This window comes from Anolis sagrei, chromosome 5, assembly GCF_037176765.1.
Source record: "Anolis sagrei isolate rAnoSag1 chromosome 5, rAnoSag1.mat, whole genome shotgun sequence".
Classification (NCBI taxonomy): domain Eukaryota; kingdom Metazoa; phylum Chordata; class Lepidosauria; order Squamata; family Dactyloidae; genus Anolis; species Anolis sagrei.
The window spans coordinates 105,681,155-105,825,333 of record NC_090025.1 but is presented as its reverse complement, the minus strand read 5'-3'; the positions used below and the strand labels follow the sequence as shown (position 1 = coordinate 105,825,333).

At 41.8% G+C, this 144,179-nt stretch overlaps 3 protein-coding genes across 7 annotated transcripts; 2 read left to right on the top strand and 1 right to left on the bottom strand.

Moving 5' to 3' along the window:
- The first annotated feature begins 12,656 nt into the window (after positions 1-12,656).
- On the top strand, positions 12,657-47,779 carry HTRA3 (HtrA serine peptidase 3). 2 transcript variants are annotated; one of them, XR_010910029.1, is made up of 10 exons: positions 12,657-13,113; positions 25,464-25,563; positions 26,015-26,237; positions 28,463-28,657; positions 30,693-30,725; positions 34,927-35,035; positions 40,837-40,885; positions 43,037-43,132; positions 45,464-47,240; positions 47,311-47,779. XR_010910029.1 is itself a non-coding variant. In XM_060777999.2 (9 exons), the coding sequence occupies exons 1-9, from the start codon at positions 12,708-12,710 to the stop codon at positions 45,627-45,629; spliced, it is 1,377 nt and encodes a 458-aa protein (XP_060633982.2). In that variant the 5' UTR covers positions 12,657-12,707; the 3' UTR covers positions 45,630-47,779. The 2 variants fall into 2 exon arrangements, 1 of the variants encoding a protein (XP_060633982.2); XM_060777999.2 differs by having other exon boundaries at positions 45,464-47,779.
- A 17,135-nt stretch (positions 47,780-64,914) lies between these two features.
- Positions 64,915-100,609, bottom strand: ACOX3 (acyl-CoA oxidase 3, pristanoyl). 2 transcript variants are annotated; one of them, XM_060778000.2, is made up of 18 exons: positions 100,522-100,609; positions 92,974-93,170; positions 91,895-92,128; positions 88,248-88,322; positions 86,720-86,809; positions 85,955-86,098; positions 84,691-84,779; positions 81,628-81,724; positions 81,237-81,419; positions 80,066-80,188; positions 77,945-78,065; positions 77,337-77,459; positions 76,837-76,950; positions 74,459-74,574; positions 71,765-71,939; positions 70,537-70,604; positions 68,177-68,263; positions 64,915-65,849 (listed from the first exon to the last, which is right to left on the bottom strand). In XM_060778000.2, exons 2-18 carry the CDS (start codon positions 93,118-93,120, stop codon positions 65,730-65,732), a joined length of 2,106 nt encoding a protein of 701 aa, XP_060633983.1. In that variant the 5' UTR covers positions 93,121-93,170; positions 100,522-100,609; the 3' UTR covers positions 64,915-65,729. The 2 variants fall into 2 exon arrangements, with proteins under 2 accessions (XP_060633983.1, XP_060633985.1); XM_060778002.2 differs by lacking the exon at positions 100,522-100,609 and adding an exon at positions 95,503-95,636.
- Positions 100,610-100,652: 43 nt separating this feature from the next.
- Positions 100,653-120,247, top strand: TRMT44 (tRNA methyltransferase 44 homolog). Of its 3 annotated transcripts, XM_060778003.2 has the most exons (11): positions 100,653-101,004; positions 105,963-106,080; positions 107,933-108,149; positions 109,397-109,465; positions 109,994-110,101; positions 111,082-111,153; positions 112,077-112,177; positions 112,787-112,970; positions 115,337-115,694; positions 117,930-118,046; positions 119,986-120,247. In XM_060778003.2, the coding sequence occupies exons 1-11, from the start codon at positions 100,665-100,667 to the stop codon at positions 120,225-120,227; spliced, it is 1,926 nt and encodes a 641-aa protein (XP_060633986.2). In that variant the 5' UTR covers positions 100,653-100,664; the 3' UTR covers positions 120,228-120,247. The 3 variants fall into 3 exon arrangements, with proteins under 3 accessions (XP_060633986.2, XP_060633987.2, XP_060633988.2); XM_060778004.2 differs by lacking the exons at positions 117,930-118,046; positions 119,986-120,247 and having other exon boundaries at positions 112,787-112,863; positions 115,337-115,454; XM_060778005.2 differs by lacking the exons at positions 112,787-112,970; positions 117,930-118,046; positions 119,986-120,247 and having other exon boundaries at positions 115,337-115,450.
- Positions 120,248-144,179: the final 23,932 nt, after the last annotated feature.

Sequence of the window (144,179 nt, the reverse complement as noted above, 5' to 3'; positions counted from 1 at the left end):
CTCCTTCAACACCAACACCCCCCCCCCCCCCCGGTAAAATGGACTATCCTTCTCAGTCCGGATAATGGAACAGTATCCACTATTATTCCACTTTAACTGCAGCTATTCTATCCTATGGAATCCTGTGGTTTGCAGTAAGGTGAAGATGAAGCTGTGGATTCTCCCTAAACTGCAAATCCCAAGACATGAGATGTTGCCATGGGAGGTAATACAGAATGCGGCACTGTAATTATGTATTGTAAATGGGCTTCAAGCATCATCACTCGGTAAATAAATATAGCAAGGGATACGTAGACAATCTGGGCATCCCATTGTTACTACATTCCCCCTGCTGGTAATTGAGTGCAATACCATCCAGTTGATAAAAAAATCACCACTGGACTAATGCAATAAGGAATGAGTTCAGATGGGGGGAAATTCAGTCACAAAACCTACCACAGTGCATGCTCCCTCCCACTGCTGAAACAGTGGGGGGTAAATACAGGTAAGGCAGGCACCATGCCTGAACAGTTTGTTGTTGTTGTTATTTTACCAACAAGTGGTTTACAAAAATAAAAATAGAAACAGATTTAAAAAAAATTAAAAATTAAAAATTTCAATTTCAATAATGAAAACCACTCAGAAACAGCAGAACTCCAGACAACAAGCAATCAAGGGCCAGTTAATACCACCCAATCAGAGGATGCCTCCAGGCAAAAAAGACCAGGTTACCTCTATACAAATACCTTCACTGACCGACTTTGCAAATGTCATGGCTACTCAAATGCTAATTCAAGCTTGCTAATTACAACATTCACATTTCCTTAAACAAACAAGAGTTCTTCTCCCACCTTGGATATTTCACATATATACACTCCACTTGCCTCACTGCCAACAGAACCTCTGAAGATGCCAGCCACAGATGCAGGTGAAACATTTGGACATACAGCCTGAAAATTCACAGCAACCCAATGATTCTGGCCATGAAAGCCTTTGACAATACAAAATTTAAAACTTAAAATGAACCATAGAATTACAAGCAGTTAAAAGAAAGACCACTCAAAAGAAAACAACAAATAAAATATATAGTACATTCTGAAAGATACGTTCTACTTTGATCAGTAAGACAAGCCTGCCACAGGAAAAGGGTCTACAAACAGATAACAGGGGAGTAGTATAAGTCTACCCTCTCTAGGAATGTAGTTCCAGAGACTGGGAACAGCCTCCAAGAAGGTCCTCTCCTTCGGTCACATCAGATGTATTTGTGAAGGTGACAAAACAGAAGAAAGATGTCAAAATACAGTCAGATTCATATGAAATAATTTTATCTTTCAGATTATCTGAATCTGCTGGCACTGGAGCTGTTGTAACAAGGGAGTTGGGTGCAACAGCACCACAAAAACAGCTGGATTTTCCCAACACTCTTCAAGACTCGTAGATGTTGTTACAGTAATCCAAACATAATACGGCTAAAGCCAATTTCTCATATCTCTAGGAATAGGTAAAACTGGCACACGAGTCTCATCTGTGCAAATGCACTTTTGGTCAGCACTGAGGCCTGAGCTTCCAGGTTCAGAGTTCTAACTTTCTTTGTCCTGCCACAGTTTAGTGATAATCTCAAATGAACAGTTGGATCTGGACATCAGCAAACCTCAGTGAACTGGTTTTTAAAACTCCACAATTTCCGGTGGTTTTCTAGAGTTCCTCGGTTTGGTTCCAATCACTTTCAGTGGATAGTGTGGCCACCATCCCAGCCTTGAACTGATTCTTGTGATGTCTGTACACAGGCACTGCACAGTAAAACAGAGCTGATCCCAAACTGGATTATAATGTCAGTGTAGACGCTCCCCCTGTCACGTTGCCAGGTCTCTGCCTTATTTAGGTAGAGATGAACCAAACTCCCAGTTTTATCAAACAGTTTAATTAAAATAGCACTTACTTGCTGGCTGCTTTAATAGACAAAAATATAAAACATAAAGATAGCACTCAGCCACAGAATAAACAAAAACTGATAGCAAATGTTTCACCATAGTCAAAGGGTCCAGTCCAGTGGTCAAACGCTGAGAGTTCAAAAAACAAAGTCCAGGGATCAAGAGTCTATACCGTAGTCAAAAGCCAGTCCAAAGGTTCAAGGTTCCAAGATTACAGAAGACAGGTCAGGATACCGAAAATCCAACAGACCTGGGGGGAAAACCAGCAGCATCCACCACCAAAATATGACAACAAATACTTTTCTCCCCAAAGATCAGTCTCAATGTTAGCTCCTTAAATCCATTAACACCCAGCTGCAACCCATCTCCTGCACACCTCCACCCCTAATTGCTTTCACCCATGAACTCCCACTTACAGATTACCAAACCCTCTAGAACTAAAACTCACATTAATTCTTCCATCACCAAATACCATCAACTGCAGAACATATGACACCCCCCCCCCACACACACACACACCACATGCACACCTAACAGGCATTATAACCTGTTGATCTTCACCAAACATGATCTTTACAGTTCAGTTGACATCTAAAACATTTTGTTTGAGTTACCAGTAAATACAAATCAGCAAGCTTCATCTTTTTTTGAGGGGGTAGTGGGTATCTGTTTTCATCCCCTTTTGCATAGAACTAGGTGTGAGACAAATTTTAAGATTTAGAGGTACTTCCAACTCAACTTATACTTCATTTAATCTTAGATAAACATCATCCCGGAAAAGGATGGGTGCATTTCTTTATATTGTATAAAAGAATGTGTGAAAATATAGACAGAAACCTGACCGATCTTCCAAAATTCAGATTCCATTGCTCATCTTGCACTCAAGGTATTTGCCGATCCCCATCTCCATGGGCTGATGGTACACTTATTGGAACACAGACAATATGATTCATTTATCACAAGACAAGACACAGTAAGTTTGAGACTTAATTGGTTTTTGCCTGCTGAGGCTTTCTTAGTCATTGATTTTGAATAGATTCTGGGGGGGGGGGGGGGGGGGGGGGGACGACTTAAAAATGGGCAGGAATTATCTCTAGAACTTCTCCTGACCTTACTGACTGGATATGAGCTCTGATTCCTCTTTGCTTCCAACAAAGAAAACAACCCAACCCACTTTCTTTTTGCAGTAGGCCTGCTGGGGTTTGATATCAGGACAAAATCTGTGTGTGCTCAAGTCTTATTACATACTATGGTGTAGTAAAATGGCATACCTTATATAAAAAAACAAAATCCAAGTTTCCTTTTTGACAATATTTTCAAACCATGGTTGGTTGGATATGGGGGTTTAGAATCTGTGGATAGGGAGGTCTGACTGTACTTTAAAAGCTTCTTTGAGTCACCTAGGGCAGAGCTTTCCAAACTGTATGTCACAACACATTAGTGAACATCCTGTGGTTCCTCCATGACGATATGGTGGCAACAGTCCGGGCCAGCAATGGGTTCCAAAGTGACCCATTTAAGGTGGAATCAGGCATCAAACATGGATGTACTATTGCCCCAACCTTATTTTCCATCTTCATTGCTAAGATACTACATCTTGTTGATGGTAGGCTTCCCATCGGAGTGGAAATCATCTATCAAACCGATGGCAAGCTATTTAATCTCAGCGGACTGAAAGCTAAAACCAGGGTCACAGCAAAATCTATTATAGAACTTCAGTATGCTCATGATAACATAGTCTGTGCACATTCAGAAGAAGACCTACAAGCCACTCTAAACATCTTCGCAGAAGCATACGTGAAGCTCAGCCTCTCATTGAACATCGAGAATACCAAAGTGCTCTTCCAGCATTCACCAGCCAATCTCTCTGCAATGTCAGAAATACAGCTTAATGGTGCAACATTAGAAAATGTTGACAATTTCCACTACATTGGCAGCCACCTCTCTACAAAAGTCAACATTGATACTGAAATACAACACTGCCTGAGCTCTGCAAGTGCAGCATTTTTCTGAATGAAGCAGCGAGTGTTTGAGGATCGGGACATTGGTAGGGATACCAAGGTGCTTGTTTATAAAGCTATTGTCCGCCCAACCCTGTTATACGCCTGCAAAACATGGACTATCTACATACATCACACTCAATTCCTAGAATGATTCCATCAGCGTTTCGTCCCAAAAATCCTGCAAATCCCTTGGGAAGACAGGCAGACAAATGTCAGCATGCTGGAAGAAGCAAAGACCATCAGCACTGAAGCAATGATCCTCCACCATCAACTCTGCTGGACTAGCCACATTGCCCAAAGCAGTTACTATATTCCCAAATCAAGAATGGAAAACATAATGTTGGTGGATAGGAAAAGAGATTTAAAGATGGGCTTAAAACCAACCTTAAAAACTGTGGCATAGAAACCGAGAACTGGGAAGCCCTAGCCCTTGAGCAGTCTAAGTGGAGGTCAGCTGTGACTAGCAGTGCTGCAGAATTTGAAGAGGCATGAATGGAAGGTGAAAGGGAGAAACATGCCTAGAGGAAGGTGCATCAAGCCAACCCTGACTTGAACTGCCTTCTACCTAGAAACTGATGTCCTCACTGAGGGAGAACATGCAGATCAAGAATAGGGCTCCACAGTCACCTATTTCTTCCACTGCCAAGACACTACACTTGGAGAGCCGTTATCCTCGGACTACGAGGGATCGCCTAAGTAAGGAAGTAAATAAGTGTATCAAGCTGCAGTGCGTAAGTGTGTCACATGAAAATAACAAGAAAACTCTGAGTCAATATGAAATATGAATACACACACACAAATATATGAATGTCTTTCATGAGATATGTGGTGTCTCCATACATTTCATTTTTACAATCTATGTATGTGATTGTATCTCTTATACAGGGCTGATGTAATCTCTTAGCAGAGGCGGCCCTAGGTAATTTTCAATGGTAAGCAAACGGTATTTTGGCGCCCCCCCCCCCCAACCAATCATTGCTATATATTTTCTGTTTGTTGTTGGAGTTCTGTGTGCCATATTTGGTTCAATTCCTTCATTGGTGGAGTTCAGAATGCTCTTTGATTGTAGGTGAACTATACATCCCAGTAACTACACTTGCCACACTTGCTCCCTTGCCTGGCCCTTGCTTTGGGTCCGGAGGCATGCCTGAAGACCCCGGCGTGTGCACCAAAAGTCACCTCTAATCCTGACTTTCTCCTCAGCCATTGGGACCAAGAGAGAGAGAGAGAGACAGAGGTGGAGATGCCCACCTTTTCTGAAGGTAGGCGCAAAAACAAAGGAGGGAGCGGAGGTGGGAGATACCTCCAGCCGGACGGGCGCGCTCTCTCTCTCTCTCTCTCAGTCCCAATGGCTGAAGCGAAAGTCAGGAGAAGAGGCGACTTTTGGTGCGCACGCTGAGGTCTTCAGACATGCCTCCGGACCCGAAGCGGGCCAGGTGCGGCGACTCCGACCCTTGGCCCACCCGCGGATTGGGGAGAGGAGAGGAGGCGGTTGGAGCACCGGGGGATCGGGAAAGGGTGCTGGTCATGGGGAAGGGATCAAACGCGGAGAACGATTGAGCACCGGATCTGCTCGCGCATCCGGTAGCCAGGTGAAGCAGGAACGAGAGGGGCTAGGCGAGGCTCAAGGGCCCGGCCCCTTTGGGAAGAGGATCGCCCGGCAGCGAGGCAAGAAAGCCGAGGCTCCGCCCAGATTGCTAGGGCTGTTGTGAGCTGAGGGGGCGCTCCTCAAGTGGCAGTCGAGGGGCATTTACAGAGGCGCCTCTGCACCCCTGGCAAAAAAAAGTGTTCTGCGACCGCTTACTTCGCATAATGGACGAGCCGCCCCTGTCTCTTAGACTAATAAAACAGAATTGCTGTGTTGCAAAATGATGCATGTCTTAAAAGTGTATCACTAATATTAAATGTTTGGAAAACTCTGCTCCAGTGGGAAAATTGAGTGATTTTTCCTATTTTAGACCCAGAGAGTAGCTTTCCTTTTTGGAAAACTGGAGATGACTGTAGGACCTTTCATAGTATGTAATAATTATAGTACTATGACTCTACTTTAATAGCCAAAGCCTACATAGGATTTGGAGAGTCATTAGAGTTTTCTGAGAGTTTTAAAAGCTTCTTCCCAAACTTCAAATTCAAGGATTCCACAAGATTGAACTTTTGTAAAGTGGAATGACAGTGCCATAACTATGTGTTTGAAAACTTCCAGTTTTCCAAAAAGCCCCTCTGTCTGTGGGTCTAGAATAGCTATGCTCCATGCTCCCCCATGATGGCATAAGAGGTCTTTGGGAGCAGAACCCAATATATTTTTTTAATAAAACAAAAACAAAATTTGGGTTGAATGTTAGAAGGAATGAAGGGGCAGGTGGGACTCACCCTACTGCAGCTCATCTCTTTGCCTCCCTTTCTCCAAAGCCTTTCTCATCTGGTTAACAAATAAGTAATTCACACAAAGCAGGAAGGAGTTTGCTTTCTCTCCTTTTGGTGGTCTTAGCAAAGACAATTAGAAGCTGAGAAATGAGACCTTTCAACTGAATAATACAAAATAGAAGTAGGGGTCTGGCAGCTGCTTCTTCTCTCACTGATGGCTCCAAACAGTTGTCAAGAGTAGTAGGATAGTGCTTCACTTCTAAACAGAGAGGTGTTCGAGCTCAGGCCTGTATGTCTGGGAGTCCAGCCAACATCTAAACATTGGATCTTGTTCCCACTGTCATCTGCATCACACCAGTGTCTTCCCCCTTTCCCCAGTGTTTTGACTGTTCTTTGGGAAGCTTTCATTTAATGACTGCCAGTTGCTTGTGATGTGTTTTCGAACAGTATAGAGAAATATGATTTTGAAATTGTGGCACATTGTAAATAAATAGATGTATAACTCATGTTTTGTGAGACCTTCCTGATGGTCTGTGCAGGCTGAATTCTACAAAGGCACCAGCCTCTATGTGAAATTGAGCAATTTAAAGGGGTCGTGGATAGTGAGATCCAAACCACAATAGCAAATCCCAATGCATGGATATCGAGACCTGTTAAGTGGATAACGGGTACCGGGAGTGGGTCGACTGTGAATCTGTGCAAGGTGAGACTTGGAGCTAAACTCAATGTTCCCCAATCAAAGAAAATCTCACCAGTTGAAGAAGAAGCCACCAATGAATTTATTCAAACTGGCCGGGAGGGATGTCAGCAGTGGTATGCTGCTCAAAGAAGCTGACATGTCTGATACAAGTAAAACATACATTTTTATACTGTACACTCTTTTGCTTTTCCTGCTCATGCCCAGCTGGGGCTGGCTTTGCGCTGATTGGCAAAGCCTGTCAGCTTCGCAGGATTCCCTCTGTGAGGCGGGACTGCAGCACTCGCCAGCCAATCAGGGAGCGTTCCCCGCTTCCGATGCAGATGTCTGCTCTCCAATGACTGATTGGGGGGGGGGGGGGGGGCGCGGGCAGGATGACCAGAGAGAGAAAAGAACACATAGTTTTCTGGATGGACAACTGTGTCTCAATCACGAAATGAAGAAAAAGGACAATTTCGGTCATTTGAGTGTTGTTGTCTCGATCATTGTCTTTATGAGTCCCCAGTCATGCAGGTCTAGTGACTCTGCACTAGTGTCCATTGTTTTTCATAGCAACATATTGTCTGAGATGATGGGATTTGATTATCCATCTATGGGAAACGGGAGATGGCATTGCGGAAAAACAGGGCAAGACCTCCTGGTGTACTGGAAGAGTGCCAGGGGTTTAATGTTCTTTTTGTGTCCATGTGGCTGCACAAAGGGTGGGCGGCCCTGCGTAAGGATCCTGTTGTCCTGTACAATTTATCCAGGACACTGGTAGCTGCTGCTGGGTTCCTGTGATCATTCGTATGGTCAATAAGCCGGACTCTGGGCTTTCCGTGGGTCTCTTCACCATGGTTTCAACTTTATATTTTTATTAATTTGACCGAAGGCAAGGGGGGGGGGGACTCAATCTCATATGTGATATTGAAAGCTTATTTATTTATTTGTGACATGGTGGTTGTGAGAGTGGTCCAGCACTTCTGTGTTCTCAAATAAAATGCTGTGTCCAGGTTGGTTCAGCAGGTGCTCTGCTATGGCTGATTTCTCTGGTTGGAGTAGTTTGCAGTGCCTTTCATGTTCCTGGATGCGTGTCTGGGCACGTGTCTGGGCACAGAAGTGCTGGACCACTCTCACAACCACCATGTCAGACTACACAGAGAAGCCATTGAAATCCACAAGCATGTGGACAATTTCAACAGAAAGGAAGAAACCATGAAAATGAACAAAATCTGGCTACCAGTATTAAAAAACTCAAAAATTACAACAGCAAAACAATAGAGGGGAAACAAACAGGCACATAAAATCACTCTCAACAAAAGATTCCCCCCAGGCCTTTCCAAGCCATTGAATGCTAATCAAGGTGATCAGCTGAAACATTCACAGCTAGCCTCAGCAGACAAAAGTCCTTTGTCTCACCCTGGTCATTCCACAGATATATAAACCCATTTTTCCTACTTCCAACAGACCTCACTACTAGGGCTGGGCGGTTTCGTTCGTTAATTTCGTAATTCGTTAATAATTCGTTATTTTTCTTGATAACGAAGCGATAACAAACCATCCAGGAGCAACTAAAAAACGAAACGAATTTTTAAAGCTATTTTGTAATTGTTTTGTAATTGTTTCGTTATTATTTCAGCTCCCGGGCTGCAAAGGCCCAAGCAGGGGCAAGGAGAAGGGAAGGCAGGCGAGAGAGAGAGACTGAGCAAGCAAGCTCCCTTCCCGGCCTGGCTTCCTCCCCTCGCTCCCCTGGCTCCCCCCGCCCCCTTCTTCCCCCTTTTCCCAGCTCACCTGGGCATGCACACCCCACACATGCCCGGCCCGGTGCAGGGGTGGTCCGGCGTGCCCACTCGGCGGGGCCCTGGCATCCGCCGCCCTGGGAAAGACCCCCGCCCAGCAGCAGCGGCAAGGCCGACGACGCTGCGGTTGCTGACTCCCCCGATCGCCTCCCCCGCCGGGAAAAGGAAACGCAGGAGGAGGCGCAGCAACAGCAGCGGAGCAACCCGATTCTTCTCTCTCCCTCTCTCTAAAGTGTGTGTATGTGTGCCTCTATCTCTGGCTGTGCGCACGCTGCGTGCGCGAGACGGAGGCGACCGCGCGGGTGGGAGGGAGGGAGAGGGAGGGAGGGATAGAGAGGGGGCGAACTAAAACTATTATTAAAAACTATTATTATTAAAAGTATTATTTAAAACTAATATTTTCATGTTGCGCAACCGCGTCCGCCATTTTAACGAATTGATTCGTTAATAATAACGAAATTTCGTAAATACAGAACTTTTAAAAAGGAAAATTTTGTAATTATTTTAAATATCGAAACGCAAAAACCCCCAAAAAAACGAATCGATTTTAGAAACAAATTTTTGCGTTGTTACCCAGGCCTACTCACTACCTCTGAGGATGCTTGCCATAGATGCAGGCGAAACGTCAGGAGAAAAATTGCCTCCAGAACATGGCCATATAGCCCGGAAAAACCTACAACAACCCAGTGATTCCGGCCATGAAAGCCTTCGACAACACTTATTTATTTCTATCATAAATAAGCTTTCAAGATCACATATGAGGTTGAGCCCCCCCCCCCCCCCGCCTCCGGTCAAATTAATAAATAAATAAGCTGGGAGACCACCAACAAATATTAGATACTATTGCATTTTTGAGGAAGGAATTAGCAAATCCACTTTATGTAAGAAAACCTTGTGAAATTCATGGGGCAATCATAAGGTGATAGTTGTCTTGTAAGCACGTGCATACCCACAACTGGCTAAACACCCCAAAGGCACCAGATCCTGTCTGATCTCAAGCTAAGCAAGGTTAACTCTGGTTAGCACTTTGATAGGAGACTGCCAATGAATACCAGGTGCTGTAGGAAGAAGGAACTACAAACCACCCCAGTCCCCTGAGTATTCCTTGCCTAAGAAAATCCTTATAGTTATGGGTGGGCCCCTTTGTCTCCTGGCAACCAATATTTTTAGACTTAGTCCAGATGCTCTTCAGATGTGGAGGGTATGGAAAGGGATGCTGCTCCTTTTTCCAAACGGAGGGTGGGATATTGCAATTGCAATGTGGTGAAGGAAAGTGCTACTCCAAGCTATTTTTCATATGGCATAACCATCACTACATATTTCTTGGAGGGGAAAGCCATGGCTAAAAATGGGGATGGGTGTGGTTAAATGGGAAATCTGAAGGCAAGGGCAATATCTTCCCAGTGTCTCCTTGCATCAGCACCTGAGGCTGAATTGTGCTCAGAAGGATCATAATTTTAAAAATCAGGGTATGGTTTCAAAGGCTGTCTCTGTGCTATTGAATTCTATCAGTTTGACACCACATTAACTGCCTTGACTTGATGCTATGGAATTTGGAGACTCGTAGCTTGGTGAGATAGGCCCCACCTATACTACCATATACAGGCAGTCCCCAAGCTAGGAACAAGACGAGTTCTGTGGGGTTTTTCTCAAGTAGAATTTGTATGTAAGTTTGAGCAGGCACATTTTAAAAGTGTAATTCAAGCCAAATACATTTATATATCAACTTTGGATAGTATTGGGATAAATTGATACCCTCGTGACCCTATTCAGAAGGTTTCACCTGGCTTTCCATCTCTGTGATAATTGGATTTGGAAAAAATGGCTTGTAGTGGAAACCAGGATTGGCGATAAAGCTTCAGTTGAGGCCCCCTTTTCTGCATGATAGCTCTTAGATATACAGATGACACCACTTTGATGGCCGAAAGTGAGGAGGAGCTGAGGAGTCTTCTAATCAAGGTGAAAGAAGAAAGTGTAAAAGCTGGGTTGCAGTTAAACATAAAAAAACCAAGATTATGGCAACAAGAATGATTGACAACTGGGAAACAGAGGGAGAAAATGTGGAGGCAGTGACAGACTTTGTGTTTCTAGGTGCAAAGATTACTGCAGACGCAGACTGCAGCCAGGAAATCAGGAGACGCTTACTTCTTGGGAGGAGAACAATGACCAACCTTGATAAAACAGTGAAGAGTAGAGACATCACACTGGCAACCAGGGCCGTAGCCAGAAAAAAATTTCAGGGAGGGTTGAAAATTTCGGGAAGGGTTGAAAATTGAAAATACAGCTCCATTTTGGCAGGAAGCCTTAGCATTGAATGGTTGTGTTCTTAAAGTGCGAAGAATAGAACCCTGCCCTGATGGTCAGTCAGTACGACTTAAGCAATGTGCAGGCATTGAATTCTTGACAGCAGGTGTCACCTAAACATCTTTAAACTTACCCACCCAACTACGCACAGTACTCACATCAACACAAGCACCATAAACAGCTTGCATGTTGCTTAAGTTGCATTGACTGACCGTCCGTGTTGGGTTCCATACTTCGCACTTTAACAACACAACCATTCAATGCTAAGGCTTTCCACCAAAATGGAACTGTAGAGGAGAGTCTACTGAACAAGCCAGTATCTGTTGAGGAGTTACGAAGGAGTGTCAGAGGAGTCATTAAGACCATCAGAAAACACAGTATTTTCTGTCGGTCATTGGGGTTCTATGTGGGAAGTTTGGCCCAATTTTGTCATTTGTGAGATTCAGAATGCTCTTTGCTTGTAGGTGAACTATAAATCCCAGCAACCACAACTCCCAAAATATCAAGGTCTATTTTCCCCAAACTCCACCAGTGTTCACATTTGGGCATATTGAGTATTTGTGCCAAGTTTGGTCCATATCCATCATTGTTTGAGTCCACAGTGCTGTCTCTGGATGTAGGCGAACTACAACTCCAAAACTCAAGGTCAATGCCCACCAAACCCTTCCAGTCAGGCCTGTAGCCAGGATTTCGATTCGGGGGCTGAGTTTGTTTCGGGGGTGGGGGGGCTGAGTCCGAGTGAAAGAGGGTCTACTCTAGCAAATCTTTTGTATCGTTACCCCAATACCCCCATGCATATTGGATATATTGAGTAGGGTGATCAGATCATGATATGAATAAACATAACAGTTTAAATAATGCACCAGTAAGGCCTTTTCGCGAACCACCATGAGAATTGCGGGGGGGGGGGGGGGGGGGGGAAGCTTGCCTGCTTCCAGTATTTCCTGTTGGTCGTGGGAGTTCTGTCTGCCAAGTTTGGTTCAAATCCATCATTGGTGGAGTTCAGGATGCTCTTTGATTGCAGGTGAACTATAAATCCCAGCAACTACAGTTCCCAAATGACAAAATCAACTCCCCCCAACCCCACTAGTATTCAAATTCGGGTGTATAAGGGTATTTGTGGCCCAATTTGGTCCAGTGAATGAAAATACATCCTGCATATCAGATATTTACATTACGATGGATAGCAGTAGCAAAATGCCAGTTATGAAGTAGGAAGGAAAATAATTTTATTGTTGGGGGTCACCACAACATGAGGAACTGTATTAAGGGGTCTACTGAACAAGCCAGTATCTGCCGCATACCAGTACTGCCATCTGTTGAGGAGTTCCAGGCAGCATGAGGAAGGTTGAGAAGAGAGCGTTGCCCTGGCTGCTTCTTCCACGTCGCCGCCGGGCCCTGCCCTCTCCTCTTCCTCCTCCTCCTCCTCCTCCGGCCCCAATCCGCCTCCTCCTGCCTCCTTGTTGTGTTGCCTCTGCGCGGGTTACTGTGGCTACTGAGTGTGAGACCTTCTCTCCCTCCCTCCGGCGGGACCAGCGCGGATTGGTGGCCGCTGCCCAACGCTGATTGGCCATCGCTGCCCCCCTGCCCCGCCCCTTCGGCCAGCCTGGCGTCCCGTCGGAGCCGGAGCCGGCGGTGCGTTGCGGGCGCGATGCGGGCGACGCTGCTGCTGCTGCTGGCGCTGCTGGCACTGGCGTCGGGCTCTCGGCCCGGGGGCGACCGCTGCCCGGCGCGCTGCGACGTCTCCCGCTGCCCGAGCCCCATCTGCCCCAGCGGCTACGTGCCCGACGGCTGCAACTGCTGCCTGGTGTGCGCGGCGGGCGAGGGCGAGGCGTGCGGGCGGGCGGATGACCCTCCTTGCGGAGAGGGGCTCCAGTGCCGCTCCTTCGAGCCCGAGCACGGCCGGGGCGCCTGCCAGTGCAAGCAGGGCGCCGCCGTCTGCGGCTCCGACGGCAGGACCTACGCCAACGCCTGCCGCCTCCAGTCCGCCGCCCGGCAAGCCCTGCAGCAGGGGAGGCCGCCCGTGCGCCACGTCCAGAAGGGCGCCTGCAGAGCCGGTAAGAGCGCCCTCCCTCCTTCCACGGGCAGCACCCCAGCCCCTCGCTCCTCACCTCCAAGGAAGCCCCGCTGGCGCAGTGGGTTACACCCTTGGGAAGACCGGACAGGTCAAAGTTTCACTGCGGATGAGCTCCCTCTGTCAGCTCCAGCTCTCCATGCTGGGACATGAGAGGAGCCTCCCACAAGGGTGGTAAAACATCAAAATATCCGAGCATCCCCTAGGCAACGTCCTTGCAGACGGCCAATTCTCTCACACCAGAAGCGACTTGCAGTTTCTTAAGTTGCTCCTGACACTACCAAAAAAAAAATCCTCTAAGCAGGCAGGATTGCTTTGATGGAGCTTAGCTCCACTGGAAATGCCTCCTGTAAAGCAAGCATGGGCAAACTTCAGCCCTCCAGGTGTTTTGGACTTCAACTCCCACAATTCCTATTTAAATAATTTCAATTGTGTCCTTTATATACAACTAGCTTGGAGACCTGGCGGTGCCCGGGTTATTTGAAAAAGGCATTGTGTGCCAAGGTTGATCTTTATTAGTTATTTATGTGGCTCGCAGTGCTCTCAGGAACTGTGAGTCCCATCATCCATGGCTCACCCTCCTCCAAAGAGCATCAGGATGTAGAGTGGGTCATGAGGGCTCTGTGTGCCAAGTTTGGTCTTGATCAGTCATTGGATGAAGGTTGCAGCGGTCTCGGGAAGTGAGTGAAGGTACTTCAAGTCCCATCATCTGTGGTCTGCCCTCCTCTAAACTGCAGTAGGATGTAGAGTAGGTCATGGGGGCTCTGTGTGCCAAGTTTGGTCTTGATCAGTCATTGGATGAGGGTTGCAGCGGTCTCGGGAAGTGAGTGAAGATACTGCAAGTCCCACCATCCATGGTCCATCCTCCTCCAAACAGCATCAGGATGTAGAGTGGGTCATAAGGGCTCTGTGTGCCAAGTTTGGTCTTGATCAGTCATTGGATGAGGGTTGCAGCGGTCTCAGGAAGTGAGTGAAGGTACTTCAAGTCCCATCATCTGTGGTCCGCCCTCCTCTAAACTGCAGTAGGATGTAGAGTGGGTCATGGGGGCTCTGTGTGCCAAGTTTGGTCTTGATCAGTCATTGCATGAGGGTCGCAGCGGTCTTGGGAAGTGAGTGGAGGTACTTCAAGTCCCATTACCCATGGTCCACCTCCAAACTGCAGTAGAATGTAGAGTGGGTCATAGGGGCTCTGTGTGCCAAGTTTGGCCTTTATCAGTCTTTGTTGTGTAGTGAGACACCTCTGAGGATGCCTGCCATAGATTCAGGCGAAATGTCAGGAGAGAATGCTTCTAGAACATGGCCATACAGCCCGAAAAACCTACAACAACCCAGTGATTCCAACCATGAAAGCCTTCGACAATTTTGAGGCAGTTTATTTCCCTTAAATAACACAGAAAGGAGAGTAGTATAATGGAGATGCCAACAGGCTTAGTAACTATTTGCCTCCTTGACCATGGTCTGCATTTATGAAGTTGAGCTGGAATCTCACCGCAAGGTTTTTGCTAAGGAACAAATCTGGAGGGCTTTAAACTCAGTTATGTGGATGTGAGAGAGATGGCGTTTTTGAGGGCAGGAGTTCGCAAGGTGCACGAGATTATAGCCCAACTGTGATAGAGATGTCTCCCCACTAAAACAAAGAGCATATGAAATAAACAGGATTGATTTCAGTTCTTAATATAGCAAACCAAATAAGCATCACTGAAACCTGGTGGCATAACTCTATTAATTGGCGCAGCGGGTTAAACTGCTGAGCTGCTGAATTTGCTGACTGAAAGGTTGCAGGTTCAAATCTGGGGAGCGGCGCAAGCTTCCGCTGTTAGCCCCAGCTTCTGCCAACCTAGCAGTTTAAAAACATGCAAATATGAGTAGATCAATAGGTACCGCTTTGGCGGGAAGGTAATGGCACTCCATGCAGTCATGCTGGCCACATGACCTTGGAGGCATTTATGGACAACGCCGGCTCTTCAGCTTAGAAATGGAGATGAGTACCAACCCCAGAGTCAGACACAACTCGACTTAATGTCAAGGGGAAACTTTTACCCTAACATATTTTTGAGAAATAGACCAAACAGGAAAGAAGGAGTAGTAGTATTATAAGTCAAGGATGTTTACACCTGTTAAGAAGTCCATGACTTCAATCTTGGAAGCTAATTTGAAAATATCCTAGTTTTAAAAAATACAGGGAAAAGAAAACACAGAGATACAGTTGGGGGGGGGGGGGTCTACTACAGTCTTCATATAATACTAAATACTTGGATGATGCCTTCCTAAAATAGAATATCATACATTCAGAAAGGGGAGATGTAGTAATATAGGGAGATTTCAGTTATCCTGATATTGTTGGAGGTCTAACGGCCCTTCCACACAGCCATATAATCCAGAACATCAAGGCAGCTATCCACAGGTTTTGCTTTGAACTGGTTTATCTGAGTTCACACTATCAATGTGGATTTAAACTGTGTGGACGGGTCAAATTCCTCCAAAAATATAGTTCCAATGAATTCCTCACTTACCTTGCAGACAGTTACATTGTACTAAAGATGGAAGTGGCAGGATCCTTAGGTGGGAGTGAGCATGTTCTCCTGGAATTTATTATACAGTAGAAAAGGGAAGCCAGTTATAGCCAGGCATGCCTTCTAGACTTTAAGAAAGTTAATTTCAATAAACTTAGAAGAATACTTGGTGTGATTCCATGGCCAGGAATACACAAAGAAAAGAAGGTTCATAATATTTTGGAAGTTCTTAAAGTGAGATATTGTTGGCACAAATTCATTAGTTCCATTAGAAGAAAAACTGGGTGGTGTCTAAAGAAACCAGGATAGATGTCTAAATAACTTTAAATTCAGTTGTGGTTTAAAAGACATGTACAAATAATGGAAAAACGGGGAAATCATCAAAGAGGAATTCAAATTAAAAGCAGCAGCATGTGTAGAGAGAATGTCAGAAAAATCTAAGAAATCAAGTAAGTACAGACTTGCTGGGTAGGTTAAAAACAATAAAAAGAACCTTTTTGGTTATACAGGGTGAGGCAGCATAAATTCCTTTTTTAAAATGCGCGCCATTCAGTCGGTTGAAGACATAGCGGAGCGCTAGTGGTCTCGTTCGAGAGGCAGGAGTACAAGGTTTTGTCCTGACACAGTTCAGTCGCCATCATGCGTTGGAACAGTGAGGAGTGTGCTTTTGCCGTTGAGGCCTACTTTTCGAGCGGATTTGGAGTGGCCAGCCCGCTCTTCAGATTTGGATCCTTGTGATTTATTTCTATGGGTTTTTTTGAAATCCCCTGTTTATGTGAACCGTCCAAGGACCCTACAAGATTGGAAGACCAACATCCAGGAAGAAATTGCCAACATAACGCCTGCTATGCTGGCAAGAGTCATGACAAACGCCAGAAATCGGTTTACTCAGTGTATGGAGAATGGGGGACGTCACCTACCTAATTTGTTCTTCAAAACTACATAAAACAAAACTTTAGGTATGCGCCTACATTATTAAAAAAATCTGATTCATACAATGGGTTTTATTAAGTTTTGAAAAAAGGAAGTTATGCTGCCTCACTCTGTATCTTTAGCTAAAGAAAGAACAAGGAAAAGGTAGAGCTGTTTCATGGAGAAGATGGAAAAATGTCTACTCCCAAAAGGAGACCAGTGGTCAGTCTGGGAAAAGTGGAGTAGGTGATGCAATATAGATAAGGTAAAGAAGTAGCTCAGGAATACCTGGCTACTTTAAACTGATTCTCCAGGGTCAAATGAATTGCATTGATGGGAATTTTAATAATAATAATAATCATCATCATCATCTTTATTTGTACCCCGCCACGATCTCCCCAAAGAGGACTCGGGGTGGCTAACGTGAGGCCAAGACCAAAATTACAGTACAGCAAAATAAAGTACAAAGAAGCAAAAATAACATTAAAAGAAATTCCTGAAATAACAAAATAAAATAAACAGTTACTAAATAACATGATAGAGAAATAGGACACAATGGACAGGCCAAAAAACTAAGAAATCAAATAAGTACAGACTGACAGATGTAACCTCAGAACCAGTGGCAATCATTGTTGAAAATTCCTGGAGAACAAGATATCCTAGCAGACTGAATGAAGTCAAGTGTAAAAAAAGTCAATCTGACATCAGTATAAAAGATTCTGCATCATATCATTAAACGGATAGCCTGTAATCATTTAAAAATGAATGTCGTGATCACTAAAAGGCAGCATGAGTTTCTCAAAAACATCTTATATCTGTGCTGATGGAGCTACAAGCTTAGTATCAGGCAGGAATGTTGTGAATGTAGCATATCTTAATTTAAGTAAGGCCTCTAACAAGGTGCTCTATGATAGTCTTGCAATGAAGCTCATAAAATGTGTGCTAACCAATGGTAGAGTTAGGTAGATGGCTGAACCCAAAGAGTGCTTGCTAATGGCTCCTCCTCATCCTGGAGGTCACCAATGGGGTCCCACAGGGTTCTGTGCTGGGCCTGATCCTATACAACACCTTATCAGTGAGTTGGATGATGGAATAGAAGACAAGCATATGATACTTGAGGATTGGTAATATTATTGCAGCAAGTGTGGTAACTGTGGGCTAGAGAGTGCTACAGCTTAGCTGGATTTGGATGACAGAGCAAATCCAGAGAATGATCAAGAATGGTTGGTCTTTGTCCTGGAGGGGAGTGACTACTGGGACACTGCAGAATTCTGTCCTGGGCCCAGTGTTGCTGAACATCTTTATAAATGACTTAGACAATGGAATAGAACGGGTTCCCAAACTGCGTTCTGTGGAATTATGTGGTTCTACAAAAACATCAGAGGGGTTCCATGAAAATTCTCAAAAACCAAATTTAAACTGGATTTTAAAATAAAACTAGAAGAGGCCAGCTATTTGTTTAGGACAGGATAATGTTGTTCATACTTTTTTCCAATTATAATTTTTTGGAAACTTCGCATCACTAGCTAGAAATATTGAAATTTGTCTCGCACCGAGCTAAAAATATTTTCTTTGGTGTCTGCCTGTAAGAGTAATATTGTTTGTGACGTTTACACACAAAAAAGACAATTTCACAGCTTGCCACAGAACTAATTCATGAAATTTTTATGTGAAAAATGGGCCGTAATTCTTTTTAAACTTCTAGTTTTTGAAATAATAAATTAAGTAACTTAATACAGTCTTAATAATAATACACTTTATTTGTATTCTGCTTTATCTCCTTGGTAAGACTCAGAGCGGATTGCAGTACACATATAAGGCAAACATTCAATGCTTTTTTACTTGACGAACAATGACCTACATTACACAGATAACGTAAAGGCCTTCCCCTTTTCATTTCCGATATCTGGAGGCGCTGCTCAACTTCCGGCCATGGGGTGGTGCTCTTGTTCCATTTCTAAGCCAAGGAGCCTCCTGCGCATAGACATCTTTTTGCCAAGATGTCTGCATGGGGCACCCTTTTACCTTCCTGCCGAGGCAATACCTATTGATCTACTTGAATTTCATGCTTTTGAACTGCTAGGTAGGCAGAAGCTAGGACTGACAGTTGAGAGCGTGCCCTAACTTGCAACTTTTCCTGCAGGAAGTGGCCTTAACCGCTGTGCTGTCATGGTCCCTACAAGCCTTGGTCATTCTGTGTCAAAATTTCTGATATAATATTAGAAAACTGGTGAGAAAACCTGTATTTTAGGGTGTATGTACACTGTAGAACTAATGCAATTTCACACCTTTAACTGCCAAGGCTCTGTGAAATGGAATCATTTGTGTTGTAGTTCTACACTACCTGTAGCCTTCTCTGCCAAATTAGAAAAACTATAATTCCCAAGATTCCACAGCATTGAGCCTTGCCAGTTAAATGGTGCCGAGCTACATTAATTCTATAGTGTCGATGCGCATTGAGAATTGAAGTGGTTAGGAATGTAGAGATTGAATGAGTGGATTTTACAGCGTTTTAAATTGCAAGAATAGCAATGAATAAAAAGGTGGCAGTGGAATTAAATGGACATCAGAAAATGATAGTGTAATTTAAAGGCAATGTTAAAATCTGTAGTGTCATTCTCTTAGAATGGTTGAGAGTACCTGTTATTTACTCTGTCATATTTTCCTCATATGTAGTAATACACAGTAGTTTCTCAGCTTTCAGTTTAATACAGGATCACTGACTTATGCTGAAACAATTAAAAATCCTCACCATCATCTTGAACAGAAGCCATAAACTATTTGAAGGCTGTTGCATGAGGTCATATTTTGAACGAAGAAAGGATTGAAAGAGGCAACACTGGCCCATGCAAACCTGAAGCCCCTGTAACAAATGATCCTTTGCTTTTCACAAATTGCTATAGCAGGCCTATGATCTGGATCGAAACTCTGGCAGGAGGAGAGGAGAGCAAGAGCCAAAGAAGGGGTGTTAACCCTTTGTACCCAGGATCATTCTATTCCAGTTTTCCCTCCCGTGTTTGCAGTTTGCATTACTTTATCTGGTTTAAGCAATGACAATGTGTAGCAGGTTGATGAGGAAACTGCTGCAGAATTAAAATTTATGTGCAATTCCACCCCGAAAAATGAAGTGAGGGGCCCTTCAACCATCTTTCTTTTCCTGCAGGGTGAACAAGAATGCTCTCTTATGAAATCTAAACATTAGAACTGGGGTGCAAAACGACTGGAATTTTCTCAGATGAATGATCTGTTTGTTCCAAAGCCACTTGATGGAATACCTGCAAAGCATAGTAGCATGTACAACCAGCAATACGCAAGGGAATGTGAGGCCCTGGAATTAGATGATGAACTTGAAGTTACCCTTGAGTGAGCCTATTCAGTGGGCCTATTATGCACGCTTTCACAAACTCTAACCCATTTCTAGTTTTAACAAAATATTTTTAGCTTCTGCTGATTTTGTCCTTAATTGTGGCAGACTGTTTAAATGGGGAAGTGGTGGGATAAGCGTTTGGTTGACAGACACAAGAAGATCAGAGTTTGCAGTTGTATCCCTTTTGTCATAAATGGCCATGAAAAAGAGCAAGCAGATTAGCAGCATGGGTTTAGTAACCTTCCTTTTGGGGACAAATAGATCCAATGGTGGGGAAACTTTTCTGGAAAACCCTCTGGTATGTGCCTAAGGCTGGATCTACACTGCCCTATATCCCAGGATCTGATCCCAGATTATCTGATTTGAACTGGATTATATGAATCTACACTTCCAGATAATCTGAGATGCAGAAATATAATCATAGAATCATAGAGTTGGAAGAGATCTCATGGCCATCCAGTCCAATCCCCTGCCAAGAAGCAAGAAAATTGTATTCAAAGCACTCCTGACAGATGGCCATCCAGTCTCTGTTTAAAAGCTTCCAAAGAAGGAGCCTCCACCACACTCCGGGGCAGAGAGTTCCACTGTTGAACGACTCTTACAGTCAGGAAGTTCCGCATCCTAGTCTCCATGACAGCAGAAAACAAGCTTGCTCTCTCCTTCCTATGACTTCCTCTCACGTATTTATACATGGCTATCATGTCTCCTCTCAGCCTTCTCTTCTTCAGGCTGAACATGTCCAGCTCTTTCAGCCGTTCCTCACAGGGCATGTTCTCCAGACCCTTGATCATTTTAGCCGCCCTCCTCTGGACACATTCCAGCTTGTCAATATCTCTCTTCAGTTGTTAATATCTCTCTTCAAATAAGCTGTGATCAGATCCTGAGATATAGAGAAGTGCAGATCCAGCCCTAATGGACTATATGTTTCTTCCCTTTTGAAGTATTTATCACCCTCTTTATTTGCAGCACTAACGCACTGTAAAGTAGAAATGATATTTTTAGAAAACAATATGTCTTCTTGGGACGTGAGAGCTTAAAGTGTTCTGAAAAAATTCCATTTCTAGTTCAGAATAGTGATGTCTTCTTGGGCCAGAGAGCAGATGGGCTTTTCCAGTCAAGCAAAACAAACACGTAATGTCTTTAGAAAAAGAAAAACATTTTCCTGCCTCTTCTGGGAACCTTGTATGGTGTTAATTATGCTTTTTACTCCTTTTTGAGCAAACAGGAGCACCTAGAATAAGCATTATGCCAGAAAAACAAAAACATCCTGGCACTTAAAAATAATTTGTAACTTTAAAAAAGTAAGTAGTCCAATTGAAAAAAGTGATCCAACTAAACTTCTTAAGAAATTGCTTGAGCTGTTTCTGAGAGCTTTTTTGCCCCTCTGAGTCATCCACACCTGGACAGATAGTTCATGGCCCAAAATCAGTTTCATGGTTATTTCACTTCAGTTTTTTTGCAGACCGGTGTGCAAAAGCATAACTAGGCACCATCCCTTACCAGCCTCTCCTGATACTCCCTCGCTCTTTGGTATCCCAAGTTTTGGAATTATTTTGCCTTTTTATTGCACCTTCCCTTGCCACCATTACTTGAGAATAGCATTCTTGCTTTTTGACTGGAGATTTTTTTTGTTTTCTGTAAAACTTATGGCAACATCCTGTACAACCCTTAATTGAAACTCTACTGGTAGCTCCTTATCAGGCATGTAGCCGGGGGGTGGGGGGGCTTGAGGGACTTCAGCCCCTGAAATTCTCAGGGTGGTCCACAAGAAGGCCTTACTGGTACATTATTTAAACTGTTATGTTTATTCATATCATGATCTAATCACCATACTCAATATATCCCATATATGCATGTGGGTATTGGGGTAACGATACAAAAGGTTTGCTAGGGTAGACCCTCTTTCATTCAGACTCAGCCCCTCCGAATCAAACTCACCCCCCCCCCCCCCCCGGAATCAAAATCCTGGCTACGGGTCTCCTCCTTATTGAGACTAACTGGAAAACAAAAGGTGACTGTCAACTTGGATAGCCTAGTTTGAGTATACCCATGGTTCCCTTTTGCTACGCACTTCTGGTTCAACATATTTATGGTTGTGCTGTCTGCTTCATAGTAGTTTTCTGAGGAAATGTATGAAAAAAAATGGGACCAAGTAAGCTTGAAAAGACATTTCAAGACTTATTTTTCCTTCTTGGGAGAAGGAAAGAAAATTCAACTTCACTCTCTGATTTCTAACACCAAGTCAATGGACAAAGCAGTTGTGCAAAGCGCATGCCTGAAATAGAAAGAAATATTAGTTTTTTATTCAATACTCTGCACTGATTCATTGGTTTTCCTGCGTGTCTTCAAGTTGTTTCTGACCCAAAACAAACCTATCACAATAATTGCTTGGGAAGATAATTTTAGAAGCATTGCCATTGCATGTAGCCGGGGGGGGGGGGGCCTTGAGGGGCTTGAGGGGCTTAACACCCCCCCCCCCCCGAAATTCTCATGGTGGTTCGCGAAAAGGCCTTACTGGTGCATTATTTAAACTGTTATGTTTATTCATATCATGATCTGATCACCATAATCAATATATCCCATATGCATGGGAGTATTGGGGTAATGATACAGAAGGTTTGCTAGGCTAGACCCTCTTTCACTCAGACTCAGCCCCCCCCCCAAAACTCAGCCCCCCCACCCCCCCCCCAACCCCCCCCCCCCAAACGAAATCCTGGCTACGGGCCTCTTGCAGTGGATAAAGTGTGACTTGCGCAAGGTGGGTTTCATGGCTAAGCCAAGATTCAAACTCTGATCTCTAGAGTCATAATCTAATCTAATGTTCAAACCACAACACCGTACTGGCTCTTCTGTACTTAAAATGCTATATTTAGTCACATATAAGTTAGAAATTTGAGTGGACCCCCCCCCCCCCCCAAAAAAAAAACACATAGGTTTTCAATGTGAGTATTGTACCTAGACTCATATAAAAAAGGAACCATCAATTTCCCTGAGTAAAATGGCAGAAGGCCCTTTCAACTATTAGCTAGGAAACTGATGGGAACAGTGCCCAGGATCAGGTGGGGAAGCTTGCCAGCTTTTTCCTCTCCATAGAATGAAACCCAGCATATCTGTGGGTCATATTAAAATCTTTCATTTTGCCCAAAAACTTGCCCTCAATTACATGACGTCAACACATACACAGGTATACACGTTATTTAATACTTGTCTCTCTTCTCTTCCTCTCACTTTTAATGACCAATCTGGTTCATGATCAAAATATGGAGAGGATAGAATTATCAGGCCATCAAATACACTTTTCATGTGAAGTTGGGGGAGGAAAGTAACCTGTTTTGTCATCTGAGGTCATGTTACCAGTACCAGTGATAACAGAACATCACTGTTGCATGGTGAAGCCACTATTGCTGGCTCACTGCAATTATTTTTTTAAAAAACCCAAATACTAGAATACCTAAACAGAAATAGAGAAAGGACCACACACACTTGCAAATGTATCATGTGGTTTGCTAGGATCTCAGATGTTGTAGTCAAAAGCCCTTCTTTCCTAAAGCTATGTTTTACACTTGGTGATTCACTGCAAAGTTGTGTTTTGAAGTACTGTGCAGGATATAAACATTCTGCACAGTACTTTTAGACATATGTAGACACATGACCTTGGGTCAATCGGTTTGTCTAACCAAACCACCTTCGTATAACTTCTGTGAAGATCAGATGACGTGGGGTAGGGAATCGTATGCTGCTCATGGAAAGAAAGATGGGACACACATATATAATCTTCAAATAATAACTTATAGGAAAGTGATATTCACTCTAAGTATAACAGAAGTCTGCATTTTTCATGGAGGTGTCTGTGTAAGATTCCTCTTCAAAAACAGCTAAGGATTGTGTGTCTCCTCTGAATGAATGGCTGCAGGAACTGGATGGAGAAAAACAAATTTAAACTAAATCCATATAAGACAGAGGTGCATACAGAAGTGAACATATTACACCTATACTAAAAGTACTCTACTGATTGTCAATTTCTGGACAAGGTACAAAGTGTTGGTTTTGACCTTTAAATTTATTTATTTATTTTTATTTACAGTATTTATGTAAATTCCGCCCTTCTCATCTTGAAGGGGACTCAGGGCGAATCACAGAACACATATACGGCAAACATTCAATATCGATTATACAATGACAAGGCAGATAACAGATAGAGTTATTACATAGGCTTTCCCCCATTTTTCAGCATCTTTGGAGGATGTGCTCAGTTCTGGCCACAGGGGGGTGATGTCGCGCCATTTCCTTGCCAAAGAGATTTCTTTGTTCATAAACTTTCCTTCTTTTGCTTAAATGCCATATCTAAAATACCTCCCCGCTTAATGCAGTTCCTATTGATCTACTCACATTGTGTTTTTGATCCGCTAGATGGGCGAAGAGCTGGGCTGAAGGTCAGGAGCTCACCCTGACCCGGCTTCAAACTGTCATTCCTTTTGGTTGGCAAGATTTACTGTAGCTGCAGCTGATGATTAATCTGCTGTGCTAAAGCCCTACATGTTTTGGATCCAGGTTACCTATAGGATTCCTTTCTCCTGTACAATCCGCCCTGTGAACCTAGATCCTCTGGGGGACATTTACCTTAACCATCCAGAAGCCAACTGGCAAGTGTCATTCAGAGGATCTTTTTACTGCCACACCCCAGACAGTAGAATGACCTACCAAAAGAGATTTGACAGCTAAACAAGCTCTCAGAATGTAAAACACATTAAAGACCTTATGGCAGGTCAAATCAATCAATTTTAATCTATGAATTTTAAATTTACATTTTTTTAGTATTGATTTTTTTCCCATGTCAGGAGCGACTTGAGAAACTGCAAGTCGCTTCTGGTGTGAGCGACATTGCCCAGGGGACAAGGACATTGCCCAGGGGATGCCCAGATGTTTTATCATCCTGTGGGAGGCTTCTCTTATGTCTTTGCATGGAGAGCTAGAGCTGATGGATGGACCTCATCCATATTCTCCCTGGATTCGAACCTCTTACCTATCGGTCTTTAGTCCTGCCGGCACAAGGGTTTAACACATTACGCCATTGGGAGCTCCATTAGTGGTGTAATGGGTTAAACCCTTGTGACGGATGAACTGATGACTGAAAGGTCGGCAGTTCAAATCTGGGGAGCAAGGTGAGTTTCCATCTGTCAGCTCCAGCTTTCCATGCGGGGACATGAGAGAAGCCTCCCACAGGGTGGTAAAGCATCCGGACATCCCCATGGCAACATCCTTGCAAATGGCTAATTCTCTCACACTAGAAGCAACTTGCAGTATCTCAAGTCACTCATGACATGAAGAAAAAGGTGTTTTGATCTTTGTTCTATTTTTTTAATATATGTATTTAATGGTCCTTTGTTTTATCAATGTATTTTAACAGTATACCTGCCTCAATCCATGAGGAGAGATGGGTAACAAATATAATCTGTTATTATTGGCGTTAGGATTATTTTTCTACATATGATAAAATGTGCTAATTTCTTAAGAGATGTCCACTTCTCTTTGCTAGTACAGGTCACCAGCAGCTGAACAGCCCACGGTTTAGGTTTAACTTCATTGCAGATGTGGTGGAGAAGATAGCACCAGCAGTTGTCCATATTGAACTTTTCCTGCGGTGAGTTAGTTGCATTTTAGGAGTAAAAATTGTAGTAGTTTTGTCCAAATTGTATTTTTGTTTATTTTTACTAGCATCCCCTGCATGATAACAGTGTCTCTGGGTTGTGTCACTTAGGTTTTCCAAAATTCTTTCACGGTATTCATTGAAAGTAAATGAAAGTTCTATCCAGGAAGATAGTTGCTTCGTGCAAAATATTTCATGTTTCAGATTTTTATGGTTCTGTTATCTCTTCAATATCTTAAACCAGAAGGTTGCTTTTAATTTACATGTATCGTGGATTTCTTCATCTCTTAGGGCATCTTAACAACTCCACAGTTTCAGCAATATTTATAGATAAACGACAGTTTTCTTTGGATACTTCTGGGAAAATAATGCAGATGATTGCATTACTTCAGTTTTTCTGGAAACTGCTTTAACTTTATGGCTTCTTTTTCTTCATTTTTAACAGGCACCCTCTGTTTGGTCACAATGTTCCTCTTTCCAGTGGATCTGGGTTTATTATGTCAGATACAGGTTTAATTGTGACCAATGCCCATGTTGTGTCTAGCAGTAGTACGGTGACTGGGCGGCAACAGTTAAAAGTGCAATTACAAGATGGAGATACTTACGAAGCAAAAATCAAAGACATTGATAAGAAGTCTGACATAGCAACAATAAAGATCAATCCACGGGTAAGTAGAGAAACGGTATCTACAATGTACCACAGGGTTCAGTCGGTTCAGATTTAGGTTGACCGTGAACGAGGGCCGGGTAAATGACCTTGGAGGGCCGTATCCGGCCTACGGGCCATAGTTTGAGGACCTCAAACTGTTTAAACAGAGGGCCAAGTCACAGTACCTCAAACTGTTGGAGGGCCGGATTATAATTTGAAAAAACATATGAATGAATTCCTATGCACACTGTACATATCTTATTTGTAGTTGAAAAACACTGAAAAACAATACAATAATTAAAATGAAGAACAAATTTAACAAATATAAACTTATTAGTATTTCAGTGGGAAGTGTGAGTCTGCTTTTGGCTGATGAGATATAATTGTTGTTGTTGTTGTGTGCTTTCAAGTCGGTTCAGACTTAGGTTGACCCTGAACGAGGGCCGGGTAAATGACCTTGGAGGGCCGTATCTGGCCCACAGGCCATAGTTTGAGGACCTCTGATGTACCGTATGTGCAGTTTCTCGGAAACCAGGAGTGTAGTTTGGTAGGAGGACATATGTAACCAAATGCCACTACTCATTTTTCCCCATCCTTCTTCACACCGTATTTATCATTTTCCTAGAGAATGAGGAAAACAAAAGCAGGAGGAGGAGCAGCTCTGGCTGGATCTACACTGCCCTATATACCAGTATCTGATCCCAGATTATCTTCTTATCCCAGATTATCTGGCAGTGTAGACTAATATAATCCAGTTCAGAGCAGATAATCTGGGATCTGATCCTGGGATATAGGGCAGTGCAAATCCAGCCTAAGTTTATTGTTCACCTATTATTTTTTTCTTTAATAGTCATGGTTAAGAAAAGAAACCTATTCAGCTTGATAATGTCTTGCTGCCATAAGAAGTAACTGAACAAATGTGCTCATGTTCCTTTCTCTGTTTACTCATCCAAATTTTCCTTTCCCTTGAATAGTTTTTATAACTTGAGAATGGCGTTTTCTTGATTTATATGTTGTTCATGGGTATTTGGGAATTCGGGAACAGCATCCAACATTAATTGTGGATTAGAGTAAGAGAATTGGAACAGATCCTGAACAAACCCAATGATAAGAGCAGGATATTAGTAGTTTGCTTAGGATCTGTTCCAAACTCTTACTTACATTTCGAGACCATCGTAATGCTTTTTTTCCCTCCCAACCTTTCTGCAACATTGGATAAATTAAGTCTCTGTGGCCAGACAGATTGAGACCCAAATTATCAGTTTGATTGGGCCAAAGGGACAGAGGATCAAGTTTGGAAAGTGGCATCCAGCAAACCAGATAATGGTAACATGGACTCAAATTTTAGACTGTTTAATGTGTAGCATGCAGCTTTATATCTCGTTTTCACTTAGGCCTCTTCCACATAGCTGAATAGTAAAAGGTAAAGGATGTCCCCTGACATTGTCCTGTCATGTCTGACTCTGGGGTGTGGTGCTCATCTCCATTTCTAAGCCAAAGAGCTGGCGTTGTCCGTAGACACCTCCAAAGTTATGTGACCGGCATGTCTGCATGGAGCGCCATTACCTTCCCGCCGGAGCGGTACCTATTGATCTACTCACATTTGCATGTTTTCGAACTTCTAGGTTGGCAGAAGCTAGGGCTGACAGCGGAAGCTCACACCTCTCCCCAGAATCGAACCTGTGACCTTTCGGTCAACAAGCTCAGCGCTTTAACCCACTGCGTCACCAGGGGCCACACATGGCTGAATAAAATCCCACATTTTCTGATTTGAACTGGGATATTTGGCAGTGTGGACTCGGATATTCCAGTTCAAACCAGATATTGTGGGTTTTTCTGCCTTGATATTCTGGGTTATATGGCTGTTTGGAAGAGGCCTTGACTAATTCTGTAGCCATCATAGATAATGAGGGTGTTTTAAACCTTCCCCTATCTATCGTATTTATTTAAATGATTGCATTCCTTTTAGAATACATGTGGTTAAATTTATTTATTTATTTAAAACTTTTATATCCCAATCTCCTCTACCTCCGTAGAGGGACTACGGAGGTAGAGAAGGACTCAATTGGTGCCTCAATTGGTGCCAATCCATGCCAAAGTTTTGATTTAAATGTTGTCTAGAGTAAGAAATGAGAGATAAATAGCTTTTTGTCATAAGAGCATTATTTGCCGTTTGGCAAAACTTCCTATAGTTCATTATATTCCTTTACGTACGTTAGAATTGTGATCTGTGTTTTCTTCCAGAAAAAGCTGCCTGCCCTGTCAATCGGACAGTCTGGTGATCTGAGGCCTGGGGAATTTGTGGTGGCGATGGGGAGCCCTTTTGCCTTACAAAATACTGTGACAACAGGCATTGTCAGTACAGCTCAACGAGACGGGAAGGAGCTGGGCTTGAAGGATTCAGATATGGATTACATTCAGACAGATGCTATTATCAATGTGAGTAAACACATGTGGCCTTTTAAAAATGTTATACACGTAAGGACCTTCACATTTTTCACTTGCTTTTGTAGAAATGTTGAAAAAGAGCATAGCCCAAGGTCAGGAATTATGTGGCTTTGTAGATGTTGTTGAAGTGAAACTTTTTTAGCCCCAGTCAGCACAGCTAGGGTTGAGAAATGCTGAGGATTGCAGTTTACCAGCTTGTGGAAGGCTTTCCAATCTTTATCATTGCATAAGATCACCACTTTGAAGAATCTGTATATGTACTTTGAGGACAAATTATGATTTTAGCTCCAGTCTCTATTCACTAATTGGCTTAACTTGACTCATTCATGTCCCGCTATTGGCAGCTGTGTTGTTTTCTCAGACTATGCAGCTCTGAGGACTTCTTAGGCCCCTTCTACACTGCCATATAATCCAGATTATCAAAACAGATCATCCACATGAGCTGCTTTGATCTGAATTATATGAGCCTACACTGTCATATAATCCAGATCAAAGCAAATAAGCTAGATTTTGTATTGTCGAAGGTTTTCATGGCCGGAATCACAGGGTTGTTGTAGGAACAGTTCCAACAGACCTTACTACCTCTGAGGATGCTTGCCATAGATGCAGGCGAAACGTCAGGAGAGAATGCCTCTAGAACATGGCCATATATCCCGAAAAAACCTACAACAACTCAGTCTAGATTTTACATGGCAGTATAGAAGGGGCCTCGGTGATAGAGCTGGGAAATGTGAATACTAAAGAGAGCAACTCTACTCACTTTAGCCACTTTCATCATTCTCCAGTGTGACAGTAAATGTAAACTTTTGAGTCGGTGTAGCCATAGAAGGTATTAATATTTGCACTGTTTACAGACTTTTCAAAACAACACGTTTTAATCTGAACTGCACAAAACGGAGGTTTTGAGGTAGCAGGATATATATATATTTATGAGACATAGCTGCTACGGTATATGTTAACGAACAACCATGATAGCCATTTTCATGTACTTTAATCGTTCTCTTAGTGTTTATGTCTTTATTGTTAATTATGTTATTAGTATAATTATGTTTATTTGATTACTCATCTTCTGTTTTTCATTTTGATGTTAATTTCTCTTTTGTTGTAAGTTTACAGTAATTATTTCATTATTTTGCATTATTTTAAGGTGTTTATATTTGCTTATGCGCATTGAATGTTTATTTATTTATTTATTTATTTGACTTGTATATCGCTACTCCCAATTTGGCTCGGAGTGGTTTACAGCAGTAGATTAAAACAATACAATTAACTTTAAAAATACAATAAAAACAAGAACAGACATAGTCCCGAGTTATTCACCCATTGTTTGCCTTTTCTCTGTGTGTAAACTGCCTGGAATCCATGGGATTGTTGTAGGTTTTTTTCAGACTATATGGCCATGTTCTAGAGGCATTTTCTCCTGACATTTTGCTTGCATCTGTGGCAAGCATCTTCAGAGGTAGTGAGGTCTGTTGGAAGTAGGAAAATGAGTTTATATATCTGTGTTACCAGTATTAAAAGACTCAAAAATTACAACAGCAAAACAACAGAGAGTAAACAATCAGGCACATCTAATCACCTCTCAACAAAAGATTACCCCAGGCACTGCCAGGCCATCAAATGCTAATCAAGGTGGTCAGTTGAAACATTCACACCTAGCTCCAACAGACAAGAGTTCTTTGTCCCACCCTGGTCATTCCACAGATATATAAACCCATTTTCCTACTTCCAACAGACCTCACTACCTCTGAGGATGCTTTCTATAGATGCAGGCGAAACGTCAGGAGAAAATGCCTCTAGAACATGGCCATATAGCCTGAAAAAACCTACAACAACCCAGTGATTCCAGCCATGAAAGCCTTCGACAATGCCCTGAATCCCCTTGGGGAGGGAGGGCAGCCCATAAATAAAGTTTTTATTATTTATTATTATAGAAGATGGAAGTGTTTTAGTACAATATTTGTTTCTTAAATTTGATTTTCACTTTCTGAAATGAACATGAACATTTTCTGACATTACTTTGCAGTATGGGAACTCAGGAGGACCTCTGGTGAACTTGGTAAGAAATATTTGTATTGATTATGTCTCTGCAAAATTAAATGAAACGAAGTAGTTGTTTTAAGAGAGACGGGAGTCGGAAATTTGTGATCTTGTTATCTTCACTGTGGTCTAATCAGGAAAAGTTTTACATTCCTCTAATTCATTGTTGGAGATCACATAATCATAACAATCTTTTTCATATGCACTGAAAACAGGAGCATAAAAAAGCTGAATTATAATAGTTATGTATCTCCTCCTAAACCAAGCTAGTTCACATATTTTTATCTTGAGTCCTCATCACAAAGGCTGTGGCTACCAAGGTATGAAGAAGAAAGAATGAGTATGGAACCATATACATGCAAAACATGAACCAAGAATTAAACTCTGATGGATACCATGAGTTTAATTTTGGTCTATCTTAAACCAGTGCAAAGAAGTGAGAGTCCCCCCGTAAAAGAACTCCTTGCATATTACTGGCTGATGTCTCTATTTGTCAACTCTTGATCCTCTGCATCTTGAGGACCACAGCCTCTGCCAACTTGTTATACTTTCCGTGTGAAGGGGAGAATCAAGGAATCTTTATAACATTATAAGCAATTTTGGAATTGTCTTACATTAGCAAAGCACCCCAAAGGCTCCCTGGTTTCCTCATGGCAGAAAGCTACTTCTTTTGAGTATCTCAAGGTTACTTGGTGTGACGATGTGTAAATTTTATTCCTTTGGTTATGTGTAGTTTGGACAGTGGTTTAGGGATGGTAAGTATGGGAGATTATGTTTTGTTGGAGAGAGTGGCTTGATGTTAGCTGAGTTGCCATAGCAACAGGGGCGGAGCCAACCGCCTCTTCATGAGGCAGCTGTGTTTTAAAAAGTCAGTCAGTGGCCGGAGAGCTACTGAGAGGACACTGAATCTTTTGGTGGAGATTCAGGGAATGAGTCAGTGGCCGGAGAGCTACTGAGAGGACACTGAATCTTTTGGTGGAGATTCAGGGAATGAGTCAGTGGCCGGAGAGCTACTGAGAGGACACTGAATCTTTTGGTGGAGATTCAGGGAATGAGTCAGTGGCCGGAGAGCTACTGAGAGGACACTGAATCTTTTGGTGGAGATTCAGGGAATGAGTCAGTGGCCGGAGAGCTACTGGGAGAACACTGAATCTTTTGGTGGAGATTCAGGGAATCAATTGGTGACCAAAGTGGTTGCAGAGAAGGACCCGGTACAGGGGGTTGTTGATTCTGAATTAAGAATCAAGGTTTGGCTGGGTTTAAGCCTGTTGTGCCAGCTGTGAAACCTTTTGAAGTGTTTGTCTGAGTTTACTCATGAAACCTTTCCAATGTATCCATCAAGATTTGTGCCTCTTTTGAAGAAACAGTTAAACTTATTATACTGCTGTTAAAATAAACTTGTTACTGTTCTCCTCAAGTCCTGCCTGATACAGTTTCTTCTAAGTTGAACAGCCTGCAATAATAAAGTCAGCCAGAAACAGTCCCTTTATAAAATAGTTCCTAGGCTGATATTGATCGTTGCCCGGCTTCTCTCATAGATTAGGTGGCAGTGGGTGTTTTACCACTCGCACCTTCACATTTGGTGGCATTCGGTGACATTAAAACGGTCTCCTTTACAATTGGTGGCAGCAGTTTAATGACCTCTTCACATTTGGTTTAAAGCAATTTTACCTGGGCAAAGACAGAGGATACTATGGAGTTTCCAGCAAAATGCAGAATATCCCATTGCTTTGGTGCAGTCTGAACAGTGTTATTGGATCTGATTTGATCTGATCTGCCATGGGAAAGGGGATATATTGTGAGTGTATCATTGCTGCTCCTAGCCAGTAACACAGTGCCATGCTGTAATTACGGCATCAGAATAGGATGCCACATGTCCAGCATGAAGGAGGAGGATGATACCCCACTCCTTGCTGGTCATGCAGGTGTCCCATTATTATTATTATTATTATTATTATTATTATTATTATTATTATTACCATCATCCCATGTTTCTCCCATGGATGGAACTCAAAGCTGCAAACAAAATAGAAAAAACAAAACAAAATTACATAAATACAGATAACCATCATCCCCCCAACCTAACATGTTAAACAATAAATCAACACATTGCATAAAACACAAATTACATAAATATATATAAGCAAAAAAATAACCACATGTGTCATTGTCATTAACCTTAACATTAAAATCCCTATGACTCAGACCACTGAGAATTGTCCTAAAACATTAAACTAAACATCTCAGAGCTCCAAGTCTTTGGCCATATGAGCCTTGTCTGACTAAGATAAGCTGCCATTGTGTGTTGTCAGGGAAGGCCTGCTTCCATGAAAAGGTTTTCACCTGAGAGTGAAAGGCGAAAGCACCTCTTTGGGGAGGGAGTTCCAGAGCCACTGGGCCACCAACGAAAAGGCCCTGTTTCTCATCCCCACTAACCACACTTGTGATGGTGGTGGGATCAAGAAGAGGGCCTCTCGTGATGATTACAGGGCTCATGTGGACCATTCTGACATTGGCACAGGTGCCCATATGACCATTTCCCCTCCTTCGACAGTGCAAACTACAAAGAAAGGGCCTGACCAGAGACAGAACAGGGAGTTCGGAAAGGACTGCGAACAAGGGACCACATCAATTTAGGCCATTTTTCAGCAGCAAAATCAGATGTCTTAATTTTGCACAATGTCCAATTTAGATTTGCATAGCAATGTATTATTCAAGTGGTAATCAAGACACCAGCTAAACCAAAGATAAGGCAGAGAGGAAATGTAAGAATATAGTTTTAAAAAATAGTAAGAACATTTCTGGTCCATAGATAGGTAAAGAGGGAAATTAGATTTAAGGCATCTACCAGATTTCAGTAAGACAATGCATTGCAGGTATATGGTTCCATATTCAATCCCTGTCTACCTTCTCCCATCAAGTAATTTTTCTGGAGCACAATATTTTCTATGAGTGAATTTCTGGGACATGATATGGACTGAATAAGATGGCTTGGCTGCAAATGACTTGAGAATGTAGAGCTGCTGAGCATTTAGCTGGTCTGTACCCTAAGATGTTGGGGTGGGATTCATATCAGGTTGGATCAGATTCTGGTGACATTGGTGACGGTGGTCAATTCTACAATCAATCTCCCTGTTCATTAGCATATGCTGTATGTCTGGGATGGATGGTGAGGGAGATGCTTGCCTTCTTGTGCCATATTGGTGACCTCCCACAGAGCATTTGGCTGGATTAAGTCAGCCTCAGTGGTCTTTGGTGTTCTTATGGCACAAGGGTATCTTTCCCCAATACCAAAGAGCCTTGCATGATATTATACTCTTCAGTCATTTAGAATTCCATTTGCATATGCACCTTCCATGTAATGTAGAGGTGGAATTGTTGGATTTAGACCCCTTTCGCATAGCTGAACAAAATCCCACATTATCTGCTTTGAACTGGAATATATGGCAGTGTGGACTCAGAGATAACCCAGTTCAAAGCAGATATTGTGGCATTTTCGACCTGGATAAGGTAAAGGTAAATGTTTCCTCTCACATGAAGTCTTGTTGAGTCCGACTCTGGGGGGTGGTGCTCATCTCAGTTTCTAAGCTGACGAGCTGGCATTGTCCGTAGACACCTCCAAGGTCATGTGGCCAGCACGACTGCATGGAGCGTCATTACCTTCCCGCAGAAGCGGTACCGATTAATCTACTCATATTTCATGTTTTCAAACTGTTAGGTTGGCAGAAGCTGGGGCTAAAAGCGGGAGCTCACCCCGCTCCCCAGATTCGAACCACCAACCTTTTGGCCAGCAAGTTCAGTTCAGCGGTTTAACCCGCAGTGCCACCAAGGGGGGGGGCTTATATCAGAATATCTGCCTTGATATTCTGGGTTATATGACTGTGTGGAAGGGCCCTAGGATGCTAGAAGACGGTTTGAATCAGCCATGGAAACTTTGTGGTGACCTTAGGCAAGTCATGCTCTCTCTTGTCTCAGAAGAATACAGTAGAAAGCTTCTTCTGAATAAATCATGTCAAAAAAACCTCGTGATAGGTTCATCTTGAAGTTGTTAAAGGAAAAAAAACTTGAAGGCACACAACAACGCCATCAGCAATGTATCATCTAGGAATATCCTATTATAGCTACAACAGAATAAGAGCTGAAATTGTGATGAATGCATTTTAAGATAGAACTTCCTAAAATAATATAGAAACTTGCACCTGTGGTCTATATTTCAACAGGACGGCGAAGTGATTGGCATCAATACTTTAAAAGTTACTGCTGGGATTTCCTTTGCGATTCCTTCTGACCGTATTGCCCAATTCCTCTCGGAGAATTATGACAAAAAAGGTAATAGTAAAATTGATAAATAGTGGCAGGAGACTAGTAAAAGGATACTGTGCTTTAGACAGTGTGCAGCTACAAATGTTCTTAAAGAATGATGCCACAGGTCGCTCTGAAGTCTCCGTGGGAGTAAATTAGAAACAGAAACGTTTCCCCGCCTTTAGCACTGATCTACTCTGCAGCTGGGGATCTCCTTAAAAGAAGCCTTGTATTCTAATCGGAAATATTTCCAAGACTGTGATAAGACAACATTTGTGTGACATTACTATGTATACCCATTGTTTCTGTTTAGCAAGAGAAAAGTTAATATTGAACATGTAATACAAAGGCCAGCATCAGCAACCAGAAATATGGTGACTCCTAACCAAATAATTCCTTTGTATTGGAAACCGTGGGAGCAGAGGAGAGTTTACTGTGCTTTCTCTTGTTCCTGGTCTCCTCTCCGAAAACTTGGACTGGCTCTACACTGCTATATGATTCAGATTATCAAAGCAGATAATCCGGATTCTCTGCTTTGAACTGGATTATATGAGTCTACACTGCCATATAATCCAGTTCAAAGCAGTTTTTTTTGTTGTGTCAGGAGCGACTTGAGAAACTGCAAGTCGCTTCTGGTTTGAGAGAATTGGCCATCTGCAAGGATGTTGCCCAGGGGATGCCCGGATGAATTGATGTTTTTATCATCCTTGTGGGAGGCTTCTCTCATGTCCCCGCATGAGGAGCTGGAGCTGATAAAGGGAGCTTATCCGCAAAACAGACAATCTGGACTTTATATTGCAGTGTAGATGGGGCCTTAGTAGTAGCATTTCTTCCCTTTTTCCTCTACTTCTGCTCCAATCGCATACAGTGTTCCCTCACTTATCGCATGGGTTCCGTTCCAGAACCACCCGCAATAAGTGAAAATCCGCGAAGTAGGGACACCATATTAATTTTAATATTTATACATTATACATTATATATATATATATATATATATATATATATATATATATATATTTTACCCGCGCTTCCTTACCCCCCTCCCGGCCCATCCCAAGAGTCCCTGCCTGCCTCCCTGGCCTCCACAAACCCCAGCAGACAGGCCCGTAGCCGGGGGGGGGGGGGGCTTGAGGGGCTTCAGCCACCCCGAAATTCTCATGGTGGTCCGCGAGAAGGCCTTACTGGTACATTATTTAAACTGTTATGTTTATTCATATCATGATCTGATCACCATATATATATATATCCCATATGCATGGGGGTATTGGGATAACAATACAAAAGGTTTGCTAGGGCAGATCCTGAGCCCCCCCCCCCAAATCAACCTCCGCCCCCCACCCCCAGAACCAAAATCCTGGCTACGGGACTGCCAGCAGAGTCTCAAAGCAATGCAGGCAGCAGCAGGCCAGGGAGGCAGGCCTTCCCCACCGCGCCTCAGGCTGCTGCACTTCCAGGATCCCTGGCCTCCACTGGATGTAAACATTTTATATTTTTTATTAATATTTTAAAAAATCCACGAAACAGAGAGTCCACTAAAAGCAAACCGCAAAGTAGTGAGGGAACACTGTATTTGTGAATTAAATAAAGTTTGTAATGCAACACTTTTACTGGACTGTGAATATTGTCTGTATTGTGTTGTCGAAGGCTTTCATGGCCAGAATCACTGGGTTGTTGTGAGCGTTCTGAGCTATATGGCCATGTTCCAGAAGCATTCTCTCCTGACGTTTTGCCCACATCTATGGCAGGTATCCTCAGGTTGTGAGGTTTGTTGGAAACAAGGCAAGTAGGGTTTATATATCTGTGAAATGTCTAGAGTGGAAGAAAGAGCTCTTGTCTGTTTGAGGCAAGTGTGAATGCTGGTTAGCACTGAATAGCTTTGCAGCTTCAAGGCTTGGCTGCTTTCTGCCTGGTAGAATCCTTTGTTGGGAGATGAAAGAACAACACTCAAAAACAGGGAAAGACAAGAAGCTTTCCGTCCCGCCATTGTCACAGGCACGATTGGTGGGGACGAGGGATAGGGCTTTCTCGGTGATTGATCCCCGGCTATGGAACTCCCTTCCTGGTGAGATCAGGTCAACCCCCTCCCTCCTGTCCTTTTGAAGGATGGTAAAAACTTGGCAGTGGGACCAAGCTTTTGGGACAGGGAAATAAAGCGGCAATGGGAAAGATGACCAGGCCAATGATTTGACGCGGATGACTAGGACGGTTTTAAATTGTGTATTTTAATATTTTGATAAATGTTTTTTAATGTTTATGTATTGTATGTGAATCTGTGCCTCGGCATTGAACGTTTGCCATGTATATGCTGTGCTCTGCCCTGAGTCCCCTTCAGGGTGAGAAGGGTGGGATATAAATGTTTTAAATAAATAAATAAGAAACAATCAAGGCCAGCTAATCACCTCCTAACAAAGGACTCTCCCAGGCAGGAAGCAGCCAAGCCTTGAAGCTGCAAGGCTATTCAATGCTAATTAAGGTGATCAATTGCAGCATACCCACTTGCCGCAAACAGACAAGAGCTCTTTCTCCCACCCTGGACATTCCACAGATACATAAACCCCACTTGCCTTGTTTCCAACAAACCTCATAACCTCTGAGGATGCCTGCCATAGATGTGGGCAAAATGTTAGGAGAGAATGTTTTTTGAATATGGCTGAACAGTCTGGAAAACTCACAGAAACCCATTGTCTGTGTTCGGTCACGCGCTGGGCCTGTAACAGCTGGACTTTTCTATAGGACGTATACTTTAAGCCCAGCGGGAAGCCAGGGGGCCTCAAAGAGAGGTTCTCAGGGATTTTTCTGAAGTGATGGTCTTTAGAGTCTTTAATGATGCAACAAAGTCTTTATTATGGAACAAACAACAAATCTTCAAAGGTTCAAACAACACTTCAAGGCTTTCTTAGTCTAGTCCTCAACGGACTGGTACCTGACTTTAATTAACTGTACTTTCTCTGTAAGAAAAAACCCTTTCTAACCTCTCCTAGGCTGTCTATTATGTATGCCTCATCGGTGTAAGTCCTACTACCGATTCCAAATGCGTCTGGGTATCGAGTAGACCTACCAGCCGAGGCTTGAAGATATTTCAACTGGAGTTCAGTGGATCTGTAATGCTGTCCTCCCTTCCTCTTTGAAACTTCAGGGCTGTTTTCCCTCTGTTGCTGTGAGGCTGAGAGGCTGTGAGCTCTCAGCCAGAGCTTTTGGGACCTTTCTTCTGGAATTTCTGTATCCCCAGACGTTATTGAGAAAGGAAGCTTTTCTATGGGACGAGCTGGTCTACGTCCTATAGCTTAGCTACCTTGTGTGAGACTGCCCAAAAAATGGCTCCTTTCCCTCCCAGAGCCCAGAACAAGGGGCGGAACCAAAGCTTAATTATGATGGACAGGAGGCCTGTCCTATGACTGCAAAACAGATAACAGAAAGAAAATAAAGTTGGAGCTCCTGGTACAGCCGTACCAGCACAGTCTGTATTATAAAATGCCTAGTAGTGCACTGTGGTTGTACACTTGCCTGGCTCTGTGCAAAGGAAAACCTTTATATATCTTATAGTGGTGCATTTTCTCTACTGATCCTGGTGTGGCTTTTTCCCCATGTGTGAAGTCATCTGTTCCAGCTTGTGTATGTATGTGTATACACACACACACACACACACACACAACTTAATACATGGTGAACTACTTGAAGCCCTTTTAAGCCTTTTGTCTTATTTCCCACATTACTCTTCTGCATTTGGCGCGAGCTGCCTCCCTGCTCCCTTTCCTTTCCTCGTGTAATCATTGCCGCAAATGCTCATTCATGCTGTTAGACCAATAGCCCTGGGGAGTGCTTCTCCACATAATAGGCTCAGCCTCACAGGCAGTTACGCCAGCTCCTCCTTTGCTGCTGCTGAACCAAGGTGACTCAGTCCTCACCTTGGAAGCTGTGGGATTCGGAGCAATGAAGTGCTAGAACTGCCTCTCGGAGCCCAATTTTTCTGTTGAGCCAGCCAACAAAGCAGCCGGTCTTCATGGTGCTTGAGGGGATTTTTTTGGTTCATATTTCATTATCTGCCTTGACAGTGGATTGGATGCAAGGTTTGGTAGTAAATACAATTAAAGCATTTTAGAATGCTTAGGTAATTTCTGATATTATTCCAACCAACTCTGGAAAGACTCGAGCACCAGCTGCAGAAAGAATTACTGCTTCCATCTCGGTTACATTTTAATAACACGAAAATATAGCATGCAAATAAATGGTTAGAACCCCAAATTGTAGGGTGATCATTTTGAAAAGAAACACAGGACAAGAAAGATTTAACCCCCCCCCCCTCCAAAAGGATTTTGAAATGTTGCCTCCACTATTGGACTAACAATAATACACACAAATCCTGCTTGCATTTACAGCTTGCAGTCTGACGATAAATGTGAGCATGGCCCTTGTTCTCTCTGCTAAAATCAAGATAGAACTTTCCTTAGGATATTATATGGGCTACCTACCATTCTACCTATTATTATTATTATTATTATTATTATTATTAATAAAATAATAAACCTTTATTTATACCCCGCTAACATCTCCCGAAGGACTCGGTGCGGCTTACAAGAGGCCAAGGCCCAACACATCAATAAAACAACAGCATAACAAATACAACAATAAATAAACTAATAAACTCATAAAACAAAACATTAAAAGACTAGCAGTAAACATTAGACAATAACACCACGACGCATTTAAAAACTAAGGCCGGGCCAAATGTAATGATTACAATTTTTAAAAAAATGCTGGACGTGACAGTTGAAATGGATAGGTTTTTGGAGATAGATATTATTATTTACAGTGTTTATATTCGACCCTTCTCACCCTGCAGGGGACTCAGGGAGGATTACAATGCACATATACGTGGCAAACATTCAATGCCAATTAGACATGCAACATATATAGACGGACAAAGAGGCAATTTAACATTCCAGCTTTTCCGGCTTGATTCTGTCTCGATTCTGGCCACAGGGGGAGCTGCCACTTCACTGTCCATTGTGACACCGAGTCCTTTGATGGAGTACTTCCTCATTCTTCCGCACGCTGCTGGAAGGTTTTATGGCATTGTAAATTAGTTAAATTACCCTCCCCGCATAAAGCGGTACCTAAATCATAATTACTATACTTGATATAGTACAATATAGCAATATTTAAAACTGATATTGTACTATGTTAATAATATATTGTATGTATATATACCTTGTAAACCGCTCTGAGTCCCCTTCAGGGTGAGAAGGGCAGCATATCAATGTCATAAATAAATAAATAAATAAATAAATTTCCTACTTGTGAGATGCAACTGTCTATTGGGCTGCATAGGTCAACAGCTAGCTAGACTAATGGGCAGAAGCTCACGCCAACCTGGGCTGGCCTCAAACTCATGACCTCTCGGGCAGTAGTGATTTAATGCAGCTGGCTCCCCAGCTACCTGTGCCACATAGTCATTCTCCTTTTATAATGATGCCTCTTAATGATGTGTAGAACAACTGGAAATATTATAAATTGCCCACCATATACAATACTGTATAATGGAGGGTCATCAAGTTCTAAAAAGACATCAAATCAGCAAATTGCAAAATATGTCTCCCTCCTTGGTCCTTTGATTATATTACATTTGCCACCCTGCAGTCCTGAAGTTATATGGTTTTATTTATTGTGTCAGAAGTGAATTGAGAATACAGTTATATTGTATAGAAAATCCACAAACAAAGTTAAAAACTTGGCATTATATTAAATATTCTTTGGCCAGAAGTTGGCCACTCTTATGATTCTATGATCTTTAGAAGTGTCTTAACAAGTATTATTGATTTTTATTCCAGATGGGAAGAAAAGATTTATTGGCATAAGGATGCTGACCATCACACCTGTGTAAGTCTTTCTATTATACTCATATACAGAATGTCCTGACTTGTCCTTTATGCCCGTGTTGCCTGTGGTTTAGGCCTCAAATTTATCCGGGGAGCGGGGTGAACTCCCATCTGTCAGCTCCAGCTTTTCATGCAGGGACATGATAGAAGCCTTCCACAGGATGGTAAAAATCCGGGTGTCCCCTAAGCAACGTCTTTGCAGATGGTCAATTCTCTCATACCAGAAGCAACTTGCAGTTTCTCAAGTTGTTCCTGATATGAAAAAAATGATTAACTTTGAAATGAAATTTTTATTAGCTGTTGTTTTTGAATTAGGATATTAAATTAATAGAGTACGAAGGTATACATTTATCCTGGTTTGGAAGAATAGCATTAGTAAAAATGAAAATACTTCCAAAAATAAATTTTATATTTAGAATGTTACCACTTCAAATCACAGAAGAAGAGCTAATTAGATGGCAACAAATGATTAATAAGTACTGCAATGGAAGTAAAAGAAACAGGCTAAACAAACAGTTATGGTATAGATCGCAAAAGGAGGGTGGACTAGCACTACCTAATATAAAAAAATATTATGAAGCAAGTAGATTAAATTTGGTTATAGAAGGAATGGTTAAAAAAGAGGGAATAGATTGGCTTAGTAATGAATCAGGAAAAGTGGAAGATGAAACTTGGAATGTATTTTTTAAACACCTTACTAGAAAAGAACTGAGGGAAATTAGAAACCCAATGCTGAGTAACATACTGAAAGTATGGAATAAATACAAGGGGAGGTTAATAAAGGAAGGATCAATTATAACCCCAATAGTGATGGAAAAGAAATTCCCAAAAAATTTTAAAAAAGCAATGGATAAAAAGGTAAGGGAAATAAATTTAGATAGAATAGGGGATTGGATGAAAGTGGAAATGAAGAGGGAAAGGATGTTGGAAGAGTTTAAAGAAATAAAATTATCATGGTTTCATTGTATACAACTAGAACAATGGTTAATAAACTGGAAAAAAATAGAAATGGAAGCCAACTCAATCAATTCGAACAAATAATACAGAAGGGAAGGGCAGTAGAAGAACATGAAAACTTGAGAGGTATAATTAGCAAAATCTATAAGATACTAATTGAAATGAAGGATGGGAAAATAAAAAAGAGTACCCTTAAGGAGATTTGGGAAGAGGATTTAGGGATAAAAATAAGTGAAATAGAGTGGCAACAGTTATGGGGACAAAGACATTTAAAAAATTTATCGATACGAGTTAAAGAAAATTATTACAAGTTAATATGGAAGTGGTACTTAACACCGGTAAGAATAGCATATATGAATAAAAACAATTCAACAAATTGTTGGAGAGGGTGTAAAGAACCAGGAACATACATACATATGTGGTGGCAATGTAAATATGTAAATAACTTTTGGGAGAAAGTATTTAGAGAAATAGAAAATATAATGAATATGAAAATAGACAAAAGTCCTAGTATAGCCTTATTATCATTATATACCGATAAGCAACTGAAAAAGGAGGATAAAGAAGTGATAACAAACTTACTAACTATAGCAAGACTGCTCATAGCAAGGAATTGGAAAAAAGAAATGAATATACAAATAGAGGAGTGGTATAAGGAAGCATGGAAAATAGCATTAAATGATAAACTGACATGTATATTAAAGGTTAAAAAAGGTATATGGAAACAAAGTGATTTTGATGCTATATGGGGAAAATTTGTGGTAAATGGATTAAAAAATAAGGAAGGAAAATTACCGTCACAAGAAGAAATGAAATTTTGGACAGATGAAATGTAAGAAATGTGGCTTGAGACGGGTGGAGGGGAGCACTGAGGTGAAAAAAAGGGGGGGGGGGAAGGAGAAAAGGGGAGGAAATGTCAAAGCAAAACAACAAAACAACATGTTAAAGAGGTTGATGTATAAAATGCAATAGTATGTAATAATTGTGATAAATCAATAAAAATTTACATAAAAAAAAGGATATTAAATTGGGGTAGAAATTCAATTAAAATGGAGTAGAAATCTTAGGTTTTTCAAAAGCTGCTACTAGAAGAGCAATTATAATAGGGGATATTTGCCCGTGATGGTGAAGACTGAAGGTGGCTGTGGTTATGAAATGATTCACTTATTTTAGTAACAATATGCATGTTTTTTAGGCTAGTGGAAGAACTTAAGGCTAATAATCCAGATTTTCCAGATGTCATTAGTGGAATTTATGTCCATGAAGTTGTTCCAAATTCACCATCACAAAGGTATGTTGGTCCCAAATTAAAAGCCATTTCTCTATTCGAAATATACTAAATCCAACAAAAATGAATGAATGCACACCTGCTTTGAAGAGTCATCAAGTACACTTAACTGGTCTTTCATTTTTTTAGGTGTTGTGCTTTAGTGTCAGCTATTCCCAACCTTAAGCAAATTATGGTGTTTAAAATATTTGTGTTTGAAACAAAAAACTTACCCAGATTTTTTAAAGCCCCATAGTATAGTGACTAGTTTTGAAATTTCTGCAACTCAAACTACTTTTACTATGCTTATGTTTGTATAATAGACTACAGGTAGCAGTTGTAGCTTAACATTTCTATCCCTTCAAGAAAGAGAGATTGTGAGTATAACCTGTTCCGACTTACAAACAAACCCACCTCAAGAAGCTATCTTGTTCATGACTTGGGAACGGTCTGCACTTACATAATGAGATATCTTGGAGATATCAAACACAAAAATTATTTATGTCCCATATACAGTTTACCATATATACTTGAGTATAAGCCGACCCAAATGTAAGCCGAGGCACCTAATTTTACCACAAAAAACTGGGAAAACATATTGACTTGAGTATAAGCTGAGGGTGGGAAATGCAGCAGCTACTGATAAATTTCAAACTAATAATGGATACTAATAAAATTACATTAATCGAGGCATCAGTAGGTTAAATGTTTTTGAATATTTACATAAAACTATAATTTAAGATAAGAATGTCTAACTCTGATTACATCATCATTCTAACCTTCTTCAGTGTAAATGTGCTTACGTATCCTTCCAATAATAATAAAGAGAATAAAATAATAAATGCAACAACAATAATAGAGTAAAATAATAAATGTAATAATAATAACAATAATAGAGTAAAAATAATACATGTAATAATAATACAGTAAAATAATCTATATAAATAAAAATGTAATGTTCGTTTGTGGGATTAACATAACTCAAAAACCACTGGACGAATTGACACCAAATTTGGACACAAGACACCTAACAACCCATTGTATGTCCTTCACTCAAAAACATTTGATTTTGTCATTTGGGAGTTATAGTTGCTGGGATTTATAGTTCACCTACAATCAAAGACCATTCTGAACTCCACCAATTATGGAATTGAACCAAACGTGGCATACAGGACTCCCATGACCAACAGAAAACACTAGAAGGGTTTGGTGGGCATTGACCCTGAGTTTGAGAGTTATAGAGTGCTGTGGACTCAAACAATGATGGATCTGGACCAAACTTGGCACAAATATTCCATATGCCCAAATATGAACACAGATGGAGTTTGGGGGAAATAGACCTTGACATTTGGGATTTGTAGTTACTGGGATTTATAGTTCATCTACAATCAAAGACCATTCTGAAGCACACAAACAACAGAATTGGGGCAAATTTCCCACAAAGAACCCCCATGAGCAACAGAAAATACTTCAGGCCATCCAGTCCAACTCTCTTAACCAGAGCAAGAAAACGTAATCAAAGTCCTCCAGACTGGAGGACGTAATCAAAGTCCTCCAGTCATAAATATAGATAAATATGATTCACACACAGATATAGTATCATAGATTTGAAAGGGACCCCTAAAGAAGGATAATTATATGCTCCATATTCCAGAGTAGGCAAACCAGACAATCTCCACATCAACACTGGCAAAGAAACAACAAGAAATTACATATATTAGAAACCCACAATTTCACATTACTTTATTTTCCAGATCACCAGACTGGGCCACAGCAACGCGTGGCAGGGGACGGCTAGTAAATGTAATAAAATAATAAAAACAAGAAGAATAAATAACTTTTACTCGAATATAAGCCAAGGGGGTCTTTTTCAGCCTCAAAAAAGGGCTGAAAAACTAGGTTTATACTCAGGTATATACGATATATGCATAGTCTGAAGGTACTTCTGTATACAATATTTTAAATATTTTTTTGCATGAAACAAAGTTTAGATACATCGAACCATCAGAAATATCACTACCTCAGCTACCCATGTGGACAGTTTTAGATTTGGGAATATTTTGGAATTCTGGATAAAGGGTGCTTAACCTTGATCAGAACTCTCATCCTTTCCTTTCCTCTGCAAGTTAAGGATATAATGGGACAGCTAGCTGCATCCTGGCAATTTGCTTTATCCATGTTAGAGCCAGGATCTGCTTTCCCCCCAATTTTGCTGGATTCTAACAACACACACTCTGTTTATAGGCAAATCTCTCCAAAATTTGTGTTGAGATTCTACTTTTTAGGCCATTTCCAGAACAGTTGTATATAGAATCAGTGAAGTTCATATTAAAACTACTTCTTTCTTGACCACAGAGGAGGAATTGAACATGGTGATATCATTGTGAAGGTGAATGGACGTCCACTGAAGACTTCTGCTGACCTACAAGATGCAGTGATGAATGAATCACCTCTACTACTTGAAGTTAGAAGAGGAAACGATGATTTATTATTTAACATAGAACCTGAAGTAGTTATGTAAACCAAACTGAGGAATATCATCATGACACAATTCAAACTCATTTTATTCTAGAACTTCAGATACCTCTTTTACAGTGACAGTAATGTCATGACTATGGCAAGTTGAACAAATACAAATGGTTGAGCCAGTGCTTTGCCTATAGTCAACAATGACCAGGCTCCAGTGACGCTACTTCATAACTCAAGTCATTGCAGATTTATGAGATTTTTGCCTATTTTATTTCATATAGTTTTATGACAGTTGTGTATGAAAGAAGCTCAAATTCATCATCATTCTTATGGTTTAAGCAAAATATTTATGCTTAATTAGAGTTAGGCACTTAGCAGCTCAATATGGTTTCTGTCTACAAAATACACTTTTGGATTTAGTCCTTCCACTCTCTTGACTTTTATGGGGTTTACACAGCTAGACTCTTGGCTTTTATATAGTTGGTGAGTTGCAGCATTAATCTGATCTTATCTAAAGCTGAACTCTTGGCAATCTAGTTTAAATGTGAAATAATGCATTTGCTTTGCAAGGGTCTTAAGTTAAATGAACATAAATTGAGAAATTATTATTCTCAAAAGGAAAAATAGTGATTAAATGCAAGGAAAGGAGAATGGTGCTGGCAGCCTTAGCGAGGGAGATAACACGAATAATTAATCCTTTTGCCTGCATTATTTGTATGCTTGGGCCAAGTTTGCATCTCTAGTCATGGGAATGCAAAATACTTTAAGCAAGAGTAGTTTTCTCAAGGAAGAAAACACAACTCAAGCCTCAGGCGCCTTCTACACTGCCATATAAAATCCAGTTTATCTGATTTGAACTGGATTATATGTCAGTGTTGACTCATGTAATCCAGTTCCAAGAAGATAATATGGATTGTCTGCTTTGATAATCTGGATTATATGATAGTGTAGAAGGGGCCTTTGATGTTTACTAGGGAACATGTATTGTGTAAAGGAAATCCTTTTCATATGAACCATTCCATTCTAAAACCAATCTTGCGATGTCCTTTTTCAATCACCTGAATTGGGGAACATATCTCCAACAATTAATGGAAAGCAGCCTGTGCTAGAAAGTCTACACCGAATATTTCAAGCCTTGTGAAGAATAGGGAGTTTCTCTGCTTACAATACAACCCCTGCGAATGACAATCTGGGGGCTGGGCATAATTTACCTGAGTGGGCATCAATGTTGCTGCTTTATACTTTCTTTAGTATTTAGAGTGCAGCTAAGTGTTTAAGTGAAATTCAGGATTTCTTCTTGTGTATATATTTGGTTTTGTGTGCGCACACAATAAAAGCCATGTAGCTGCACACCTCAGTGGAATAAAGTAAGAGAAGTGTGTGAAAATTGACAGTTGTTATGAGTTCCATCATGTCACCCTCCTCTTCTACAACTAAGTTTCTACTTCTAATATGCACTGTTCATGTTCATTTTTCTACCAAAGTCCTTGTTTTGTTTGGTACTTCTCAAAAAATCATTTTTAAACAAAATGAACAAGAACTTAATGTGTGAGAAGACAAGGGGAACATCATGGCTAATATGGATAGATGGTCAAGATGGAGATCAGCTGGAGAGAGTTCAAGACATTGAGGCTAGATCTACACTGCCAGATGATCAAAGCAGGTAATCCACATGATCTGCTTTGAACTGGATTATATCAGTCTACACTGCCATAGAATCCAGCTCAAAGCAGATAATCTGGATTTTATATGGCAGTGTAGAAGGAGCCTGAAACATCAACCCCATCCTTCTCACCGGATGCTATTTGACAGTGACTTCCATATATGAAACCTAAGCATTTCCAAGCTATTCTCTGCAACAGCAAGTGCTACTTATTTTTTAAAAAAAATTACTTCAATGCAAGCTAAGCTATTGCTCTTTTACGCTATATGGTTAATCTGGTTTTGGTCACAGGCGAATTTGTGCCAAGCTTGTGCAGAAGAGGAATGTAGTAAATGATTCTTATAGAATTATTGCCTGATGTAAACTCTAAACAATGTGCAAAGCAAAGCTAAAACTTTGAGAAAGTGCACAATTTTTCAGGGGTTTAAGTTTTATCTTTTCATTGTATTGGAAAGCATCATTATACAAATTGTATACTTATGACAAGTACTGTATGTTTCTACTGTACAAAGATTAAAGTTTACAGAAATAAACTCTTATTTCCTTTGTTTGTTTTCCTTTCTAAACCTTTTATGTACTGAAACATTCCATAAGATAAAATCAAAGTGCTCTAATGCACCAACTGTAACATTTTGTTACAACTTACTCATTTAACTACTGAGATAGATAGCGTGTGTACAACACATAGTAATGGGATGCTTTCATACTGAATTCATTACAAGACGTCTTGATACCATAAGGCTAGAAGGCAAAAGGCAGATGGATTTCTGGATGACTAACAGGAGTTAAAATCGATCAGTCACAGCAAGTTTTGGAAAGGCACAACCTTGTTAGAAATCATAACCTTTTGGAAAAAATGATGCCATAACCTTTTGGGAAATGGAAATCTCCATAACAATTTGTAAAATAACATTCATTACCATTTGGGAAAATCAGGGATCTCCTTGAGAAGAGTTAAAAACTCACTTGAGTCAACCTTCTCCTTAGTGGTAAATCTCCACCAGCATTACTTCAAGGCCATTGGGTTTCTCAGCTGTTAAACTGATATACCTAGACATCTCTTCAAACTGTTAGGGACAAAGATATACCAATGCACAACACACATACACAGCAGTGTTTCAGAAGTGTTATCTTCAGCTGCTCAAAAACTTCTTGGTTTAAATCATGCTCTCAAGAGACCAAAAAAAAGTAGACTTCTTTAAAAGTAACATACTTGGTTTGCTCACAAACTTCATGTATTTAGCATAGTGGTGCATTTCTTATCAATCCAGTTACAAAAAGGATTTGAAGTAGTTTCTCTGTGTAGATAACACAGGGCTTCTTTCTTATAGTCTGAACAGTACATAGTCTCTAAAGCAACTCTTTGGCTTGAAAGTTTAATGGAGTCTCTGTCTAGTAAGAAAGCCCACTGGAGTCTTTGTCTTCCTAAAGCATTCTGTTTCTGCTGACTTTTAAAAGCATACTGCTTCTACTGGCATCTGAAAACATACTGTTTTTAAAATGGAGTCTGAGTCCTGAATAGTTCCAGATCTGGTCACATGGTCTGCAACCCCTTACACAACAAAGAGTTAGGGAAAACTTTATACCAATACACACATATGCAATACAGTTAGCAATCTGAATTATATACAAAGAAACCACTAGTGGAGGCTTGAAGATGGTTGCTTGCTGTTTCCAACAGCACGTGTGACACTCCTGTACCCCAAGGCTCTGGCTGCTACAAAACAACCTACTGTTTGTATTTTTCATAAGCAATTCACAGGGTGGTACCGAATGTTGTTTCTCAAACCCCATTGCTAGAAAAGGCCTTTAGGGAATCCACTATATCAAGCTGTTGTTAATAAAAGAACATTTGAATTGGCAAATGATGTTTGGAATGTATTGTCGAAGGCTTTCATGGTCAAAATCACTGGGTTGTAGGTTTTACGGGCTATATGGCCATGTTCTAGAGGCATTCTCTCCTCTCTCACCTCCTGATGTTTCGCCTGCAGATACAGGCGAAACATCAGGAGAGAATGCCTCTAGAACATGGCCATATAGCCCAAAAAACCCTACAACAACCCGATATTTGGAATCTTTTGCTCTCAGCACCCATCCACGCAGCCCTACATCGCAGAATATCAAGGCAGAAAATCCCAAAATATCTGCTTTGAACTGGGTTATCTGAGTCCACACTCAGGTAATGTGGGATTTTCTGCCACGATATTCTGGAATATAGGGCTGTGTGGGAAAGCCCCTAGTTACAAGATTTGTTCTTCTGAGAACATTCTCTGCCTTAACATTGTCACCCCATTGGTAGGACTTCACGTCAGGACTCTGCAGTCATGGTTTCTCCGGATATTAGACCTATACAGAAATCCTCCCTCTCAAAAATTAATCAGTTGCAAAGCCAATTGTTGGGTTCTTATGATGATGGATAGTTAAGTTTCACATCTGGGCCGGCATCCTCTGTCATCCGTTGCATTGATTGATAATGATGTATGCAGCTCTACAGGGCTAGGGAACTCATTGCAAAGGACTTATCATGAGGAGAAAGCCGTCTCCGCTGAGAAACACAACAAACTCTATGCTGATGTCTTTCGAAATTATACTGAAGGACAGAGTAGTGCAGATAATAATGAACAGTTCCACCACTGTTTTTTCACATCAAGCATGCAGTCCCGCAGTCTCCTTACTCTTGTCATAGAGGTCTTGGATTGGAGTAGTAGCCATCACCCTGCTCTGGTGGCAATCCATCTTCCCAGGGAAGACAATACCCTAGCACAGCAGTTCTCAAACATTTTCAGCTGTGGAGCCTTTTTTGAAACAAATGTGGAGCCACAATAAATCTTTATATATTATATTATATATTATATATACTGTATACACACACACACACCAGTCATGGGCAAACTTTTAGACACAGGGGCCACATTGCATTTCAAAATTTGATGGACAGGCCATGCCGGAGGCAGATGGATGGAGAGTATTTATGTGAACTAATTGGGAAAAAATGAACCAATTCCAAAGCACACTGCACATATCTCATTTGTAGTGCAAAAAGAAAAAAAAAAGAACACTACAATATTTAAAATGAAGAACAATTTTAACCAACATAAACATAAGCAAAGAAGGGTCTCGGCAGCAAGAAAAAGCACTCGGGAAGTGAGGGAGGCCGGGGAGAAAGGGTCTGTGCCCCGGAGGACAATGCTGTTGTTGCTGCTGTTTTGGTAGCTCCAGACTTTAATTTCCCTGAATTTCTCAGGAGGAGGTGGTGGTGGAAAGAGGAGGAGGTGGGAAACAGCATGGTGCTGTAAAATTCCTCACCATCATACCAAGAGCTCCATGATCACAGTTTGCAAACCCCGGCTCTAGTGGATGCATTTCTCTAGCCTTTCCTACAATTACCCTCATAATGAGGGTATTGGCCAAGATTAATCAAGACAGGGCCTTCTCTGTGGTCCCCCCCCCCCCCCAACTCTGGAACTCTCTCCCCAAGGACATCAGACAAGCCCCAACGTTGGCAATCTTTAGGAAGAGCCTGAAGACCTGGCCGTTCCAGTATGCCTTTCCAGATTAGGAAACTCCCGGCATCATGTCCCAAATGCACTTTATTAGAGACTAGGATTGTCCGCACATTGCACCTACCTCCAAAAACCTCTACATACCTCCTGTCAAGATCAGCACTTTTAAATTTTATCCATTACACTTGGCCCGGCGTTTAGGTTTTAAATGTGTCATAGTGTCATTGTTTTTAGAGTTTTATTGTTTTGCTTGATGTTTTATTATTTGCTTATGAGTTTTACTGTTATATTTGTATGTTGTTGCTGTTGGCGGCCTTGGCCATTGTAAGCCGCATCGAGTCCTTCGGGAGATTTTGCGGGGTATAAATAAAGATGATAATAATAATAATAATAATAATAATAATCATAATAATCATAATAATAATAATAATAATTGTGACACCTTGGTGGCAGAGATAGCCTTGGTTTGCCACCCTTCTATTTTTGAAGAATAAGCACTACAAGGTGTGGTCCTGATCCAACTTTCTGATCCTTCACAAAGCATGATTCCCTGAAACAAACATGGAAGCAGACTAAAATTCAAGCCACTACATCACACTGGCCTGCTGCTACAAAAACTCCTTTCTTTCTTTCTTTCTTTCTTTCTTTCTTTCTTTCTTTTACTATTTATCTTCAACCATGCTTTTTATAGTTAAGCACTTGGTTTCCTGCCTAAAACAAGATGTTCGGTTGATTTTTTTTGTAAACACCCAGTTTCTATTATCTCCATCCAAGGCAAAAACGTAGGTTTTAATGTCAAGTTTGAGCTTTGTCTGAAGCAAAATCTCTGGCTGCCTTAATTTGTTTGGGTCAAGTTCAGGTCAAGGGAATGAAAGCATGTGAAATTCATTTTATTCTTTTATTCCCAGAAAGATGCATCATCAACCTGTCACATTACTCAGAATTTCTTCAGAGTCTAATTCCAGTTAATGAGAAAACTAGGGTGAATCTTTTCATGCAATATACTGCAGATAAAGATATTCACAAGATTTTACATAGTTATGGATGATGATAATAACAAAAAATATTATTATTATTATTAAAACCTTCTTATGCCTCTCCTTGAAGCTCAATGCAGGGCACAACAGACTTAAAGACACATAATCATAAAATATTGTGTAAAATATAGGCTGGTATATTAAAACATATTTCTATAAAATGCATATATTAAAATACATAGAATAAGGATTAGAATACAGTAAATGTATTTATTTATTTATTTATTTATTTATTTATTTATTTCGATTACTTCTACCCCGCCCTTCTCACCCCTGAGGGAGGACTCAGGGCGGCTTACAAAGAAGGCACAATTCGATGCCTATGTCAAATATACATACATACAAAACAGCAATTAAACAATTAACAGGTTAAAATCATCAGTACATAACACAATCAGTAAACTAATCTCATGCTCAGTGTTCAGAGTTCCATAAATCCATTCCGTTCAGTCAATTCCTGTCCATCATCAAGGTCCTTCCTCTAGCTGCCAGCATGTCCAAATGCCTGGTTCCACATCCAAGTTTTCAATTTTTTTCTAAATGACAAGAGGGAAGTTGCCGATCTAATCTCCCCGGGGAGTGAATTCCACAGGTGAGGGGCCACCACCGAGAAGGCCCTGCTCCTCGTCCTCGCCAGCCTCACTTGTGATAGAGGCGGGGTCGAGAGCAAGGCCTCCCCGTAGGACATAAGATTAAAGTTCATAGTTATAAATTGACACTAAGCCTGTAGGAAAAGATAGGTATTCTATTATCTCTTAAGTTTTGATCAAATCCATCCTGGATCTGGGATCAATGATTCATTTATTATTTCAAAGCTTGTTTCTTTGTCCCTTTCCCAAAATGACTACCCAATTCAAGAGTGGCAGAATATAGCAAGACCAGATCTTCAGATGTGATGAATGGAAAGAACATGCTTGTAGCATGATTGGCTGTCACTTGAGAACTTGCACAATTCTGAATGGACTTAACAATCACACAGAGTTTAGTGGTGCTTTGTGAAATGTTCATATTCTCAGGAGTTCAGTGGAGATGTAGCTGTGCCCATCAGGAACATTGTGCAGAGCTAGTAGTGTGGTTATTGCGCAACAGAGGAGACCAGAATCAGGTGGTCTCATGCAAGTATTTATAACTATACATTTTAAATGATAGTAAGAGCAAACATGGAGGGTTTAGATTACAAAAATAAATAGAAAGATTTCACATGTGAGAAATCCTTTTCTATCGGAAACCCCTGCTGCTCTAACAGCAAGAGGTAGGGAAGAGGAAACTGGAATTTTCCAAGAATATGTGTAGTGTGTCAGGAAATGGTTGCATATGTTGGACCCTCTGTTGATGGACTGGAGTCTGGGAATATATCCACACTCAACTGTTTCTCTTTTCAATCTCTCTTTTGCTTGCTTGTTTGTTTTTTCTTCTAACCCATGTGTAGATCTTTCGGATAGCAGTGTTTCTCAGGTTTAGAGAGTTCACTTCCACCCACACTTGATATCGCACATGGCACAGGAAGGAGCAACTTCTCATGGCCCTCTTATACTCCCCATCTGTCCTAGTAATGAGTCCAAAGATGACCTCATATAATATCACAAACCATGGTCTCTGGTGATGTCACAAAGGTGATGTCGCAAGCCCAGCTCCTGGCGATTTCACTAAGCATAAGCCATCAAACACAGTTGCACAAAATATGTTATTCAAAAACACCAAGTCTAATAAACGCAGAACACACAGAGAATATCTAAGGACTTTATCACACAGGCAACTGCCCTCCGTGCCATTTGGTTAGCATTGGGCATTCCATCATGTATTAATATGAATATTATTAATAATGTGATTTATATCCTGCTTTCCTCCAAAAACTGGGACTCAAAGCAGCTCATATTTTAAAAGACAAACACAATAAAAACATACAAAAGTTACTGTTAAAATAGAATTAAGATATTTACAGTGTCTGAATAAAAGAATAAGTTGCAATTAAACAAAATTTTAAAAGCTCTTAAAGTACTTTTCCTCCCAAATTTGTCTCTCAAAACCTGAACTTGTCATGCAATTCCTATACCTACAAGTTTTACACTACTATTTGCACTGACACTGGCAAACTCGTGGGAATATATGTCTGTCTATAGCAGAGGTTCCCAACCTGAGGTCTGTGGACCACCAGTGGTCCCCAAGAACTGAAATATGGTCTGTGGCCTCACCGTTACTACACTGTTGCAACGGGAGTGACTGGTCTTGTGAAACCCTCATAGTGCCGAGGCAACGGGGATGTTGGGAGGGAAGAGGCTGACTACCCATGAAAGTTGCAACAAGCCTCCTGACTGCTGCTTCGCCCTCCTCCCCACTCCCCTGATAGGAGCTGTTCCATGTTGTGCCTGGAAGTGGGGGTGCTTTGGCATATTCGTTTTTAGGCCTGTTCCTGGGGTTATTTGGGGTGCTAATTCAGAAAATTGCATTAGATAGACCACATCAGCTCTAGATTATTAAATATGGTTTTCCGTGGGCAAGCAGATAGGAACTACTGGATGGCATATGTTCTGGATTGGAAACTAGAGCTGATGTGGTCTATCCAATGCAGTTGTCTTAATCAGCACCCCAAATAACCAAACTGAATCTAAAGTTGACCAAAAATGATTCATAATCCTTTTGGTACTAATGTTGGAGAGTGGTCCTGGTCAAAGTGGTCCCTGGTCATCACGGTCCCTGGTAAAGTGGTCCCTGGTCAAAAAAGGGTTGGGAATCACTGGTCTATAGGGTTTGGGACCCGCCTACCTTCGTGACCATATCTCGCTCCTTGTACCAACCCAGGCCCTTCGTTCCTCAGGGGAGGTCCTCCTTTCGCCCCTACCAATCTCACAAGCTCGTCTTGTGGGGACAAGGGAAAAGAGCCTTCTCTTTTGTGCCCCCCCCCCCCCAACTTTGGAACTCTTTACCTGGGGAGATCAGGAAAGCCCCTTCACTAGAAACATTTAAAAAGAACCTCAAAACCTGGCTTTTCCGCTGCACCTTTGGTGAGTAAGTGCTCAGCATGATAATTTATACCCCCTCAACGTTTTTGGCTAATGGAGTTCGTGCCCTCCAAATAGGATGTTCTGCCCCACAACTCTGTGTGTTTTATGAGTTCCATTTAAACTTCCTGCTCCTATTTTATCTCATCATAGTCTGTTAATTGTTTTTATTCAAAATATATGGCCTGCCCATTGTCCTCTCTATCGTGATTGTGTCTATTGGAATTCTTGTTTTATTTTATTTTATTATTATTTTATTATTCTTTTAATGTCATTTTGATAATGTTGTTGTTGTCTGATGTATATGCTTTGATTTTATTGCTGTATTTTGTTGTCCGGGCTTGGCCCCATGTAAGCCACTCCGAGTCCCCATCGGGGAGATGGTTGCAGGGTAGAAATAAAGTTTATTTATTTATTTATTTATTTATTTATTTATTTATTTATTATTGGCACTTCACTCCATGCATTTGACACAGCAAGCTCAATTTGCAAAAGCTTATGCTATAAACATCTTTCTCTCAGGGTGCATCTACACCAGGCATGGACTAACTTTGGCCCTTCAGGTGTTTTGAACTTTGACTCCTACAATTCCTAAGAGCAGGTAAGCTGGCTGGGATTTTTGGGAGTTGGAGGGCCAGAGTTTGCCCATGCCTGATCTACACTGTAGATTGAATGCAGTTTGACACCGCTTTAACTGGCATGGGCCAATGCTATGGAATCATGGGGGTCTGCCAACGTACTGGTGCCTCACCAAACTACAGCTCTCATGATTCCATAACATTGAGCCATGGCAGTTAAAGTGTCATTAAATTTCATGAATTTTACAGTGCAGATGCACCATCAGTCTAAAAGGCTCCTCAAGATTGTTTTGTAGCATTATGCTTTAAAATAGGCAATGAAATTTAAATCTGAGGTGCAGACTCACATAACACTGATAGCAGAAGAAACAGGCCAATCCATCTGGTGACAGAACAGCGGATGGGCTCTGCACAAAATCTCCACGTTTAGTTTTTCACAGCTAAATAAGGAGATTTTCACATCTGTATGAGAATTCTTAACTGAAAATGGACATATCCTTCTATTAGTCTATTAGTGACAGCTAGGAAATTGGCAGAGCTTTAGTGCCGGTCCCTTTAACACAGGTCTAGCCCAGATTCTTTGGTATTGTTTTTCAGGACAGAGATTATGAATTCCAGATGTGTCTGATCTTTATCTTGAGTAAAACAAAGATTGTCATAGAGACTGTGTGTGTTATGAAACTGGGTGTTACATGCTGGGATACACTTTAACACAGAACGCTGTTTTACAAAGCATACTTAGTACAGCCCCCCCCCCTTTTTTTTTTTTTTTTTTTGAGGAAAGGCAGCTGTGCAGCATTTCAACCCAGACTGAGACATGCAAAGAGTGAGGTGGGGGTATGGTTTCCACCCTGCTTCATTTTCCCATCACAAGTCTCCCACAAACAGTGATTACCGCCAAGGCATCATTTACCAAAATAAGAGGCAGGGCAGAAAATGGAACACAGGGTACCAAAGGGACTTGAACATTTTAAAAAAGGCATTAACTCTCTCACTATGCTCACTGACTTTGATCTGGAGGACTGACAATCGTTATGGCTAATTGAAAAAAATGCAGTTAATATAATTAACATGAGACCGTAGACATCTAATACTGTTGCACAGAGCTACTCCTTATCATAGAATAATAAAATAATAGAGTTGGAAGAGAGCACATGAGCCATGTGCTCTCTTTCCATGAAGGAAAAGCACAAAGTACCCCTAACAGATCCAGCCTCTGTTTAAAAGGTTCCAAGGAAGGAGCTTCCACCACACTCTGAGGCAGAATTCCACTGCTGAACAGCTCTTACAGTCAAGAAGTTCTTCCTGGTGTTCAGGTGGAATCTCTCTCCTCTCCTGTAATTTGAACTCATTGCTCCAAATCCTAGTTTCCAGGGTAGCAGCAAACAAGCCTGCTCCCTTTTCCTTATGGCATCCTTTCACATATCATGCCCGCCCTCAACCTTCTCTTTTGCAGGCTAAACATACCCAGCTCTTTAAGCTGCTCCTCATAAGGATCCATGGTCTCCAGACCTTTGATTATTTTAGTTGCCCTCCTATGGACACCTTCCAGCTTTCTATATCTCTTTTAAAATGTGGTGCCCAGAATTGGATAGAGTATTCCAGGTGAGGTCTAACCAAAGCAGAATAGAGAGGCACCATTACTTCCCTCAGTCTAGACATTATCTTCTTGGGAGGAGAGCAATGTCCAGTCTCGATAAAATAGTAAAGAGTAGAGACATCAGACTGGCAACAAAGATCCGCCTAGTCAAAGCCATGGTATTCCCTGTAGTCACCTACGGATGTGAGAGCTGGACCTTAGGGAAGGCTGAGCGAAGGAAGATCGATGCTTTTGAGCTGTGGTGTTGGAGGAAAGTTCTGAGAGTGCCTTGGACTGCGAGAAGATCCAACCAGTCCATCCTCCAGGAAATAAAACCCGACTGCTCACTGGAGGGAAGGATACTAGAGACAAAGTTGAAGTACTTTGGCCACATCATGAGGAGACAGGAAAGCCTAGAGAAGACAATCATGCTGGGGAAAGTGGAAGGCAAAAGGAAGAGGGGCCGACCAAGGGCAAGATGGATGGATGGCATCCTTGAAGTGACTGGACTGACCTTGAAGGAGCTGGGGGTGGTGACGGCCGACAGGGAGCTCTGGCGTGGGCTGGTCCATGAGGTCACGAAGAGTCGGAGACGACTGAACGAATGAACAAAAGACATTATACTTCCTTTTGATGCAGCTCAAAATCCCATTGATTTTTTTAGCTGCTACATCACAATATTGGCTCATGTTCAACTTGTTGTCCTCATGACTACAACTGGTTGTAGGAGGAGAGTGGCAAACCATGGCCATCGAGGAGTCACAAGAATACACCTTGCCTTGTCTTATTTTCACCAGGACTCTTGTTATGAGGAGAATGGGAGGAAAGGTGTAAACTTGGGGGTCTGCCCAGCAAAAGAGGAAACATCCCCAACAGTTCTGAACACTGCCTTCTGAGGTCCTGGGACAGAACAGATGACACAGAGTATTAAGTAGGGATGCAAACAGATCCCCAAGGATGGAACAGAAGTCTCAACGAGCCTGGGTGTAGGTGCCACTCCTGGCATGAGTGGGATGCTCGACTAAGGGCATCTGCTAGAGTATTCTCTTCCCTGATGAGCTGAATTGCCACTGGAGAGATGTGATGGTTGATGCATGAATCCCAAATCTCCATGGTGAGGTGAAGGGGGTTGTGGGACCAAGTATCACCTTGCTTGTTGATGTAAAAGAGTGGAGTTGTCTGTTATGATCTGCACCACTTTGCCCCTCAGTACAGTTTTAGATGTATTTCACTGGGACAAATTCTTTCATTAAAAATGTGGATGTATTTCAGATTCTGAACTGTTGAGACAATATTCCAATAACTTTCAATGGATCTCTACCAATTTTAATATATGGTTAACAGATTATCCAATTTCCAGATATGAATTCAAATATATGGTACATAATTGTGCTGGCATTAGCATGATGACATTCTGGATCAGATATTCTAAATCTGGCAGGTTGGTTTTTGATTGAATGAATGGATTCCAATCCAAGAGCAATACACATATGAGCATTTCAAAACTGGCCGGGAAACCTTATATATCTTTTAACAGTGCCTTCTGCATTCATCATTTATTGTATGAAAAACATGTGTGCCCTGAATGTTAGTATTAGGTTAGTGGGAGAATATTTTATCTGTTAACATTATTTGTACATCTTTAACACGTACTTGCTCTATCCCCGTCTAAACAAGTAGTTCCCAAACCTTTTTTTGGCCATGCCCCACCTAAGCATCTCCAGTGACATATAATTCTTATTATTCAAAAAGTGAACTATTCAAGTGGATTTATTTATTTTGTATCAAAAGCATTGCATAAATTAGTATAAAACTGATAAAAATAGAAGGAGCACAAGTGGCTAAATATCTTTTGACCAAAAACAGTCAACAGCAACCACATTATCTGTAGCCTTCCTCTGTATATGAGGCAGGACATTGCAGACACGCATACAAATGCAGGATTGTCTGTTCCACTCCACAGTTGCACAAGGTGGAGAATTCTTTTAGGGATTGCCATTTTGCCAGGTTGTCTTTTCATCTGCCCACTCCACTTTTTCATCTGCCCACTCCACTTCTGAATCTGTTCAGGGACTTCCAAGTTGCCCATTCTTGGTTTGGCCCTGGAGGAAGACCCTCATTGGGGTGGGGGTGGGGGGGGGCATTCACTTGGGATTTTCTGGTTTAGCTGCCCAGAGGGATAGTCTTGCTGTTGCTGGGGGAACATTAAGAGAATTGGTGGTTCTCATGAAGCTTTTCCTTGATTTCAGTCAACTGGGAGGAGGCTGATAGCCATGCAGTGAGTGGCTTTCACAGTGTTGGGGGACACGGAAAGAGCCTTCTCGAAGACGAATAAATACAGTTGGGCGTCCTCTGGACGTTTCTTGTAAACAACTAATCTTTCCAAACCCAAAAGCATTGCTTTAAACATTCAAATGGAGAAAGCCTTTTTTAATTAGCAATTTGATGGTACGTTTGGTATTCCTTTGTCATAAAGAGACACAAGAGAGTGAAGCTAGGTCCAAAACTTCAACTTGTAGGTTTTGTGACATTACAGTCAACATCATTTATTGATGGTTAATGATGTATCAATGCGCGTTCTTTCTATGATAATTATCTATTTGAAAGGTTCTTCTTCCTATTATATAACAAAATATTTTAGGTGGCCAGCAAGATACCAGGAAAAATTGTGGGAATGGGAAATGTGAGATTTCTACACTCAAACCTAATTAATACTTTTTTTTCTAATGAAAACACTTCATGCTTGATAAAGTTAAATAATGAAATTGAACAATATCCTAGTTATACCTTACCTCGTTCATGTCCAGCATTATTTTTTAAATTTTAAATTATTACATTTGGCCCAGCCATAGGTTTTTAAATGCTTGTATGTTATTGTTATTGTTATGGTTTATTTTTGTTTATGAGATTTATTTTACTGTTTTGTATTGATTATATTGTTATTGCCTTCGTTTTATTGATGTACTGCGGGCTTGGCCTCATGTAAGTTGCACCGAGTCCCTTGGGGAGATGGCAGTGGGGTACAAATAAAGTATTATTATTATTATCATATCGACAGCAGTAATATTTGAGGCACAATTGATTTGAGTAATCTGCATCGAAGTCAGGGTAACTTAAGTGTCCAGCTTCACTGGGTGTATTTGGTGAGAATATGCGTGAATATCCTGTCACCCTTAATTTTCCTACAAAAATATTGACTTACCATTGAAAGTAAGACTTGTGTTTTGGATTTTTTCACAGATTTCTGGCTATATTCATATGTAGAACAAAATGACATTTTTATATATTTTGTATAGTTTGTAATGTTAAAAGAACACTGAGAGGAGCAGGGGTGTTTGGAATGAAAGTGGCCTTCCTTTTCTGTGCTCAGGCACTCGCTCCTTCACTCTGTGCTCTCACTACTCCTCTTTATAAGCAGGCTTTCTCTCTCTCCATTGGCACCAACTGACTGCCATGTACATTCTGACTTATATTTTAAAAATGTATGTCACAATATATATTTACATACTTTTATGAGGCTGGGCTTTAGCACAGCAGGTTAATCACCAGCTGAAGCTGCAGTAAATCTAGCCAACCAAAAGGTTGACAGTTTGAAGCCCGGGTCAGGGTGAGCTCCTGACCTTCGGCACAGCTCCCCGCCCACCTAGCGAATCGAAAAGAGCAATGTGAGTAGATAAGTAGGAACTGCATCAAAGCATGGAGGTATTTTAGGCATGGTGTTTCGATCAGAAAAAAGGAGGATGTTTATGAACAAAGAAAAAGCTCTTTGGCAAGGAGATGGAGTGACATCACCCCGTGAGTGGAACCGAGCACAGCCTCTAAAAGATGCCAAAAGATGGGAAAGCCTAAATATATACCTCTATCTGTTGTCTGTCTTGTAATTGTATAATCGGCATTGAATGTTTGCCGCATATGCCGCATTCTCACCCTGAGTCCCCTTCAGGGTGAGAAGGGCGGAATATAAATACTGTAAATAATACTGTAAACGATTGAAGTTGGCAACTTTTTGACTTGGAAAAATAATGTTCAACTAGAGATTTAACCTATAATTTATAAGAAATGAACTCATTCTAGCAATCAGCATTGTGTGAGTGAGTGTGTGCCATCTTCCTTTGATGTATGATTTTACAAAGTGGTTTCAGTTTTAGTCTGGAAAAATATCCAGACACTCAACAGAATGTAAATAAAAACAAACTGACTGGGAACGAATCCTGCTAGTAGGATCCTGGATGGCAGCCAGTGTAAAGATTTCTAAGTACCCCATGATCATTAGATTAAAACCTCTTGTGTTCTTGACATACAACAATCACAATTTTGATTGGACAGCTGGCAGGCAGAGTGCGCATAAGGATAAAAAGAGCCAGATGGAACTAGCAAATTAGGCTGCCACCCGGTATGTCTACACTGTATGTAGAGGAATGTTTGACAAAAGGCTGGGTTGTGCCTGATGAAAGGACAGGCTGGCTCAGGATGTTGTAAAATAAGTTGACGGTTAAATAGATATAAAATAGAGATGTATATCCCATTATGTCTGTAAACGGATGCCTGATAACATGTTTATAGTAACAGATGCTGTTAAGATTTAACAATGTGCAAGGAGATTAACCCTTGAATGCTTGTGTAGTAAGGAACTGTTAGAGATGTATAGTTCCTTAAACAGAGGAGAATGCATACCTGAATGAGCAACTAATTAATTTGTATTTCTAAGATAGTGATGCATAAATCACAAGGGACATAGTTTTGTGCATATTATTATTATTATTATTATTATTATTATTATTATTATGCAAAAATACTGTGCAACTTTCGAATCCAGACTGACAAAGTTTGGGAACACAATACATCAGACATCAAGATGGTATGGCGACATCACGATTGATGTCACCATACCAGGTGACAGCCGCATTGAGGAAAAACAACAGGAAAAACTCAGCTGTTATCAGGACCTCAAAATTGAACTGCAAAGGCTGTGGCATAAACCAGTACAGGTGGTCCCAGTGGTCATTGGCACACTGGGTACCATGCCAAAAGATCTCAGGCGACATTTGGAAACGATAAACATTGACAAATTCATGATCTGTCAACTGCAAAAGGACGCCTTACTTGGATCTGCGCGGCATTTGAAAATACATCACACAGTCCCTGACGCTTGGGAAGTGTTTGACTTGTAATTTTGGGATACAAAATCCAGCATATAGATTTCATTTGCTGTGACATACTGTGTTTTTGTGTCAGTAAAATAATAACTATTTATATCCTGCCCTAACTCCGAGCAGTTTCCAACAAAAAAATGGCAAAGATTCAATTACATAATTAACGAAACAAAAGCAAATAGACAACCTAACCAAAACCCAGAAATAAATCCACATATGGAAATTTCTCTGAAATGTCTGTGTGAAGCCCTAACAGATACTATGGAAATTATGAAATAACATATTGTTAGGAAAAGGTGTTGCTAATCTATTAAATAGTACATAGTTTGTTATGTGGCGAGAGAAGAGACCACAGGCGCTATCTGGTCTAATCCCCTGCTATGCAGGAACACTCAGTTGAAGTCACTATGAAATGTCACAATGAAAGGGTTAACATCTTAAGGGCTGTATAATGTAAGAAACGAAATATAAGATGTCTTGCATGCAATGGAAAACTGCACAACATAATGAAGTTGAGTGACCAGACACTGTCATGTCTGTGCTTCTCCCTTAAGGGCAATCTTATATTTATATATCTACTAACTTGGGTACCCAGTGTTACACGGTTATTTGAAAAAGTCAATTTTTTAAGTGTACAAAATGCATAAGGATGTGGGTGAACTCACATCATGCCAGGTTAACCCTGAGAAACTCAATCAGTACTTCAAGTTTGTTAAGGCAAATTTACTCTAGATGCACCATCAGTGGGGTTCAGTGTGCTCTCTGGCAGTAGGATAAACTACAACTCCCACTATGGTCAGTCCCTTCAAACCACTCCAGTAGGTTAAGTTAGTCATGGGGGTTCTGTGTGCCAAGTTTGGTCCAGGTCTATCATCAGTGGAGGTCACAGTTTCTCTGGTTGTGGGTGAACTACAACTCCCAGAAAGGAAGGTCACTTCCCTCCCAAACCCCTCCAGTAATCAATTTCAGCATATCAGGTATGTGTGCCAAGTTTGGTCCAGATCCATCGGTGTTTGGGTTCACAGTGCTCTCTGGATGTAGGTGAACTATAACTCACCCAAATCAAGGTGAATTTTCCCCAAATACCTCCAGTATGGAGGTTTTGTGTGCCAAGTGTGATCCAATTCCATCTTTGGTGGAGTTCAGAGTTCTCCTTGATTGCAGGTGAACTATAAATCCCAGTACCTACTGTTGGGATCCAACTCTTCACTGCCAGAGTCTGAAGTCCTCAATGAGGAACAGTTTAGTTAGTTTAATATAGGTGAAGGGTTTCCCTTCCTCCATGTTTCCTGAATGACCGTTGGAAATGTGCCTTTTTCTTCTCTCTTCTCTTTCTGCTCTCATTCTGATTGGTTATTTAAAATGGATACTTTTCTACTGTAAGCCTTTTTGAATCCGACTTCTGCCTTCTTACACTTCACTATGGAGAATATGTGCTGTGTGCTTTGGGATTTCTTTCTGCTTGTGTGACAGGGAGATGTAGTGGTTTGTGTTTTTCCCTCTTTTTGAAACTTTAGAATTTTTTTTAAAACTTTAGAGAAGCTCAAACCCAGTTCTTGATTATTTAGAAATGCAGTTATTTCTTATTATTGTAAGTTAATCTTTTGTGATTTTTAAAGATTGGACTCTGCATGTTTGCCTCCTAAGCTCTGAATTCTTTACAGCTACATCACACAGCACTTCATACTTTGCTGGTTGTGAGCTAAATGCTCAATGCTCAACTTTTAGTATCCTGTTTGTTTTTGGATTATCTGCTATATTTTAGGGTAGTACAACTCCAAAATGTCCATGAAAATTCCCCTCAAAACCCACCAGGACCCAAATTTGGGCATATCAGGTATGTATGCCAAGTTTGGTCCAAGTCCATCATTGTTTGGATTCATAGCGTGCTCTGGATGTAGGTGAACTACAACTTCTATAAATCCCTTCAAAGACCTCCAGTATTTTTTGTTGGCCATGGGGGTTCTGTGTGCCAAATTAGTTTCAGGTCCATCGCTGGTGGAGTTCAGAGTGCTCTTAGATTGCAGATGAACTATATATCCCAGTCCCTACAACTTTTATAAATTATTATGAATTCTCTCCAAACTTCTCTAGAATGTTCAGTTGCTGATCAATTCTTCTGTTTGCTCTGTGCCATAGAAAAGAATAGGAAAGGGTTAAGGGAGAGGCAGTGGGCGGAGTCATGCAAATTCCACACCAATGGAAAGAGTAAGAAAACTGGGATGCATGTGCTGGAGGAAACACATAAAATCTAGGATGAAATTGTCCCTATATGAAAGCCTTCATCCGGTGATGGGGCGTGTGGTGTGTGGTGTTTGTGGAGGACATTGGCAGGGCTCTTGTACATGTTCATGGTGCTCACTATAACCTAAAGTGTCACTGCTTTTGGTGTCTCCTGAGGAGTGGGAGCTATAGCTGTCTGTGAAAGCGGGAGTTTGCCTGTGTAAGTAGACACCCCAGCCACACATACATACATATTTTCACTTTTATTATGTGTATAGATGAATATATATATATATATACTGTTCCTCACGCTATTTAACACTGATGTTTTATAGAACAACTCCTGTGTGTACACAGTTGTGGATCATGACACAAATTTTTACTGTTTTTGAATGGAACAGTAAAAAAATATTTTAAAATTCTTGCACAGGTTTTGAGAGGCTACCAAATTTAGGATTCATAGTTTGTAGATCTTCAATGTATGCATTTGACAGGATATTTAGACTGTGACATTGTTTTAATGATTTCTTTTTTTTTCTCATAAAAGAGGGACAACTAGTAAAACCAAAAGTTAAAAAAATCAATTAGTTCCAGATTTACAATTGTATTATAACAAAAAATTTAATTCATAAGTATCATTACTTACTCCATTGTGTTAGCACAAAGCTTTTTTTTCATAACATTACCTAATAGGTAAGAGAGCATAGTCATTCCATATATTACAACATTCACATTTTACAGCTCTGTGGCATTCGAAGAGTACCCACAACTATAGTAAAAAGTTACAATGCAGAATGTTAGAGGCATTTCAAATAAAATAACAATAATTAAAGAGATTGAATATTTGCAGCAGAAATGGGAAAAACTAAATTGTCAGTTAATCAAAATCTGTTCTCATTTGATCGACACTGCACAAATGACAAAATTTCATTAACTGTGTAAGACATATACAGTTTTTTATCATGTTAGAAAGCTCAGCACTTCTTACATGAATCTTCAATGACTTTCAAAATCAACAGAAAATCGAGTTGTCTTTATGTGGCATCATTTTCTTTCAGTCTGTTGTAACAATTTTAACACTTGGAAGTTAATTATGGGGAAATAAAGTAAGTACTATATTTCCACATCAGCTATATTCAACAGAGACAGAAGGAACATACGGCAGAGCCTATTTTGACTAAACTGCATTTCTACAAAGCTCGGCTTAATGACAACAGATGGGAATTATATCCGCAAGGGATTGTAATCACCTTGATTGTGCTAATAGCCCTGAAAATGGGTGGAAATGAGATTTTAAGGACTGTTGTCTCTGAGTATTTCCTTTACAAAATTACTGCCATTTAACATGATCCTTGTAATGTTAGATCAGGGTGAATCATCCAAGTCCTTCTGGGGATGTTCTAAAATATTTGTTTGCTCACATTCTTGACCTCAGCTGGCCTACAACAGGCTTGTTATTGCAAAATTCGAGCCACCAGGATGGCCTCTCCAACACTTTCTTGCCTTGAAGAACACTGCTCCACAGGTTCCTATAAAGCTAGAAGGAGAAAAAGGAAATAACAAGAATCATTGTAGTTTTAACCTGAAGTTGTAATAGCCTAATGCATTTTCAAATGGTATAGCACAGGCATGGGCAAACTTCAGCCCTCTGGGTGTTTTGGACTACAAGTCCCACAATTCCTACCAGCTTAATGGTACAGTGTCTCTGCCTGTCTTTATCTTTCCTATGCCTGGTATAGCGTCTCTGCCTATCTATCTTTCCAGAGTGACCAGATGCATAAAGGAGAAGTACAGTAATTCTCATGAGGAGAGTATCTCTCTTAAAAAATCTATTTTCTATAATGTATAGCAGGCAGGTTTTCTTTTTTATGAAGTACAGCAGAAGCATTTTCTGCAGAATCCACCGATTTTACATTGTTTTTACATTGTTTGATGTGTACATTCTACTTTGTAGCCCCAAATTCCACTTTGTAGCCCCATGTAGCTACAAAGTGGAATCCTCGACATGCGAGTGTGGAGAGGAGCAAACCACTGACCACCTGCTGCAATGCAACCTGAGCCCTGCTACATGCACAATGGAGGACCTTCTTGCGGCAATACCAGAGGCACTCCAAGTAGCCAGATACTGGTCAAAGGACATTTAATCAACTACCAAACTTCCAAATTTTGTGTTTTGTCTATTCGTTTGTTTTGTTCTGTTAGAAATGTAATACAATTGTCTGGTTGCCCCTGACATGATAAATAAATATGTGTACATTTATATTAGTTCTGTATTTTTCTGCTATATTCTTGCTGTATATTGTTTGATTGTACTACTGGGCTTGGCCTCATGTTAGCCACAAGTCCCCTTGGGGAGATGGTGGCGAGGTATAAATAAAGTTTATTATTATTATTATTAACCACTGAATGCTATTACTAACGGATTTGTGTAAATGTCTAGACAGCGTTCACACACTTTTTACTGTTGCCAAATTTCTGTGGCCCCAATACTGAGGTAAGGGGACCCCCTTTGGGGTCAGGGCCCACAACTTTAAGAAGCAGTGCTGCAGAAGAGGGACAACAATGGAACCATTGTCTTCAAATGCTGTACTCTCCTGGGCAATTTTAGGCAAAGGATTTTTTTTTTTTGCAATGGCCTAAATATTCTGTTTGTTTGTTTTAAAAGGGGGACTGTGCTGGGCCTGAGGATGTGAAAAATGGGAAAAACATCACACCGAGAGGGCATTAGGGGACATTTTGGAGCAAAACAGTTTTAGTTTTTATGGAGGGGGGGCACATGGCCACTCCCAGCAATCAATTTCTCTGCCCACCCCATAAAAACTAAAACAAATGCTCTTTTTTATCCAGTCTTCTTGCCCTTTCTGAGTTTCTCGCTCTCAATTCTGTTTCATCTTTAAAAAAAACCTAAGTTAATTTTAAAAAGGGAAGCTCTGTATGTATAACTGCAAATTCAGCCTACAATTGTAACCCACTTGCGGGTTCCAACTCACCAGTGAAAGAGCAGTGGTTTGAGTAAATAAGCAAATATAAATTATATGAAAAGGAAATGACAACAATAAAACTGAACTACAACTTCAGTCTAGAGCTAGGCTTCTTAAATGTTTTACATCTGCCCAAGAAATTGTGTCATGACCCCTTTCATCCTGAGAAAATTTGATGTATATAAAATAGGCATAGAAACCAAACATTTACTGATAATAAATCAGCATTTGCAACACTTGCTAAACAAGCTGATTTTTCTTTTTATGAAGTATAGCTGAAGCATTTTCTACAGAGTCCAGTATAAACACCGAAAGCTGTTGCTAACAGATTCAAGTCAATGTCTATGTGACATTCAGAAAACTTTTACTGTTGCCAATTTTTTCATCACTCCAACACAGTGCTAAGGGGACCCCATTTGGGATTGGGACCCACAAATTAAGAAGTAGAATCAATTCTCAGCTGATAAAAGTCTGATCACCAATTAGGACCCATCTGTATTCTACTAAACACTTGTGAGCATAAGGTATTGTAGCCCCTTGCCAACAAGCAAAGAGATAAATTGATTTATGAGGGACTGATGTATTTTTTGTACTGGCTGAAGCTTGTAAAAATAAAAGGTCTTATAATACTTTGTTACTGTTCCCCCAAACTGAGGTAAATCAGGCTCAAAAATCAGAATCTGGAATGTGCAATTTCAACTTGAGGCCAGTCTTAGAACAATTCCTAGCACCAAGAACAGATATCCATGTCTGAACTGCTTGCTTGGATGCATCCCCCCCCCCCCCCAGTCAATGTTTAGCTGTAACACGCAATGCTTAAAAAATAACGTTCAATAAGACACAGGAAACATGTGTCAGAGCTTTGCAAAAATATTTTTTTTACCTCTCCATCCGCCTTGCCAAGAGGAGAGTTGAGAATGAAGTCAGGAGGAGCAATAACATCTACTAAAGCCACAGCTTCTTGCTTCAACTATGCAGGGGAAGAAAAATGGAAATTACATTGAGGTCTTATGGCTGCCCATAAACTATGGCGCAGTAGCATAATTGTTAGGAAAAACCACTAAGCAATAGCACTCTTTGGTTTCTAATTTAGAAAGTTCAGTGCCCATATCTATTTTTGCTTGCACTTCAAAACAGTTTGTTCCAAATGCTAAATTCATGCTTTTGCAAATGATTCTGTGCTACAGAGCAGAAAGGAAACAGTCACTGGCTTTTGTCATTTGCCAAGTCCCAACTCTTGCTTCCGGTTACATTCTCTTCTATTGCTTCTCTTGTAGCAGGTGAAGGGACATGTGTTAGTTTTTAGGCTAGAGCAATTTTTAAAAGGGGTTTGGCTACACAAAACAGGATTAACACATTGGCCAAAGCCTGAGGTGAGCTTTGATAAATAAGGAGAAAAATTTTGTGCACATGCAAATGAGTAATGACTCAAGAACAGAGGAATAGAAAACAAGGAAATAGGATTAAGGCGAAGTCTTTTTTCATGTCAGGTGCAACTTGAGAAACTGCACGTCTCTTCTGGTGTGAGAGAATTGGCTGTCTGCAAGGACATTGCCCAGGGGATGGATGGGTGTTTTACCATCCTGTGAGAGGCTTTTCTCATGTCCCTGTATGAGAAGCTGGAGCTGACAGATGGGAGCTCACTCCACTCCCTGGATTTGAACCGCCGACCTTTAAGTCAGCAGTCCTGCCAGCACAAAGGTTTAACTTACTGCGCCACCGGGGGCTCCACAAAATTGTGTTCCACATATCTGGATAGGTTTAGGACAAGAATCATATAGTTATAGGAATCAAAGATAATGCACCTACAAAAGGCTTGGCATTGTAGGAGCTGTTCTTTAAGCAGATGCCGGGTGTTAAACTCCAGGAAACAACACTTTCACGCCGAATAATGAAGATCATTTCATCATTACAATTTCAGTTTATCTCTTGTGTTCATCATTAGGAACACTTAGCATAAATATTCAGGCTTTTAGATGTGGTACCAAAATACAACACATCGTAAGAGTTTTTGAGCAATTGTGGATGTAGAATGAGCACTCTGAAAACAATGTCTAGATAAGAGTCATAAGATGGTCTAAAACTGAAACATGTGCCTATTGACCATAAACATAAGCATGCCATATTAAGGCCACAAATCACACTGTCTTGCGCATGAATGGCATTTTCCACAGAAAGCAAATCAGACTGCTGAAACATGGCACTGCAAGTGGGTAACTCTTTATCTCAGAATGAATAAAAGATACACTCTGCATGTCTCCTGTGTTACTATCACTTTCAAGAGAAGAATTTAGTGTAGCCCTTTGCCTGGTAAACCAGTTTTACACTAGACAGAAGGTTGTTTGTAGGACAAGGAAGAGAATTTAAAAAAATACATGCAGTGAGTTTACTTAGATGTCATTGTGTTTTCAAGATCTAAGTGTCACCTCATTAAACATAACATGTAGAATGAGTTATATTAAATATGTGTTTTATAGAAATATGTTTTAATATGTGCATTCTACGGAGTGTTTTTAAATGATTATGCATTTTGATTATGTGTTTTAGCAAAGTTGTAACCCACTTTGAGTCATGGGGAGAGAGAGGTAAGAAATAAAACAATAATAATTATTGTTATAACATGTGCATGTTTCTGAACTGAAAAAGTCATAATTCCCTCTCCTCCACTAGTGACATACACAGCATTGCTCTCACCACAAACAGACTACTTTTTGATATCTTCATTAGAGCAACAGCCTGGTGCTTTATCTTCTTCTGATGAGACTGGCATTGATTCTTTAATTGCTTAGAAGAGATGAATATAATCAACCCGGAAATCCTTTGTGATTTTTTTTTTTGGTCGTGTCAGGAGTGACATGAGAAACTGCAAGTCGCTTCTGGTGTGAGAGAATTGGCCATCTGCAAGGACGTTGCCTAGGGGACGCCTGGATGTTCTGATGTGTTACCATCCTTGTGGGAAGCTTCTCTCATGTCCCCATAGGAGGAGCTGGAGCTGATAAAGGGAGCTCATCCACACTCTCCCCGGATTCAAAACTGGGACCTGTTTGTCTTCAGTCTTGCCGGCACAGAGGTTTAACCCACTGCGCCATTGGGGGCTCCATCGTTTGTGATGAAAAAAAACAGGAACGAGGTTCGGAACCCCGAGAAGTAAGTGGACTGGAAAACTTTATGCAGGACTGATGAAGATGTTAAAACTAAACAATTATTTACTTAGCATTATTATTAACATAATTGAGAACATACCTTTGAACAAAGCTCTAGAATTGCATCTTGTACAAATCTACCAGCATTTTCACCTGAAATGTAGCCCCCTGAAAGACATTTATAATGACAATGAAGCCAAATAATACTTTAGATGTACAAGTGTATCAATTTATAAATGTAATGCTTCTTAAGACCCAAACGGTTTAGGCCTGAAATATTGCAGGGTGCAATCCTATAAAAACAATAGGAATTATGTCCCACTGAATTCAATAGGGCCTATTTATGAAAAGATATGCAACAATGGGAGCATGTCTTTCTAGGGCATACTGTCTGTTCTGGTGAGGACTGTGTGACCTCTCATTCTTGCTGAATCCTTGTGAACAGGCTTGGCCTTCAACGATGGATGAGGAGGGGTCTTGGACTATTTAAATCTAATCTAACGACTTTGCCTCTGAAAAAGCAAGACTCCAAGCTTGCTATGATACTCTGAAGAGCAGGTAAAGTATATATTTATCACTAAAGACTTCAACTGAGGTGTGGATGCTAAGAAGCTGTAATCAGAAAACTATCCAAGGCCTGACACTGATACTAGGACACAAACACCCCTCATTAGCTTCATCTTTGTTAGGTGGTAGTGAAGTGCTTGTTTAGTGGTAGTGAAGAGTCTGTTCAGCCATGATCAATACCGTCATTGATTTTTCTAGCCCAGAATCTTGAAGAGATATGGAAAAAAAATCTGCTGCTCTTTTAATCAGGAAAGCATACAGGAATTTGGTGGGTAACTCCTAACTTCTAGATATTGGCTTTTTCAAGCTTGCCTTCCATTTCTTGAAGCGGTCCTACCCCAATTCAAAATATTATCTTGTGTACAAAAGCAGAAATGCTTTCTTTGGATAAGACAAGAACATAAGAAAGAATTGCTCCTGTTGTGAGAGTATGCAACAGGGCTTGTAGATCAATAAAATAATCTCCTCCTTTGTTTCCTTTTCTTTTTTATTCCATCCTTGACTTTCAACATATCTACTGTAAAGACTGAGATAATGTGAAATAAATGTTTTCACACATCTTAAAGAATCATATCATTGAAATAAAACCACAACGGTCAAATTCTACAGAGAGGAAAAGAAAGGAAACGAAAAAAGGAAAGATTTGATTACGTAAAGGAAATATCTTACAAAAATCAAGAAACTTTAGAGATAGTAAGCTTCCACCTCAAGATAATATATGTCAAAAGCCCTTTATGTTGCAGGCAAAATCTTGATCTTACCTTGGTAAAGAACTGCCATGTGCTTATTCAAAGACCACAGTCCATAGAGTGAACAGATCTGTTTCAATACTGGCTGAAGGCTAGCTGGTGTTTTGGAGCTGTGAACATATTCATAGTATCTTTGCAAAACAACATGTTCAATAAAAGCTATAGCTAAAGAACGACAGTGGAACACCTTTAAAACGAAAGAAAAACAAAATTCAAAGTGAATGTGAATAGTAAATTTACCCCCCCCCCCCCCAAGAGATATATAATTGTATTCTTTTATAACAGTAAGAAGTGTCTGCTGTGGACTCATCTTGTTGTGTTTTAAATAATAATAATACTTTATTTATATTCCTCTCTATCTCCCCGAAGGGACTCAGGGCTGATTCCAAATTGAAGAATATATATATAAAAAGCAGAACAGCAAAATAGAGACATCTAAGTCCAAGAATATTCAATCGTCCATAAAATCCCAGATACAAAAGTTGAATTAAAAAAACAGGAATGCAAAAGAATCAGGATACAACAAGGCAAATCCACAACACAGAACCCAAGAATAATCCTTTAAACTTGAATAACGGAAGACATGAAACTATAACTCCCTTGAAAAACTTGGCTAGAACTCAACCCAAGATGTTAGTTAAAATCCAATGTTGACCAGACGGGGGGTAATCCTTTCTGTGTCTCTAATAAAGCCATGAAATCATTCAATTTACCCTTGCAAACAGATAGTGGCCTTTTCTCTAATAAGCGCAATGACCTTCGAAGAGACTGAGCATCAGCTCAGAGGTCACGAAAGCTGTGCCTCCTATCTTTTGGCTCATTAGGCTCTCTACCTGGCATTTTATCTTCTGAACTTGCTTCCCTAGAGAAAGCTGGACCCCTCCCTGGAATGTGGCCTTCACTAACTACAGGATACACAGAAAGCTCAATTTCAGGACTTAAAATCTCTTGCCTTAGAACAGTGATTCTCAACCTGTGGGTCCCCAGGTGTTTTGGCCTGCAACTCCCAGCAATCCCAGCCAGTTTACTAGCTGTTAGGATTTCTGGGAGTTGAAGGCCAAAACATCTGGGGACCCACAGGTTGAGAACCACTGCCTTAGAACCTCTTGCTGGCTCACAGGCTCAGCTGGCCCAGAAATCCCATCATCCGCTGCCTCATTGGCATTAGGTACAAACACTGGGCGAATTACAACACTGTAGACTTGGGGAGTGTTGGAAAATTCTAACCAACTGATCAATCCAGGACGTGCATGCACTTTGCGCTTCAATTCCAGGCTGCCTACCCTATTACACATGGCCATTGGTTTGGCAGAAGGACAGCATGGTATGAGAGGGCAGATGGAGCTTTTCAACTTTCCCTGTCTGCAGCAGCTGAATGCATTTGGATTTTTCCCTCTCCTGATGCTTGTGGCTTTGTGTAAATCAAGCTGATGGGCCCTGAATCCTCTTCCCCTTCCTTCCTCTCTCCTTGTTCCCCCAATTATCAAATTTCTGACAATGGGGGAACAAGAGCTCCTTGACAAAAACTGTTATTAACTCCCAGTTACCAGGATTCAAAGACACTTCTTGTGTCCATTCATTGCCTTCCTCCTTTGAATCTACCTCTCCACATGCTATCATGATTGCTCTACTCATCTTATATCATCATACTGCTTAGGACATTCACTATTCTATTCTGAAGCTCTCTCTGTCTGGTGGTCATCTTAATTTGCTGGGGTTTTTTCAGTCTTAAAAACTGCAACTTTCTTCTTACACTATTTCTTGCTTATTCTGTAACCGACAGTCTTCTGTTACATTTTTCCAAGAACATTTCTACTTTCCAAATTCAGTCTGTTCCACGGGAACTGTAATTTCCACCTTCACACATTTTCTGCTTGAACTTCTACTTAAGCTGTTTGCCTTCCTGTTCAGTCCAACATTCCCATTCAAAATCTTTCATAGAATCATAGAATCAAAGAGTAGGAAGAGACCTCATGGGCCATCCAGTCCAACCCCCTGCCAAGAAGCAGGAATATTGCATTCAAATCAGCCCTGAGAGATGGCCATCCAGCCTCTGTTTAAGCAGAGAGTTCCACTGCTGAACGGCTCTCACAGTCAGGAAGTTCTTCCTCATGTTCAGATGGAATCTCCTTTCTTGTAGTTTCAAGCCATTGTTCCTTGTCCTAATCCTAATCTCCATGGAAGCAGTAAACAAGCTTGCTCCCTCCTCCTTGTGGCTTCCTCTCACATTTATTCAACCTTTGGTACTACCAAGAGAACAATAGTTCTCAACCTGTGGGTCCTTAGATGTTTTGGCCTTCAACTCCCAGAAATCCTAACAGCCGGTAAACTGGCTGGGATTTCATGGAGTTGTAGGCCCAAACAGCTGGAGACCCACAGGTTGAGAACAACTGCCATTTCTTTGTTAACATTTCTTTGTCATTTATATACCACTTTTCCCAATAACAAATCAACATTAAAATGGAATTAAACTAATGGTAACCCTAAAAACTTTGCCATGCCATGGACCTAAGCCAAAGAGGGCTTTATAGGTCATAACCAGCAGCAACTCCTTAACAATTCTTACTTTATGTTGCTTTGCAAAAATGGAGTCAGCAGCTGCCAGGGAGAACAAATGGAAGTAAGAAGTTGCTGAAAAACACATGCTGGCAATGTGTCTAAAAATAATCAGAATCACAATACCATGGAATTATTAATTTTGTTTACCTGGCTTTGATTCCTTGCTTCAAATTCAGAATAACCAGCTTTTTCCAGATTTCTTAGCTTTTGGACACTCTCTCGGAGCAAGTAACAAACTAGCCACTTAAATGCTCTTAAAGGTACTAGAATAATAATAAAAATCGTAATACATTAGGCAGCAAACAACACCAGTAATCCCTGTATGCATTCTCTCCAGTCTATAGAAACAAGCTTTTAAAATAGCCTGAAATTTAAATAAAATATTTCTTCCACAATTCAGCTGTCCCGAAGATCTGTTATTTAGATAAAGATGATTTGGCAGGAGGAATCTGGCGTCAAGGTTGAGTATTATTTTATGGCTGTAGAGCAGATGTTGTTTAACCTACAATGTGGTTGTGGCTGTCCATTTGGCAAACTAATACATGAAAATCTCAAAACCACATTTGTTCTAGGGGGAATATGGTATTTTTCACCACTATTACCACATCTGGCTCCTTATAGTACGCACAAGTACTTTCTCTCATAAATCTACTTGCTGAGGGAAGGCAAACAACGATTAAAGGATTTTCACAGCCATTTGAGTCCTCAAAGCAGCATGGTCCACGTATTCTTTTTTGTGCTCATGGTGAGCTTTCAGTTCATGTATGATGGCTTTCCCATTTTCACAATATCTGCAGAATCTGCCACATTACCAACATTTATGGAGAGCTGAAAATCTGTACTCAAGTTTCAACTGACAATACTTGATATCAGAATGAATTGATCCCATTCATGCAGAATCAAATATCCTTTCCCAGAATATTATTTTATTATTATTATTATTATTATTATTTGCACTTGTTAACCGCCACTCTCAAGCCCGAAGGCGACTATAGACAATAGAATATAGACAAAGTAGTGTCTACTGAGTAGGGAAATGGGAATACTAATGGAATAAGGCCTAAGAAATCCCATCAGTTTTTGTGCCCTTCTACCAATCTAACCTGGGAATATGATTCCTGTTTCTGGCATATCAAGATGTAGGTAGGAAGAATTCTAGCTCTCAGGTGGACTTTGTGGAAGAATTAATGATTTTCAGAAAGGTCATGTTAGATCTGGTTGAAGGCTACCCCTCTTTGGTAGATGATGCACAACTCCTTTCTGGCAGAGAAGGCTCCCTCCTGAATATCGACTAAATCTTCCAAAGATTAACTGAAGTGGAGAATGTGTAGTGTGTTGGAAATAGTAACCTTCTACAAGCCTCCTATAATAGTTATTTGTTATGCATATAATTGTGATTGCTTACTATATTGTATGTATAGATGGATATACAGTTTTGTTGTTCAAAGTTGTGGGAGGGACTGCAGACCATGTGACCAGATCTGGGACTATTCAGACTGAGACTCCATTTTAGAAGCCAGTTTTACTTCAGAAGCAGTACAGTTTAGAAGTCAGTGAGTGTCAGTGTGCTGCAATGTGTAGTCAGTCTTTATTGAGTTAGTGTTCAGTAATGTAACAGACTGAAGAGAGTGTTAGTCTGTATGCAACAAAGAAGAGACTAAAACAGAATGCTTTAGAGAACTTACTGTAAGAAATGTACCTGTCTGCGGAATACATGAAGTTTGTAAGTAAATCAACTATGTTACTTTTAATGAAGACTACTTATTTTTGGTTTCTTGAGAGCATGATTTAAAAACCAATTTATTTTATGGGAGAGTAGGGTTTTTGGCAACTGAAATAACACTTCTGAAGAACTGCTATATATTTTGTGCATTGGCGTATCTTTGTTCCTAACAGTTCAGAGAAATAACCAGGTATATCAGTCCAACAACTAAGAAACCTAATTTGCCTTGCACGAATACTAGTGGATATTTACCACTAAAAAGAAGATTCACAAATATTTAACTCTTCTTAGGAAGATCATACTTTACAAAAGGTTATGATTATTCCAAATAGTGTGGATGCCAATTAAGCTCCAAAAGGGTCATGCTTCCAAATGGCTATGGGGATTCCTGGTTTCCCAAAAGGTTATGGTCTCTAAAAGGCCATGCCTTTCCAAAAGAGTGAAACTGAAGCATAGTAACAGATCTCAATTCTTTATTCACATCAAGTGAGCAAGAAATGCGACATAACCACAGCACAACTTCTATAGAAGTGACAGCTGCTCATCTCAAATGTACTTGCCCTCAGTCTATTGTATGCAATTAGCACACAGTATCTATAAACTGTGCCAGCTTCTCCAGTGTCATTTAATGATAGAGGTGAATGAACTCAAGAGGAGATGACATTTGATCAGACAACTTCCTTCCAACACAATCTTGCCAAATGCAAGTCTTGAAAACAAAAACAGCAAAAGGATTTGGGGAAAATAAAGCCACATTCAAATCGGCAACATATGACAAGAATTATAATGTGAATATAATTACCTGAGGGATCCATGCAGTCTTGGACACCAGACACTTTGAATTTCTGACAAAGAATATGATCATAGTCTTCCAAAAAATTTACTGATCCAAGCGGTGATGCAATAGGTCCTTTGTCTAAAATGCCAACAACACCAAATCAAAATACAACGTCAAAGTGAATTAAGTACTTTTCCACTAATGGCTTTGAAAATAAGTGAAAAGGAAAAATCTGCTCATCTTTGCATCTAGTGTAGATGATTTTTTTCTAAGCTCCTATTTCCTTTATTTTCCAGCCCCAGCCAATCACTCTTTGGCAAAGAAGGCTAAGGGCCCTATAAAACTACAACTCCCAGGATACCATAGCACTGAGTGATGGTACTTAAAGTGGAGTCCAACTGCATTAATTCAGACTCCAGCCATAGTCAGATCAACAGCTGTGTCCGTTAAAACGTCTCTTTTTAAATCCACTGTTGGGCATTGTCCATTTTCCTTAGTCAGAACATCAAGTTCTACATACTAACCTTGTTGTCTGCCACTCATCCAACCTAGCAAGTAGTTGCTAGTTTGCTGTAAAATAACATTGTTGTCACCTTCATAGGTACAGTTTGGGTCATTGTCGTTCCGGATATCACCAAGACGATTCACTTAAAAAATACACAAAAAATATAAATAGGTTTGTGTCAGAGGACTCTCCCTGAGAGTCAAAGAATTACAAGAGAAATTGTGTGGATTAACCCTTTAGGAAGGTGGAATATGGTAAGGTGGCCAAAGTGTGGCAAATCTAGATGTTACTAGACTGCAACTTCCTTCAGCCAAAAAGTTCTGGATAACCTTTCCTAGTGATAAATGTAATTAAATATTTCACTAGTTGAATCCCTCCGGGGGGAAAGGGAAGTGCCACAACTAAGAAGGCCCTTTCCTGGCCAACACTTTCCTAATTTCTGTTAGTGAGGGGATCCAGCAAAGAACCTCAAATGACTTAGGCTGGTTCTTCAGTTGAAATTGCAAGGAACAAGCTGGCAAAAGACTTCTGTGGCATTTGAAAAAATTGAAAAAAAAAAGCCAATTGTAGCATCAGCAAAACTAGACAGAGTTTGGATATCCACAGATGATGAAGCAATTAACTTACCTGCCAGATAGCCATGTCCCCCGCAAGCTTCTCGACATTCTTGACTTCCTTGTTGTGCAAGCCAAGAAGCCAGGGGCTTGCCTGAAGTTGATAAGGCATGGATCTCCCGTCCAAGTTCAGCCTTGTAGAAAAGGAGGGACCAATAAATAAAGGACACAGCAGCCAACACAAAACACATGTTACAAAACATGAGGCTAAATATTTTATACATGCAAGACAACGATAGTTCCTGTCCCTCCAGTTACACCAAATTTTGAGAAGATGGACTATACCAGGCATGAGCAAACTTTGGCCCTCCAGGTAGTCTGTTAGGAATTATGGGAGCTGTAGTCTAAAACACCTGGAGGGCCAAAGTTTGCCCATACCTGGGTTATACACAGCCTTTAAGGTATGTTCAAACAATTGCAGCTTCTTATCCTTCACAAACAGCTGCATATTCCTATACGGTTCCGGCCCAGTTCACCTGTCCAAACGTATTCTCCCCTATGAACCATCAAGAGTGTTAAGATCATCTGGAGAGGCCCTGCTCTCGGTCCCACCATCTTTGCAGGCACGTCTGCTGGGGACGAGAGACAGGGCCTTTTCTGTGGTGGCCCCTCGGCTATGGAATTCCCTCCCAAATGAAATTAGATCTGTCCCCTCCCTCCTGACCTTTAGGAAGCTAGTGAAAACCTGGCTATGCAACAAAGCTTTTGTGGAATGATGTCTGAGACCGGCAATCGACTAATGGTACTGATCACAATATATGGATTGGACATATGGACTGAGTTGGACACGATTTTATCCTGGCGAACGGCTTTTATGTAATTTTATGTAATGCAATTGGTAATTTAATGTTGTGTATTATGTTTTAGATTTTCAGTGTTAGCATTGAATCTTTGCTGTTAGCTGGTCTGAATCCCTCTGTAGAGGTAGAGAAGATTGGGATATAAAAGTTTTAAATAAATAAATAATAAATAAATGTAGTATATATAGTATCTGCATATATTCAGTCAGTGTTTCACATGTTAGTAAGATCTTGTGAGGACCTGGTAGCAAAATCTTGGCTCCATCCTGGGAGAAAGGTGAGGCATACATTCAGTTTGTCAATCAATACAATTATCAGTAGATTTGTATGTATAATACAATACAAAAATTAAAACATCTATGACAAGGCTATGCTTGAATGATTAGTATACAATTATTTTTTTAAAGAATTGAAGCAAGAAAATATATTAGGAATGTTTTAAAAAGAGAAATAAAAAGGGATGAAGGTATTGGAATAAACTACAGCTGAGGGATTTCAAGTAGCGTATATACTCAAGTATAAGCCGAGTTTTTCAGCCCTTTATTAAGCCTGAAAAAGCCCCGCCCCCTCAGCTTATACTCAAGTCAAAGTCATTTATCATTTTACTCTGTTATTGTTATTATTATTTTATTACATTTATTATTTTACTCAATTTATTATTACATTTACATTATTTTACTCTATTATTATTACATTTATTATTTACTCTATTTATTATTATTATTACATTTATTATTTTAATCAATTATTACTGCTATTATGACATTTTCATTATTTTACTCTATTATTGTTTTTATTACATTTATTATTTTACTCTATTATAATTGGAGTGATACGTAAGCACATTTACATTGAAGAAGGTTCAATAATGGTTTAATCAGAGTTTGACAGTCTTATCTTAAATTACAGTCTCATGTAAATATTCAAAACATTTAACCTACTGATACCTCAATTCATGGAATTTTATTTTTATCTTGAAATTTACCAGTAGCTGCTGCATTTCCCATGCTCAGCTTATACTCAAGTCAAAACATTTTCCCAGTTTTTTAATGGTAAAATTAGGTGCCTCGGCTTATATTTGGGTCAGCTTATACTCTGTACATTTTGTTGTGTTTGTGCAATATTGGCAGCTAGCAGCTGGGAATATAGCCATACTTGGTTCTCATGAAATGAAGAGCAGCTTATTGTGAGGTTACAGGTTCAAAAGGTTTAGGTGAGTACAAGAGGTCAACTGAAGAGTAGATATATCTGTTTTCCTCTGCAGTTCCAAGGAAAAGGTCAACTTATGGTTCAAATAATGAGTTATGACAAGGAATAACTGAGTGTCCTCTCACCTGTTGTGGACTCTTGTCCCCCATGAGAAGGCCTATTGTGAATTCCACGGAGTGAATGAACAATGTTTTGGAGAAATGATCTAAGACATAAGCTGCTGCTAAATAAGGAAGTAAGCGCCATTGCTGGAATACAAATAACATGCATGACAGTTTAAAAAAATTTCTTACCGATTTAAACAGATATATATCTTCCCTAGAAGTCCTGAAAGAGGCAATTGTCTAAACCCTTTTTTCCAATGATAATTCATATTCCATACTGTCCTTTTACTTCTGTCCACATTTCCCCAAAGCAAAGGTATTATTTTACACTCTTATATTTTTCATATGAGATGAGCATTGGTCACAGCAATTGATAACACCACAAAAAGTAAACTCATAAAAAACAATTCATATTTAGTTCATGAATCCCTCAGATTGTAAATAACAAAAACTCTTGAAATAGCTGGACAACTTGTATTTAATATCTATGTATTTTATAAATGGACAGCTTTATTTTAGGTCATTAGACTTGAGTTCCAGGCTATCTGAAAGGTCCTATCTTCCTAGGTTAACCTACTCAAGTTTTGGGTCCTATAGGGTAGAATGGCAATTGATCAAACAAAAACCATTCCTCATTTAAGTATGGAGCTGTTCTGACCTTCTGACTCTAATAATTACTAGCAGCTATTCTCTGTTCTATTACATTCCAGACCGAAAGTTATTCTTGCATACAAAAATACTAATACTTTGCAATATTAAGAAATATCCCTATATCTTCAATTTAACAAAATAGCAATTAACAGATATCATTTTAGCGGCATTTGAAAATGAAGTTCCAATGAAACAGAATATGAAGGACAAAAGTTGACGTAAGCCAATTTTTGTAAATTAGATTCTACGTGCAATTATATTCTTGGGTTGTGGTGACTTTTTGGGGCTGTATGGCCATGTTCCAGAAGCATTCTCTCCTGATGTTTCGCCCACATCTATGGCAGGCAACCTCAGAGGTTGTAAGGATGCCTACCATAGATGTGGGTGAAATGTAAGGAGAGAATGCTTGGAACATGGCCATACAGCCCAGAAAACTCACAGCAACCCAGTGATTCCAACCATGAAATCTTTCGACAACACAATTATATTCTTGAGAGGATAAACTTTACTACCTAGTATTTTAAGAAAATATTATTTTTACCTGCATTTGGTACTCAAGGACTGGAAGTTCTTCATCATCTGTTGGTCCAAACTGGCGTCGGGTAGCTGAGAAGCGTATGGCTATTGACACAGCAAGCTTTAAATTGACCAGTGACATGGATATAATCATGACTCTTCCATTGGACAAAGAACCGAGGGAAGCTCCTAATCGTTGCTTGCGGTCCTGGGGAAATAAGACATGACTTGTAATACATGCCATAACAAGATGTTCCCATGAGTATACCAGTTATTGACAATCGAAGGATACCGTTTAGCTTTCTAACCTTAGAATCTATAATAAAAAATGATGAATGTTTATCCTGAAAGTATGGGAAGAAGAACTGAAAGGATCTGTGAAGAAAAAGAAACCCTAGTCAATAGAGATTAAGTACCTTGAATGTGCTTGTATATGTCCCCGCGGCAGTGATTTCTCCAGTTTTATTCAGTAAATTCTCCTTTGGTATCCTCACATGATGAAACATGGCAAAACTGTCAGTTCAAAAATAAGGGATAATACTCGTTGATCAGAAGTGAATGTCGAGGCACCACCACACAAGCATTACAGTTTCTTAGAGTCCACACTGATGCAATGTTAAATACATGGATGTGTTTCCATATATGCTTGTTCTTACTTTCAGGGCAGTAGCTGTGACGCGTTCCCTTGACCAAATCCATTTAGACCTAATCACTACTTTCCACACCGGAGTCATGACAAGACCATTCTTTAAGCTGCTATCAGCTTCGGAAAGGAGGCTTCCACTGATATCAACAAGAGTTGATGAAGCAGTTTGAGTATTTCTACTACTAATACAGATTATTATTACTATTACTATTATTTTCACTTGTATACCACTTTTCTTACCCTGTGGGAGGGGGAGGGGGGAGCTCAAAGAGGTTTTCAATATATTTCTGATAAAAATTTAATGCCTCACATACATATGAAACCTAACATAAAACAACAATAACAAATAACTATCGATTAAATCACAAAAACGTAACAACATTTGGACATTAAAACATAAGAGTTAAAAACACATTTATTTATTTATTTATTTATTTAAAACATTTGTATTCCACCGTTCTCACCCTGAAGGGGACTCAGGGTGGAGCACAGCATATATACGGCATACATTCAATGCCGGGACACAAATTCTTATATACATACATAAACATTAAAAACATTTACAAAAATATTAAAATACAACATTTAAAACCATCCTAGTCACCCACGTCAAATCTAATTTATTTATTTATTTATTTGCACCATTTGTACCCCGCCCTTCTCACCCCCGAGGGGGGACTCAGGACGGCTAACACAGGCAACAATTCAATGCCAACAGTTTCAATAACACAATATAAAACAACAATATAAAATCCTATTACATAACAATTAAACAGTGATATTAATCTTTCCTATTGCTGCTTTATTGCCCTGTCCCGAAAGCTCGGTCCCACAGCCAAGTTTTTACCATCCTTCTAAAGGACAGGAGGGAGGGGAGCGACCTGATCTCACCAGGAAGGGAGTTCCATAGCTGGGGAGCAATCACCGAGAAGGCCCTGTCTCTCATCCCCACCAATAGTACCCCCGGGATTATAACATGAAGAAATGAATTAAGATTGCAAGAGATTCTACTAAACATTAGACAGAATAGTAACAGCTGGGTTGCTGTGAGTTTTCCAGGCCATGTTCCAGAAGTATTCTCTCCTGATGTTTCACCCCACATCTGTGGTAGGCATCTTCAGAGGTTGTGAGGTCGGTTGGAAACCAGGCAAGTAGGGTTTATATATCTGTGAAATGTCCAGAATGGGAGAAAGAACTCTTGTCTGTTTGAGGCAAGTGTGAATGTTCCAACTGGCCAGCTTGATTAGCACTGAATGGTTTTGCAGTTTCAAAGCCTGGCTGCTTCCTGCCTGGGAGAATCCTTTGTTGAGAAGTGTTAGCTGGCCCTGACTGTTTCCTGTCTGAAATTTTCTGTTTTCTGAGTGTTGTTTTTTATTTACTGACCTGATGTGAGAGTTTTTTAAAATACTGATAGCCAAACGTCAGGAGAGAATGTTTCTGGAACAGGGCCATACAGCCCAGAAAACTCATAGCAACCCAGTGATTCCGACCATGAAAGCCTTTGACAACAAAAAAGAGCTATTTGGCAGTGGAATAGAATGCTTTGGAGGGTGGTAGATTCTTTTTTTTTGGAAGCCTTTAAACTGATATTAAACAGAAGTCTCACAGCTATTTCTCAGGGGTTCTTTAGCTATGTGCTCCTGTATGGCACAGGCTGGACTAAATGGCCGTTATGGTCCCTTCCAATTCTAAAATTATATTATTGTCATAGAAAGAAGCTTGTGCATCATAAAAATTATGTTTGAAAAACGTGGACACTGTTATTTTTATAGAACGATGCTTAGTTAACTGAAATCAGTATTTTATGTTAGGCAGAGCACAACCTGTATACCTACTTCTTGATTATCAACCCTGTGTGACATAGACTTCAACTCTCAATTATTGCTGTTTTGAAAACCTGCCAAACGTAGTCTTAACAGAAGCATCTCTGGCAGGATTGGGGGCAGCTTCAAGACTAGGTTCAGCATGAACAGAAAAGGCTGTCCATGCTCCTGAGCACCATAGCTCAGACCCCAAGAAACTATTTTAGAGTTCCATGAGATATTTCATGGCTCGTGATTCTTTTCATTGCCTGCATTCAGCCATCTTCATACTGCAAAAATAAGGGAGGAACTGCTCTACAATTGATGGCAATGAGAAGGTGCAAGATCAATATAGCTCTGCCACCTGCTGGATAGTTGTTGGCAATGCTGTACTGTATATTTACGAAAATGTCAAAAAGATAGTCATTATTTGAAAAGCATTATTACTTCAATATACTATAGAGCACTACTTCTTACATTGTGGGTCTTGACCCCAAATGGGATTGTCTTAGCTCGATGTTGGGGTTATGAAAAAATTGGCAACAGTAAAAGGTTTCTGAATACCACCCATTTACACAACTCCGTTAGCAACAATGTGCAGTGTTTACAGTGGACTCTGTGGAAAATGCTTCAGTTGTGCTTCATAAAAAGAAAAACCAGCCTGTTTAACAAAACTTTCAGGTGCTGAGTTATTATCAGTATTTTTTTTATTTTTATACCTGCTTTATATATTTATATTTTTTAAAGAATAACTATAAGGAATTCCTGAGATAATTTCCTTTTCTGAGGAAATTTATGTGTATTACAATACTGATGAAAGGGATAATACAGGCGGAGTATTCCTTATCCAAAATGCTTGGTAGTGTTTTGGATTTCTGGATTTTGGATTTCTGATTTTTTAGATTTTGGAATATTTATATTTGCATATATGTACATCATGAGCTATCTTGGAGATAGAACCCAAGCCTAAATGCATAATTTCTAAGCATTATGTTGTGGTTAAATTCAAGTGAAGTTTAGTATACACTTACCCATTATCTAAACCATTCTGCCCCAGTTTCCTCCCTATATCGCCAACCATCACCCCTGGCATAGCAAGAAGTGTTTTTGGATCACGAATCTGTAACAAAAGGTTAAATTACATACCCATCAAACTTTTCAACTCTATGAAACATTAGTTGAAAAGTGTTGAGCCATCAGGTTTTTTTTTCAAATTAAGTACATATTAATTCTGTATGTTTTTATGTATTTATTTTTATATTATAGTACACACAATAGATTGCTAAATCAGATTTATAAAAGCTAGTGTCTGAACATGATTATAACAGTCCAGCACGACCAAGATACAGGGCACATCTACACTGACACTATAATGCAGTTTGGAACCACTTTAGGAGGAACTGGTTTTGCTGTGGGGTTTATTAGATTGACAGCTCTAGAACTGGTTTGAAGTCAATTGGGTGAATACAGAACCTGGCCTGAAACAACTCTGTGAAGCCTTTTCTCCATTTCAGGAAGATATGTGCATCAGTGCTCCTGAGGCCTACGGGTGGAGGAAAAGGGGGAAAGGGATAGGTAGGAACAGAGGTAATCAATTATCCATCTCAGGGAGACAGTTAGGCCCCTGTTGCCCATCCATGCTCTTTTCAACAGCCCCCGTTCTGGAGTCTATAAAGCTCTTCAGAAGGTATGGGTATCTACAATACTCTCTGCATGTGGGGGGGGGGGGGGGGAGTATGTGCAATTTCACCCTGAATCTGGGACACGCTGCAGTGCATTATTTGGCTGAACTCAGATTTTTCTGCAACTTAAAGAGAGAGGTTGGATTTTACCATGGTTCAAATAACAGTATGTCAAATCCTAGCGGAGGTAGTATTGTACTCAAGTGCAAATTATTTTCTGCTTAGGCAATGCAGCAGCATATTTGTTTGGAAGAACTCATAACAGAAGGGCCTATTTTTTTTCAACATGATTGTGCACTTGCCATATACGGCTAACTTTTTCCCAAAAGGGAAAAAACTGGAAAAGCATATTGCCAGTTTTAATTGCTTCTCAGCTGCACACAATCTTGCCACCATAGACATGTAGTCGTATGGTAGAATCAGAGGGAACACAGGCACCCAATTTTCTGTGGCCTGTAGAAGCTATAAATGTTACATTTTTCTCTCTTTATTTCATAAAAAAGTATAGTATTCAAATACGGAACATTTGACTGGCCAATGTCACCAGCAACCCAGGTTAACTAGATTGTTTTCCCCAAATTCTGGAAAGCCAGTGGTATTGGCCCATTCTCACCTGTACAATGAAGGAATGCAGTCCATGGCACTGCCCATCTGGAGTATACAACTGTGCAAAGACAACTGCGTGTGTTGCATTTTTCCCCATGTTGCCAACCCAAAATTTTGCAGCTTCAAAATCAGGTGAATGAATAATGAACTCCTACATAAACAAGAGAAAACATATGTTTTGTGTAAGATATTTTACATTCAGTTTCAAAGTACAAAGATGAAGGAGTCGCCCAATGGTCTAGATCAGGCCTGCCCAGCATACAGTCTGTGGGCCAGAAGCAGTCTGCAAAGGGCTTCCCTGCAGCTTGCGGAAAGGCCTGGGCTTCACCTTTGCTGATTGGCCATTCCCCTATCTGCCTTCCTGGTCAGGCAGGAAAAAAGGAAGAGGAATGGCCTGCAGAAGGTTTTTAAATATGTATTGGTTCTCTTTACAAGAACCAAGTTGTGAGTTAATTGTAGCACTATTTGTTGTCTGTGGAACCAAAAATCAAGGCACATATCTATATACCATAAGTTTGCATTTCTCTTGCCATTTGTTTTCTTGATATATAGTTTATTATTGCTCTATTGTGAAAAATAAATTAACACAAATACATGGAAATTTTAGTTATAACATAGGTACCAGATAATTTATATCAGCTGCACTCCTTAGGTTGGTGCACCTGTATCAGTGATCCAGCGTCACTAATAAGACATCAGTACAAAAATGTTCAGAGTATCTGCAGCTAGAAATGCAAAAAATGAAATAAAGGAATTTCAGTTGATTAGGTACCTGTGTAGATGGGTCATATCTAGCTGTAGTTCGCATATTGTTAGTATTACTGCCATGGCTGAGTTCAGTCAGAGCAAAGCATCCAAAATTCTGTTGGCAAAATACACCAAATTGAATTTAAACAACATCACTCATATATTAGCATTACTGGAACTCTTGAATTTTAAAATCATTTTAAAATTACTAGGATTATCTCATTTAAAAGTGCTTTACTGTGGGTCCAACTTACTTTCTTGGAGCCACTTGTTTGATACTGGCAACCATGCCTACATTCAGCCTAGTAGCTTAATTCTGGCAAATGTACACAGTAGTAAATATTTCTGCACCAGGACTCATGTTTGTTCTGTAGCCAAAATGTCTCTACACGGAGCCCTGCAGCTATCTGGAGAAAAATTTAGTCCCCAGCCCCAAATGACATGCCATTCCTGGGAACTTTAAGAAGAGAAAAAACATAGGGTCTGAACTTTCAAAAACAAGTGCATCTACACTGTAGAATGAATGCAGTTTGATACCACTTTAATTGCTATGTCTCAATGCTATGGCATTCTGAAATCTGTAGTCTGATGAGTCACCAGCACACTTTGGGAGAGAAGGTTAAAGATCTTAAAAATTCCGATTAATTCACAGCATTACCACCCCTATGAATCCACAGCACTGAGTCATGGTAATTAAAGTAGTGTCAAACTGCATGAATTCCACGATGGAGATGCACCTGCAATAAAACTCCCAAAATATTACTTAGAGATCACTTCAATAACAAACTCAGATACTTCTCAAGGTATTAAAGTATACTGTCAGACTTTTTGGGCACTTATTCCTTTGTATGAGCAGTTAATTGATTTATTTTACTGAGTTTTAAAATTTTTGTACAGCTATGAGATTATGAAATAAAGAAATGGTTTTTCTAGCAGGTATAAGAATGTAAGTGAACCAGGATGAGAATCTTTTGGACCAGTAGAGTTCTGTTCAGGTCTGAGAAGACCTATAAAGCATTATTTAAATTATTGCTTTTTATCTGATTATCAGCAACACCGTAATTTCAGAATAAATGAATATGCAAATTGAGTAAAAGGGAAATTTTGTGTGAAAACTCTAAGTGACGATTTTTCAAAGAAACAAAAACAGAACTAGAATCATTGAGTTGGAAGAGATCTCATGGGCCATCCAGTCCAACTCCCTGCCAAGAAGCAGAAAAACTGCATTCAAAGCACCCCCGACAGATGGCCATCCAGCCTTTGTTTAAAAGCCTCCAAAGAAGGAGCCTCCACCACTAAATAAATATTGTTGTTGATAATGATGATGATAATAACAATAATAATTCTCCACACTGGGACTTATGCATGCTAAGCAAAGGCTAAAATGAATATAGCTTAAAATGAACTAACTCCATGTTTCAAGAGAGATTTGTAGATACGGCTTGTCTGAATATGTTATTAACTATTTTTATGCAACAACGTAGATTGAAATTTGGTGCAGAGTAACACATTTTAAAAGCATAATTATTAAAAAGGAGTTTTAAAAGAAGTACCTCCATAGTTCCATTTTGCTGAATAATGTCTGCATGTCTTTCGATGCCACCACTCTCAACTGCACCTTTAAATACCTGCAAATATTAAGACAGTCGGGGGAAATGGGTGGATCATAATGGTATGATCAAGACAATGGCACGCTATACCACCTAATTCAAGTGAAAAGACAAGTGTTCTCTTCCTCTCCCTAGGAAGAAATGTTTTATTTTATCTTAACTTGTGGCACCATTCAAAAAAATATGGCAGGAAAATATTTATCGCATAGATTCCACTAACTTAATTTCAAGTACCCACTGAATTAAAATATGGAGTCAATATATGAAGACTAGCTCCTTGCTCGCTGGAGGGTATGAAGCAGTAGGATACACAGCCCTAGAAATTTTAGAAAGGGCCTTCCAGCTTCCCATGCTTATTCTCTGGACAGTCTCTGAAGGAAGATGGCAACCCACCAGCACTATGAATTGTTCACTAAGAGAGAAAAACCCTCTACTTTATGCTAAGGAATCATTGAAATGCATTCCTCCCGTTTCCCAGAAGAAATAGCTTTGATTTATGAACCTATAGAGAATGAACATAATTTTCAGATAACTCGCTCTTTTCCACAGGTTTCTTTGAAATTATAAAGTCTCCCAAATATAAAACTAGAATTCTGGAGACAGACAAAGAATTCTACCATGGGAAACTTCTGTGCATCCAATATGTCCTACCCTGCCTTCTATCATTCCAGTAGTTGTGCCAACAAGGCACACATATTTAGGGGAGCCATTTCTATCCAGAAGGCCCTAAATATGGTCTTTTAGTTAACAGGACCAAAAATTGTAAATTACAGTATCCTCTTCTTTCTCGTCATCTATTTTGCTAGTTTCACTATCATAACAATACGTCAAAACCTGCTCAAGTTGGAATATGTATAGTTGGATGAGCTTTAATTCCCTATATGTAGTACTTTGCTTAAAGTTGTATGAGCTGATTGTAAAGTGATCACCAGTGGTAATCACTGGTGAAATATCTGCCAAATGAATACTGGGATGGACTGAACTGCTGGAAACCACCCTGAGTCCCCCCAGGAAGATAGGGTGGGTTACAAATAAATTATTATTATTACTATTATTATTATTATTATTATTATTATTAGCTTTGGTAAGGACAGGCAATTCAGGACAAGCATTCAGAAGAGAAGAGATTATTTCTCCTAAATACAGGGGAAATAGAAAAAACAGTAATGTTGTGCTTCCCATCTGGCCAGTACACTACTGCTCTCTAGTGGCACAATATTGATAATACTCATTAAAAACTAGGGATGCTCAACCCTGCACTAATCCTACTCTAGTAGCTTGTGCCCATGGCTATGGCGGGAGGGGGAGAGAGTGGTCAGATTTGGCATCTTTTGTATATACTGTATCACTTTTCCTTGTGGACACAGGTATAATTCACACATAAAAACCAGATTTCTTTGCCTGACCTCAGAATTTGGAATATTCCCCACAACTTTGATTAACACGGGCCATGTGCACTGGACTGCCATGGGGTTGATCTGGCCCTAAGCTGCTGAAGTTGTCAGTTTAGATGTGCCACTAGTAAGCTGGGATAGTCTTCTACACTTCTGCCTGCAGAAACCTGGTGCCCAGTACATAATCACTAAGCTACACACAAAATTCTGTGCTTGTCTTATGCTTTCAGGGAAAACCTTGCCCAGTTTCATGTCCCAGCTTTCTTTCATGTCAAGCAGATTTCTGTGTGTGGAGGGGGCTTCCTGTTTCGTGCTTCCGAAGAAACGAAAGACAGGAATGAAACGGTAGGAATGAATTTCGTGCACATGACTAGTTCTGAGGCTTTCAATTACTCAGGATGGATAGTATATGTGCAATGGTGCAAAATATTTGGGACAAAAATTCAGTACTTAAGGAGGAAAGAGTGGTAGTGTGTTGACTATATTCTGTTCATATGCGACTTCCAATCATTGGATTCTGAAGAGGTGCCATGTCTTGTTCAGTTGTACACAAATAGGCTCCCCACATTTTCCAACCTCAATTGTGTGCTGAGAGAGGGAGGGCATTTCAAGAATTTTAAAAAGGTAAAGATTTCCCCTGACATTAAGTCTAGTTGAGTCCAACTCTGGGGGTTGGTGCTCATCTCCATTTCTAAGCCGAAGAGCCAGTGTTGTCCATAGACACCTCCAAAGTCATGTGGCCAGCATGACTGCGTAGAGTGCTGTTACCTTCCTGCAGAAATGGTACCTATTGATCTACTCACATTTGCATGTTTTTGAACTGCTAGGTTGGCAGAAGCTGGGCCTAACAGCGGGAGCTCACCCCGCTCCCTGGATTCGAACCACCAACCTTGCAGTCAGCAAGTTCATTAGCTCAGTGGTTTAACCCGCTGCACCACCAGAAATTACTTCAAGGGTAACATACATTCTCCTACACGTTTCTTATAGATGTGACTCTCCCTTGGCAATGCACAGCTTTTTTCCTATCATATGACAGAGGGCCAGTAGATCCATCTGACACTGTCCTCTGTTGTGAAGATATGCCTGGAAAAGATTGCTCTTGGGCTGCTGGGTGCCTGTCTTAGTATTGTATGTTACCCACTGTGCTGTCTTGGCTTGAGAATCATTTGCTCTGTCTATGCTTTCTTTCTGTGGTTTGACATCCTGCTTGATATTTTGATACAACCTCAATCAGTGGGTGATATCGAATGAGAGACTCCCCTCTGGACACACAGAAGACTGGACAACTTGGAAGGCGCTGAACGGACTGCGCTCTGCCATCACGAGATGTAGAGCTAACCTTAAGAAATGGGGCTACAAAGTGAAAACCACAACATGCAAGTGTGGAGAAGAGCAAACCACAGAGCACCCATTACAATGCAGTCCGAGTCCTGCCACATGCATAATAGAGGACCTTCTTATAGCAACACCAGAGGTACTCCAGGTGGCCAGCTACTGGTCAAAGAACCTAATATAATGCCAAGTTTTTAAACTGTGTTTTTTTTAATACGACTGTACCCTCGGATCATTTCTGATACGATAAATAATAAATTTTGGTACAAAGAATCAGTTTCTGCTTTTGGGTTATTTTGAGCCTGAGGTAATGTTTCCAGAGTGTCTCTCCATTTGGGAACTAAGATTAAGCCAAAAAACTAAAACTAAGCCAAACCAAGCCTCTTGGTTTTCGTTTATTTGTCTAAGAATCTGGCTGATGTTTGGCCCTTGCTTCTTACGATAATTTAGTCTCAAGTATAGGTGTAGTTAGGCTGAGCGGATGTGTAAGAAACAGTATAGATGATGACAAAAGGCTGCTGCTGGTTACTACTGCTACCAATACTGCACTGTCTCAAGTGACCTTTTGATGGTTCACAGTTTGAGCAGGAGAAGTGACTCACACCATTATTTCTGAGCGCAGCCCCCCCCCCCCCCCAAGTGGGTCATTCCTGCTCTGTCTTCTACCCAAAAAAAAAAAAAAAAACTTCCCTTCTGAAGACATGGTGCCACTTCAGGAAGGGCCCTGTCTGTTATGTTTGCCAACTATGGGCAGATAACAAAGGCTTCAATAGCTATCAAGGATTTTTCTTGAAACCAAAATGAATACACTGTTAATGGGCCCTATAGTATCTATAATAAGGCTTTGATATCTGTTCCACATACCTGAGTATTTAGCAAATACTTAGCCCCAAGGGACCAATCATACATTCCAAGGGAAGTAATCAGTGCCACAAGTTTTAATGGTTTTTCCACAAACTCTTCTAGCCTCAGAAAATCATATTCAAAGAGTCTTCTACAGCGCAGGAATGTTAACTCACGATACTTCTCAAGAGGTAATTCTTCTCCAGCAAGGCGAGCAAAGAGAGGGTCATTTTCAAGTGTAGAGAATATTTTATTCTTTATGGAAGAAAAACATAAGAACAAGGCACACGTGAAGGCTCCACTTGACTGTAATTTATTTACTTTTTTTTTGTACTAACAAATCTTAATTCTTTCTTTATGTCACAAGAATAGTATTAGAGTGAAAGATTTCAAAACCTGTTAAAACTTATGAATAAATATGAATAATGTCACATTAAATATCACTAAAAATTACAAAGATACAGCAATATGGAGTGCATTCAAAATAATCTTCAGTGACCAGAAGATCTATGGCGTTATATATCACCTACTTCAAACCCAGGTAAACAAGACAACAAAAGCCATGGTCACATCCTCAGATGGATGAGAAACATATGGGGGAGGCCTCTTCCCTAAGTAAGAATAGAACAGTTAACACCAGAGAGTAAATACCCAAAAGGAGCACCAGAACCTCAAATTCTGGTGTGTCTGGTTGGTCATGCCTTCAAGTTGCCTGCCAAATTGTGATGAGCCCATGAATTTCTTAGCTTTTTCTTAGGCAAGGAGTACTCAGAGGTGATTTTCTAGTTTCTTCCTCAGCATCTTGTATTCATTGGTGGTCTCCCATCCAAATACTAATCTGGATTAACCCTTCTTAGCTTACAAGATCTAGTTCCATTAGCATAGTGTTGTAAATTTGTTGTTATAAAATCCCAATACATGGAAATCACTTTGTCTCCCTGGAGGTAGCTATTTCTGCCTATGCTGATGTTAAAACAACATTCGCTGTGGAGTTTCCTGGCAGAAGGTTAAGATGTATGTTTTTGAGGTTTTTAAAAACATGTTTTGATGGGCTATTTAAGTAGAATATAGTATTTATTTATTATTATTTGAAACCTTACCTTGAAAGATATGAGATCTTCACCCTCGATGAACAATGCCATCTCTTTCCAATTAAAGGATGCCTTCTTCCGGTAGGCACAGAGTGGTCCCTTGGGTAAGTCTGGTAGTAGTGAGTTCAACTTTTCCAGATTACTGATGGACTTCATCTTGGTGTACAATATTTCTCCAAAACAAACTTTTCCAATATTTAAAAAAACTGGAAAAAAGAGATCACAAACACTTATAATGAGTAGAAGAAAATACTATCCATTATAGTATTTTAATATTTGATAGCCTTTCAGTTCACATTAATAACTATGTATACATTAAGAGGCAACCATATTTTTTAAAGTTATTTTTGGTACAATTACTACTCTTAGCCAACAAAGGCAAGTTTTTTCTTCGTCCAGTCTTTAAACTTAAAGCAGTAGTTCTCAACCTGTGTAAACTCCTTAAACTCCTGCTAGTCCACAAAGTACACCTGAACTGGGACCAGTGTGAAGCTTCTACAGGAATTCTTTAATGGGCCGTTTACTGGAACTATTGCAAGAGAAAATGAGAATTTCCCTTTCTACGTGTAGATTCCTCCCATTTCCTGTTGTATCACCCCCACTCTTATCTATGAGTCATTTGTAAGTCAGATGTTTGTAACTTGGGGACTGTCTATACTTGAATTTTTTAATGGCATAGACTGAATCCGCTCGGTCTGTCTTGACTGAGGCACCAAAATGGATTAACACCTTGTTTGTTATATTTTATTTTCTATCAGAATCACCCACTAAACTGGATGACCTACTTCCAGTCAGAGTATCACTAGACCTGAAAAACTGGTAAAGGACAATTTGCAGTCGATTTCTTATTTCCATGAAGGCTGTTATTCTTATTCTTGATCTCAGTTTTTTTCCTCAGTCTCTCTATATGTTTACTCATCAAGTATTCATAGTTGTGCTTAGTTTCTACCTAAGGAGAAATAATTAAAGCATTTCTGAGATCATTATCCTTAGATAATTATAGTTCTAAATGTAGATGCAGACTGTAAAAATATTTATTAACTTCTTGCCAAGAGATGATAGTCTCTGTTGCCCTTATTATTCGGTCAGGGTTTTGGTAGCTGATCATTTGCTGAGGTCTGTGTTTTATCCCTTTGGTGCTCACTTGTCTTTTATCTGGAATAAATTATACATGATAGTCATGTATAAACATTTCAAAAGATGTCACAAGGAAAAGGGAGCAGTCTTGTTTTCTGCTGTCCTGCAGACTAGGACTTGGAGCAATGGGGTCAAATTACAGGAAATGAGATTCCACTTAAACATTAGGAAGAACGTCCTCACTGTAAGAGCTGTTCAACCATGGCACTCACTGCATGGGGACTGTGGTGGAACTTCCTTCTTTGGAGACTTTTAAACAGAAGCTGTATGGCCATCTGTCTGGGATGCTTTGATTGTGGTTTTCCTGTATGGCAGGGGGTTGGACTAAATGGTCCATGCAGTCTCTTCCAACTCTGATTCTTCATTTCTGCTTTAGTGATTGAACCGTTTTGTCTTTCACTTATATCTTGTATTATTACTAGTATTATTCATTCTAATAGCATTAGAATTTTTTGAGATCCAATAAATAAGAGAAGGGTGTCCTTTTCTATTTAATTATCAGCTCTTTTAAGAAATATCTATGAAAACATGCTGTAGTTTTGTAAGGATCTTATAACCTGGTTCTTCATGAATACACAAAGAAATCTAGACAGGCTGATTATACAGAAGAAGCAGTAACCAGATACCTTTGTTTATTCTTTCCAGATACACTTTCAACTCCCTCCGTAATTTAGATAATGATTATTTATGTCAGGGAGTTCCAAAGTCCAGGTTCACTTACCTCTGACTGAAAGCATTTAAACACCGATTTTTATTTTAAAACAAGCCCAGTAAGTATTTTTGCTAGAGCAGTGGTTCCCAAGTTATGTTCGGCAGAAACCTGGGGTTCCGCAACAGGATAATAGGGATTTTGCAAAAAATATATATCTTAAAAATCAAATTCAAAACAGATTTTAAAATAAAATAAAACCACACAAGGCTATTTGATTTACTGTACCCATAATAGCTATTTTGTATTACTACTACACGAATCCAGGGATTTTTGGTAAACACTGATTATCTAGATCCGGCACAGTCTGGCTTTAGGCCGGGACATGATATCGAAACAGCCTTGGTTGCATGAGTAACTCACAGTGAACAGCTCTCCTCCCTACACGAACAGGGATATCCTGGGAGTAGGGAACAAGTATGTAGGCAGTCCCCGAGTTACAAACATCCAACTTAACAATGATTCACAGTTAAGGACGGGAGTGAGACAACAGGAAGTGCGAAAAATCTGCCCCTTGGAAGGCAAATTCACTTCTGAAAGAGTTATTATCATGGGGAAAAAGTGTCTCCACTGAAGCTTTTTCACCAATCCTTGTTTCCAAAACAAGCCTGATTTTCAAAACCCACCCTAAGCTATCCAAAGCATACACACCCCACACCCCTCCCGTCCAACCTTTGCAACTGACAGTTTACCTGCTTCTCTCCCTTCTGCAAGCCACACAAAAGGCCCACAATTGGGCTGAAGTTGTTCTCTGGCTGCTAAGTTAGCTTAGCCTTCTGAGGCTCATCTCAGCTGTGCCATCACCTTATCACAACTGGCCTTGCAAGAGCATGCTAGCTTCTGTGCCACAGAAGCGTTTGCCCTTTGACATGGGACAAAAGACCAAAGTGTATCCACGGGTTGGTTTTAATTGTTCAACATCTAGTATGTAAGCCATCTAGAGCTCAATAGGGAACCACCTTTAGGAGAGTTTGAACTACCTCCAAAACTAGGCTGCCAGGGTAAAAACCCACCCATCCCTGAAATTATGAGCTTAACAAGGACCACTCGAACTCCCATGTAGTATTTTCTTCCTCATTGCTATAATACTTTTAACCTTCTAAGATTTTTATAGAACCTCATTATTGATGTGTCATTTCTTCACAAAATCGCAGTTATTATTCATGTGTTCTGCTTTGCAAAAACATAGATACAAATGTGCAAAATTCATAATGACTTGCCTTGAGCCCCGCCTGCCCCTAAAAACGTTTTCTGGATTCCTGAGTGGCAGGGTACAATTACTTTAAAGTACACTCACTAACTAAACTGGCTGGAATGCAAGGCTTTTTGCATGCAGCTGTCCAGTGTCAAACTGTATAATTCCTCCTAAGTTTTATGAGCATTTTTGAAGGGAACTAAGAGAAAGGAGGCATGGAAAGAGATTTGTTAGGAGGAGGGAATAACTGATTCTTTTTCATAATGTTTCTGTATGAAGAATTTCAGCAGTTTGGCAATTCTTCTCTCCCTGGGTGAGTGAGAAAGCTTAATGGGTGATTCAGATAGAAAATAAAATATAACCAAAAAAAGGTGTTAATCTATTTTGTTGCCTCAGTCAAGACAGAACGAGCGAATTGAATTTATGCCTGTGGCTGTTCTGAAGGTACTAACACATTTCCATTAAAAATTTCAAGCATAGACAGTCCCCAAGTTACAAACACCTGACTTACAAATGACTCATAGATAAGAGCAGGGGTGATACAACAGAAAATGGGAGGAATCTACATGTAGAAAGGGAAATTCATTCCTGGAAGAGTTATTTTTATGGCAGAAAACATGTAGTAGCTGGCAGGCAAAGCCTAAGGCATGGGACTGGAGGGAAGAGATTGCAGGTGAAAACTGAGGAAAACATTGAAACTGAGGTTTCCACAGAGGGCCAGGTCACAATTCCTCAAACTGTTGGAGGGCTGGATTATAATTTGGAAAAAAAGAATGCATTCTTATGCACACTGCACATATCTTATTTGTAGTGCAAAAAACACTTTAAAACAATACAATAATTAAAATGAACAATTTTAACAAATATAAACTTATTAGTATTTCAGTGGGAAGTGTGGGACTGCTTTTGGCTGATGAGGTAGGATTGTTGTTGTTGTTGCGTGCTTGCAAGTTGTTTCAGACTTAGGTTGATCCTGAGCGAGGGCTGGGTAAATGACCTTGGAGGGCTGTATCTGGCCCCTGGGTCTTAGTTTGAGGACCCTTGATCTAATCCATGGGAGCCCCTGCCGGCACAATGGATTAAACACTTGTGCCGGCAGGACTGCTGACCAAAAAGTTGGTAGTTTGAATCCAGGGAGAGGGGTGAGCTATTTCTCATACAGGAGCATGAGAAGCCGGATGGTAAATCATCCAGGCGTTCCCTGGGCAACATCCTTGCAGACAGCCAATTCTGTCACACCAGAAGTGACTTGCAGTTTTTCAAGTCGCTCCTGACACGAAAAAATAAAATAAAATCTAATCCCAGTCCTGTAAAGAAACTATGGAACAGGAGCAAAGTGAAGAAGCTGTGTATGTTTCTGATGTATTTCCTGTGAATAAGAAGAGACATCTTAAGTTTTCAACCCAAATGGTTCAGCAGATTTCCCTGGGTAGCCTAATCATTTTATGTACATGGTGCACTCTGTAAGTACTGTGCGGTGTTTGGAGGAGAAGTTGGGGGTAAAGGTTGTCATCAGAAGCTTGGTGCATTGGTTGCTAAATCATTTTGCAATGTAAATATGCAATACAAGTCTTCAATGGACACCAAAAAATAGAGTACCATCAGAACAACTTGTGCTTGGCTGAAAACTTCTCGCTGATACACAGTGGAGAACGCCGTTATCATGTCATCACAATAAAGGAAACCAGAAGAAAACAGAAACTTCTGCCAATTGTGGAAATTCTTGTCCTTTGTGGCTGACAAGAACTGGCTTTAAGAGGGTGCAATGATTCAGGACCTGTGAATAACCTTTGCACGGTTTGGGACCCGCCTACCTGCATGACCGCATTTCTGTGTACGAACCCATGCGATCGTTCATCTGGGGAGGCCCTGCTCTCGCTCCCACCTACCTCGCAGGCATGACTGGTGGGGATGAGGGAGAAGGCCTTCTCCATGGTGGCCCCTTGAGTCTGGAACTCACTCCCCAAGGATACCAGACAACCCCCCCCCCCTCACATTGGCAGTCTTTAGGAGGAGCCTGAAAACGTGGCTGTTCCAGTCTGCCTTCCCTGAATAAAGGAAAAATCCCCTGCAAATACTCTGAGAAGCACTTTAATTACCCGTTGGGTTGCTCTTTACCTTTGATTTAAAACCCTCCTAATAGATACATCCTCTATTCATGTCCAACATTTATTTTTTTTAAGTTTTAAACTATTACATCTGGCCCAGCCATAGGTTTTTAAATCTTTAAATTTTAAATTTTTTGTGTGTTATTTTCTATTTGTGAGTTTATTGATTGTATTGTTTATTTTGTTTACTGCTTGTTGTTTTATTATTGCTTCTTGATGTGTTATTGGGCTTGGCCTCATGTAAGCCGCTTGGAGTCCCTTGGGGAGATGGTGGTGGGGTATAAATAAAGTTTTATTATTATTATTACTAGCCGTCCCTTGCCACGCATTGCTGTGGCCCAGTCTGGTGATCTGGAAAATAAAGTAATGGTTTCTAATATATGTAATTCCTTTATGCTTGTGGGTAAACAGTATTTCTTGTTGTTTCTATGTCAGTGTTGATGTGGAGATTGTCTGGTTTGCCTACTCTGGAAGATGCAACATATCACTGTCCTTCTTTAGGGTCCTTTTCAAATCTATGATACTATATCTGTGTGTGTGTGTGAATCATATCTCTCTCTCTCTATCTATCTATGGCTGGATGGCTCTTTGTCAGGAGGACTTTGATGACGTTTTCTTGCCCTGATGAAGGCAGTTGGATTGGATGGCCTTAAGTATTTTCTGTTGGTCACGGGGGTTCTGTGTGGGAAGTTTGCCCCGATTCTGTCGTTCGTGGGGTTCAGAATGCTCTTTGATTGTAGGTGAACTGTGAATCTCAGTGACTACAACTCCCAAATGTCAGGGTCTATTTCCCCCAAACCCCATCTGTGTTCATATTTGGGCGTATTGAGTGCTTGTGCCAAGTTTGGTCCGGATCCATCATTGTTTGAGTCTACAGTGCTCTCTGGATGTAGGTGAACTACAACTCCCAAACTCAAGGTCAATGCCCACCAAACTCTTCTAGTGTTTTCTGTTCATCATGGGAGTTCTGTGTGCCAAGTGTGGTTCAATTCTATTGTTGATGGAGTTCAGAATGCTCTTTGATTGTAGGTGAACTATAAATCCCAGCAACTACAACTCCCAAATGACAAAATCATAATTTTTTGAGTGATGGTCACTCCTTGTGTTGTGAGACGTTTTGTTGCCAAATTCAGTGTGATTTCGTTCATTGGTTCTTCTTGTTTTTAAGGTACTCATTATGCACATATATATATATATATATATATATATAGATTATATATATATATATATATATATATATAGATTATTATTATTATTATTAATGATGATGAGCTGGAGATGTCACTGCCTTGGTCCTTTCACTATTGGCTGCTACTTCCCGGCGGATGTCAGGTGGTGCAATGCCGGCTAAGCAGTGTAATTTCTCCAGTGGTGTAGGGCGCAGACACCCCGTGATAATGCAGCATGTCTCATTAAGAGCCACATCCACTGTTTTAGCTTGGTGAGATGTGTTCCACACTGGGCATGCATACTCAGCAGCAGAGTAGCATAGCGCAAGGGCAGATGTCTTCACAGTGTCTGGTTGTGATCCCCAGGTTGTGCCAGTCAGCTTTCATATGATATTGTTTCTAGCGCCTACTTTTTGCCAGCTCATCCCTTGTTTGGGTATCAGCCAGCACGTCAACGACTTAAATCAAGAAATAGTTTTCTTAGATCTACAGAGACACTTGCTGGAATACCTCAGCAAGTGAGAGTCCAAAAGTGGCAGGCTCAAACCCAGCACCTCAACCCATGGGTGATACCAGATGAGAGACTCCCCCCTGGGCACACAGAAAACTGGGTGACTTGGAAGGTGCTGAACAGACTGCGCTCTGGCACCCCGAGATGCAGAGCCAACCTTCAGAAATGGGCTACAAAGTGGAATCCACAACATGCGAGTGCGGAGAAGAGCAAACCACAGACCACCTGCTTCAATGCAGCCTGAGCCCTGCCACATGCACAATGGAGGACCTTCTTGCGGCAACACCAGAGGCACTCCAAGTGGCCAGATACTGTTCAAAGGACATTTAATCAACTACCAAGTTTGCAAAATTTGTGTTTTTTCTCTCTCTGTTTGTTTGTTTGTTTGTTCTGTTAGAAATGTAATACAATGGTCTGGTTGCTGATGACACGATAAATAAATTATTATTAATGGTGATAATGCCAGGGTCTTGTTGAGATTTCCTACCAGATCAGGAGACTCTGGCCTGAGCTGTCATCTCTGGAGTTGAAAACCTTTCAACCCTTCCCGTCTGTTGTTTCTGTCTACGGGCCTGCCTGAAGTGTTGGGGAGGGGCCGCCCTCAGGCCTGGAAGGGTGCCCTTAGCGTCGCTCTCACAACATGAAGAGTATTGACAAGAATGTCAGCGCTCTCCCGCCTCCCTATTCACCCCCACTGGCGCTGGCTCTTTCCTTCTGCTTCGGAATACCTTATTTCCACAGGAAGACGCCTCTTGCCCCGCTTTCCCGGCCGCTCACTTTCCTCTGAGATGAGCAGAACGCCTCCCGCTGTGCTCTCTCGCAAGAGCGCTCTGAAGGGCCGTGACGTCATCAGGCCGCGCTCGGAAGGGCCATGGAGCTGCTGCGGGAGGCCTGTGTGAGGGACCCGCTCCGGCTCCTCCCGGGGGGCTTCTGGGAGGCCGTGGGCGTCTGGCTGGAGAGGCCCCAGGTGGCCAACAAGCGCCTCTGCGGCGCCCGCCTCGATGCTTCCCGCAGGGCCGCCAAGCCTGGCCTCGGGGGCGAAGGGAAGCTGCTGGAGGGGCCGCCTTGGGAGGCTCTCCGCGCCTCATGCTGCCGGGAGGCCCTCGGCTTGGATGGTAGTCCCGACGAAGAGGAGGGCCTGGAAGTAGTGCTGCGTACCCTGGTGCCCAAGGGCAGCACTCCCGCCCCTGCCCAGGAAATGGTCGTGAAAGGTAAGTGGAGGGCCTGGAGGAAAGGCCCAAAGCCTCCTTCCCTCTGTGGCCACACTTCTTCGCATAGCTTTGGTATACTCAAGAATTGAAGTCTTGTATTGTCGAAGGCTTTCATGGCTGGAATCACTGGGTTGTATGTTTTTCGGGCTATATGGCCACGTTCTAGAAGCATTCTTTCCTGGCATTTCGCCTGCATCTGTGGCAAGCATCCTCGGAGGTTGTGAGGTCTTGTCTCACAATTGAAGTCTTTTCTCTTGTCTAGTAAGTCTATACTTCCTAGGTTCTTGTGGGTTTTTCCGGGCTATATGGCCATGTTCTGGAGACATTTTTTCCTGACGTTTCGCCTGCATCTATGGCAAGCATCCTCAGAGGTAGTGAGGTCTGTTGGAATTAGGACAATGGGTTTATATATCTGTGGAATGGCTGGGGTGGGGCAAAGAGCTCTTCTCTGCTGGAGCTAGGTGTGAATGTTTCAACTGACCACCTTCATTAGCATTTGAAGGCCTGGCTGAGCCTGGGAAAATCTTTTGTTGAGAGGTGTTAAGATGTGCCTGGTTGTTTCCTCCCTGTTGTTTTGCTGTTGTAATTTTAGAGTTTTTTAATACTGGTAGCCAGATTTTGTTCATTTTCATGGTCTCTTCCTTTCTGTTGAAATTGTCCACATGCTTGTGGATTTCAATGGCTTCTCTGTATAGTCTGACATGGTGGTTGTTGGTGTGGTCCAGCATTTCTGTGTTCTCGGATAATATGCTGTGTCCAGGCTGGTTCATCAGGTGCTCTGCTATGGCTGACTTCTCTGGTTGAAGTAGCCTGCAGTGCCTTTCATGTTCCTTGATTCGTGTTTGGGCAATGCTGTGTTTGGTGTTCCCTATGTAGACTTGTCCACAGCTGCATGGTATACGATAGACTCCTGCAGAGGTGAGAGGATCCCTCTTGTCCTTTGCTGAACGTAGCATTTGTTGGATTTTCTTGGTGGGTTTGTAGATTGTTTGTATGTTGTGTTTCCTCATCATCTTCCCTATGCGGTCAGTGGTTCCCTTGATGTATGGCAGGAACACTTTTCCTCTGGGTGGATCTTCGTCTTTACTCTCGTGGATTGTTCTCGGTCTTGCAGCTCTTCTGATGTCTGAGGTGGAGTATCCATTGGCCTGGAGAGCCCAGTTTAGGTGGTTCAGTTCATCTTGGAGGAGGTGGGGTTCGCAGATTCTTTTTGCATGGTCTGCCAAGGCTTTAATGATGCTTCTTTTTTGACTTGGGTGATGGTTGGATGGATGGTACCTTTGAGGATGCTTGCCATAGATGCAGGCGAAACGTCAGGAGAAATGCCTCTAGAACATGGCCCTATAGTCCAAAAAAACCCACAAGAACCTAGTGATTCCAGCCATGAAGGCCTTCGACAATACGTCTATACTTCCTGTCAGTGAAAGCAGGCGTCTTGAAGCCTTGCCCTCTCCCTTTCTCTCTCTTCAGAAAGGCAAAGGGCACTAGTTCACCTGTCAAAATAGACTGAGATCTAAGGCCCCTTCCACACAGCTGTATAAAATCCCACATTATCTGCTTTGAACTGGGTTACATGGCAGTGTTTATTCAGATAACCCAGGGCCCTTCCAGACAGACCCTATATCCCAGGATCTCATCCCAGGTTTTCTGTTTATCCCATATTATCTGACAGTGCAGACTCATATAATCCAGTTTAAAGCAAAAAACCTGGGGTCAGATCCTGGGATATAGAGCTTGTCTGGAAGGGACCTCAGTTCAAAGCAGATACTGTAGGATTTTATGCTTTGATATTCTGGGTTATATGACTGTGAGGAAGGGCCCCGAGCCTAGGGTTTCTGAAATGTTTTCCACTTACTTATTTTTATTTATCGTGTCAGTGCAACCAGTCGATTATATTACATTTCTAACAGAACAAAGCAAAAAAAAAAAAAAAACAGACAAAATACGAAAATTGTGAGTTTGGTAGTTGATTAAATGTCCTTTGACCAGTATCTGGCCACTTGGAGTGCCTCTGGTGTTGCCGCAAGGAGGTCCTTCATTGTGCATGTGGCAGGGCTCAGGTTGCATTGCAGCAGGTGGTCTCTAGTTTGCTCTTCTCCACACTTGCATGTCGTGGATTCCACTTTGTGGCCCCATTTCTTAAGGTTGGCTCTGCATCTCGTGGGGCCAGAGCGCAGTCTGTTCAGCACCTTCCAAGTCGCCCAGTCCTCTGTGTGTCCAGGGGAGAGTCTCTCATTTGGTATCAGCCATTATTATTATTATTATTATTATTATTATTATTATTAAACTTTATTTGTACCCCGCTAGCATCTCCCGCAGGACTCGATGTGGCTTACAAAGGCCAAGGCCTCAACACAACAACAGCAAAACAATAACAGTACAATTTAAAGCAAATTAAAAACATAAGCAATGTTGTTGTTGTTGTTCATTCGTTCAGTCGTCTCCGACTCTTCGTGACCTCATGGGCCAGCCCACGCCAGAGCTCTCCTCCCAAGAATTAAGCGTCTTCTGATTTCCTGGCCACAGTCTGCATCTGCAGTAATCTTTGCACCTAGAAATACAAAGTCTGTCATGGCCTATAAAAAACTATAAATCAATTACGCAATAAAAACCAGGGCCGGGCCAGTGATGGGTACAAGTTAAAAAGTGCTGGGTGTGGCAGGTGGTATTTGGATATCCAGGCAAGTGCAATGTGCAGAGAGTCTTAAACTCTAATAAAGTGCTTCTGGGACGTAGTGCTGGAGATTATCCTATTCCGGAAAGGCACATCGGAATAGCCAGGTCTTCAGATTCTTCCTGAAGACTGCCAACGTGGGTGCTAGTCTAATATCTTTGGGGAGGGTGTTCCAGAGTCGGGGGCAACCACAGAGAAGGCCCTGTCCCTCGTCCCCACCAAACGCGCCTGTGACGCAGGTGGGATCGTAAGCAGGGCCTCTCCGGATGAACGAAGGGATCGCATGGGTTCATACACGGAGATGCGGTCATGCAGGTAGGCAGATCCCAAACCTTTTAGGGCTTTCTGGGTAAGCACCTGCACCTTGAATTGGGCTCGGTAAGTAAACGGCAGCCAATGGAGCTCCTTAAACAGAAGGGTTGACCTCTCTCTGTAAGGAGCGCCAGTTAACATCCTGGCCGCCGCCTGTTGAACCAGTTGGAATTTCTGAGTCGTTTTCAAGGGCAGCCCCAGGTAGAGGGCATTACAGTAATCCAATCTAGAGGTGACCAAGGCATGGACCACCCCGGCCAAATCATTGATTGAGGTTCTGGGTTTGAGCCTGCCACTTTTGGACTCTCAGTTGCTGGGGTGTTCCAGTCAGTGTCTCTGTAGATCTTAGAAAGCTATTTCTTGATTTAAGTTGTTGACGTGCTGGCTGATATCCAAGTAGGGGATGAGCTGGAGATGTCACTGCCTTAGTCCTTTCACTGTTGGTTGCTACTTCCCAATGGATGTCAGGTGGTGCAATACCGGGCTAAACAGTGTAATTTCTCCAGTGGTGTAGGGAGCAGACACCCCGTGATAATGCGGCATGTCTCATTAAGAGCCACATCTACTGTTTCAGCGTGGTGAGATGTGTTCCACACTGGGCATGCATACTCAGCAGCAGAGTAGCATAGCGCAAGGGCAGATGTCTTCACAGTGTCTGGTTGTGATCCCCAGGTTGTCAGCTTTCGTATGATATTGTTTCTAGCGCCCACTTTTTGCTTGATATTCAGGCAGTGTTTCTTGTAGGTCAGAGCACAGTCCAGAGTGACTCCCAGGTATTTGGGTGCGTTGCAATGTTCCAGTGGGATTCCTTCCCAGGTAATCCTCAGAGCTCGGGATGCTTGTCTGTTCTTAAGGTGAAAAGCACATGTCTGTGTTTTAGATGGATTAGGGATCACCTGGTTTTCCCTGTAATAGGCAGTAAGAGCACCTAGAGCAGTGGTTCTCAACCTGTGGGTCCCCAGACGTTTTGGCCTTCAACTCCCAGAAATCCCAACAGCTAGTAAACTGGCTGGGATTTCTGGGAGTTGTAGGCCAAAACACCTGGGGACCCACAGGTTGAGAACCACTGACCTAGAGCTTCAGAGAGCTTCTGTTCAACCATCTCAAAGCTTGAGCAGTAATGGCACGATCATCTGCATAGATGAAACTCTCTGTCCCTTCTGGCAGTGGCTGGTCATTTGTGTAAATGTTGAACATGGATGGAGCAAGCACGCTCCTCTGAGGCAGGCCGTTCTTCTGTTTCTGCCATCTGCTTCTCTGGCTTTGGAACTCAACAAAAAAGCTCCTGTTTTGTAGCAGGTTTCCTATGAGGCGGGTGAGGTAATAGTCATTTGTGATATTATACATTTTTCTCAGGAGGAGGCAGTGGTTTACAGTATCATAAGCCGCTGACAGGTCTATGAAGACAGCTCCTGTGATCTGCTCCCTCCCGCTGTGGCCACTCTCTTTCAAAGTAGGCTGGTGTCTAATGGCAATCAAAGTTGAGTCAAACTGCATTGATTATGTACTTTGGGTGCACCCTAGGGTAGTAGAATTGTTGTTAATTAGCTTCAGCAGCTTTCTTTCATCCTTGACTTCCATCTCTAGTGGGTTGCATGCTGCAAGTTGCAAGAAGAGCAAACCACAGACCACCTACTGCAATGCAGTCTGAGCCCTGCCACATACACAATGGAGGACCTTCTCACAGAGACACCAGAGGCAATCCAAGTGGCCAGCTTCTGGTCAAAGGACATGTAGCATAATGCCAAGGGTTTTTTTAAACAACTTTGTGTTTTAAATACATTTTAACTGTGCCCTCAACTCACTTCTGACATGATAAATACATAAATCTCTAGTGGAAGTGCCAAGCTTCCTCACAAGGTTACTGAAAGGATTACAACAGATTGATTTACATTAAATTTTTTGTACCAAGTATTCTATAAATTCTGATGTTCTAAAGAATTCTTATCATACCCTCTGCAAATATTTACAGATATCGTTAAAGGGGTAGTAACCTTTTTGCCTTTGGAGCAAACTCATGAGGGCAAGTACAAGATCAAGAATTGCAATATTTATCAAATTCAACTTACGCACAAACAAGACAATGAGTGGTGAGTACTGAAAACATGTACCATTATTCTGAGTGTTTTTTTTCTTGTGATAAACATGTCTTATAGAATTAGTGTTTGTGACCCCAGTTTAGATTGGTTACCTGAACTATGGTATATTCAACATTTTTTTCCATTCTATAAGGTTCAGATAGGCCAAGCTTCTTCTATGCTGTTTTTAAAAAATGGTTGTCTGGTTTTAAAACCATTTCAAGAGGTATTCGAACTATTTTTTAAAAAGTTATTTGTTTCATATTGATTGTGCATTGCCTTGAATGCCCCAGGGGGCCAAGAGGCAAAAATAAATACCTTGAACAAATAAATGATTAATGTATAACTAAGTTGAAATCTTAAATTGGCAATAAAATCTTAACTGGGGTTAGATGTGGGCAGAGTTATACATCTTGTAATTATATCCAGATTGAATTATTTCAGTGTGCTATACACGGATCCACTTTTGAAAAGTTGCTGGAAACTTCCACTAGTGAAAAATATGGCAGCAAGGATTCTATTGAATACTAACCCTCCCACAATGCATACACTGGCCTCCGGTTCAATTCTGTTCATTGATGTGTTAACCAATATTGGCACAGAGTTCTAGTTGCTTCTTTTTATATCAAGGATAGACTTGTGGTGCTCCATAACTTTTGCAAACCACTTTGAGTCATGGTACTTTAGCTCACAAGGCAGGCAAACCAGCATTGAAGTTACACCATCAGTGTTATTGAATCGCATCTCCTGTCATGTATGCCCACTGAAAACTCAATTTGGGGGCCCTTCCAAATAGTCATATAACCCAGAATATCAAGGCAGAAGATCCCACAATATCTGCTTTCAACTGGATTATCAGAATCCACACTGCCATTTTTTCCAGTTAAAAGCAGAAAATGTGGGATTTTACTCAGCTGTGTGGAAGGGCCTGAGTCCACACTGCCATATATTCCAATTCAAAGCAGATAATGTGAGATTTTATTCAGCAGTTCAAAGGGGCCTTGGGGCCCTTCCACACAGCCCTATATCCCAGAATATCATGGCAGAAGATCCCACAATATCTGCTTTGAACTGGGTTATCTGAGTCCACACTCAGATAATGTGGTATTTTCTGTCTTGATGTTCTGGGATATAGGGCTGTGTGGAAGGGCCTTAGGTCTGGTGGGAGTGAACGTCCAAAGACATTTAGATATTTCACAATTTCATCACAGATTGTCAACCCCTGGCCTCAATGATTAGCACCAGTGTTCATCTCTGCTCTTAGATGTGTAAGAATGTTTGCTATCTGTTACACAGTAGAGCTTAGTGTAGCCTGTCATATATATGATACTATGATAGGAAACAGTCAAAAAATATTTAGGATTTTTATGTGATCAGGTTTTAAAAAGGTAAAAATTACTTTCATTGTCCGAGCAAGATTGTCCTCCGAGTGCAGTGTCCTGGCAGTAGGTATGTAGGTACTGTGGAGCCCTTTTCTTGACCCGCATGTTCTCCCACAATGAGGGCATCAGTTTCCAAGTGGAAGGCGATCCTGATCAGGATTTGCTTGAGGCGCCTTCCTATTGGCACTTTTCTCTCTTTCGTCCTCCATTCATGCCTCTTCAAATTCTACAGCATTGCTGGCCACAGCAGACGTCTAGCTAGAGCACTCAAGGGCCAGGGCTTCCCAGTTGTCGGTGTCTATGCCACAGTTTTTAAGGTTGGCTTTGAACCCATCTTTAAATCTCTTTTCCTCCAAAATTCCGTTTTCTATTCTTAAGTTCGGAGTAGAGTAACTACTTTGGGAGCCGGTGATCAGGCTTGCAGACAACATGCAGAGCTGAATGAAAAGTATTAAATTACTCTGATTTTTTTTTGTTTAAAGGTCCATATCAGTTTTATCATCACCACAAAACTATATTTCGGATGGAATTTTATATCCCAAAAGAACATGGCTTAAAAATGAACTTCTGTCAAAACTGGCAAAGTGGTCTACAGAGACTATAAAGAATGAATTTAAAAGTACTCTCTCGCTCATTTCTGTGGAAAAATACAGCAAGATTTACCAAGATTTAAAGGAGAAATACAAAGAGATTGTAAAGGTAAATAGTAATGGAACAGGACCGTCTTTTTCACTGTTTTTTTATTTGAGATATACCATATTTTCCGTCATATATGACGACTGGACGTATAAGACGACTCCCAACTTTTCCAGTTAAAATACAGAGTTTGGGATATACTCATCTTATAAGACTATCCCTCTTCCAATGCACACCAAATAATTTAAAAAACATCAGATTTGATTTCAATACACTAATTTTCCTGTTACCATACCTCCTTCACCGTACATGCACGCCTGCGTTGCTTCACTGCAGTCATCAGGAGCGAGATCTGAGAGGCAGAGAAGGAGGTATGGTAATAGGATACAAGGGTGGGCCAGATGGGTGTTTTTCTGTGCACAGCGCCACTTTCCCCATACCTTGGGCATCCCGGATGCCTTCAGCTTGCTCCATCCTTCACTTACACCTTCGCGGCGAGGGGCCCCTCACCTCGTCATTGGGGCCACGTTAAGTCACTTCTTTCCACAAATCCTGTACAGCACTTCCTTTGCTGCTTTCATACAGTTGCCACATATAGTGGGAATGTGGCCACAGCCGTTTTTGAGCTCTCCCCACCATATGCGGTGACCGCAGATTCTCCAGTCTGGCTCAGAACTTTCGGCACCCACCCTATAAGATGATACCCAGCGTATAAGACGACTCCAAAATTTTGAGAAGATTATCCTGGGTTAAAAAGTAGTCTTATATGCCAGAAAATGCAGTACATGGTAATGATTGATTTACAAGCTTTATGCATTCTGAAGAAACTCCTTCGCTGTTTGACAGACATGGTTGCACCTTTCATCTGCTCACGCCAAATTTCAACTAATCAGAATTTTCTTAAACTTATGGATTCATGCAGGGTTTTATACCAAACAATAGGGCATAAGTAAGAGGTGGTGCAATTACTTTATTTGTTGAAAGCCTGTTTGTAAGCAGCTTATCTACCAGAGGCGCTACCTGAGTTAGCCATGAAACTAAATGGAAAGTGACTCTGAACTTATACCTAAAGGATGCTCAGTGCATGACCTGAATGTTCTTGAATTGATTGGAAACAGTGATATATGCAATTAACTTCCTATTTTCCACCATGGAACTTACCAAGGGCTACACAGACTATAATAATGCCCCCTTCCCATTCCTCTTTATGTAGATATATATACACACATGCATGCACTGGTATATTAACTAACATACAGTAGTTAATATTTGCAGCGAATTGCCTTCTTACTTTGCTTGTTCATCTGTAGGTTTGGCCTGAAGTCACAAATCCAGAAAAGTTTGTATTTGAAGATGTTGCTATAGCTGCATATCTGCTGGTAAGTTAGAGTCAAAAACCTAAATAGCAGAATATCCATGAAAATGTATATATTAACTTAAACAGGAAAATAACAATGGATTCTTGAAGAAGAAGAAAAATATTGCCAAAAGTTAAAATTGGGCAAAAAACTTTCAGAATTTAACTTAAAATATATTGAGCAGAATTCTTTGAGAAGCAGACAAAATAACAGTCTCGGTGAACCAAAACTGGCAGATGTTCGTTTTGGTGTTTTAAAATAGTTTACTTGTTCGTGTTTCCAGTGCTGTTTCTAATTAAACTATCTGAAGACTAGAACTATTTATTTACTCATTTATTTCATTTATATATCACACTTTTCACCAAGATTTCAGTGGATCATGATGATAAAAACAATACAAGTAAAAACAGTAATTTCATTTATTTTAAAAAAAAATTAAGACATTAAAGTATTTACAATAATAAAATCATAAAATCTCTTTGATATCTGTAAATTAATGTGGATGCCTCTTACTAGTTTCTGAATCTTGCATTTGATTTCTTTCCCTAGATCATTTGGGAAGATGAGAGAGCTGAGAGAGGGCTTTCAAAAAAACAATCTTTTGTTGATCTTGGTTGTGGAAATGGTCTGCTAGTTCACATCTTGAGCAACGAAGGGGTAAATAGTTTCATTGAGAAAGGAAAAAACCAGCTATAACTGTTTCCCCCATTTCCCATTTAGTTAAATTAATTGGAATATCACTGTGTGTGCCAGTATTTTTCCTCTCTACCTTTCCTTTTCTTCCTGCCTACCTAGACAAAATTTTGCTTCCATGATCCCAGGGCAAAACCAACAGGAGTAAGGCAGGCTGCCTTAACTTGCAGCCTCCAAGTGTTTTGGACTTCAGGTCCCAGAATTCCTCACAATTTAACAAGCTGGCTACAGCTTCTAGGTGTTGGAGGCCCAAACACCTGGAGGGCTACAGGTTGAAGAGGCCTGATAAGTATTATTTTTAGCAGGGAGGACAGAAGCAAGGTCTCTGTATATCAGTGGTTCGCAACCTGTGGTTTCCCCAGGTGTTTTGGCCTACAAGTCCCAGAAATCCTAGCCAGTTTACCAGCTTTTAAGATTTCTGGGAGTTAAAGACCAAAACATCTGGGGACCCACAGGTTGAGAACCACTGCTGTAGCTGCTCTGATCCATGCAAAGGGCTGAGATCAGGAGGTTGTTTTTCTTGTGACCAAGGGATTGCAATGTCCCGTTGGCTGATAGTTCAGACCAGAGTATTTTATGCATTTCTTTTTATGGTATTTGGATATCATTCACATATTGTGTGCTACAATGGAACTTATTGGCAGTTTATACATCTTAGAGACCCCAAAATGTATACTGTAATATCCATGGCTGGCTGGCATTACAACGTTTTCTTTATGTCCCACCTCCACCCCAAAATGCTCAACTTGTTACTAAGTATTAGGTGTCATGGTACAATTTTACAAACAGGCATAGGACCTACTGTCACATATTACATTCAGAATTGAGTACTGTTGGTACTCTGTGTCTCCACAGTGACTTCAGGAGATATGGTGGCCTTCTGTCCATAGGAGAGATGTGAAACTGTGAGCCCCACTTGACTAACCATGTATGAAATCTTTCAGCATCCAGGCAAAGGTATTGATGTCCAAAGAAGAAGAATATGGGACATGTATGGCCCACATACACACTTGGAGGTATTGTTAATACTCGTGTTTTCACATTTAATATCTTTACCAACTGATTCTTGGCCAGACTTATCAAATGCAGTATGGCGTGTTGATGTCGTTAATTTTTAATTGATTGTCCTTTTCTGCTCAAGCCTTTGCCCGCAACACTGAGGGTTAGGTACTAACTTAACCTTCTGCAAAGTTCAAGCAGGGAGGCCTCAACTTCTGCTATTCCCTCTGTCCCACTGCATAAGACCCTCTAAACACCAATTGCAGGGTTTGAGGGCTCTTAGGGTAAGGGGGACACTATATGTTTCTTCTGGTAGAAACAAAATCTATAAAGTAAAGGTAAAGGTTTCCCCTTGACATTAAGTCTAGTTGTGTTCGACTCTGGGGGTTGGTGCTCATCTCCATTTCTAAACCTGAAGAGCCGGCATTGTTCGTAGATGTCTCCAAGGTCATGTGGCTGGCATGACTGCATGGAGCTCTGTTACCTTCTCACCAAAGCGGTACCTATTGAGCTACTCACATTTTTCGAATTTCTAGGTTAGCAAAAGTTGGGGCTAACAGTGGGAGCTCACCTTGCTCCCCAGATTCGAACTACCAATCTTTCAGTCAGGAAGTTCAGTGGTTTAACCAGCTGCACCACCAGGGGTTCAACAAAATCTATATCAGGGGTAAATTCGCAAAAGAAATGAATGCAGTATGCTATTTGGAACTACTTTAATTTCCATGGCTCAGTGCTATGAAATAATGAATTGTAGCTTTATAAGGCCTTTAGCATTCTTTGTCAAAGAGTGCTGGTGCCTCACCAAAGGGGGTTTTGTTTTTGCCTTCTTTTGAGGCTGAGGGGTTTGAACATTGGGTTGTAGAGTCTTTGAAAAATACTCAAACCACTATTCCATTCTGGTTCCTCATCTGTTATAAAGAACTGTTTTATTTCTTTTCAGGAAAATATTGTGAGTCCAAACAATTTGTACCCAGATGTTGACTGGTTGATTGGAAATCATTCTGATGAACTGACACCATGGATACCCGTTATTGCAGCCAGGTACTGGTTTTCAGTATTCTAGGAGCATCTCTGAAACTTGGAATAAGGAATCAGTATATGAATGACACTTTTAGCATACTGCATATTGAAATAATTAAGAATCATACAATTTAAAAATTATGAAGTTCAACTGCATAAAAATACTGGTGCATTTCAAAGATACATTAGGAGAGGAATATTTGATGCTGGAATTGTAGTAAAAGCTTCTCTAAAACAATATGAGAGCTGCGTAAAAAATAGCTGTCAATGGAAGAAGCCCATTCCTGGGAAGTCAATAATATTTTTACTTAATTAGAATATAATTAATTAGATAGAATTAATAGGATAGAATCTCTATAATAGCTAAGCACACATTTCTCTTTCTAAACATTGACATAGGACAGATTCAGCTGAATTATTTCATAAATTTAAAAACTGAGCATCTTATTAAAACGTTAATTGGTATTATTTCTAAGATCTGAAAGGTAAGAAATTTGAGATCAATCAAATCTTGAGAAATACTAGACTTCTTCTTTACTTATGTCAAGTCTAGAATGTACAATAGTTCATATGCATACAGAAAAATGCCCTTTTAAAATTGAATACCTCAATCTGTCATCCCTGTAACAGGTCTTCTTATTCTTGTCGATATTTCCTATTGCCTTGCTGTTTCTTTGATTTCCATGGAAAGTACAACCGAAGGCAAAGTAAGAAGACTCAGTACAGAGAATACCTTGATTTTGTAACAGAAGTGGGAGTTGCATGCGGTTTTCATGTGGAAGAAGACTGCCTTAGAATCCCTTCAACAAAAAGAGTAACTTCCATTTTCATTGGTCTAAAAATGTCTTTATTATTTATCACTATATTGTACTATACCATTATACTGTAATATTATTAGTAATATTACATGTAATATAAAATATATAATTATAATATTGTATTATTATTAGTATTATATTGTATTACATTATAATGTTATCAATAGTATATGTATATACAATATATTATATTATATTAATTGCTTTACTTTTAACCGTCTCTCTATCCATTCTTAAATGTATAAAACGGGATCAAATATACTAGTGCTCCCTATTAACATAAGCTTCTGAGTGTGTCAAAAAACGCCCAAAGGGATAAAATCTATCAAGGGTGGTACATCTTCACTTTCCTCATGAGTATCTTACAGTGCTGCATGATTTACTTACTCCCTTGAAATAATGTGGGAGAGGTAATTTAAATGTATTTACAATAGCTGTAGAGTGAATAGGTATAAACTTTGCACAACCTCAGTTGTGAGAACAGTAGCAATGTATTAGTGCAGTGAATATGGTTAATCACAACTAAGCAAGGAAAATAACTGGTTTCAAGACTAAATATAGAAGAGAGACTGGTTTGATTTCAGGCTAAAATTACAATCATCTTTCCACATTTGCTGTTTTGACTTTTGTATATTTGGTTATTCTAGAAATTAATTAAAATGTTCTTTCTAGGAATCTCTTGGGCCTCCATTGCTCTTTAGCAGCCTTGGGTCCTCCTGGTGTTTTGTACTTCCGCTCCCACAATTCCTAACAGTTTGTAAACTGGATGGGATTTCTGGGAGCTGAAGTCCAAAACAACCAGAGGAACAAGTTCTTTCTAGGAATCTCTTGGGCCTCCATTGCTCTTTAGCAGCCTTGGGTCCTCCTGGTGTTTTGTACTTCAGCTCCCACAATTCCTAACAGCTTGTAAACTGGATGGGATTTCTGGGAGCTGAAGTCCAAAACAACCAGAGGAACAAGTTCTTTCTAGGAATCTCTTGGGCCTCCATTGCTCTTTAGCAGCCTTGGGTCCTCCTGGTGTTTTGTACTTCAGCTCCCACAATTCCTAACAGCTTGTAAACTGGATGGGATTTCTGGGAGCTGAAGTCCAAAACAACCAGAGGAACAAGTTCTTTCTAGGAATCTCTTGGGCCTCCATTGCTCTTTAGCAGCCTTGGGTCCTCCTGGTGTTTTGTACTTCAGCTCCCACAATTCCTTACAGCTTGTAAACTGGATGGGATTTCTGAGAGCTGAAGTCCAAAACAACCAGAGGAACAAGTCTTTGGAGCCATTGCCCTGTAGACAGCTTCCAGCAGACTTTAAGACCTTTAGAAGACAGCTAAAGACCTGGCCGTGGAACCAAGTATTCGGCCCATCATAGGAATATTTAAAGTTAAAGTTAAAAGTGCAGTGACCCAGGATTGTTTACGCACAATAGCTATGTGTTTGTGTGATATGTAATGTTATTTTATATGATGTGTTTAATAAGGTTTAATGTTATATCAGGGGAGGGTCAATTTTGATGTTTTATACTGTTTTTTATCAATGGCATTGAATTATTGCCAATGCTGTGAACCACCCTGAGTCCCCTTTGGGGTTGAGAAGGGCAGTATATAAATACCTCAAATAAATAAATAATAAAAGGTGTTATCTCAAGTTTTAAAATATAGCAGTTTGATTATTTGAGGTTTTTCATTTTCATGGGAGTCCTGTGACCCTAACCCCAGTGAATATGGACTGACTGTAATCATTCTTTGGTGCCATCTAAATCATTGAGACAAGGTGATTCTGACTTATAGGAGTTTGATAGTTTTGAAGTGTGACTGGTGTAGCTGTAGTATACATCACAGTTGACTCCAGGTTTTTCATACACTAGACATCCGAGATTGATGGAACTTCCATATTATTTTATATCAGTACAGCTTTCATAGGTTTTCTCTCTCACATTCTTTTCACTTCTGGCTTTTTATAACCAATATAGTGCAATTGTATTCTGATTTTTTTGGATAGTCTAGTGCTGAGACTGACAATATAGTTTATATTCAATTGATTAGAAAAGGATCTTCTTCGATACAGATTGCCTGGAAGCTCTTGGTTTTACAACCAGACTGTAGTTGCCAGAATCAGATTACTGGTATTTGTTTTCTTCTCTTACCTTCAGCAATCGAGAAATCTCTCTGCTTTCAGTTACTGCTTTCAGCATTTCTTATGTAGACAGGAAATTGGGCAAGGAAAACAGTGGTGTGTGTGTCATATAGAGTGGTGTCTTAAGTCAGGAGATTAAGAACCGTTGACGAGATCTTATTGCCCTCTACTTTGGTGGAGTCTACCTTAGCACAGTAAGGAGTTATTGGCACCTAAATAAACATTGTCTTATTCCTAGGTCTGCCTAATTGGGATGTCTAGAACCTACCTTGCAGCACAAGAGAATGTACTTGAGGAACAGCGAGCACAATATATCAACAGACGCCAATTATGCGGCATAACAACCCCAGAGAATGGCAGCTTCTTAGCTGTAAATGATGCCACTGACTTGGTAGCGGACGATGAAGTATCTGAAGAGATAAACATGGACAAAGTTTTAATCTCTGGGTTTCTGCCCAGGACTAAAGAACAAATGAGAAACTGTACTACTCTGCCTCAGGATTTTGTAGACAGAGTAGTTTTGAGAGTAGCAAATCTATTATTAAAGGAAACCAAAGAGAGTCCATTTGAAAATGCAAGCACATGGAATAGAGGAGGTAAATTCTTTGTTTATTTCTTCATTTTGCATATTTATATAAAAATGAAAATTACAACTGATAGAAGGTGAACTTTCACCATGGTAATAGGCTTTTTAGAGTGCTCAGAGCAAAACATTCTAATAAGTAATATATTATTGCAAAATGTACACACATCTGTACTTTTTCTAACAAGTCTTTGTGTAGATTCTGAACAGGTGGCATCCTGATCAGCTATGAGATCAGTTTGCCTATCTGAATGTATCTCCCTCTAGGAGCCAGCTAGGAGATTAAGATCTTCTGGGGAGGCCCTGCTCTTGGTCCCACCTCCTTCGCAGGTGCAGTTGGTGGGGACGAGAGACAGGGCCTTCTCAGTGGTGGTCCCTCGGCTGTGGAACTCCCTCCCCAATGAAATCAGATCAGCCACCTCCCTCCTGATCTTCAGGAAAAAGATGTGGATGTGGGACCAATCTTTTGGCCAAGAACAGTGCAATAAGAGAACAAGAATGGTACAATGACAATTGGAATGGCCTTGGGCTATGATATCGGATTGTGTGATTTTAAATGAGTGGTTTTAATGTTTGATATGTTTTTAAATTATTGTTTTAATGTACTTGTTTTATTTTATTTCATATATGTTAATGTGGCATCAAATTGCTGCTTTTATATGCATCTTAAGCAGCAAATTGGCTAACTATGAAATAGATGCAGATCCATCAAATGGATCTGCAACTGGTTAGAAACCAGTTACAAAAGGATAGATTTCAATTAAACATTAGCAGGAAAATATTTGCAATAAGAATGCTTTGACAGTAGAACACATTGCCTAAAGAGGTGGCGGACATGTGCTATCTGTTGGAGATGTTTTAGTTAGAGATACTGAATTTTAAACAGAGGCTGATGGCCATCTGTCAGGGATACTTTGTGCTTTTCTGCATGGCAAGGGGATTGGACTAGATGGTCCATGTGGTCTCTTCCAACTCTGTTATTCTATGGTTCCATGAACTGAGCAGGAGGTTGGAATTGATGGCCCATGAAGCCCCTTCCAACCCTATATTTCTGTGATTTTGTAAGCTGGGCTATATGTGCACCCACTTAATCACAGAAGAATATGTTCCATAGGACACATAGAATAGTGACACAGTTTTCAGAAACTTAAAATAAAAACACGATTTATTTATTTATTTATTTATTATTCAAACTTATATGCCGCCACTCCCCTGGGGCTCGGAGCGGCTTACAAGAACAAGCTAAAATCTAACACAATTTTAAAACATTTTTAAAACAGCAATATCAAAGATCAAAGGCCTGTCTAAACAGATATGTCTTACATGCCCTGCGGAAAGCTGATAAGTCCCGCAAGGTACGGACTTCAGGTGGCAGAGTATTCCAGAGTGATGGTGCCACTGCTGTAAAGGCTCTGCATCTGGTTGCTGTTAGACGCAAGGTCTTGACACTGGGAATTTCTAACAAATCTTGGTCCTCAGAACGGAGGGATCTCTGGGGTTGGTAGGGGGTGAAGCGGTTCCTCAGGTACATCGGCCCCAGACCATGCAAAGCCTTAAAGGTGAGTACCATCACTTTGAAAGTGATCCAGTGCTCAATTGGTAACCAATGCAGCAGTAGTAACATTGGTATTATGTGGCATCTCATCGGAATTCCCGCAAGAAGCCGAGCAGCTGCATTTTGTACCAACTTGAGCTTCCGGATCACCGACAGAGGAAGGCCAATGTAGAGGGCGTTACAGTAGTCCAGTCTTGAGATGACCATAGCCTGGATCACCGTAGCTAGGTAATCCCTGGACAGGTAGGGGGCCAGCCGACTAGCCTGCCGCAGATGAAAAAAAGCGGTTCTGCTAATGGCGGAGACCTGGGCCTCCATCATCAGCAGAGGGTCCAAAAGGACTCCCAGACTCTTTATCAATGATGATGGGCGTAGCGCCTCGCCATCCAGGGTAGGCAGCTGGATATCCCCACTGCCCGGTTGACCCAGCCATAGGATCTCCGTCTTTGCTGGATTCACCCTCAACCTGCTGGCACGCAGCCATCCAGTAACGGCCTCGAGGCACTGATGGAAATAATCGGGTACAGAGTCTGGTCGGCCTTCCATCTTCAGCACAAGCTGAGTGTCATCGGCGTGCTGGTAACACTCAAGCCCAAAACCTCAAACCAGCTGAGCAAGTGGTTGCTTATAAATGCTAAACAACTATCATTAAGGACTAACAGCTTTTTTACTTGAATGTATTATTTTCTGTAGTGAGTCTTACCTTAGGAGAAGTTGCAGAACATTTAGATAAGGAAACATTAAAAACTCTGAAGAATGAATACGGAGGCCTCCAAACCTTGCTGAGAAACAATCATCAAGTGTTTGAAGGTAAGAACTGGGAATGTGATGTGATTTTGGCTCCCTATATCTTGGTTTTAAAACACCGTTACTAGAATGACATCTATGACTTCTCACAGAAGGCATTTTACTACATTATTTTTTTCCTATGGATGGAATTGAGTAGAAATATCACATAATTGTGCACAAAAATCCAGCCACAAAGATTGACCAAGTTTTTCCTGCTCTAGAGGCAGGCATTTGGTTAACCCAATGCAACGAATGGTAACTGACTAAAGGACTGGCAACATGGATGACGAACTGGATCACGTTTTTAGTTAAGAGTCGAACTGGATTGGTATTGATATATGAATTGTGTTTTTATGTTTTTTATGTTTTTTATGCTTTTAACTGTATACTGTTGATTGTTATATTATGTTGTAAACCGCGTTGAGTCGCCGGCTAGGCTGAGAAACGGCGGTATATAAATATAGCAAATAAATAAATAAATAAGGGTGTACCCTGCTTCTGGAAAGTGGTCAGAGCGTCTTCAGAACTCTCCCTTTGTTAGCCTTTTACTCAGAAAGGAGAGGGGATTTTTGTTGGTGCTAAAAATGTACAAATTACATTGCAGAATCAAACCTGGCTCTTCCAAGTACTTCTTCCTTAATGGAAGAGCCAAACTCATGTTCGAATCCTACCTTTAGCCTTTGACCTTCCTTTAAGCCAGAGGTCCTCAAACTTTTTAAACAGAGGGCTAGGTCACAGTCCCTCAAACTGCTGGAGGGTCAGATTATAATTTGAAAAAAACATAAATGAATTCCTATGCACACTACACATATCTTATTTGTAGTGCAAAAAACACTTAAAACGCTACAATAATTAAAATGAAGAACAATTTTAACAAATATAAACTGATTAGTATTTCAAGGGGAAGTGTGGGCCTGCTTTTGGCTGATGAGATAGGATTGTTGTTGTTGTTGTTGTTGTTGTTGTTGTTGTGTGCTTTCAAGTCATTTCAGACTTAGGTTGACCCTGAGCGAGGGACAGATAAATAACCTTGGAGGGCCATATCCAGCCCCCAAGCCTTAGTTTGAGGATCCCTGCTTTAAGCTATAGTTGGATGATTGTAAAAAAGGTTGCACAAGAAAATATTTTCTTCACTTATCAGTAGCATGTGAGCTCAGCTTCAGAGCCATTAAGGAAATAACATTTTTGCAAGTGGCATAAGCATTTTGGTTTGTTTCTTTAAAAAATATTGCTCTGTTTTTTCAAAAGATAGTTAAATTTGTCATCCATTTCTTGTATAGACTTTTCTCTGTTTCTATCCATATCTTTGCTGGTTTAGTTTCTTCCTTAATTATACTGATCTATAATTAAGTTTTCTAGTTGTAATTAAAGCTCGTAGTAACCATTCCTGACGGTCGCATCTATCTAGGCTGACATCTGGAGAGGCAGATCCAGGAACACAAGTCTTTCAGGAAGAATGTAATCTCATCCAGAACTGGTTGACGCACCTCCAACCCATAATACTTAACACCTCTGTCGAATCTGAATTTAGTTGCAATTTATTTTTCTTCATTCAGCCCATTCCCTCCTCTAGGAATTCATTTTTACTCGTAGGTTTCCTATACATTAACAAGAATCCTTTCAATAACTTACGTACATTCTTGCTTGTGGCCACATATGTGTTTTAAAAGGAGTTATCCAGTTTTTCCTAAAATGTTTTATTGATAATTGCAAAATAATATACAATCTAAATGAACAGCAAAGTGTGCTTATGGCACTTTAAAAAGTGAGGTGTTTGTGATACTGTCCTGGACTACTGTTTTCATCAGGTGTATCTGATCCACCTTTGGAAACTTATTTCATGTGCATATTTGCATTAATTTGCTCACAAAAATCAGATTTTTCCTGTTATCATAGACATTTTTATTGTACTGCCAATACCTTTCAACACTAATCTTACCCTTTCTTTTCTTCGTCTTAGTTTTGAATGGGAAAGTTCATATTCGTGACTGGAGAGAAGCCAAACCACCAAGGAAAAACAGGCCAGCAAATCAGGTTAAACGACGACTTCCTTCTAAAACATTTAAAACCCGCCTGTGCTGGTTTTACGTTCACCATCCGCAGGGTTGTCCACTGACTTCAGAATCATGTAATTATGCTCATGGGACAGAAGAGCTAAAACCAACTCTGTTTGCACCAAGGAAAAATAAAGGAAAACAATAAAAAGTTTGTAACCCAGTTTACTCAGATGGAATTTTGATTTTGTTTCGTGCATTAGCAGATGTACTCATCTTAATTGCATGGTGGTGGCACTTTCAATTCATGCAACAATGAGATTGTATCACATTCTTGTGTGAGAGAAAAAAGGTTGTGAAATCCCATTTCTTGAACTTCTGTAGTTTACCCTCCTAATCATATAGAGCAGTGGTTCTCAACCTGTGGATCCCCAAGTGTTTTGGCTTACAAATCCCAGAAACCCCAGCCAGTTTAGCAGTTGTTAGGATTTCTGAGAGTTGAAGGCCAAAACATCTGGGGACCCACAGGTTGAGAACCACTGATATAGACATTACTTTGTTTTTAAAAATGCAAACTTTGTAACCCTCCAAATTCTCACTGCAAGCCTTGTCCCCCTTTTGATCTGCTACACCTGCAAATGCTTATATCTCAGAACTCGTATGTCTCCAGAATTACCTTTTTGTTAAGGCAAGTGCCATCATACAACCTTTCAGTGTACTGTATCTTGCCATTCCTGTTGCTTATTTGGTAGTTGAGTTTTTTGTTTTTGTTTTGGGTTGTTGTAGGTTTTTTCGGGCTATATGGCCATCGTCTAGAGGCATTCTCTCCTGACATTTCGCCTGCATCTGTGGCAAGCATCCTCAGAGGTAGTGAAGTCTGTTGGAACTAGTAAAAAGGCTTTATATATCTGTGGAATGACCAAGGTGGGACAAGGGACTCTTGTCTGCTAGAGCTGGGTGTGAACGTTTAACTGACCACCTTGATTAGCATATAATGGCCTGAAAGTGCCTGGAGTAAACTTTTTGTTTTGTTTTGTTTTGTTTTGCACTGTTACAATTGGTACTTTTGCTGTGTTCCTTCTCCACAGTATACAAAATGTTCTATTGGGATTACCTGTTGATACAGTGTTATAGAGGAAAATAGCAATTAGCACTGTTCACTACTAAAATCAAAGTTTCTAATATGTCTCTTGAACAGAAACATAGAACCATATGTGCAAACCCAATGGAATGGAATAAGTGAAGTGTGTTCTTGGAGGAAGCCATATTGTTGAAAGCTAAGCTGGCTTTTGTGCAACTTGTTGTGTGCTTCAAATTGTTTCTGACCTACGATGACACTAAGGTGAACCTATACAACAGTTTTCTGGGACGAAGAATGTATAACTTGCCCAAGGTCGCCCAGTGGGTTTCCATGCCCAAACAGCGAATCAAACCTTAGTCTTCAAATTTATCATCAACTGTTTAAACCACTATATGAATAGAGATCAGTACATGTTTTGAATTATGACTGCAATCTGAACAATGCCACACTTTGCCCACAAGGCTATGGGCATAACTATTTATTTATTTACTTTATTTGTATACCGCTCTTCTCAGCCCTTAGGCGACTCAGAGCGGTTTACAACAATTTAGGTATACACAATACAAAATCATTAAGCATTTAAAAGCAATAGCATCACAAATCATTAAACATCAATATCAATACATCACTACATCACAACTATATCTCCACAAAGTTACCTAGGCTTATTGGTACTGCATGTTCCCCCCAAAAGCAAAAGCAAAGCATTCACAATTTGCCTATAAATGCCCTAAATTACCAGAAGTAAAGCTGCCTTAGTTTTTAGTTTTTAGTTTTTGCTGCACTTACCTTTTACCTCTCTTTTCCTTTCTGTTATCTCCTCTTTTTGGTATAACTGTTTACCCTTTGGTCTTACTAACATGCTGATTCAAAGTTCAGAGTTCTTTTTTTTCAAATATATATATTTTTATTCAGGATATTAAAGATATTAAAGATATTGAAAATAAAGAGGAAAGAAGAGGTTGGGGATTTAGGGGATCACACCATCGTTCTCCCACTTTATATGTAAAAGGGTTTCTTTTTTCCTCTCCTCTCTTGTGGACCCCCCTCCCCAAAGTTCAGAGTTCTGATTCAGATGAAATCCTCATTTTTTTCATAATAATGCACCTTTTTATTTAGTATATCTGACAGAAATTTCAGGACACCACCCACTATTTTTTATTATTTATTTATTTATTTATTTATTTAAAACTTTTATATCCCGATCTTCTCTACCTCTGTCAGACCGGCTAACAGCAAAGATTCAGTGCTAACACTGAAAATATAAAACATAATACACAACATTAAGTTACCAATTACATTACATAAATTACATAAAATTACATAAAAGCCGTTCACCAGGATAAAATCGGGTCCAACTCAGTCCGTATGTCCAGTCCATATATTGTGATCAGTACCATTCGTCAATTGCCGGTCTCAGACGTCATTCCACAAAGAGTTCTGGCATGCATTTCCTTTCTATCTAAAGATTTAGAAAAGTAAATTACTTGATATATTTGTAACTAGGTATACCTTATGTATTGTAATTTATTTTAATATAGTCTGACATCTTTGCTAATAATGGCTCCTGAATAGTGTATACTCCACACTTTCCAATGTTTGAATTGGCATATTTTATTATTAAATGTAAATTAAAGTTGCAGAGTAATGTGCAGATAGGAGAGGGTTTTGAAACCAGTTGTTTCTTCCACATAAAAAAAACCTTAAAAGGGGGGAATTTTTAAATATAACTCCTGAATTTGCCAAGTTATGTTGCACTTTTTTGAGAAACAACTTCACCTGCAACATCCACTTCTGTAGTTCAGGGAATTTCTCAGAACTTTAAGGTAAAGAAAGGAATAACTATCAGACCACTTGAATTTTTATTGCTGTGACTTCACCTTACTTACTTATGTATTCATTCATTCCTAGCTAGACAAACAACTGTGGATGAGACACCGAGTAATAGTGACCAGTGCAACACAGAAAACAGAAGAAATGTCTCACTGAGTCCAATGGCTAACTGACAACATGGATTCAATGAACAGTTATGACATTATCTCCTCAAAATAATCAGCCAGTCAGGATTCAAGAACACAAACCTAAGAAAATCCAAGGGTTTTAGAAACTGTTACCGGAAGAAGAATTGAGTCAATCCAAACATATTAGGCTTGCTTTTCTGATAGGCTACATACAAAAGAAGGAAAAGAATTGTACTACACCTTCTTGTAAGGAGTGGATCGGTTTAAATAATATTTACCACCTCTTTTACCACCAAAAGGGCTGTAGAGGGGGGCTGTGTCTTGTGAGTATCTTCCTTGAAGTCGGACACAGGCTGCAGGTGGCTCCCCACTGTTTCCAGAGCAGTCCCCCATTTCTTTCCATTTTGAAACGATCCAATCTTAATTTTCTTCTCCCTCCGCACTGTAGAGGTATGACACATTCATCACTCCCTGTGCTACTTCAGGTTGGGCTTCACCATCTGGAAGCCTTGTCCTAAATCCTCATTGAACTTTAGAGAAAGCATAGGACACCTTGTCCTATGCAACAAAGTATCCTACTGGTTTACTGTGACTCACTTCTTTTTTACCCAGATGCATCACAGTCTTTTCGGGGAAGGATATCTCTCTGTTTTGCCAGCTATGAGCCTTTTAAAAACGAATCCATCAGCATATTTGAACTGCGAGTCATTGACCCGCCTGATTTTTGTTAACTTGCAAGCATACACAATTGTTCACACTGTATTGCTGCCAATGCCCTATCAGCCAAACAAGGCCAGCACTTCCCCCAGATATACTTGCTGAAATATTCAAAGCTAGGAGAAAACACTGAGAAGTAATGTAGCAAGAATGTTAATGCATTTTGGGGAAGCTTGCCTGTTGTATATCTGAAGGGTTCAAGACATTGGTAATTTAGGATGGGAAACTGAAGCCCCTTCCACCACCCTATATTCCAGGATCTGATCCCGGATTATCTGGCAGTGTAGACTTCTATAATTCAGTTCAAAGCAGATAATTAGGGATCCGATCCTGGGATATAGGGCAGTGTAGCTCAAGCCTGACTCACCAAAGGGCATAGGTTGAATTTTATAGCTGCAGAAGATAGAATGAGCCCTGTCAGAGCTGGAGAAGGTAGAAGGAAGAAGAGGCAGGGAGAGATGGAGGAAGGAGGAATGGAAGGAGCCACAGGGAGAGCCTTGTTGCCATGGAAACAGTGTGACGTACTCCCTCCCAGAGCTGCAGAAGAGAGGATGAGGAAGGGGAAGGAGGAAGGGAGGGGAAAAGGGAGAGGGAAGGAGGGAAGGACGGATCCACAAGGAGAGCCATGCTGCCATGGAGGCAATGTGAGTTAGACCCTCTGGAGAAGAGAGGAAGAGGAAGGAGGGAGGGAGGGATGAGGAAGCAGGAATTGAAGGAGGGACAGGGGGAGCCTTGTTGCCATGCAAACAGTATGATGTAGGCCCTGCCAGAGATGGGAAGCGACATGGAGGAATGGGAGGGAGGGAGGAAGGACAGAACCACAAGGCGAGCCATGTTGCCATGAAGACAATGTGAGTTAGGCCCTGTCAGAGCGGGATAAGGGAGAAGGAGGAAGGGGAGGGATGGATGGAGGAAGCAGGGATGGAAGTGGGACCGAGCGCGGAGCTCCCTGCCTTCAAGCTGATCTGACCTGCAGCAGGGAGTTCCGCAGATCTACAATGCCCCGCTTGGGCCAACTGCATGAACGTGGCCACAACAGCAGCTACAGCTCAGAAGCCTTTTCATTTCTTTGCTTTCCCCCCTTCCTAACATTGTAACTAATCCCCCCTCCATAGTGTTACATTGTGTCATTTTACTGCCTCAAATTTTCCTTCTAATAAATCTTTCCTCTCCCGGGCTGCAGACAGCTGCCAGCCCTCCTGGGATGTGATTCTCCCATCCCAGGGAGGCTGAAACTGCGTTCCCTTAAACCGCGGATACGGAAACCCCTCGGGCCCCCATATCCGCAAGTTAACGGATCACTTCAAAAACGGTGCCAATCTTCTGGGAGAATTCTAAGACTAATGGCTATCTCGGTTTCGCTCCGCTGTCCTTTCCGCCCAAGGAATAACCCTTTTTGTCCCCAAAACCATGCCATGTTTTTCCAAAGACATTGCCTCGCTGCCACCATTTTGTGGATATCCAAGGAGCCTGCTGATTCCGGCAGACTGTCGTGGTTAACCCATGAAACCCCTAAGATGGAGGTGGGCCGCCTTGGTCCTTGATGTGAAGGGATCTGTAGTTCTCCACATTTTGATCTTCAGTGTTGGTGGACGATTATAAGGACTCCGTGGACACTTGGACACCTTTATGGAACTTTCCCCAAGCCCTATGGAATCCCTTCTCATGAAGGAATATTATGATTTTATGCTTATGGACTTTTCTCTTCTTTTGGAGTCTGGTATATGAAATTCCCCCTATGTCTTATTATCCCCTATGTATCTCCCTGACCCCTGTGCGTATGTCTATATATGAAAATATAAGGAAGCCACCTTTTGTGATCTTCAGCATATCAACAACCTTGGGTAACCTTTTTCCCAAGGTATTTCCCTATTGACTCAGGATCTAAACAAAGAACTAGTTGGATGATAATACCCTGGCCCACTTCAGTCTTGAAGCAAGACCGCTGGAGGGGACCTTTTGGAAAAACCGGTCATTTTTCAACAAAGGACACCCTGCTTTCAAGAGAGGTCAGGATGTTCCCATTTCCTTTCCTTTTGTCATTTCCCCATGGACCGAGGAAACCATATGATTTTGCAATGGACTCATATCTGCGACCGGGAAACCAGAGCTAGGCAATCATGCCAGCCACATCTACATATCACATCCTTTCAAGAGACCAGACCGGCTTTGGAGGAATCTTTTTATAGATTTATGGCCGGTCGCTTAGATAGCTTAAAATCAACCTAAATCAATCATCTGGACATTCTTTTCATTGTTCTGCCCAAGGACTTCCTCCTCCGCCCTCATTGGTTGCAGGCTGGAAGCAGTGCTGGCTTTCTGATTGGCGGAGGCACAGCCAAGCCGGCTGCGCCTCCTCTCCAGCTGATGGCACAAACCAATCAGGAAGAAGCCGGTTGAGGGGCAGGGGGTGGGAAATTTGGAAGCTCTGTTTCTCTATAAAAATGTATCTAAACGTACTGCATGTATGTCTCTCCTGACAAACTATCGCGGTTTGACATCCTTTCCAGCTGGATCGCAGTAAAACAACTCGGTGGCTTTTCTTAACTGTGGTGAGATTTATTTGGGAAAAATCAGGGAAAATTCTGGGCTTCTTCCTCTTCGCTTGCCAAGGGCCCAGATCCTCTTTGGTGGTCTGAGAGCTCCTCTCTCCTGGGCAGGAGCCTCCACATTCTAGCTCGATATCAGAAGTAGTCACAGAGGGAGCCTTGTGGCCATGGAAACAGTGTGATGTAGGCCCTGCCAGAGATGGGAAAATAGGAGGAGGAAGAGGAGGGAGGGAGGGAGGGAGGACGGAGCCACAAGAAGAGTCATGTTGCCCTAAAGACAGTGTGATGTAGGCCCCGGCAGAGACGGAAAGAGAAAAGGAGAAAGAGGAAGTAGGGAGGGACGAGGAAGCAGGGATGGCAGAAGGCACAGGGGGAAACAGTGGAAACAGTGTGATGTAGGCCCTACCAGAGAAAGGAAGACAGAAGGAGGAAGGGGAGGGAGTGATGGAGGAAGCAGGGATGGAAGGAGCCACAAAGGGAGCCTTGTTGCCATGGTGACGGTGATATCGGGCCTCCATGAGATGGGAAGAGAGAAGAGGGAAGGGGAAGGAGGGAGGGAGGAAGGACGAAGACACAAGCGGAGCCATGTTGCTATGGAAACAATATGAACTAGGCGCTGTCAGAGCTGGAGAAGGAAGGAGGAGGAAGGGGAGGGAGGGAGTGATGGAGGAAGCAGAGATGGAAGGAGCCACAAAGGGAGCCAATGATATCGAGCTCTTTTGGAGGGTCTCCCAGCGGGAGAGATCCCTGAAGACCGCTAAAGGGGTCTTTAAACCTCGGTGAGCAGCCAGCGAAAGCCAATCCAAAGAACGAAAAATATTAAGAATTAATCCCACCAGAGGCTGAAGAGGTTCAGTGACCGAGGCGTTTATTGTGATTCAGCTGAGATCAGATGCATTGCAGGAATCATTCCACTGCAAGCATGATTTTACAGAATTTCCAAGCATTTTTATAGTACACAGACAAAGGAAAACAGTTTCAAAACTCCCGCCCACCCTCTGTCAGCCGGCTTCGGGCTGATTGGCTGGCCGCGGAACAGCTGGGAGGAGGCTTGGCAGCATGCCTCGCCTCTGGACCAATCAGCGGGCTCCACTGCCTCTGGGAGGCCAATCAGTGCCTTCCTAGCGCCTCTGAAGATGGACCAATCGGCAGCCAGGAGGCGGGACGAAGCTTGACAGTTCAGAGGAAATGATGAGCCCAGGGGGCATCTGCCAGCTGTTATGTGAGGCTTTGTCCTCACTGGCAGGGTGACAGATAGGGGAACAATGAGCTTCCTGGTCTGTGATTGGATTTGGGAGGAAGTATGAAAAGGAGCTTTTGATGGTATTTGGACCTCAGGGCCTTGTAAACAAGGGGGATCAACAAATACCTAAAAATGAGTCAGTCAGTCTTTTCTTCCTAAGTTTCTGTTGACTCTTCCCTGCCTTACTGTCTGCTCTGAAATTTAGTAGGAAAAGGGATCAATCACGGGCCCATGCAAATGTAAATATGAACCGTTTCGGGAGGACAAAGGGTTTCCTCCCTGTCACAGTAATCCCCAGGTCACATTCCTTTTGGGGCAAGGGTCAGAGGGAAAAGCAGGAGGGGAAATCAGGGTACATTTCATTCCATTACATACATTTCATATGTTTTATACATTTCATAAGGCAATCCCATCCCAAGCAAAGTTTATTACAATATTGGATCTTTACTATAACGCAAACTGGAGATCTCATAGTCCTTTGGCAAAGGTGTGTGGAAATGGAGGCTGCTTGCATTTCAAGGCAAGCACCAGAAGGAAGTTCGTGGCCAGGGATGTGGCAAACAGTTCATGAAGCAGGGAGTCAATAAGAAAAGGCTGAAGTCCAGTGATGGGCGCTGGGTTGGGTAGTAGCAGAGTCCATAGTCCGATGCATGTCAGAGAGTTCACAAAGGGGAAACAGGAACCCAGTTATGTGCGCTGGGTCAGGAAGCAACAGAATCCATTGTCCGGCCCTTGGCGAACTAGACCTTCCGCGCTGGGGCCGGGGGCCGGCCTGGCCACCTCTCCGGGTCCTCCTGTGGGTGCCCACAGCAAGCCCCTGATGGCAGGGCACGAGCAGGAACGAGTGGTGGCAAGGGAATAACAGGCTGCTTTCACCGAGCCAGCAGAGTTTTGGGAATCAGCTGCTTGCTGTCTAATAATAATACTTTAAACAAAACGATTATTCCCTGAGTGCAGGAGCCCAAAATGGGGGAAAGCGGGATAGCAGTTAGTCTTAGAATTAATAGCAGAAAAATACAAAATTAGAACGGCGCTGATCCACCATATTACTGTTTTAGTGGTTACTGGGGTCCAAAATGGCGGTTTCAGTATCCGCGAATTGGGCGAACACAGATCCAGGGTCCGGGGGGTGCCTGGAGGCACCTCCCCGCTGGCTCACGGCTCTCCGGAGCCTGGAAAAAGGGTTATTTTTAATGTTAAGTTGGTCTGAGGCAAGGAAAGATACAAAAGTATCAAGCGGAAAGATTAAATGTTGCTAGTTTCAAGTGCTTTATTAGGGGAATGATACAATGTAAGGAGAAGGGGAAAGCAAAAGAAGGGCTGCAGGCATTCCTCGTTTTGAACTGGTTGCTGGGGCACATTTCGTCTGTTGGTCCCAAACTTTGGCCCAGGAACTGCGGAACTCCCCGCTGCGGCTCATTGCAAGGTGAAGGCGGGGCTCCCGGCTGTGCTCGGGCTCACCTTGTTGCCATGGTGACAATGATATCAGACCTCCATGAGATGGGAAGAGAGAAGAGGGAAGGGGAAGGAGGGAGGGAGGGAGGGAGGAAGGACAAAGTCACGAGGAGAGCAATGTTGCCATGGAGACAATGTGAACCCTAAACGGTTCTGGCTCAGCCTACCTATCTGAACGCATCTCTTCCTACGAACCCTCCAGGAAGTTAAGATCATCTGAGGCCCTGCTCTCAATCCCATCTGCTTCGCAAGCATGCTTTGCAGGGAGGAGGGACAGGGCCTTCTCTGTGGTGGCCCCTCGGCTGTGGAACTCCCTGCCTAGGGATATTAGATCAGCTCCCTCCCTCCTGACTTTTCGGAAGAGAGTAAAAACCTGGCTCTTCGAGCAAGCATTCGGAACCCCGGGATAGTCAAGCTTGAGATGGAGAATGACCTAAGAACGGCCAAGACGATGAAACAGATGAGGATTGGAATGAGAGGATATAGCTCTTTCAAAATTGTTATTGCACTGTCTTTTTTGTCTAAATGCACTTAATTGTTTTTGCTGTTATATTGTATTGATGGCATAGAATTGTGCCGATATGTAGACCGCCCTGAGTCGCCTGCGGCTTATATGGGCGGGATATAAGTGATGTAAATAAACAAATAAATAAACTAGGCGCTGTCAGAGCTGGAGAAGGAAGAAGGAGGAAGGGGAGGGAGGGAAAGATGGAGGAAGCAGGGATGGAAGGAGCCACAGGGGGAGCCTTGTCACCATGGAAACAGTGTGATGTGGGGCCTGCCAGACATTGGAAGAGAGATGGAGGAAGGGGAAGACGGAGGGAGTTAGGGAGCCACGGAGCCACAAGGAGAGCCATGTTGCCATGGAAACAATGTGAGCTAGGCTCTGTCAGAAGGGAGAAAGAGCAAGGGGAGGGAGGGAGTGATGGAGGAAGCAGGGATGGAAGGAGCCACAGAGGGAGCCTTGTTGCCATGGAAACAGTGTGATGTAGGCCCTGCTGGAGATTGGAGGGGAGAAGCAGGAAGGGGAAGGAGCACGGGGGTGAGGGAGGGAGGACAGAGCCACAAGCAGAGCCATGTTACCATGGAGACAACATGTTGCCATGGAGACAGCCTGTCAGAGCTGAAGAAGGTAGAAAGAGTAAGGGGAGGCAGGGAGGAATGGAGAAAGGACGGATGGAAGGAGCCACAGAGGGAGCCTTGTTGCCATGGAAACAGTGTGGTCGGGCCTGCCAGAGATGGGAAGACAGAAGGAGGGAGGGGAAAGAGGGAGAGAGGGAGAAGGGGAGATGGAGCCACAAAGAGAGCCATGTTGCCATGGAAACAATGTGAGGTAGGCCCTGTCAGAGCTGGAGAAGGGAGAACGAGGAAAGGGAGGGAGGGAGGTAGCAGGGATGGATGGAGCCACAGAGGGAACAGTGTGATGCAGACCATTCCAGAGATGGGAAGAGAGAAGGAGGAAGGGGAAGAGGAGGGGAATGAGGGAGGGATAAAGGAAGGAGCCAGAAGGAGAGCCATGTTGCCATGGAGAGAGCTAGGCTCTGTCAGAGCTGGAGAAGGGAGAAGGAGAAAGGGGAGGGAGGGAGGGAGTGATGGAGGAAGCAGGGATGGAAGGAGACACAGAGGGAGCCTTGTTGCCATGTGTAGAGATGTGTTTATTATAAAGTGTTATTTATAATGTGTTTAAACTGTATTTATAATGTTTATTATAAAGTGTTATCTATAATGTGTTTGAATCTGTATTTATACATTACATTTGTTGCCAGGGCCTAGCTGAGAGAGATAGGTTGCCATGGTAACATAGCCTCAGAGGAGGTGGGCGGAGTTTAAGGAATAAAAGGTTTGGAAGCGTCAGTTAATATTCAGTCAGGAGGAAGAGACCCTGAGGAGAAGAGCAGAGCCAGTTAAGGGCTCTGGGAAATAGCAGAGTCAAGAAAGGACTCTGGGGAAAAGTAGTTTAGTCCGGTGGATGAGACCCGGGGCAGAGGATCAGAGTCAGTTAGGGCTCTGGGTTGTGAAGCTGTGGAGAATTCAGTTAGTTCTTAGGATTTGTGAATATTTCTTCAGCAAGAGAGCTGAAGGTGTTACCTTGTTAGATTGCTTAGGTTAAAAGAATCTAACAGAAGGGGTTTTAAGGATCGCCAGTAAGGAAAGACTGGTGATCAGTGGTTTGATCCGAGTATAGGACAAACAGTGTGGAATATTCACAATAGGGAACTCTGAAGTAATAAAAGCACTTCACTAAAGAAGGAGTTTATAGAATTGTAACATCAGAAGCTTGAATGTAACTCAAACCAGCCATTTTGTAACATCAAGCCTTGTGCCAAGTTCACATTCTCAAAACTGCAACAATTACGTTCTGTTAACAATAAAACTTGTTCTCTTTGTATTTCAAACCTGCCTCCTCCATTGCTTTATGCTTGGTGCATTCCACACTACCAAAGTCACCTCACAACACAACTAAAGATAAACAGAGACATAAACCAGCGTCTCTAAACATATTGGTGGCAGCTTAATTGATTTTTAAAAGAAGGTTCCTCACAGAATATTGGTGGCATTAAAGAAGATTAATACTTCTTTACATAATTTTTCGTGGCATCTAGTGGGATTAGTGCTTCTTTACACCATGGAAACAGAACGGAGCCACAAGGAGGGCCATGTTGCCATGGAGACTATATGTGGGAGGCCCTGGTAGAGCTAGAGATGGGAGAACGAGGAAGGGGAACGAGGGATGTAGGAAGTAGGGATGGAAGGAGCCACAGAGGGAGCCTTGATGCCATGGAAACAGTGTGTTATTGGATCTGACAAAGGTTGGGAGGAGGAGGAAGGGGAAGAGGGAGGGAGGAAGAGAGGGAGGAAGTGAGGTCGAACATGAACCTCCCCCAATAAAAGATAGTAACATAGTTTTGCTAAGGACAAGGACATCAGACTGGATAATAAGGGTTAAGCCTTGGTCAATTTGCCAAGACACTAACAACAACAAAAAGGACCCTTTCCATGTCAGACAGTGTGTACATTTAATCAAGGTTTTATGCCCTATGTTTCATATATAGCAGAAGGTAACACATTTATTACTGAGAAACCACCTCCCTTTACACTTATGTACTCTCTTGAACTTTTATGGGATCTTTTTTTCCTTTCTGAAGGACTCTTAGAAACTTTTTGGAAACTTTACATTTTTAAGCCCCATGAATCTTTGGACTTTTAAAAACCTGTTCCTCTCCCCAGCCCCATGGGCGCTCAAAATGGCTTTATGAATTCCCAATGGACTTTGGTGGGTGGGGGGAAGTGGAGATGGGCTCTTTCTCTTTATATGAACGTACCCTTTGATTCCCTCCTATGCCTCCCCTTCACATCCTATATAATATATAATCTATAAAATATGGAATGCCACTCTTTGTGACCCCCAGCGCCCAAAACCTTAGGGAAAACTTCACATTCCTTTGAGAAGATAAACCTTTGATTGAAAGGGATCCTGACAGAAACTACTTGCATGGACAATACAAAGGAAATATGCCCCAGGCCTCGGAGCTGGACCTCTTGGGACATACATCCGTCTGGTTAATCCTATCAGGACACAAGAGACAGACAAGTTTCCAGTTGCTCATTCCTTTGTTTACTTCCACACTGAATCTGCCACACAGATCACGCTTATTGTTTCCAAGGCCAGTTGCAGGAAAAATCTGGATCCAAGAACAATTGGGACATTAAATCCATTCATCCCTTCCTTGTCTTCGCTCATCCCGCCTCCCCTTCTCCTGGTTGGCCAGGACCGAGGCGACAGCACCTTGGTGGTTGGCTGAAGTGTGCTAGAGGCAACGAAACCTCCTCCCAGCTGTTAAGCACGCCAGCCAATCAGCGCTAAGCCAGCTGAAGGGTGGGCAGTGGGGAATTTGAAATCTACAACTCTATATTTTCTATAAAAAGGCTTTATTTTGTATTCAATGCAAGTCTACTTGACGAATGATCGTGGTATGACATCCTTTCCAGCTGGATCGCAATGAACAACTCGGTGGCTTTCCTTCAAATTGGTAAGACATTTTATTGGGAAAAATCAGGGAAAAATATTGGGTTCTTCTTTCTGTCTCACCAGGGCAAAGAACTCTTTGATGAGTCTGATTGGTCTCTGACACCTGGCTGTGTTGCTGTTCATTCTAGACATTGGAAGAAAGAAAGAGAAAGGGGAAGAGGGGGGGAGGGAGAGAGAGGGGAATGAAGTAGGGATCAAAGGAGCAACAGGGTGATGCTGGCTCTTCCAGAGATTGGTAGAGAGATGAAGGAAGGGTAAGAGTAAGGGAGAGAGGGAGAGAGGGAGGAAGGACGAAGCCACAGCGAGAGCCTTGTTGCCATGGAAACAATGTGATGTAGGCTCTCTCAGAGCTGGAGAAAGAGGGAGGGATGGAGGGATAGGGGAAGCAGGGATGGAAGGAGCCAAAGAGGAATCCTTGTTGCCATAGAAATAGTGTGGTGCTGGTCCTTCCAGACATGGGAAGAAAGAAGGAGAAAGGGGAAGAGGGTGGGAGGGAGGGAGGGAGTGAGAGGGAATGGAGGAAGCAGGGATTGAAGGAGCAACAGAGGGATCCTTGTTGCTATGGCAACAGTGTGATGCTGGCCCTTCCAGAGATGGATAGAGAGATGAAGGAAGGGTAAGAGCGAGGGAGAGAGGGAGAAAGGGAGGAAGTACGGAGCCACAGGGAGAGCCTTGTTGCCATGGAAATAATGTGAGGTAGGCTCTCTAAGAGCTGGAGACCGAGGGAGGGATGGAGGGATGGGGGAAGTAGGGATGGAAGGAACAAAAGAGTGAACCTTGTTGCTATGGCAACAGTGTGATGCTGGCTCTTTCAGAGATGGGTAGAGAGATGAAGGAAGGGTAAGAGTGAGGAAGAGAGGGAGAGAGGGAGGGAGGGTAAGAGTGAGGGAGAGAGGGAGAGAGGGAAAGAGGGAGGAATGACGGAGCCACAGGGAAAGCCTTGTTGCCATGGACACAATGTGAGGGAGGCTCAGTCAGAGCTGGAGACAGAGGAAGGGATGGAGGGATGGGGGAAGCAGGGATGGAAGGAGCCAAAAAGGGATCCTTGTTGCCATGGAAACAGTGTGGTGCCGGTCCTTCTAGACATGGGAAGAAAGAAGGAGAAAGGGGAAGAGGGAGGGATGGAGGGATAGGGAAGCAGTGATCAAATGAGCCACAGAGGGATCCTTGTTGCCATGGAAACAGTGTGATGCTGGCACTTCCAGAGATGGGAAGAAAAGGAGGAAGGGAAAGAGGTATGGAAGGAGGGAGGGAGAGAGGGAGCAAAGACGTAGCCACAGGGAGAGCCTTGTTGCCATGGAAACAATGTGAGGTAGGCTCTCTCAGAGCTGGAGACAGAGGGAGGAATGGAGGGATGGGGGAGACAGGGATGGAAGGAGCCACAGAGGGATCCTTGTTGCTATGGCAACAGTGTGATGCTGGCTCTTCCAGAGATGGGTAGAGAGATGAAGGAAGGGTAAGAGCAAGGGAGAGAGGGAGGGAGGAAGGACGGAGCCACAAGGAGAGCCTTGTTGCCATGGAAACAATGTGAGGTAGGCTCTCAGAACTGGATAAAGGGGGAGGGAAGGAGGGATGGGGGAAGCAGGGATGGAAGGAGGCAAAGAGGGATCCTTGTTGCCATGGAAACGGTTTGATGCTGGTCCTTCTAGACATGGGAAGAAAGGAGAGAGGGGAAGAGGGAGGGAGGGAGAGAGAGAGGGAGAGAGGGATGGAAGAAGCAGGGATCGAAGGAACCACAGAGGGACCTTGTTGCCATGGAAACAGTGTAATGCAGGCCCTTCCACAGATGGGAAGGTGAAGAGGGATGGAACGAGGGAGGGAAAGAGAGAGCAAGGATGTAGCTGCAGGGAGAGCCTTGTTGCCATGGAAACAATTTGAGGTAGGCTCTTTCAGAGCTGGAGACAGAGGAAGGGATGGAGGGATGGGGAAAGGAGGGATGGAAGGTGTCAAAAGGGGGGATCCTTGTTGCCATGGAAACTGTGGTGCTGTGCCTTCTAGACATGGGAAGAAAGAAAGAGAAAGGGGAAGAGGGAGGGAGGGCGGGGGAGGGGAATGAAGTAGGGATCGAAGGAGCAACAGAGGGATTCTTGTTGCTATGGCAACAGTGTGATGCTGGCTCTTCCAGAGATGGGTAGAGAGATGAAGGAAGGGTAAGAGTGAGGGAGAAAGGGAGAGAGGGAGGAAGGACGGAGCCACTGTGAGAGCCTTGTTGCCATGGTAACAATGTGAGGTAGGCTCTCTCAGAGCTGGAGAAAGAGGGAGGGATGGAGGGATAGGGAAGCAGGGATCAAATGAGCCACAAAGGGATCCTTGTTGCCATGGAAACAGTGTGATGCTGGCACTTCCAGAGATGGGAAGAGAAGGAGGAAGGGGAAGAGGAATGGAAGGAGGGAGGGAGAGAGGGAGCAAAGACGTAGCAACAGGGAGAGCCTTGTTGCCATGGAAACAATGTGAGGTAGGCTCTCTCAGAGCTGGAGACAGAGGGAGGAATGGAGGGATGGGGGAGGCAGGGATGGAAGGAGCCTCAGAGGGATCCTTGTTGCTATGTGTGATGCTGGCTCTTCCAGAGATGGGTAGAGAGATGAAGGAAGGGTAAGAGTGAGGGAGAAAGGGAGAGAGGGAGGAAGGACGGAGCCACAGGGAGAGCCTTATTGCCATGGAAACAATGTGAGGTAGGCTCTCAGAACTGGAGAAAGGGGGAAGGAAGGAGGGATGGGGGAAGCAGGGATGGAAGGAGGCAAGGAGGGATCCTTGTTGCCATGGAAACAGTGTGATGCTGGCACTTCCAGAGATGGGAAGAGAAGGAGGAAGGGGGAGAGGTTTGGAAGGAGGGAGGGAGAGAGGGAGCAAAGACGTAGCCACAGGGAGAGCCTTGTTGCCATGGAAACAATGTGAGGTAGGCTCTCTCAGAGCTGGAGACAGAGGGAGGAATGGAGGGATGGGGGAGGCAGGGATGGAAGGAACCAAAGAGTGAACCTTGTTGCTATGGCAACAGTGTGATGCTGGCTCTTCCAGAGATGGGTAGAGAAGGGGGAAGGGGAAGAGGTATGGAAGTAGGGAGGGAGATAGGGAGCAAAGACGTAGCCACAGGGAGAGCCTTGTTGCCATGGAAACAATGTGAGGTAGGCTCTCTCAGAGCTGGAGACAGGGGGGGGGGGGAATGGAGGGATGGGGGAGGCAAGGATGGAAGGAACCAAAGAGTGAACCTTGTTGCTATGGCAACAGTGTGATGCTGGCTCTTCCAGAGATGGGTAGAGAAGGGGGAAGGGGAATAGGTATGGAAGGAGGGAGGGAGATAGGGAGCAAAGACGTAGCCACAGGGAGAGCCTTGTTGCCATGGAAACAATATGAGGTAGGCTCTCTCAGAGCTGGAGACAGAGGGAGGAATGGAGGGATGGGGGAGGCAGGGATGGAAGGAACCAAAGAGTGAACCTTGTTGCTATGGCAACAGTGTGATGCTGGCTCTTCCAGAGATGGGTAGAGAAGGGGGAAGGGGAAGAGGTATGGAAGTAGGGAGGGAGATAGGGAGCAAAGACGTAGCCACAGGGAGAGCCTTGTTGCCATGGAAACAATGTGAGGTAGGCTCTCTCAGAGCTGGAGACAGAGGGGGGAATGGAGGGATGGGGGAGGCAGGAATGGAAGGAGCCACAGAGGGATCCTTGTTGCTATGTCAACAGTGTGATGCTGGCTCTTCCAGAGATTGGTAGAGAGATGAAGGAAGGGTAAGAGCAAGGGAGAGAGGGAGGGAGGAAGGATGGAGCCACAGGGAGAGCCTTATTGCCAGCTCTTTCAGAGCTGGAGACAGAGCAAGGGATGGAGGAATGGGGAAAGGAGGGATGGAAGGAATTAAAGGGGGATCCTTGTTGCCATGGAAACTGTGGTGCTGTGCCTTCTAGACATGGGAAGAAAGAAAGAGAAAGGGGAAGAGGGAGGGAGGGAGGGAGAGGGGAATGAAGTAGGGATTGAAGGAGCAACAGAGGGATCCTTGTTGCTATGGCAACAGTGTGATGTTGGCTTTTCCAGAGATGGGTAGAGAGATGAGGTAAGGATAAGAGTGAGAGAGAGAGGGAGAGAGGGAGTGAGGGAGGAAGGACGGAGCCACAAGGAGAACCTTGTTGCCATGGAAACAATGTCAGGTAGGCTCTCTCAGAGCTGGAGGAAGAGTGGAGGAAGGAGGGATGGGGGAAACAGGGATGGAAGGAGCCAAAGAGGGATCTTTGTTGCCATGGAAACAGTGTGGGGCTTGTCCTTCTAGACATGGGAAGGAGAGAGGGTAAGAGGATGGGAGGGAGGGAGGGAGGGAGAGAGGAATGGAGGAAGTAGGGATCGAAGGAGCCACAGAGGGATCCTTGTTGCTATGGCAACAGTGTGATGCTGGCTCTTTCAGAGATGGCTATAGAGATGAAGGACGGGTAAGAGTGAGAGAGAGAGGGAGAGAGGAAGAAAGGACAGAGCCACAGGGAGAGCCTTGTTGCCATGGAAACAATGTGAGGTAGGCTCTCTCAGAGCTGGAGAAAGAGGGAGGGAAGGAGGGATCTGGGAAGCAGGGATGGAAGGAGGAAAAGAGGGATCCTTGTGGCCATGGAAACAGTGTGATGCAGGTCCTTCCAGAGATGGGAAGAGAGAAGGAGGGAGGGTAAGAGTGAGGGAGAGAGGGAGAGAGGGAGGAATGATGGAGCTAAAGGGAGAGCCTTGTTGCCATGGAAACAATGTGAGGTAGGCTCCCTCAGAGCTGGAGAAAGAGGTAGTGATGGAGGTATAGAGGAAGCAGGGATGGAAGGAGCCAGAGAGGGATCCTTGTTGCCATGGAAACAGTGTGGCGCTGGTTCTTCTAGACATGGGAAGAAAGAAAGAGAAAGGGGAAGAGGGGGGGAGGGAGGGAGAGAGAGGGGAATGAAGTAGGGATCGAAGGAGCAAAAGAGGGATCCTTGTTGCTGTGGTAACAGTGTGATGCTGGCTCTTCCAGATATGGGTAGAGAGATGAAGGAAGAATAAGAGTGAGGGAGAGAGGGAGAGAGGGAGGAAGGACGGATCACAGGGAGAGTCTTGTTGCCATGGAAACAATATGGGGTAGGCTCTCTAAGAGCTGGAGACACAGGGAGTGATGGAGGGATAGGGGAAGTAGGGATTGAAGGAGCAACAGAGGGATCCTTGTTGCTATGGCAACAGTGTGATGCTACCTCTTCCAGATATGCGTAGAAAGATGAAGGAAGGGTAAGAGTGAGGGAGAGAGGGAGAGAGGGAGGAAGGACGGACCACAGGGAGAGGCTTGTTGCCATGGAAGCCATGTGAGGTAGGCTCTCTCAGAGCTGGAGGAAGAGTGGGGGAAGGAGGGATGTGGGAAGCAGGGATGGAAGGCGCCAAAGAGTGATCCTTGTTGCCATGGAAACAGTGTCGTGCTTGTCCTTCTAGACATGGGAAGAGAAGGAGGAGAAAGGGGAAGAGGGAGGAAGGGAGAGAGGAATGGAGGAAGTAGGGATGGAAGGAGCCTCAGAGGGATCCTTGTTGCTATGGCAACAGTGTGATGCTGGCTCTTCCAGAGATGGGTAGAGAGATGAGGGAAGGTTAAGAGCGAGGGAGAGAGAGAGAGAGGGAGGAAGGACAGAGCCAAGGGAGAGCCTTGTTGCCATGGAAACAATGTGAGGTCGGCTCTCTCAGAGCTGGAGACAGAGGAAGGGATGGAGGCATGGGGGAAGCAGGCATGGAAGGAACCAAAGAGGGATCCTTGTTGCCATGGAAACAGTGTGGGGTTGGTCCTTCTAGAAGTGGGAAGAAAGAAGGAGAAAGGGGAAGAGGGTGGGAGGGAGGGAGGAAGTAGGGATCGAAGCAGCCACAGAGGGATCCATGTTGCTATGGCAACAGTGTGATGCTGGCTCTTCCAGAGATGGGTAGAGAGATGAAGGAAGGGTAAGAGCGAGGGAGAGAGGGAGAGAGGGAGAGAGGGAGGAAGGACGGACCACAGGGAGAGCCTTGTTGCCATGGAAACAATGTGAGGTAGGCTCTCTCAGAGCTGGAGACAGAGGGACGGATGGAGGAATGGGGGAAGCAAGGATGGAAGAAGCCAAAGAGTGAACCTTGTTGCTATTGCAACAGTGTCATGCAGGCCCTGCCATGGATCGGAAGAGAGTAGGAGGAAGGGGAAGAGGGAGGGAGGCAAGATGGAGCCACAAGAAAGCCATGCTCCCATTGAGATAATGTGAACTAGGCCCTGTCAGAGCTGCAGAAAGGAGAAGGAGCAAGTGGAGGGAGGGAGTGATGGAGGAAGCAGGGATGGAATAAGCCACAGAGGGAGCCTTGTTGCCATGGAAACAGTGTGATGTAGGCCCTGCCAGCGATCAGAAGTGAGGAGGAAGGGGAGGGAGAGAGGGCGGGAGGCAGGACAGAGCCACAAGGAGAGCCATATTGCCATAGAGATTATATGCGGGAGGGTTAGAGCTAGAGAAGTGAGAACGAGGAAGGGGAGGGAGGGAAGGATGGAGGAAGCAGGGATAGAAGGAGCCACAGAGGGAGCCTTGTTACCATGAAAATAGTGTGATGTTGGCCCTGCCAGAGATCGGAGGAGAGAAGGAGAAAGGGGAGGGAGGGGGAGAGGGAGGAAGAATGGTACTACAAGGCGGGCCATGTTGCCATGCAGACAATGTGATGTATGCCCTGCCAGTGCTGCAGTACAGAGAAGGAGGAAGGGGACGGATGGAGGGAGGAACGGGGCGAAGGAGGGAAGGAGGGAGGAAGAGAGGGAAGAAGGAAGGATGGAGGCACAAAGAGAGTCATGTTGCCATTGAGACAATTTGAGATAGTGTGTCATAGTTGGAGAAGGGAGGAACTGGAAAGTTAGGGCGGGAGGGACAGAGCCACAGAGAGATCCTTGTTACCATGGAAATATTGTGATGTAGGCCCTGACAAAGACGGAGAAGTGAGAATGAGGAAGGGGAAGCTGGTAGGGAGGTAGGAAGGAGCCACAAAAAGAGCTATGTTGCTATGGAAACATTGTGAGGTAGGTCCCTTCAGTGCAGTAGAAGAGAGAAAGAGGAAGTGGAGGGGAGGAACCACAAAGCTATGTTGCCATGGAAACATTGTGAGTTGGGCCCTGTCAAAGCTGTAGAAGGGAGAAAGAGGAAGCGGAGGCAGGGAGGGAAGAAGGAAGGAGGCACAAAGAACCATGTTGCTATGGATACATTGTGAGGTAGGCCCTGCCAGAGCTGGAGAAGGGGGAAGGAGGAAAGGAAGGGGAGGTAGGGAGGAAGAAGAGAGGGAAGGAAGGAGCCTCAAAGACTGTCATGTTGCAATGGAAACAATGTGAGGTAGGCCCTGTCGGAGCTGGAGAGGACAGAAAGCGAAAGCGAAAGAGAAGAGAGGGAGGGGTGGATGGACAGAACAAGGAAGGAATTAGGGAATCATAGAATCATAGAATCAAAGAGTTGGAAGAGACCTCATGGGCTATCCAGTCCAACCCCCTGCCAAGAAGCAGGAATATTGATTTCAAATCACCCCTGACAGATGGCCATCCAGCCTCTGTTTAAAAGCTTCCAAAGAAGGAGCCTTCGCCACACTCGGGGGCAGAGAGTTCCACTGCTGAACGGCTCTCACAGTCAGGAAGTTCTTCCTCATGTTCAGATGGAATCTCCTTTCTTGTAGTTTGAAGTCATTGTTCTGCGTCCTAGTCTCCGGGGAAGCAGAAAACAAGCTTGCTCCCTCCTCCCTGTGGCTTCTTCTCACATATTTATACATGGCTATCATATCTCCTCTCAGCCTTCTCTTCTTCAGGCTAAACATGCCCAGCTTCTTAAGACGCTCCTCATAGGGCTTGTTCTCCAGACCCTTGATCATTTTAATTGCCCTCCTCTGGACACATTCCAGCATGTCAATATCTCCCTTGAATTGTGGTGCCCAGAATTGGACACAATATTCCAGGTGTGGTCTAACCAAAGCGGAATAGAGGGGTAGCATGACTTCCCTAGATCTAGACACTATGCTCCTATTGATGCAGGCCAAAATCCCATTGGCTTTTTTTGCCGGGAAGAAAGAAAGGAGCCACACCATAAAGAGAACCATGTTGCCATGGTGACATTGTGAGGTAGGACCTATCAGAGCTGGAGAAGAGAGAAAAAGGAAGGAAGGGAGAAGGAAAGAAGAGTGGAAAATTAGGGAAGGTATAGGAAGGGATAGAGGGAGCAAGAGAAAATAAAAGGGGAAAGGCATGTGAGAAGGGAAGGAGATGAAAAGAAAATTAGAAAAGAAAGAAGGAAAGAGAAAGGAAAGGAAAGAACAAAAAAAAGAGGTAAAGTGTATTTGGTTTGTGCCATCTGCCCAGACGATATAAAATATAAAACTGCGACGTGCTTCTCTCTATGCCTGAGCAAACTGCAGGTGTCTATATTGAGAAGCTTGAGATACTCAGCAATTGAGACTATTACTGGTTTAAACATCAAAAAAAGAATATTTATTTATTCAAAGTCCTTGAAGACTTGGCACAGTTCATCAAAGTTGCAAACAAACAGTCAATAGATGGAACTACAAAAATATTCTTTCTTTTCTTTAGTTACAGAGGTAACCCCTTTCTCCAAATGGCAGATAAGATCCTGGAATCTTAACACCCTTACCTTAAGCTGTTGTGGTTTAGAAAAAAAACAGGTTTTCTTCCCTATCTATAACAAGGTTAGCTCTGGAGACAGAGCAGTCAAGACACTCTCTCTATAACTATATAACTCAATCTTCTCAATTAAGCTTATCTGTCTATAATATCTCAATACAATTCAACACACAATATACTATCTATATTAACTCAATATAGCTTACTCAGTTTATCTATAATGTATAATATACTATCTATAGCTTAATATATCTTACTCAGTTTAGTTTTTGCAATGGTTTTCCCAGAGCTAACTGCTTATTTATTTGCAGTATTTATATTCCGCCCTTCTCACCCCACAGGGGACTCAGGGCGGATTACAATGAGCACATATATGGCAAACATTCAATGCCAATTTTGACATACATTGTATACAGACATACACAGAGGCTATTTAACTTTTATTTAACTCAATATAGCTTACTCAGTTTATCTATAAAGTATAATATACTATCTATAGCTTAATATATCTTACTCAGTTTAGTTTTTGCAATGGTTTTCCCAGAGCTAACTGCTTATTTATTTGCAGTATTTATATTCCGCCCTTCTCACCCCACAGGGGACTCAGGGCGGATTACAATGAGCACATATATGGCAAACATTCAATGCCAATTTTGACATACATTGTATACAGACATACACAGAGGCTATTTAACTTTTTCTGGCCGCCAGGGGAGCTGTCGCTTTCATCATCCATCTGCGACACTGATGAAGTACTTCCGCATTCCCCGCATGCTTTTACTGGAGTGCTTTGCTGGAGTCTTTTTTATGGCCTCATAAATTAGTTAATTTAGCCTCTCCACACAAGGTGGTACCTAATTTTCCTACTTGACAGATGCAACTGTCTTTCAGGTTGCAAAGGTCGACAACAGGCTACATCATCAGCAGGTCCTGAAGTCTTTCCTCAAACTGAAAAGGCAGGGGAGAATCTAAAATGGGGATCTTTCCCTGGGAGAAAAGGCGGTCCCTAAACTCAAAGAGCTGCTCTCTAAGCCATTAGTTGCAAAGAGGCCTGCAGACTCTGATACTATTAACTTTTAGGACTCTTGCAAGGCTGCAGCAGCTCTGGGAGAAAATGCAAGAGGAAGCAACCTCAAGTAACTACAAAGTAAGGCAAATCAGGCTCCTGGGAGATGGAACAAGGCTAATCACGTTCCCTGGAGAGGCCCTGCTCACGATCCCACCTGCGTTGCAAGCGCGTTTGGTGGGGACGAGGGACATGGCCTTCTCTGTGGTGGCCTCCCGACTCTGGAACTCTCTCCCCAAGGACATCAGACTAGCCCCAACATTGGCAGTCTTCAGGAAGAGCCTGAAGACCTGGCTATTCCAGTGTGCCTTTCCAGAATAGGAAACTCCTAGCATCGTGTCCCAAATGCACTTTGTTAGAGATTTAGGATTGTCTGCACATTGCACCTACCTCCAAAAACCTCTACATTTCACCTGTCATGTCAAGCACTTTTTAAATTTGTCCATTACATTTGGCCCGGCCTTTAGGTTTTTAATGCATCATGGTGTCATTGTTTTAGTGTTTATTGTTTTACTTGATGTTTTATTATTTGTTTTATGAGTTTTATTGTTGTATTTGTATGCTGTTGTTTTGTTGGTGGCCTTTGCAAGCCACATCGAGTCCTTCGGGAGATTTTGCAGGGTATAAATAAAGTTAATAATAATAATAATAATAACTCAATATAGCTTACTCAGTTTATCTATAAAGTATAATATACTATCCATTGCTGAATATATCTTACTCAGTGTAGTTTTTGCAATGGTTTTCCCAGAGCAGGCATGTAGCTGGGGGGGGGCTTGAGGGGCTTCAGCCCCCCCCCCCGAAATTCTCATGGTGGTTCGCGAAAAGGCCTTATTGGTGCATTATTTAAACTGTTATGTTTATTCATATCATGATCTGATCACCATACTCAATATATCCCATATGCATGGGGGTATTGGGGTAATGATACAAAAGGTTTGCTAGGCTAGACCCTCTTTCACTCAGACTCAGCCCCCCCCCCCGAAACTCAGCCCCCCCGAAACCCCCCTTGAAAAAAATTCACACACCCCCCCCCCCCGAAACGAAATCCTGGCTACGGGCCTGTCCCAGAGATAACTGCTTAGCCATCAGCATGTCCTGAAGTCTTTCCTCAAACTGAAAAGGCAGGGGAGACTCTAAAATGGGGATCTTTCCCTGGGAGAAAAGGCGGTCCCTAAACTCAAAGAGCGGCTCTCTAAGCCAATAGTTGCAAAGAGGCCTGCAGACTCGGATACTATTAACTTTTAGGACTCTTGCAAGGCTGCAGCAGCCCTGGGAGAAAATGCAAGAGGAAGCAACCTCAAGTAACTATAAAGAAAGGCAGATGGAAGATGGAACAAGGCTAATCATGGGAAGAAGAAAGATAGGGGGGGGGGTCTATGTGGGAAACTGAGGAAGGGAAGTTATTGCCACAAACAATGTCTGCCCACTCTTGCCAGCGTGTTACCTTGGAGACATTATGAATCTC

Excerpts from the sequence above, each read along its gene's own strand:
- ACOX3 (XM_060778000.2), bottom strand. The coding sequence starts at position 93,120 with ATGAAGTCCATCAGTAATCTGGAAAAGTTGAACTCACTACTACCAGAC. Across the intron at positions 80,189-81,236 it reads TCCTTGAGTACCAAATGCAG|CAATGGCGCTTACTTCCTTA; the intron begins GTAAAAATAATA and ends TTTGTATTCCAG. Across the intron at positions 71,940-74,458 it reads AAGCAAGGAATCAAAGCCAG|GTGTTCCACTGTCGTTCTTT; the intron begins GTAAACAAAATT and ends TTCGTTTTAAAG.
- HTRA3 (XM_060777999.2), top strand. The coding sequence starts at position 12,708 with ATGCGGGCGACGCTGCTGCTGCTGCTGGCGCTGCTGGCACTGGCGTCG. Across the intron at positions 28,658-30,692 it reads AGACAGATGCTATTATCAAT|TATGGGAACTCAGGAGGACC; the intron begins GTGAGTAAACAC and ends ATTACTTTGCAG. Across the intron at positions 30,726-34,926 it reads GAGGACCTCTGGTGAACTTG|GACGGCGAAGTGATTGGCAT; the intron begins GTAAGAAATATT and ends ATATTTCAACAG.
- TRMT44 (XM_060778003.2), top strand. The coding sequence starts at position 100,665 with ATGGAGCTGCTGCGGGAGGCCTGTGTGAGGGACCCGCTCCGGCTCCTC. Across the intron at positions 111,154-112,076 it reads GCCCACATACACACTTGGAG|GAAAATATTGTGAGTCCAAA; the intron begins GTATTGTTAATA and ends ATTTCTTTTCAG. Across the intron at positions 112,178-112,786 it reads ATACCCGTTATTGCAGCCAG|GTCTTCTTATTCTTGTCGAT; the intron begins GTACTGGTTTTC and ends TCCCTGTAACAG.